General features: G+C 39.5%; 1 protein-coding gene across 2 annotated transcripts; it reads right to left on the bottom strand.

Moving 5' to 3' along the window:
- Window positions 1–23,241: 23,241 nt before the first annotated feature.
- ITGB6 (integrin subunit beta 6) lies at window positions 23,242–100,642 on the bottom strand. Of its 2 annotated transcripts, XM_039237547.1 has the most exons (16): window positions 100,598–100,642; window positions 100,414–100,489; window positions 99,591–99,670; window positions 96,832–97,036; window positions 95,930–96,176; window positions 83,643–83,808; window positions 82,251–82,412; window positions 79,126–79,221; window positions 58,271–58,360; window positions 51,887–52,021; window positions 51,250–51,667; window positions 45,442–45,664; window positions 42,315–42,412; window positions 36,615–36,734; window positions 30,633–30,799; window positions 23,242–23,340 (listed from the first exon to the last, which is right to left on the bottom strand). In XM_039237547.1, the coding sequence occupies exons 1-16, from the start codon at window positions 100,640–100,642 to the stop codon at window positions 23,242–23,244; spliced, it is 2,427 nt and encodes an 808-aa protein (XP_039093478.1). The 2 variants fall into 2 exon arrangements, with proteins under 2 accessions (XP_039093478.1, XP_039093479.1); XM_039237548.1 differs by lacking the exon at window positions 100,598–100,642 and having other exon boundaries at window positions 95,930–96,172; window positions 96,828–97,036; window positions 100,414–100,474.
- Between the last annotated feature and the right edge of the window lie 43,537 nt (window positions 100,643–144,179).

The raw sequence follows: 144,179 nt of genomic DNA, 5'->3' as shown, positions 1-144,179 counted from the left end.
TGAGAAAAACAGTCCAGAAAGGCAGAATTATTTGCTCTAAGTCACTCCTTAATCTAGCTAACGTTAGTCCCTAAATTAGTAAATAAGAAAAGACTAGAATGTAGTTCTTCTAATTGTAGTATTTCAAATAACCGGTAGAGCACTAGAAACATTTAATATCCAAGAGAACAAACTACCTAAGACCATTCCTAAATAGGACCTTGACTTTAGTCATTAATATATATAAGAGGGAGGGAAGGGAGCTAAAAAAAAAAGGAAGGTGATGGAATCTTGGAGGACACTTCTCAGCTGTCTATTGGCAAAGACCAGACCAATATTTTTGAGTTAACAGTGTCTGCTAAAGAATGAATTTTACCCTCCTCCCCCAGTTCATATGTTGAAGCCCCAAATCTCAATGTGATTGTATTTGGAGATAGAGCTTTTAAGAGTTAATTAGGTTTCATGAGGTCTTAAAGGTGGGATCCTAGATAGGATCAGTGACCTTACAAGAAGAGGGAGTGGTCTCTCCACCTGTCGTCCTGGAGGAAAGGCTACTTAAGGACACAGGAAGAATGTGACCATATCCAAGCCAGGAAGAGCACTCTCATCAAAAATTGAATTTGGACTTTGATCTTGGACTTTCTGGCCTACAGAACTGTGAGAAATAAATGTCTCTTGTTTAAACCACCCAGTCTATGATATTTTGTTATGATGGCTCAACCAGACTAATAAACTGTTTTACATGGTTCCCTGGAGAACAGAACCTGGGATGAGATCCCTGGCAGGAAATGGGATTAAAGACCAGAGTGAAATAGGGAACAAGGGAAAGCCACTGCCTTCACCATGGCAGTAGCAACATGTCTTCAGTCCTGCAGGAACCTCAGAAGGTCTCTAATCTGTCAGAGGGGAAAAGAAGAAAGCATTTATCTGTAGGCTCACCATTCCCTCTGGTTGAGGTGATTCTAAGGTTATTAACTCCTCTGCACAGTTCCTTGGTAGTGGTGAGCTCTAAGCATAGTCCCATGCCGAGGCGTCTAAGAGGCCCAGGGACCTCTTAGAGCAGCAGGTGCATGGCATGGCTAGAGGTGAGGTGCTGTCAGATTACCCACAAGGAACCTGGGGGAAGCCTGTACAGGGCTGGCTGCTGCAGAAGCAGTTGGAGTGAGGTGAGGCTGAGAGAATGTGAGAGGTTCCAGTGTGTGTACTGAGTCAATAGCATATTATTATATTTATAAGTTAGCATCTCTGCCTGAAAACATGCAGAAAAGGGATGCTTTCAGCATACTGACTATAGAGACTTTTATCATGAAGTATTTCTTCTGTGGCCTCAGGACTACACTGTATGCTATGGGAATATCTCCAAAGTAGATGATTCAGGCCTGAGTGGGCTAGCATCTACTGCAGCAGTCAAGTGCAATCCACATGCATAATCAGGTAACAAAGTACAACACCGATGATGTCAATCTTTGGTGAAGGGCGGTACAGGGAGATTAAAAGGGAAAGAGATCAGGAGTAGCTATAGTGATTGTACAGGATTTGATGTATTCAGATAAGGTGAGCAAGAGTCTGTGCCAGGCCTGAAAGAAGTAATGAGAAAACAATATAAAGGTTTGAGTGAGAAATACTTGCATAAGCAACAGTGAGTAGGTGGGTCTGGATGGGGCAAAGGGGAGCTATTGAGGCACCCAGGCAAATGAGGTCAGTCACTGGAACACTGGGCTACCTCCCACTGGCTGTGAGATTCAGGTGAGATAGTCACCTGCCATGCACTTCAGTTATACCCTCTGTGTGATGAAAAAAGGAGAAAGCCTTCCCTGACCCAATGCAGACAATATTCCAAAGTAGCAGAGCTATGAATGTGAGCAGGAAAAGTGAGGAAACAAGCCATATTTCATCTAAGAGCAATTAGTGTAATGAAGAATGGCGATGACAGCTTCCTGGCCTACCGACACCATATTTCCTATTCAACAATTAGAAGACTCAGAAAAGAGCTAGTGTTTGATCTCTTCCTGAAATACTGTAGCTTTGAGGTGGAAATCTGTGGCAAAGAGCTTTTTAGCCTTGAGAAAAGTATTCTATCTCATACCCTGGTCTTGTATGTGGCTTAGATTTATGAAGCAGGGTAATGTAATGGTTAAAAGAGGTGCTCTGCCACATACCAGCAGGTTACTTAGTCTCCTTTAGCTTAAGTTGTCTTCTGTGTAAAATGCAGATGGTCACATTTGCCTCATAGTGTTGCTGTATTAAATGAGCTAAGTATGTACAGTGCCTAGTACAGACTCTGGCATCCTGAGAATGTTCATTTGGGGGAGAGCCAATCCTATCGTAATGATGTGTCCTGACCCCAGCTAGGAATGGGGTCACTAGAGCTCTGTGTCTACAGGCCTTTGTACATCTTCCCATTGCTCAATTTATCATTTAGAATTAGAATTAGTTAATTGAGGGGTGCCTGGGTAGTTTAGTCAGTTAAGTATCTGAGTTTGGCTCAGGTCATGATCTTGTAGTTTGTGGGTTCAAGTCTGGCGTTGGGCTCTATGCTGATGGCTCAGAGACTGGAGCCTGCTTCAGATTCTGTGTCTCCCTCTTCTCTGCCCCTCCCCCACTCACACTCTGTCTCCTTTCTCTCAAAAATAAATAAATATTTAAAAAAATTTAAAGAAAGAATTAGTTATTTGATTATATCTCTCACTTGAATATGAGTTCCTTGGGGAATTAACTATATTTTTCTTCTCTATGAATCTATAAGGCAACACATGTCCTGGCATTTAGTAAGTTCCCAAAAAGTTTCCACTGAATGAGTGATGAATGAAGGGAAGTAGGAATGAAGTTGAAAGGAATATAGTGTTTGGAGTCATTTGAGACTCAAGAAAAATATTAGAACCTGAATTATGTTGAATGAATTATGGAGAAGATTCAGGGATTTAAAACTCGCTTAATGTTTGGGTTATGGTGAAAGTCAAAATTAACAAATATATTTTGAATACTGCAAATTATATATCTTATAAAGAACTTGGAACCCTCACCTTCAACAATAAGGGAACAAACAACCCAAATAACAAATAGGCAAAAGATTTAAACACTTCACCCAAGAAGACGTACAAACAGTAAATAAATATATGAAATGATTCTCAAGACCATTAGGCGTTAGGGAAATGCAAATTTAAACCACAATGATGTACTACTAAACACCTGTTAGAGTGGTTACAATTATAAAGGCTGACCATACTAAGTATCAGCAAGGATAAGGAGAAACTGGAACCCTTACACACTGCTGACAGGAATGTGAACGGGGGCAATCACTTTGAAAAATAGTTTGGCAGTCTTAAAAAATGCATAACTACTTAGTTTCCTAGAGCTACCATAACAAATTACCAAAACTGGTGACTTAAAACAACAGGCATTATTCTCTCACAGTTTTTTATGCCAGAAGTCCAAAATCAAGATATTGGCAAGGTTGGTTGTTTCTTGAGTATGAGGGAGCATCGTTTCCATGCCTCTTTCCTAGCCTCTGGTGGTTGCTGGAAATCCTTGGCATACTCAGCTTATAGCGGCATCACTGCAAAATCTACCTCCATTGTCTCATTGCCTTCTTTTCTGTATATCTCTCTGTGTCTCCTTATGACTTCTATAAGGACATCAGTCATTGGATTTATGAAATTCTGGAAAATGCAAACCAATCTGTGGTGACAAAAAGCAAATTAGTGATTGTCTGGAAATGGGAATGGAAATAGGGGGTTAGTGAGAGCTATTTAGCTGAGCTAAAAGGAATGGACACATATTCTAGACAGAAGGAATAGAGGTAAGAGTGGACATAAAGTAGTAGAGAAAATTGTGTAGCAGAGAGATTGGGTATGTAGATGGGAGGTTCTGGAAGCATTGGGGCTAAATAGGAAAGCTGGGGCTAGGTCCAAAGTCATGTTAAAAACCTTTATGCTAAAACCAACAGGAAGCCATTAAGGGGTTTCACAGTAACCAGATTCATGTGGGACATTTTAGAGGGAATATCCCTGCTATAGAATGGAGAATGGATTGGACATGAGTATGCTTTATAAGGGTAAGGAGACTGTTGCAGGAGTCTGGATAAAGAGATGGCTCTTGTCTGCACTAGAAAGGAGACAGTGGAAGATTGAAAGAAGTGAACACATGTTGCAAGATGTTTAAAATGAAGAATCACCAAAACCGGGTGTATTGAGGAGAAAGAGGAATTGTCAACAATGATGTTCCATTTCTGGCATGGCCAATCTGGTGGCTCAATCCACTGAGAAACAAGTTTGGAGAAGGAGTGGGATTTCAGTTTGCAATATGTTGAGACACTTATGGGATATCCAGGTGGAAATGTCCAGGGAGGGCAGTTGCAAATATGTATATCAAGGTCAGGAATATGATGGAAGCATGGATTTGGAAGTTATCTGTGGTTGATAATTAAAGCCATGGGAGTAGATATGATTGTTGTTGATTGAGATAGAAGTGAGATGCCAGAAAAGAATCACAGGGAACAAAGAATATTTAAGGGACAGCTGTAGAAGTAGACTGAGAAGGACTTAGATGTCTAGAAGCTGGGGAGGAGTGTTTCAATGAGAGAACCATCAATAGCTTCAAATGCTCTGGAAAGGATTCAAGGATAGAAATGTGCACTGGATTTAGAGACAAGGAGGTAAGTTATGACCCTGGGGAGAGTGCTTCTAGTGGTTGAAGCTAGAAAACACATTAGTGGTTTGGGGATCGCTAGGACCAGAGATACCAAGTGTAGACAATTCTTTCAATTTTTGTGATTTGTTGTTGGGTGAAGGAGAGATAGCTGCATGGATTGTGGGTACATGGTTAGAGATGAGGGCAAATGCGGTTGTTATTATTATGTTGGTTTTTAAGTGAGAGACTTGAGCATGTCTGAATGCTGGTGGGAAGGATCCAGCAGAGAGGGAGAAGTCAAAGATACCTACTGTTAGAAAAAGTCAGAGTGAGGTCCCTGAGAAGGCAGAATTTTCCAGAACAAAAAGTAAAAAGATTCACTTTAGAAAGAAAGGCAATACCTCCCATCATGGTAGAAATAAAGGAAATAATGATTGTAGACAGAGATTAAGTCTGGAAGCTGAGGGTAGAGAGTTGTCTCATCTGCTAGGTTCTAGTTTCTCTGTGATGTAGTAGGGGAATTCATCTATTGAGAATGAAGACAGAGCTGGAGTCAGAGAAAGGAGGTGGGGCTAGTTCTGATGGCCACAGAGAAAGCTGCTGTGGAAAGATAGCTGGAAATGTAGGCAGCGCCAGGGACCCAGATGTGGTCAAGGACCATGAATTTGTAGTAGACCATGTGTTTTCTTAACAGCCTAGATACATGCAGATAGATGGTGGACCCTGGGTTACATCTAGAGTATGCTACCCAATTAGGATGTCGCATACAAGACAGTTGAAGACATTGGCAAGAGAAAGGATGATGATGGTGGTTGGGTCACACAGGACTTGACTTCATGATGGGCAGGCAGAGATATGCAGGAGGGATTCTGGGGATAGACTGTTAATTTTGGATTCTGGCTTTGTCAGTTACATGACCTCTACGTGCCTTAGTTGCCTTATCTGCACAATTGGCATAAAAAGAGTACCATATCATTGGCTTATCAAGAGGTTAAATGAGTTAATACCTGAAAAGTGCTTAGAACAATGACTGTCACATAGCAAATACTCAGCAAAGTCATTTTTATTAATTATTGTTATTTGAAACAAATAAAAGATAGTTTTGGGCAAAGAATGAGTATTAATTCAGTTTCTTGCTGGGTGGAGAGAAAAACTGCATTCTTGTCCTTCTTTCTTCCTAGTAGCTGTCCTTTCTGGGGGTTTACTACGTGCCAGGTTTTGCTCGGGGTGTAGAGTTAAGAGGTTACATTACCTGTACGGGAATCTGCTCCGTGACTATGCTAAGTCATTGCACCTCTCCCAGCCTCTGTGTCTTTCCTGTAAAATAAAGTAATAAGAGTATGTACTCCATAACGTAATATATGGAAAGCACCCATAATCTAGCAAATAGTGAATCCTCATAAAATGTAACTACAATTATTAGATAATACCCACAACAGTTACATCATGAAGTAGGCATTATTACGGTCATTATATACAGATGAGGACACTGAGAGAGTTTAAGTGATTTATTGTTAAAGCCCTACCCAGAGCTACCCATTGACTTCATGTAAGACGCTATCTCATTAAGAGGAATCTGTACTGTGGATGAAAAGGGATATTGGTTTATATAAGACAGAAGTTTTCTAACCTATTTAATATCTATTTTTAGCAGCTTCCCCAAGTTATTTATTAAACTCTTCTGGATGTGTTCAAAATATCACTTTATGTTGTGATTTAGCAACAGTATGGTATTTTAACTAATAACATATGCAGTGGCTGGAGTACTAAGGGGAAAACGAGGGAAAATTCACTGGGCTAAGGGCCAATTTCAGGAGTGAGTTAATGAACTAGTTTTTCACCTTAGTCCAAGCAACAATTTGTATCAATTTAATTCAATTAATGGCTTTCCCAATGTGTGGTATTTAGCCAGTAAGAAAGTTCCACCCGTGTGGAAGTTTCTGCTGAGTGTCTGTCTCCATGGGGTCTGCACAGGGTGTCTGAAATCTGCCCTGTCAGTGCATAGCCTAGTTTCTGCATGCTTGTGCTTTCCTTCTGCCTTCTGCACGTAACCTTCGAGAGGATGTGCAGAGGAAGCAGGCAGAGATGTACATTCATAGAAAAAGGAGGAGAACCCTCCAGAAAGAATGTTCATGAGCAGCACATGTTTTATGCAACTGAGCTTGTCCAGGAGTGCTCAGCTCTAACTTTGGTCAGAGTCACCTAGAAAGTTTTTTTTTTAATTATTTTAACTTTTAAAATTTATTTTATTTTTAACTTTTTTTAACGCTTATTTATTTTTGAGAGGCAGAGAGAGACAGAGCATGAACGGGGGAGGGGCAGAAAGAGAGGGAGACACAGAATCTGAAGCAGGCTTAACCAACTGAGCCACCCAGGCACCCCTAACATTTTTTATTTATTTTTGAGAGAGAGAGAGAGAGAGAGAGAGCATGAGTGGGGGAGAGAGAGAGAGAGAGAGAGATACAGAATCTGAAGCAGGCTCCAGAATCCAAGCTGTCAGCACAGAGCCAGACACAGGGCTCTAACTCATGAATCCATGAAATCATGACCTGAGCTGAAATTGGATGCTTAACCTGCTGAGCCACCCAGGCACCCCTAGAGTTTTTAAAAACCAATATGCAGGCCCCATCCCCAGAGATTCTGATACAGTGGTCTGGGGTGGGACTGCCACATCTGTTTTGTTTGTTTTAAACTTGCCAAGTTTTTGTAATGTGCAGCTAGGGTAGAGAACTTCTGGGTATATGCTCTGAACCACTGCTGGGTTCTGAATGGAGGAGGGCAGGAGGTAATGTTAGGGATACAAAAAGGAAGTGAAATCTATAATAAACTTCTCAACTGGGGGAAAATAGGCTGGTTTTTGAGGTAAAATTTCTAATCATAATCAAAGGAAGGGAGGGAAAGGCATGAGGAAGCTGTAGCAGACATGGCCTGGCTGTCATGCGTGAATGGGGAATATTACTGCCTGACCCTAGGAGCTCCCATTTGGGAACCAGAGCTACCAGAGGGCTTTCTCACAGCCTTGAATCTCTGGTTGTCACCCTGTGGGCTATAACTTTCCTAGAACTTGGGCAGAAAGGGTGGGGAGTGATCAATATTTATTTAACATCTATTAATCATTTTTTGGTAATTTAGATATTCTGAAATGTATATAAGAAAGTTTTTGTGATCACCAATGCTCCTTTTAAACACAAATAATAACAAAAAGAGGGGTTGCTTCACCTTTTAATTTTATCCAAAGGCTCCCCAGATAAATCTAGGGAGAGTCTGTCAGTGTGTTCTCATCTTGAAGGAGTAGGAAAGGGGAGGAGGAAGCATTTAGAGAGCAGGGTAAAACTGATGGGGGTAAAAATCCTTCTTCCATTATTTCTTAGCTGTGTTACTTTGGTCAAATTGCATAATCTTGCTGAGTTTCATCTCTAAATGTGGGACAATAAAAACCTATCTTGCAGGATTATTATACGATGAGAATGTGAGCCAAATGCCAGGCGCAACAGGGCCTCCAGTAGTATCCCCACAGCAGGCTTTCTGAGGTAGGGAAAATGATCCTAATGGATTAGGGACAAAGAATTCTCTGGTATGTTCATGCTTGCCCTATTATGTACACACATAGGGTTGGAGATAGTCAAGTTTTATTTCTAAGCCAACTTAAAATGCCAAACCTCAGGGTAAAAAAGACAAGATTGTTGAGATTAGACAGGAGATAGTCATGGGGCTATGAAAAGAAACTTGTTGACAAAAGTCTTCACCTACCCTTCTTAGGTTTAACTGCTTAAATATTAGACTTCAGTGCAGCTTTAGAAGAATAAAGCCTGCAAAGCTCAGTGAATAGAGCACTAAGAAATTGGAAAATCTGTTTGATATTGCTAGTTCTCTTAGGAGTCATCCAAAGCATTCTACTTGAATTTTCCATAGCTTAACTACTTTTCTAGGTTGAAACAGAAATCATGGTGTTGTTAAATGTATGGATTTTTGTAAACAGGAAAGATATGAATGGTTAAATGACCAGGAATCCATGATATACCTTACTCTTTTTCCTGCATTTATTTATAAATCAATATATAGTTTTGTTCTTGCATTATGGCTTTATCAGCATTTTGTTACTAGAAAAGAGCAATTTATTAACACAATGGCAGAAACCTAAGACTGGTGGGTTAAATAACATTTTAAATACATTCCTAGTGAATACCACAGTTATAAAATTATAAAAGGCCTTTGCTGTGCTTTTATTGAGATAAAATTGAAAAACAATAAACTGCACAAATTTAAAATGTGCAATTTGAGAATTTTTGACATATCTGTATACCCATGAAACCATTATTATGATCAAGGTAGTGAACATATCTATCACCCCCTACAAATTTCTTTTTTTTTTATTTTTTTTAATGTTTTATTTATTTCTAGGAGAGAGAAAGAAAGAGAGAGAGAGAGAGAGAGAGAGTGTGTGTGAGCAGGGGAGGGTCAGAGAGAGAGGGAGTCACAGACTGAAACAGTCTCCAGGCTCTGAGCCGGCAGTCAGCACAGAGCCCGACGGGGGGCTCGAACCCACGAACTGCGAGATCATGACCTAAGCAAAAGTCGGACGCTCAACCGACTAAGCCACCCAGGCGCCCCATCACCCCTACAAATTTCACTGTGTTGCTTGGAAAGTTTCCTTTGCCATCCTTCCTCATCCCAGACCCCAATCAGCTACTGATCTGATTTCTGTCATGATAGATGAATTTGAAATTCCCAGAAATTTATATAAATGAAATAATATAGATATACTATTTTCTTGTCAGCTTCTTTCACTCAGAATAATTATTTTTAAATACTGCCATGTTGTTGCATGTATTAATAGTTCAGTTTAAAAAATGCTGAGTGAAATAAGTCAGGCAGAGGACAGATACCATATATTTGCACATATAGGTGGATTAGGAGGAACTTAACGGAGGACCACTGGGGAGGAGAAGGGGAAAAAATAGTTGGGGAAAGGGAGGGAAGTAAACCATGAGAGACTCTTGAATGCTGAGAACAAACTGAGGGCTGATGGGAGTGGGGGAGAGGGGAAGGGGTGTGATGGGCATGGAGGAGGGCACTTGTTGGGATGAGTACTGGGTGTTATATGGAAACCAACTTGACAATAAACTATTTAAGAAAAAAATGCTGAGTAATTTTCCACTGCACAGCTATACCATGAAAATCTGTTTATCGATTTATCTGTTGATGCATATTTGGGCTATTATAAATGAAGTTGCTATGAACATTTGTGTCTAAATCCTTGTGTGGGCACATCTTTTTATTTTTCTTGGGTAAATATCTATATATTGGATGATATTGTAGTTATATGTTTAACTTTTAAAGAAAATACCAAATTGTTTTCTAAAGTGATTGTACCACTTGACATTCCCACAAGTCGTATGTGAGAATTTTAGTTCCTCCAGATCTCGTTATGGTTGGAATTGTATTCTCTCTCTCAAAGATCCCGAAGTTCTAACCCTCAGTACTTGTGAATGTGTCCTTATTTGGAAATGAGGTATTTGCAGACAATCGAGTTAAGATGAGGTTATCATGACCGGTGTCTTTATGAAAAGTGGATATTGGGACATAGAGACAGACATACAGACAGGGTAAACACCATGTGAAGAAGAGGGCAGAGACTGAAGTGATGCATCTACAAGCCAAAAAATGCCAAAGATTGCCAGCAAATCACCACAACTCAAGAGAGAAGCATGGAAGATATTCTTACTGCCCTCAGAAGGAGCTAACCACATCTGACCCATTTCGGACTCCTAGCCTTCAGAGCTGTGAGACATTAAATTACTGTTGTTCAAGCCACCCTTTGTTCTGGGAGCCCTAGGAAACTAATATACTCGCCAACACTTGGTAGGATCAGTCTTCTAAACTTTAGTCATTCTAATAAAGTATACTAGTATTTTACTGTGGTTTAAATTATTTTTGTGCATCATGGTGGCTATAATTAATAAGCATATGTATTGTATACTTGAAATTTCCTAAGAGTAGGCCTTAGGTATTCTCATCAAAGGAAAAAAAGAAACGAAAAAATGTAACTAGAAGGTGATGATTATGTGAATTAATTTGATTTTGCTAATCATTTCACAATATATGTGTATATCAAAACATCATGTTGTGTACTTTAAATAGATATAATTTTGTCAATTATACTTCACCAAAAAAGGAAAAATAAATAAATTTACTTTTCTCTAATGACTAATGGTGTTGAAAATCGTCATGTGTGCTTATTTGATAGCCATATATCTTCTTTGGTGAAGTATCCATTTAAATCTTTTGTTCACTTTAAACAATTGATTGTTTTGGGGCCCCTGGCTGGCTCAGTTGGTTGAGCATCTGACTCTTGATCTTAGTTCAGGTCATGATCACACAGTTCATAAGTTCAAGCCCCACATCAGGCTCTGTGCTGATGGTGTGGAGCCTGCTTTGGATTCTGTCTCTCCTCTTTGCCCCTCCTCTGGTTGTGTGTACACACCCTCTCTCTCAAATAAATAAATAAATAAATAAATAAATAAATAAGTAATAAGTAAACTTTTTAAAAACTAAAAAAATTGAAAACTGATTGTTTTATTATTACTAAGTTTTGAGAGTTCTTTATGTATTTTGTATACAAATTTCTCAGCAGATATACAATTTGGAAATTTACTCTTCTAGCCTGTAGCTTATTTTTTCATTCTCTTAACATTGTCTTTTAAAGAACAGAAGTTTTAGATTTTGACAAAGTCTACTTTATCAATTTGTTCTTTTATGAATTATACTTTTGAAATCTAGAAATCTTTGCCTAACCCAAGCTCAAAATGATATTCTATGTTTTCTTCTAAATGTTTCATATATTAAGGTTTTATTTTTAGGTGTGTGGTTAATTTTGAGTTAATATTTGTTTAAACTGTGAGTTTCATTTTTTAATGAATGAGTAGTCAGTTTTTCCAGCACATTTATTGAACAGACTATCCTTTCTCAACTAAATTGCCTTTGCACCTTGGTCAAAAATGAGTTTTCTATATTATGTCTATTTCTAGATTTTTTCTTATGTTCCATTTAATTATTTGTTTGTATTTACACCAATGGCTCCACACTGTTTTAATTATGGTAATGTTATGAGTATCGAAATCAGGTATTTTAACCCTCCAATTTTGTTCTTTTTCAAACTCATTTTGGCTACTCTAGATCCTTTGCATTCTCATTTGAGTTTTGAAAATAGATTTTTAACTTCTACAAAAAACTTGCTGGGATTTTTAACTGAGATTGCACTGAATCTATAGATCAATTTGGGGAAAATGTATATCATAATAGTACTGAGTCTTTGGGGCGCCTGGGTGGCTCAGTCGATTAAGCATCCGACTTCAGCTCAGGTCATGATCTCATGGTTTGTGGGTTCAAGCCGCACATCGGGCTCTGTACTGATGGCTCAGAGCCTGTTTCAGATTCTGTGTCTCCCTCTCTCTCTGCCCCTCACCACTTATTCTCTGTCTTTCAAAACTGAATAAATGCTAAAAAAAAATAATAATAATGATACTGAGTCTTCTGACTCATGAACAAGCACTATCTATTCATTTATTTAGAGCTTTAATTTTTCTCAGCAATGTTTTTATAGTTTTAATGTACAGTTCTTTTATATCTTTCATTGGATTCATCCTTAAATGCTTCATATTTTTTATGCTGTTGTAAATAGCATTTAAAATTATTTTTCAATCTTTAATTGTTTTTTGCCAGTATATAGAATTACAATTGGTTTTGTATATTGATCTTTCTTGTATCCTGCAACCTTGCTAAGCTCATTTATTAGTTCTACTAACTTTTCATAGATTGCATAGATTTTTCTGCATAGATAATGATGTCATTTGTGAATAAAGACATATATTAAAAGTATATGTTTAATAGAAATGTTATGAGTGGAAAGCATTCAGTCTTATAGCATTAAGTTTGATGTTAATTATAGGGTTTTGTAAGTGTCTTTTATCAGCTTAAGGAGGATCTCTTCTATTTTAAATCTGATGAAAGATTTTATCAGAAATGGATGTTGCATTTAGTCAAATACTTTTCCTGCATTTATGAGATGATCATGATTTTCTAAGTAATTTGTTTATATGGTGGATAACTTCATTGATTTTTGTATATTAAATGAACTCTGCATTACTGGAATAAACCCCATTTAGCTATGATATATTTTCCTTTTATGTATTGGATTTGATTTGCTAATGCTTTGTTTAAAATTTTTTCCATCTATGTTTTCATGAGGTATCTTGGTCTTTAGTTTTCTTGCTGGCCTCAAAGAATGCATTGGAAAGTATTCCCTTTTCACTTTCTGCAAGAGTTTGTGTAGAATTTGTAGGTCTTATTTCTTCATTAAGCATTTGATAGAATTTATCTGTGAAGCCCTCTGAGCCTGGGATTTTCTTTGTGGGAAGGTGTTTGACTATATTTTCAATTTCTGTTGCAGATATAGGGAAATTCAGATAATCTATTTTTTTAAATATTTTTTTTGTCTTTCAAGGAATTTGTCCATTTCATATAGGTTTTCAAACTTATAGGCATAAAGTTGTTCATAATATTCCCTTATTTATCTATTTAATATCTGTAGACTCTAGAGTTATGTCACCTGTCTCATTCCTTATATTGATAACTTGTGTTTTCTATTTTTCTTTTTCTGGTCAGTCTGGCTAAATGTTTACCTGTTTTATTTATCTTAAAGAAACTTGGGGTGTCATTGATCGTCTCTTTTGTTTTCCTATATTCTTTATTATTGATTTCCACTTTGATATTTATTATTTATTTCTTTTACTTACTTGGAGGGTTTTTTCTCCTTTTTTTGTGACTTTTCTTGTTTTCTAACATAGGCATTTATTGCTACAAATTTACCCCCTATATACTGCTTTAGTGTCATCTCTCATATTCTGATGTATTGTGCTTTTATTCAGTTTTAAATATATTTTTTAAATGTTTTATTTTTTATTTATTTCTAGGAGAGAGAGAGAGAGACAGCGTGAGCAGGGGAGGGTCAGAGAGAGAGGGAGTCACAGACTGAAACAGGCTCCAGGCTCTGAGCTGGCAGTCAGCACAGAGCCCGACGCGGGGCTCGAACCCACGAACCGCGAGATCATGACCTAAGCGAAAGTCGGACGCTTAACCGACTAAGCCACCCAGGCGCCCCAGTTTTAAATATTTTTTAATTTTCATTTTGAGTTCTTCTTTGACTCATGGATTACTTAGAAGTGTGTTATTTAGTTTCCAAATATTTGGGGATGGACCAGATACCATTTTGCTATTGATTTCTAATAAAATTCCATTATGGTCAAAGAACATACTCTGTATGACTTGAGGTTTTCTAAATGTATTGGGATTTGTTTTATGGCCTGGAGTATGGCCTATTTTGCTAAATATTTCATTTATTCTTGAAAAGAAAATAGCTTCTTCTATTGGGTAGAATGTTCTACAACTGTCAATTAGATAAACTGGGACTATGTAGGACTCACCTTTTTGTTTTCTGTGTCTCAGGGATCACTGTCCTTTAAAGCCTGATGTCCAGTTTCTTGAAAACTATTGTTTTATGTATTTTGTTTGTTTGTTTTTGTTGTTGTTACAGGTGGGGGAATAGAAATTTGGTTCCTATTATTTTGTGTTTTTTGGAAGCAGAAATCTTATATTCATTTTTTAAGGATTTAAAAAAAAAACCCATCTGCCTTTCATCTCCAAACTTGCTTTTGATGAGGAAAGAGCAGAAGCATAAGGAACTCTGGAAATCTGTATTGTAACATTTTTTTCAATAGCCTATGACTCTGCTTGGTTTTTCCCAAGGAGTGTTTGTGGGGTGTGTGTGTGTGTGTTGTTAGTACATAAATGCATTTCATATTTAGCTAGAACACATTTCAGAACCAAAAGGTAAACTTAAAAAACAAATCAAATCTGAGTAGCCAAATTAGATACAAAATCTTAGAAGCATATCACTGAAGTCTGTGGGATAATAAAATGTCTGTGTTTTAGTTAAGGAGAATGCTTCAGACCCACACTCTTATGTTGTAAATGATTCTAACAATGGGGTATAGGTTTTTATCCAATTTCACAGAAAAGATATTTGACTAAGCATTCTCACTAAGAATCTTGGTTAGCAATCTCCACTCCAGCAGCTATCCATTTCCAGGGCAGGGCACACCTGTGTTCAAAGATTCCTATTCATTTTAGGCAGTGTGAGCAATGACGGGTCTTTCTTTCACCTCTCTGTTCCTAGACTCCATGAAGATTATTGTTTCCATTAGCTGTTGTTTTTCCTCACACCATACAGTAGAAAATACCATTAAATGTCATCTTGTAACTTTTTTACAGAAATCACATGCCAGCCCTATTCTAGTTGTCTTACTTCTATTTGTGGATATTCAAATCTTCCTGAATCATTTATTTCACAAAAGTCTCTTGGATTATTTTTACAAGGGGTTAATCATCTCCTTTTGTGCTGATTCTTACTTGTGTCATTTCCAGATTAATTTAATTTTCAGCTCTGGGGATGACACACTTCCTCTCTATGGGCTGAATGAAGGTATGCTGTGCTTAAACCAGATCACCCAGGTGGCATGGCCATATTTATTAACCATACTATTCCCTCCCATTTGATGAGATACTCTGCCTCCTGGATTTTCCCTGGTCCTTTGGCTTTAATTGTATTCCCTGAGGGGATTGTGTGACTAACGTATGTGAGCTGCAAAAAAACCCTGTGCATCTCTTTTTATTAGATCTTTCTATGTTTTGACTTGTAATTTCTATTCAGGCGAATTCCTGTTTGTTAGTAGGAGCAATTATTTTCAAGGAAGACTAGGCCCAGATCTGAACTGGTTTTGGCTTGTTAGCTCAAGTTTCTTAAAACAAAATCTGGAATCTGTCACTTGTGTTTGTTATTTGTCATAAATAGTTGTGGCCTTGGTATTTCCATTAGTATTGTTAATTTTGCCTGTAGGTCCTCATGACCTACATTATTCTTCCATTCCTTTCCCCAGTTTTCCCACCACTTTCCTATTTCGAAGAAAAGCCTGTGATTCGTTTTGTTGGCTGTCCTTCTGGGAGGATGGGCTCGGGAAAGGACTAAGATACATTATTGTGAAATTATTCTTAGAACTGAGTAATGACCTCTAAGGGACCACAGATGTTAATTTGAGAAATGTTGCTTTAAGTGGTTTTTCCTTCATCTACATCCTTATCAAATATGTCTATCCTTTGAGTCTCAAATCTTTCTTTTATTTTTTTAAATGTTTTATTTATTTCTAGGAGAGAGAGAGAGAGACAGCGTGAGCAGGGGAGGGTCAGAGAGAGAGGGAGTCACAGACTGAAACAGGCTCCAGGCTCTGAGCTGGCAGTCAGCACAGAGCCCGACGCGGGGCTCGAAGCCACGAACCGCGAGATCATGACCCAAGCGAAAGTCGGACGCTCAACCGACTAAGCCACCCAGGCGCCCCGAGTCTCAAATCTTTCTAAGTGTTAGCACCCAGAAGGTATGAGTAAGTCTTTTTTAACATTTAGAACTAAATTTTGTTGGCTGTATTCCTCACTCTGGTACCTGGAAGACTTAAGTGACCCTTTTTGAGGTTTAAACTTATTTCTGGTATCTGGGAATCTTTAGGGGGTGCCTATGGCAACTTGGTGTTTCCATGGAACCATGCCCTGGCCCAGAACACTTCACATTCCGTTGCCTGAGCTGGGCATCTGCCTCCAGGGCCCTGCCTCCAGGCTCCTGCCACCCACTAAGTCCCCTGCTGCTGCTTATCTCTAAGCTTCTGCTCAACCTGCAGCCCTGGCAGGTACCTGCTCAGTTGCTCTCACTCATTTGTACTCGAGAGCCTTATGCTCTGCCATCTGAGCCAGTAGAGCCCATCTTTCTCTGCCATTTGCAAGCAGCTCCTCTCTTCTGTGTTCCACTCTTTCCAAAGCACCACAATAGAATTGCCTGGGCCCCAGGGATTTAACAGGTCAGATTTCAGTTTATATAGAATTCTTTTAAGGGCTAGCTTAAAAAGCTGTTACTGCATTTACCCAGAAACAGCATTCTCTTCTTACAATTTGACCCTCATTCTGGATTATTCTTATTCTAGCTCATGGCATCATGAGTTAGATACCATGTTATTTTTCTTCATACACTTCATAGTTCTTCCTTAAAATTTGTCTTTAGTTTTCCAATCATACCTAGACCCCAACTTGGATATTCTGCTCTTTTACTAAGTCAGTGATTATTGGATGGAGGAACTCATTTAATGAAAAACAACTACCATTGTACTTGTAGTTAGTAGTTACTAACCAAATATGTCAAAAATTTTAATATGTTATTTTATTTAATTTTCAAAAGAACCCTAGGGAATACAGGGAATATATATACACTAAATATACAATACAGAATCAGATGGAAGATAGCGGTATCTATCAGATTATTGTCTCTTCCCTATAAACTTCGCAGCAGGTTAAGTTAAGACACAAATGTTCACATCTTGTTAGTGCCTAAATCTAAGCCTCGTATATTAAATGGTGGCTTTGTATGCTGAGAAAGGATAAAAATGATAATGTGTGCTTTCTTGTGTCCATCTGGAACTGAAGCCCTTTTCAGATTTTTGAATGAATCATAGAATTGTATTAAAGCATGAATTAGTTATCTCTTAAAATGAATAGATTTGATTAAATCAAACAATGAGTAAACATGATCAAAACAGCTCCAGAGAAAAACATTTTACATTTTCTTTTTTGCCTCTATGACAAATTCATATATTTTATTATGTTCAGTGTTTTAAAACTTATTTATCTTTTTCTTCTCCAATTTCATCTTCTTAATAAAAAAGTTGCCAAAATATGAAACATTTCTTGAAATCAATGAGAGAAGACATTTAACATACTAACATTCTGTAAAATACATGTAACAGCTAATCTACTTAATTTAAATTTTCATGATCTCACTGCAGTGTTTATGCTTATTATGATCTTGTGCCTCAGTTTCCTCATTTATAAAATAAGAGATACTAATAATATGATCTCACTGGGTGGTTGTGAGCTCTGAATAAGTTAACATATATAAAGTCCTTGGAACAGTAGGTGTTACCTATTTTTATTAACAGTGCAAACTATTTAATGATAGAAAGACACTTCTGTTAAGTGAGAAATAGATACATCTTCAATAGTAATGGATATAAACAATAAATAATATATACAAATAAATCTAGTAGGTATATCAATTAAAATAAGAAAGAAATATGTGTGTGTTTGTATTTATATATATACTCTATGTGTGCATGTGGACAAACAGATAAAAATTATTTAATAGGAAGTTTTTTTTAATACACACACACACACACACACACACACACACCTGTATTAGGTATAGCAAAGCCAACTAGATGAAAAAATTAACCTAGTGACCTCTTCTGCAATCAGTTATTGATAGATAAGGGAGTTTCATGATGCACGGTCTTTAGATATTGACCTGAAACAAGATTGGCTGCTGTGCAAGGACCATAAATGTAAATACATTCAGGCTAAAAAACCAAAACTATTCGAGCAGTAAGTTTCCTCATAAAACACCTACTTAGATATTACAAAGGTCAGATTGAAATTTCTGACTGTAATTCAAGCTGAATTTGAATCTCCATGGGATTTCTAAAGTCTTGAAGTTGATAATGACACCAAAGAGTATGTTTGGGTCAAATATGTGCTTGCCAGAGCCCAGTTTCTGGAAGTGACTGGTAGTTCCCAAGGTTTATCTCCAGGCAGGATTGCAGGATGTAAAACTCCTGGGATGCCTGAGGTGCTCTCTCTTTGCTGGTTGTGCAACCAAATTGAAGAGAACAGAAGGTGAAGTTCTGATTCACATTTGGATGTCTCCAAGGCACAGGGAGATAGCACTTAACCCCACTATGGACGACAAACCAGAGTTAAGGCCTTGGCCCAAGCTGTGGGACTATTTGGCTGCCGCTCATCCTCTTGGCTGCAGAAACATCATCCAGAACTTTCTCATTTAGTCCCAGTGTTTTCAGACCCAATTTACCTATTGAAAGAGCCACTGTGAAGTCTTGAACTTACGTTGCCTTGCTTTTTAGTTGCACTGACTTGAGTCTGTTGCAGTATAACATTTAACAGAAGGGAGAATTTCTGTTTATCATGTTGTTCAATTCCTCTGAATAAGGAATCTTTTCCCCATTTAGATATGCATAAAATGAACATGACACAAAATTGTTATGAATCCCTAACATTTAAATACATTTACTCTTCAGAGGTCAGCTGTCTCCTACAGTCAAAGAATGTTTTTGGCAGGATTGTGTCTCTAGTACTGGAAGTACTTGAAGGACTGGGTGTGGAGAGATGAAGGAGAGAGCAAATCGGAAGACCCTGGGTTGTTTTGGGGGCTGCCCTTTGCCATTTGGTGGGATTTCACAGGAGCTTTCAGGGCATGGTTGTTTCTGGTGTTGCAGAATCTTAAAGGAGTAGCCTAAACCAGATTAAGTCCACATTTGGACTCACAGCCGACACCCCCACAGAGCTGAGTGTTTCTACTGGGAGGCTCTCCACAGGTCGCCTTAGTCAGGGGAACAACAGGCTCACAAAAATGAGTACCTTTAAAATGAACACCCAACTACCCCCACCCCCATGTCTCACTCTCAACAGTGCCCAGACCTAGTTGCTACCCCAGAGACTTTGTCTTCCCTCTTCCCAAACTTTCCAATCTTTCCTGGCTCTCCCTCAAGCCTAGCCAGGTAAACTTTTTGTTTCTTTCCTCTCCCCTCCATGGCTCAGTGACTTACTGTTCACAGCAACTTAGCCTTACATTTTTCTTTTAAAACTTTTGTTTTCTTTACTACCTAGATCCAGCAGCCCCTCTGGACTGGGGAGTTAGGTGCAAGATAGGCTTTTCTGTTAAGGGAACTGTATGAGCTGATGCTGAAATGACACCCAGCATAGACCTTGGGGACAGGTGGGGACATGTGGATCTGGGATGTGCATACCCTGATATTGCATATTCATTTGTTTACTATCTTTTCCCTCATTAGAGAGCACAGGAACTGGTTATTTTGTTCATTTCTGTATCCGTAACCATAAGAAAAAAGTCTAGCATATACTAAGCACTCAGTAATACTGACTAAATGGGGACATCTGGGTGGCTTAGTTGGTTAAGCATCCAACTCTTGATTGCAGTTCAGGTCATGATCTCATGGTCCATGAGTTCAAGTCCCCAGTTGGGCTTTGCACTGGCAGTACAGAGCTTGCTTGGGATTATCTCTCTCTTTTCTTCTCTTTTATCCTTCCCCCACTCTCTCTCTCTCTGTCAAAATAAACACATATACATTAAAAAATTTTACTGACTGAATGAATTCATTTAGCATCCACTATGTTATAGGTGCTGGAAGAAGATAGGCACTACTACCATGTTGCAGATGGGAAAATGAAGGAGAAAAATGACTTCCTCAGTGCTGTTTAAAATGGGAACAGGTTTCAGATTTCCAGATACCCAGCTTTTGTCTACAATGAAGTGTCTCAGAGTATAAGTACTTTCGACTTCAATTTCCCTGTCCTTCTATAAGGAAAGAGACTACGAAAACACCTTTTTCCAAGCTGGATCTGTTCGTAAGCATTGGTTTCTCTCTGCTTAATTTTGGAAAATGAGAATGGCCCCATGGAATCTAGCAAATGGATGCCCAGAAAAGCAGCACCATCTGACTGTACTGGTTTGCTAGGGCTTCCATAACGGAATATCACAGAGTGGAGTGCTCAAACAACAGAAATGCAATTTCTCACAATTCTGGAGGCCAGAAGGCCTGGAGCAAACTGTTGGCAGGGCTGGCTGCTTCCAAGTCCTTTCTCTTTGGTTTGTGGATGGACTTCCTCTCCCTGTGTCATCACATGGTTGTCCTTTGTGCACATCTGTGTCCTGATCTCCTCTTCTTATAAGGACACCAATCATATTGGAGTAGGACCCAAACTAATGACCTCATTTTACCTTAATTACCTTTTTAAGAACCTTATCTCATAATACAGTCATATTCTGAGGTACTGGGGATAGGACTTCAGTACACAAGTTTTAGGATAGGGACCACAACTCAGCCCATAACACTAATCTTGATTTTACAATATGTAGGGTAATATCCAAGACTTTTTTTTTAAAACCTTACGATGTGGGTATTATAACCATGCAGCAAACTGCAGTCCATTCCCTGTCTCTTGCCATTGGTGCCTGCCTCTTTCTGCTCTTCTCTCTGGCCCCAGAATGAGATCAGCAAGGTGGTCAGAGCAAGTCACACAGGGATCTGGAAATCCAAGAAGGGCATTTTGTACCAAGTAAATAAAAAGAATTATCATCCATCTAAGGTTCATTGTTTAAATTACCATGTTTATTTATGTCAACACAAAATACAATACAACAACTTACAAAAAACCATTTATCTTCATGTAATATAACTCTTCAGTGAACAGAAGTACTACTGTTAATGTTTTGACCTTTTAAGGTCCAGCCTTGGGTCAAAACAGTATTCAGAGAAATAGCAGATTCTTCTCTACCTTCCCCAATATACACACAAATAAAACTCATATTTCCTACAATCCTATTCCAGTAATTATACAAAAATATCACATGTAGAGGTGAATACTACTGTTGTGTCATCACTATTGCAACTTCCTTGTTGCTATAGGTTTTCCCCAGACCCTGGGCTTCAGTCAGGAACCCCCTCTGTTAGGGGGTACATCTGCCCTTCAGGTGTCCAAGGTGATTGTTTAGTAATTCTTTGAGTAAAGCTGTGTATTCCCCAAGTGTCTGATTTACCTGAGTTACTTAGAAACCAGAAAAGAAATGTCTCAAAGTGATCAAGTGTGAATTGAAGAAACTTATCATACAGTACCTGTGCCAATTCAGTGGATAAATTTGAGGTCTCTATTACACAATGAACTATTCACCTAGTAAAAGGTTTCACATTACAATTTACTCAAAGGTAATAAACGCTACACAAAAGTAGAAGACCTCACCTCTACTCTAGTACTCTAGTAATTTAAATGTTATTTTAGTCTCAGTACATTTTCAAACAAATGTTAGTTATCACTTAACTAACAAAAATCTTTCCGTCATTTCATGGACAAAACAGTCTCATACTGCGGAGAGAAGAAATATCTTGGAGCTGGAAAATCTAGGTTCTGGACCAATTCTTGTATTCACTTTCTGAGGCTTAGTTTCCTTATGAATATCAAATAAGAGGACAGTGCTTAGTGAAGCAGTACTAATAGAAAATACTATTCTACAGAGTCCTTTTCTTCAATAAACCTGTAGGTCTCAAATTATCCACATGTATTTTGCAAGTAAAATCTTACTTTTTATTTTTATTTTATTGTTTTCTCATGTTTATTTATTTGAGAGAGAGAGAGTGAGAGAGAGCACAAGCTGGTGAGTGGCAAAGAAAGAGAGGGGGCCGCAGAATCTGAAGCAGGCTCCAGGCTCTGAGCTGTCAGCACAGAGCCTGATGTGGAGCTTGAACTCATAGACCATGAGATCATTACCTGAGCCAAAGTTGGACGTTTAAACAACTGAGCCACCCAGGTGTCCCATAAATCTTACTTTTAAAAGTAAATATATGATGCATATTGGCCATATGCAACTGAAATGTGCAAGTTAGTTTATGTAATTGGAAACAAATACAGATAAAAAGTCTATTACTCATGAGAGACTGTGTACTCTTGATGTGTTTGCTTTAAAGCCACTTAAAATTTTATTCTGTTTAACCCATGTCCCTTTTGCATTATTGGAGCTCTTTTTGAGTAAACTATCTAATCGTTTACAGTAGTTTTTTAACAAGAAATTAAAACTTTCATATAACATTTCTAGGGGTTAAGTGACTATGAAATTAAGTAAAAAGGATTGAGAAATATGGGAGAAGTAATAGTTGGAAAACTTGGGGTCAGGAGGGAAACTGAGTGTAGGAATTTTCCAGATAATTAAAAATAATCTAAATAATAGACTAACTATTTTTGTTTTAACTGGTAACTTTCTAATTTATAAATTACTTCTTCATATGTAAAAAGTTAAATACTTGTTTGTGTACCTGACTTTTAGATACATGCAAATCCACAGAAATTATTAACACTAATTACATTTGAGACATCTTTAGAAGAATTGCATCCTCTCAGTTGAAGTAAAAGTCAGCATCTCATTTTTCATAGATTTTTAAAAGAATCCTTCTTTAGGAAAGGGCAGATTTACTCAAAGTTTAGAATTAATTCACAAGTGTGATTATTTAATGTAAGCATATGGACTTGGTGACTCTGCTGAGACAAAGACTTCAGGTAACTATATTCTTGCAACAAATGAGATTCTAATTTCAAACATTTTTCAAATGCAAATCAGGCCCCCATGTGTCATTTTGATGATTTTTTGAGGCATTAATGCAACAGAGTTAGTATTCCTCAATGATCCCCAAAGTCACGCCTTTGCTAAGGATATTTCTCTTCTTGATTATTTTGAACCTGCCAACACAGTCTCTAACCTTCATACAGACAATGACTGATCTCCAAATGACCTATTATTATCTTAAACCAACCTCATTTTAAAGCCACAAAAAAGAAAAATTAAATAGTGCATTAACATTTCGTATCAGTGAAGCAGACTTTTTTGTGCATGAAGTAGTTCTATCCATCTGTGGACAAGTCCATCTTTTGTTTTTCCCTGTGTTTATATGTTACATTTTTGAAGGTACTGGTGGAGCCTCTATACAGTGGATTGGTTCCCTAAAAAGGAAGAAAGTATGTACATATTATTACATGGTTTTAATATATCTGAATAATTTTATTGTACAGTATAAATTAGAAGAAGAGAGTCAGGCTCAAGGTTGGAAGCCATTTGAATAATTTTGATTAATTTCATATATTCAATATATTCATATATAATTTCATATATTATTTTAGCATTTAAAAAGTTATACCTCTTTATTTAAATTTTTAATATGCAAAACCAGTGCCATATATGTATCATAAAAATCTGACCCTGTTTGGAAACACACTAATTTACGGATAGAAAACCAGACTTTGGCTGTTTTCTTCACTGCTATTTTACTAGAGTTGAAAACAGTGCCTAGCCAACAGCAGGCACTCAGTATTTACTGAATGAATAGAATGAACCATATGGTGGCCCCAAAGTGAAATATAAAGTAAAAATGGGAAAAGTGCACTTGTAGAAGCATACAAAGATGGATGACATAGTATCAGCCTTTAAGAGATGTATTGCTGGTGAGAGGTATCACACAGGGTACAAATAATCTTGCTAAAATGAGATCAAAATTCAGGAGAAACATCTAGCCAGTATTGGGAGAAGCCTAGGACAGTGAACACCTGCTCTGGAGAGTGAAAGAATTAGGTAGCATGTGCTTCCTAGAGAATAGCAGTGTGTGAAGCAGAGAGTCACCAGGACTGATGTGTGGGATACTGGGCTCATGATGGAGTCCAGGTCCCAGCGCAGGTCAGGCAAGATGGCTTTGCCTTTGGGGAAGTGCAGAGGATTTATGCCAATGTCTGGATAATTCAGCTGTGCTCTTTAAGGTGTAGATGTGCTTCTATGTGCCATCACCAGGACCAGAAGGAGCCAGGTTCTGTAAGCGTTTAAAGAAATACCAAGCTTGATCCTCCAATTTCTCTCCATTGGTTGAATTGCTCCAGGCAGGCACCTGTGTAAGGTGCAGTTTCTTATCGCCCACTTTCCAAGGTTTACTGTAATAGACTCTGGGTCTAACGTTCTCTCTTGTCTTAGCAAGAGAGCAGGACGCACCCTGACAGTTGACCACACAGGCTTTGATGTCAGACACCCCAGGTTCAAACCCAGCTCTACCACATGACCTCAGTTAAGCAATTCTGAGTCTTGGTATCCTCGTTTACATGAGGGATTACAATGTGTTTACTTCATCCATAAAGTATACTTTGGCACAGTCCCTGACACATATTCAGTGCTCAATAAATGCCGTGTAATATTAGTTCTTATTTCTACCTCTTCCTCAATTTGGAATTTCATTTTCTTTAGGTTTGGGGGAGGGTTATAAAGATATTTTCCCCTGGAAGCTTTCACATTTAGCATTTCCAACCCCACTTCTGCTTGTGTATGCAGTCTAGGTATCACCTCTGACCTTCCAAATTACTTAATCTTATATTTTGGTCTCTTTATCCTACACATTGTAAAGATGGTAGCAAGTTCTACGTATAGATTTCGAACACAGCTGTATTTGCTTTCCCAGAACATTTCTCTCTGTCAGTTCTCAGAAGAACTGAATAAAATTGAAAAACATTCCTGGGCCTTCCACTTGTTGCCCTTGCATTTGCCAGAGTGTCTTTATTGTGAGGAGGAATCACACCTACACTCACTTCTATGTTGCCCAGAGCCAGTAACCTGACCTCTGACTGAGTAACATGTTACCTTTGTTTATGTGCCTTTAGAAAGAGATGCTATCTCAGTCATGAGCACTAATAGAAAACAGCCTCCTTAAAGGTGGATGATGAATGAAGGCCAAGTCACCATACTCCTCTACTCTTAAAGTCACTCTGGATAATTCTGAGAACCTTCCAGTCATTATTTAGTCCTGCTGCCATAAGAACCTGGAATTTGGAGAGTGAAGGGCCACTAATATAGTGTTAAGTGCAGGTAGAGTCTTGTTTGGAAACAAAGATCATGTATGAATTCTATTAAGTTTTAAAGACTACAACTATTAAGTTTAAGTTGGTTACAGAAAAATAAAGGACTCAATCAAAGAGGAAAAGTGGCAAAATAAGTGCAGGTTAGGGATGCCAAGTCCTGGAGGAAGAGGAAGACTTAGGGAAGAGAAAATATACTCTGAAAGAGTAAGTGGGCTGCAAGTAAGGCCAGCTTAGATCTTCATAGGACCAGGAACTCTTTTGTGAACCTCATCCCATGCCATGTCAAACATATTAAAATGCATCCACATTCCACACTAAGTATAATTTATTGCACTATAAAGGTGACTTAAGTTACAATTAAATGAATACATGATATTATTTAGTAAACATTTAGATGACTATTAATTTTGATTGCAGTTTTCATTCTGTATTTTTAAGCAACTGTATTCAGGGGGTGTCTTACAAACCTAATTGTAGGGCTTGGGCATGATGGCTGAAGCAGACCTCACCATAGCAAGAGTGAAAGGTGGGATTTGAAAGGTGGAGAAGCAGCAAGTACATATTGCTGGGAAGCAGTTGTGTTTCCTGCCCTCAGCTGAAGATCAAGACTCAGGACAATAAGTTCAAAAAAAAGTAAGTTCAGAAAAAAGTACGGCAATGTGTAGTACTGCCTCCTCTAGGCCATGCAGGTGGCAACTTTCCTACAGGTTTCCAGCTAAGATACAGCCTTGGCTCTCCATTTCAGCTGAATCCCTTCACTGTTTAGACAAGGTTGGGTTTTCCCCCAACGATCTGGGGTGACCAGGCTGATTTCCCCAAAAGTCTGGGAGTGCTAATTTAGGCTGAGGATTTTGTAAATGCAGTGGCATATTTCTGGAGTTTGAAAAAGTGGTAATAAGAAAGCTCTTTGTCATGACCCACAGCTCTCTTAATGATTGCCTAACTGCCAAATGCAGACCTGATTTGCTTAGCACAGTACAAAATCAATCCATGACTGCAAGAAATGTCAGACTGAACATTTTTTCCCTCTAGTTAATGACTTGTCATCCTAGAAAAAAATGTCTAATCAAAGATGAATTTAAATATCTTCCCTTTGTGTTTTCATAAAAATATGGATGGGGAGGTTATTTTTAAAAGTATAATAAAAGGTAACCTTTCTTTATGGTTATGATGAAATGTTTCAAGAGGCAAGAAACTAAGCTCTTTCTTGTCTTGAGCTCTGTCACCTTTAGAGTCCAATAGAGGCCTATGGGTCAGGAAATCCAGCCCTCCCCTATGACCAGTCAAGTTCAGTTCTTCAGGAAGAAATGGTTTTTAGATTAAAAATGGAATCAAACTGAGGAACCCAAAATGAATGCACTGAACAACATATTTTTATTTTCAATAGGATATATTAGTGAAATTTGAATTGAATTATTTGAATTAAACCTCTTTTGCATCCAAGTGAATAATTATTACTCAGTTATTATCTAGTCAAGAACATCAAACAGTTGTTATTCAAAGAAACTCAGTTTAACTGGGGAATAATATTTTTCATTTATGATTTTATCTGTTTAATGCATATTTTTGTTCCATTTTACATGAAGAAACAATAAAAATCAGCATTTGAATGTCAGTCATGTTCTTCCTCCTGAGGGAACACAATGCATGTTTTGGGGAAATTAACTGTTAATTAAAATGTTATTTTAAAGATATTAATCATTTGTCAGTACTCATACCTTTGTATGAGAACATTAAAATGTGCTGGTTAGTAGACACACATCACATAATTGCTCAAGTGCTTGTTTGTAGAACACCTGCTTATTATTTTTAGGAGGGTCAAGGCTGTGGTTGGGAGAAAGCTGCAGTTAGGATTTCAGCTCCACCATGGACCAAAACGTTTGGGAAGTCCCTTAACTTCTCTGAGCCTCCGTTCACTTACATTCAAAATGGGATTATTAAGACTGCTTCACAGGACTGGTGTTGTTCAACCAACTACTGCTATTTGGTTGAACAAAAGAAAGAGGAAAAGAAGAGGAAAAAGAAGAGGAAAGCTATATGACAAACCTCTATAGATCCATCACCCAGATTCAACAATGATCAAGATTTTGCCACACCTGCTCCACTATCCCCTTCCCTCTTAATGTGGATTTTTCTTAAAGTTTATTTTGAGAGACAGAGACAGACAGACAGACAGAGAGTCCCAAGCAGACCCCATGCTGTCAGCACAGAGCCTGACAGGGGCCTCAATCCCACAAATTGTGAGATCATGACCTGAACCAAAATCAAGAGCCAGATGCTCAACCGACAGAGCCACCCAGGTGGCCCCACTATCCCCTTCACTCTTTTGGCTAAATTATTTCAAAGCAAACCTAATCTTCATTTCCTTTCATTTCAAAATATGGATATTTTCTAGCAAAGTCATCATCCCATCATCTTACCTAATCAAATTAATCATAATTCCTTGCTATTATTCTAATACCAAGTCTACATTATCCTCCTTCCGGGTGTCCAAGAAATGTATTTTTACAGTTGGACTGTTCAAATCAGGATCAAAACAAGATCCACGTATTGAGTTTGGTTGTTGTGTGTAAAGGTATTTTTAATACGAAGATGAAGTAGCTGAAAATTTTTGTTGTCCACTGTCTTGTGCTGTATCTTAGCATTACTTCAAAATAAGCAACCCTCATCAAGACAAATTTATCCAAAACAGAAATTGCATTTGCTTTAAGAATTGAGGATACCACTATATAATTAAAGGGAAAAAACTGTGTTAACATCAACTTATTTGGGCAGATGAACACAAAACAGCATTGTGTTTGCCTGTATTATCTCCAGTGAAATCACTGTTTTTAGAATCAGCAATGTAAGATAATTGCTATTAGATAGCTGGGCACACCATTAGAAATAGAAAGATGAAATTAAAACCATGAAATTATTCCTATGTCCCTCTAGAAATGTAATTATCTCTCCTGTGGAAAAGAAACACAGAAAATTGGAGTCCTGTTTTCTGTTTGTCTAATGTGAAGAGGAGACACATAAATTATATGCATTGAGTACACATATTTAAAGGTTGACACTTCTTAGGTATTTTTCAGGTAGTTGTTTAAAATTTGTTATTGAGAAGAACTAACTGAATGATATTTTAAAAATCTTCTCAGTTTGGCATTGTAAGCTATTATAAGTAATGAGTATTTCTATAGAAATTGGCATGACCTGTCATATTGCTCATGAACATTATTCTATTGGCTATAACACAACTGATCTATGGAAGTGTTTAAATACAGCCCCTATATCCCATTCACAATTGCACAAAAAACCATAAAATACCTAGGAATAAACCTAACCAATGATACAAGAGATCTGTATGATGAAAACTATAGAAAACTTATGAAGGAAATTGAAGAAGACACAAAGAAATGGAAAAACATTCCATGCTCATGGATAGGAAGAATAAATATAGTTAAGATGTCATTACTACCTAAAGCACTCTACACATTCAATGCAATTCCAATCAAAATTGCACCAGCATACTTCTCAAAACTAGAACAAACTATCCAAAAATTTGTATGGAACCACAAAAGACCCCGAATAGCCAAAGTAATACTGAAAAATAAAACCAAAACGGGAGGTATCACCATCCCAGACTTTAGCCTCTACTACAAAGCTTTCATCATTAAGACAGTATGGTATTGGCACAAAAACAGACACATAGACCAATGGAACAGAATTGAGAACTCAGAAGTGGACCCAAAAGTATACAGCCAACTGATCTTTGACAAAGCAGGAAAGAATATCCAATGGAAAAAGACAGCCTTTTTAACAGATGGTGTTGGGAGAATTGGACAGCAACATGCAGAAGAATGAAACTAGATCATTTTCTCACACCATGCACAAAAATAAACTCAAAATGGATAAAGGACCTGAACGTGAGACAGGAAACTATCAACACCCTAGAGGAGAAAGCAGGAAACAACCTCCTTGACCTCCACCGCAGCAACTTCTTACTTGACATATCCCCAAAAGCAAGGGAATCAAGAGCAAAAATAAATGATTGGGACCTCATCAAGATTAAAAGCTTCTGCACAGCCAAGGAAACAACCCAGAAAATTAATAGGCAACCAACGGAATGGGAAAAGATAGTTGCAAATGACATATCAGATAAAGGGTTAATATCCAGAATCTATAAGGAAATCACCAAACTACACGCCCGAAAAACAAACAACCCAGTGAAGAAATGGGCAGAAGATATGAACAGACACTTCTCCAAAGAGGACATCCAGATGGCCAACAGACACATGAAAGGATGCTCAGCATCCCTCGTCATCGGGGAAATACAAATCAAAACCACACTGAGATACCACCTCACGCCAGTCAGAGTGGCTAAAATGAGCAAATCAGAGAACTCTAGATGCTGGCGAGGATGTGGAGAAACGGGCACCCTCCTCCACTGTTGGTGGGAATGTAAACGGGTACAGCCCCTCTGGAAAACAGTGTGGAGGTTCCTCAGGAAACTAACAATAGAACTCCCTTATGACCCAGGAATAGCACTGCTAGGAATTTACCCAAGGGATACAGAAATGCTGATGCATAGGAGCACATGTACCCCAATGTTCATAGCAGCACTCTCCACAATAGCTAAAACATGGAAAGAGCCTAAGTGTCCATCAACGGACGAATGGATCAAGAAGATGTGGTTTATCTATACTATGGAATACTACATGGCAATGAGAAACAATGAAATCTGGCCATGTGTGGCAACATGGATGGACCCTGAGGGTGTTATGCTGAGCGAAATAAGTCAGGCAGAGAAGGACAAATACCATATGTTTGCACGTATAGGAGGATTAGGAGGAACTTGACGGAGGAACAAGGGGGAGAAGAAGGGTGCAAATGGTGGGGGAAAGGGAGAGAGGCAAACCATGAGAGACTCTTGAATGCTGACAAAAACTGAGGACTGATGGATGTGGGGGGGAGGGGGTGATGGGCATGGAGGAGGACACTCGTGGGGATGAGCACTGAGTGTTATGTGGAAACTAATTTGACAATAAACTATTTGTAAAAAATAAATAAATAAATAAATACAGCACCTATACTTTATTAAGAGGGGCCTGAATGATCCTCCTGGTGGTAATGATTAAATGTATCTCCTTGATGTCCTTAAACTGTATATAAGGAGTTCCATGAAACTCTTCAGAGTGGGGGAAATCCCTACTGCACTGAGAGACAAATGCATGCTATGAGCTCTATCTGGGTTCCAGATAGCTATCTAGGTTCCTTCAAAGCTGTTAGGGACATGGTGAGAGGTTAGGGAAAGAATCAGTGAAATCACTCTCTTTTAGAGCAGAAGAAAGCTGACACCCATTTCTTTCATGAGTCACTTTCTCCCGGAGACAAGGGATAGCCCCCAAGTGTTTACGTACCGTTTGCCACTTGGCCTTAGACCGTTCTGCCTCAAATTTGGCAACTTCTTTACGATCATGAAATGACACCAACAGCTTCCAAATGCACAGTAGGACAACCCCAATGAGAAGAATAGCCAGTGAAACCCCCAACATGATCATGGGAATGTTTGGGGGCTTTGGGCAGTCTGTGGAAACAAAGAAAATTATATTAAGAAGATAGTATAATCTTGTGAGGTAGAGAAAACGTTTCTCATTAAATTTTCCAACTATGCTTTTTCTCCAGTAGAGGGTAAATTGTAACAAGTTTTGTTTTGATGAATTAAAAAAATGAGTTACTTGTTGAAGGATAGCACTATTCCTATGCAGTAGATCAAAAGATAAAGTTTGGTTATTTCAAGCAAACAGATATATACTTGAATTGCTGACTCAAAAAGAGTTAGAATCCAAGAAAGAGGATCAGTACACACAACATATAAAAGACCATGAAAAAGACCATCGTTTAATTACTAAAAATGGTCTCTTCTGGATAGGATAGAGTAGAAATGAAATGTATATGTGTGCACACATTCACACACATATACACACGATACTACATTTTTATGGATTTCCTTGAAACATGAACTGTCTAGGAGATTATATTCAAAATTACATAAAACCCGCTCCCTGAGAAGTTTACTACTTGCTGCTGCCTCTTTTTTTAAAATCAAAGACAATGATGGCTATTAGTTTTATTTTAACACTAATGTAGTGCTCTGGTGTCCTGAAAAGTTCCTGGACTGGGGTCAGGAGAGGTGGGTTCAATACCCATCTGATGTAGCTGTCTGAAATCCATCAAGTCCTTCAATCTCTCTGGGTTCCGGGACCCTCATCCAGCAAACAAAGGTGTAGTTCTTCAATGTTCCCTTAACTTCCCTGAGGATAAGATTGAGCTCAGGTGCTTATGCTTATTAAACCCACAGCTTCCAGGGGGGCGCCTGGGTGACTCAGCCAGCTAAGCTAAGCGTCTGACTTCTGCTTAGGTCATGATCTCTCAGTTGGTGAGTTCCAGCCCTCCGTTGGGCTCTGTGCTAACAGCTTAGAGCCTGGAGCCTACTTCAGATTCTGTGTCTCCCTCTATCTCTCTCTGCCCCTCCCCTGCTCACGCTCTATCTCTGTCTCTCAAAAATAAATAACAATGTTTAAAAATTTAATAAAAAAACAAACCCATTGCCTCCTAGAGCCCTTCCCAGCGATTCTGACTCAGTGCCTCTTAGTGGAGCCACAGATTTCTTTATTACTAGCAGTATCGCAAGTGATTCTTATCACAAGGGAAGTTTGGGAAACTAGACTTTCCGTATAGTTCTTTCAACTTGAACATTTTATGAAATGTTATTTTGACTCTATTGATGATATTAATATAATTTCACAATTACACAGTGCCTTCCCTCATTGACAGCAGAATGACTAATAATTCTTGCAATATGCCTGAGAGATGATACATTTCTTAATGAAACATTATAATTAAGCTCTCCCCTTGCTTTCATGAGGAAAAAAATCTCACATAAAAATTATCATTAAGTATCTCCCTCCCTCTGCCTCAGAAGTGAGGCAAATCTGAGATATCTGGGGGAGGAAATGAATCATGCTTAGTTTATCCTAACTCTTATTGCTTTTAGATATTCAATTAGGAGAGTCATACACACAGAATGGGTGATGCTGCTTTAAAGGTAAGGATCTATAGCTGATCTGAATTTGAGCAGGACTAATGGCCCCACAACAGCATGATGCCTGGCCTCAGACACTGTTGTTCCTTGGGCAAAAAACCAGGTAAGGAGATTTTGCAGAAATAAGTAAAGGAGCTAATGAAATGGCTACTCCAGTATGAAGATCTAATGACTTTCTAGCAGAGCAAATGAACCAGGGCTGCTTCTAAAACGTTAGCAACACTCCTGCAAAGAAACTGGCAGGCATGTGTCAGTAAGAATATGCACTGGCTGTGTCTTTCATGACGAAATGTCTGGGGTGGGACATAGCATGCTCTTGCTGAAAGCAAGATGAAGCTTACTAAGACCCTGTTGCCAGAATGTGAATTAGGAGGGCTCTCCGGTAGAGAATAAATAAAGGAGGAACAGCCATGGCCTGGCAGAGAAAATTTTTTAAGAACTCAGAGTCATTGTACATTTATACATTGAGAATGCATTATACCTTGAGAAATTATACATTTCTCAAGAAAAGATTTCAGCCCATGTATCAGGGCAGGTATTACACAATAGAAATCCCCACTGTTTATACTCTCATTATTTCCTGAAACGCTCAGACTAAAGACATATTTCTATGTGGGAGAAGAGGGCCATCTCCACCACAGTGTGCAGTGTTGCCTGTCGAGTCCTGGCCACTGCCACCTAATTCTAAGGTCCTGGGTTCCCAGTACTGCCAATCTTTTAGCTCTGTCACATGCAGCTAACTGAACATGGAAACGTGACTTTTCTGAATTAGGTGGTGTGGTAAGTACAAAATACACACTGATTGTGAAGACTTAGTATGGAAAAAATGAACCATCTCAATAATTATTGTATTGATTACATGCTAAATGACAATATTCCGGATAGACCAGATTAAATTAAACATGACTAAAATTCATTGCACCAGATTTTGACTTTTTAGTGAGGTTACTAGAAAATTTTAAGTTACATACTTCTGTTGGTGTTGATCTAACATATTTTTGGGAGCCAAGTATTTATTATGATCATACAGCCAGTGGGAGGCAGTATAGCACAGTAGTTAGGAGCCTGGGCTCTTGGCCAGACTGCCAGAATTCCCTAACCAGCGCTGGTACTTAATTGCTGCAAGACCTAACACACCTTTTAACTTTTTCTGCTTCAATTTCCTTATCTGTAAAATGGAAATAATAGCAATACTTGCTTTATATGGTTGTTACATTGAGGGGGCTAAAAGAATTAATGCACGTAAAGCATATAGAACAATACCTGGCAAAAGGCATTAGTAAAGGCTCAATAAATGACAGCTGCTATTTTTATTCTTATTCTTATTCTTTTATTCTTATTCTTATTCCTATTCCTATTCCTACAAATACAGTCTTCTTCCTCTTCTATTCTCAAGACTTCAAGGACCTGGACCATCCATGTTGGAAACTGTGGGTATAACATTCACATCCGCATCCCTGCCAGGAAGGCTCCCAAATGTCATTTTTTAAAATTTAATGTTTATTTATTTTTTTGAAGGAGAGAGACAGAGCATGAGCAGGCCAGGGGGAGAGAGAGAGGGAAACACAGAATCCGAAGCAGGCTCCAGACTCTGAGCTGTCAGCACAGAACCTGACACGGCGCTCAAACTCACAAATTGTGAGATCATGACCTGAGCCGAAGTTGGATGCTTAACTGACTGAGCCACCCAGACGCCCCCAGCCCCCCAATGTCATTTCTTGACTGTGGCTTTTATAAATGTGGCTTTTATACTCTGAAAGTTCTTCCAGATGTAAGAAAAATGAGCAAAGCTCTCCCTACATCCACACACACTGATGGTGACTGTTCACTTGGTTTCTTTTAAACCTTGTTTGTAGGACTGTCGAAATCCTTAGACTCCACTTCCTCCTTCTATCCTTGCCTCTGATCTATGGCCATGGGATTCTCTGGTCTTACAGTTGTGAGAAGAGCCTGCAGATTCCCGGACAGGCTCTGCTCTTAGGGCCTCTGTAAGTTTAGGGCCTACCCAGGAACAGGAATATTTTCCAGGGAGAAGCATCTTTGGAACTGTCAGGTGACTTCTGTTAAGCCTCAAGGAGGTAATTTTCCCCTCACTTTTCCCTACTACAAAAGCATAGGGAGAATAAAAAGCCTTAATAAAAAGTCATCAGGGAGTCTGAGTACTTTCAGAAGGACGGCATGTTTATGTGCCACTCGGATTGTGTGGAAGCACACACAAAAAAAAAAACCCCAACAGTTTGGTAATGAGGAGACATTTGTCAGCCAAAGGCATGTTCTCCTCTCTCTCTCTCCTCCCCAGCCCCCCTCCCCCCCCACATACTCAAAATAAAACTCAAACCTACAGATACAAAAGCCCCTGAATTAAAAACAATTCTGGAAGTTCATTTTTGTTGTTTGAAACTAGTTTTTCCAATGGAATCAATATTATATTTCAGGAGAACTTGCTAAAGCCACTGCCATGGTTACAAATAGAGGATTGGGGGTATAGTTCAAAAATCTGGCTTTATAAAACACATAATGAGGAGGCAAGTTTTTTGTACTATTCTTCCTTGTGGAGCAGAATTCACCTTAAATTTCCTTAACTAATGGCCTCTGCAAAGCATTTTATATATGCATTTCAAAGAGGTTGATTCATATGAGATTTTCAAGAGCAAGTCTCCAGGTGCACTCTGCCCACCTGAGCTTCAAGGCCAAGGTCACAATCTTGATACAAGATGTGTGATACCCTTGTATCTTGTATTGTGTTGACTTCTACCTCCCATTGACCTTCAACACTATACTGTGATATTTTTCTAATCATGTTTTCTTGGTTGGTTTATAGTTTCTTGAAATTACTTTTTGGTTACTTTGGTATTGCTTTGGCTTTTACACACTTTAGTGATGGCAGTTTGATATTCTTGGTTTCAAATTTGGGACTTAATATTTTGTCAACACAATGATAAGCAAGTGCACACAACAAAATACATCTGCCTGCTAGCCTGTCCTTAGCTGTTGTTTGGGGCAGAACTTAGGCTCCAAGCTTTTGAGGGGAGAAGGAGGAGGTTGCTGACAAGAGCTGGAGAGATCTGATTTAATGCAGCTGTCATTTCTGCCAGAAAGATTTAGGAACACATCATTAATTGAAGACAGAAAAGGTGAGGCACTTGTGAATATCTAAGAATGCAACCAGGGAGGTTTTGAAGCCATCTGTAGCAGAGTAGTGTTAAAATGCAGAGTTCGGGGCCACACATCACACATGCAGACTCAGAATGCAGGCATTTTAGCAAGCTCCTCAGGTGAGTCTGATACTAAAATTTAAAACTTCTCAACAAAAGTATCTTTTCCAGTATTTTCTATTTAATATAAACTTCTCTGTGTGATTTTTGAGATTTTTACTTGAGAGCTTCCCAAGTCCTGAGCAAACTCCATGAGTTGGTATGTTGAAAATCTAAGAAGCTATGGACCCTGACTTTCTTTGGGGCTCACTTCCTTCTTCACTTCCTCTTTCATGTCTTTTCTGACTCAATGACCCATTATTGTAGGTTATGAATTGGTACATGTTTTATATGCATTATTCCATTTAATCTTTGAGTCAACCCTTAGAAGAAGGTACTATTAGGGGCGCCTGGGTGGCTTAGTCGGTTAAGCGTCCGACTTTCGCTTAGGTCATGATCTCGCGGTTCGTGGGTTCGAGCCCCGCGTCGGGCTCTGTGCTGACTGCCAGCTCTGAGCCTGGAGCCTGTTTCAGAGTCTGTCACTCCCTCTCTCTCTGACCCTCCCCTGCTCACGCTGTCTCTCTCTCTCTCCTAGAAATAAATAAAAAACATTTAAAAAAAAAAAAAAAAAAAAAAAAGAAGAAGGTACTATTATTATTCCCATTTTACAGATGAAGAGAAACTCAGAGGCAAGTATCTTCCAGAATGTCAAGCAGCTATTAAGTGGTAGAGCAGGATTTGAGCCAAGATTTGCCTGATGAAAATCTCATCCTTTTAGACTATTATGCTTCTCCCTGTTGGCCTTTCTTAAAGATATATCTTTTGCTTACATTGCATTTAATCAGTCCATCTTTCTACAAACCATCAGCCAGCTTTTGGGGAGATGATGATTGGTACAAATATACTCCTCTTGTTTTGTAGTCTAAGTAACAGACATTGGAACATATCAAACCTTTCAACAAGTATATTTCAATCCCTGGGAAAGTAGAAGCACTCCATCAAAATTCTGGAAATGTCTTTCCTGGAAAGCTACCCAAAGTGGTTGTTTCTTCCTCTCCCACATAGTATCACTTACCATTGACAATGGAAGGTATGCCACCCACCTCTCTCATTGATGCTGTGAATGATGGTTTTCCCTTCATTATCTGTAGTTATTAGGAATGTAATAAGACATTCATTTTCTCCTTGCAGAGAACAGGGAACAGAACTATCCTTTGAAAAATCTGCAGATAAAGGAGTCATTCATTAGATTAAATGAGATTCCAAAAGAGATTATTTTTAAAGCAAAGTGGTATTGAGTTTTAATATGCAAATAGGAATTTTCAACATTGCGGAATAGGAATAAAAAGACATAGGATTTTTACCACCACTGAGGTTTTAGTTTCTATTCATGTTCCAGAAGAGTTCCAGGTGTGGTCAATCAGGACTGACCATCAAATGCACTTGTCAAACTGATGGGGAAAGGATTTCAATAGACTGAAAGTACTTGAAGGCAGCCTACTTGTCTTGGGATAGAATGGCCTTGATTGTGGCAATGAGAGGGCTGTATGTTCCTCTTGGCTGTGAGCATCTGGGAGGAAGCCTAGATTACATTTCAGAAAAAGACTGCACAGCCCAAACTGATACTGATACTTCTAAAGGGGCCTTTCCCACAGTCAAGTTGATGGTCATGTATTGTCACAACAGTAAATATAAATTAATGTCAGGAAATGGACATTGAAGTGTTATATGCTCAGGGACCAGTAGGAGGAGAGTAAACCCCAGATTAAAAGGGACACAGTTGAGCTTGCCTACTATTCAGTATAGCCCATTTGTTAGTTAAAAAAAACAAACATAATCCATTTTTGTTCAAATCTTTTTCAAATAGAATTTTATTGAGCTTATTCAAGAGGCAGAAAATGAATTCCATTATAGAAACTGAAAATATAGTAAAATGGTCAATCCACAATGTTAGTACCATTTATCAGAAGTTTTAGAGGTTTGGCACCTATGCCAAAATTATGTAGCATTTTCCAAATTAAAAAAAAATCTTGCTTAAAATTCCCCTATCTTCTAAGTTGGATTGCAATGATATTGTTTTTTGATACAAATGATATAAAAACTTTTTTCAGAAATCTGTAAATGGAACAACTGTTTGCTTTTAACCTAAAATTTTGACATATGATCCAAAATTAGTATATGACACATTGAGTCAGAATATTGGGGACATTCCAAGATAACCGTAGATATACTCTTGCTAGACCTATAATTTTTCTCATTACCTTAAAAATAAGTTTTAATAAAACAGAATCTATATGTGTTCCTCATATTCTAACAAAGTAAATAATACGCTATTTTTTGTTCAACAATGCTGTAGCCACAGAAAGGAAGATATTAAGTTGGTTTAGCATTTGATTTATAAGATAAAATCCTCATGTCAGGGTCTATAAGAAGAATGTCTGTATTATCTATGAAAAAAAGGAATGAGTAAAACATTTAGCATTATTAATAGGATTTCAGATGATAAATTTAAGTGGAAAAAAATTGCTTTTGAATCCATTAGAAGCATCTATTTACATAAGAATATCAAGAAATCTAATTATAAATCATTCTCATCTGGGTCATTCCAATGTTTATGATCTTGTAAATCACCTGAGAGTTTTTAAAATAAGGATTCCAGAGACCCATCCTGGCTATCTGATTCCAGACGTTGGTGGTATGCACAGGAGGGTGTAGTTTAGTGAGTTGTTTAACAATATTTTTTAAAAAGGTGATCTGATTTAGATCTTCGAGAACCTCCAGGCAACAGTGGATTTTTTTGTTGTTTGTGTAATTTTGTGTGTTATTGGATGCAATAGCCCTGCATGTATAATTCATACTTTGGTCACTTTTAGATGGCCTTTACCACATGTCCTCCTGCCAGACCACTCCAATTAACTAGAATTCATGAAGTCTTGGAGAATATGCTTTTTCAAGGTGGAGAATGCATTTTTTTTCTCCCTCTCTCCCTCTCTGCCATGACAGTGCACACCCACTGTGTTCCTCCCAAGCTTACTTAATGGAACATTTTATTCTCAGGTAGAAAATATGTGGATAGCTTATAATACTCTTTTCAGTAATATTAATCCTGCTTTTTTATTTTCTTTTAAAGAGCTACACTGAAGCACAGGGAGGCTTAATTTACTTCACCAGGATTATTTAAGTTTTAATGGAACTGTTAATATGACCTTTGCGTCATGACTCCCTTCTTGTTTTAATTACTTCACCACTCCTTTTCATGACTGTTATGACTCTAGATTTAGCCAGTTTTGTAGTGTTTGGGTATTAAAATGGTATTATTGAATGTGCAATGAAAGGGTCCAGCTTGGGCTAGAGATTTGCATAATTAGCTGCTAAGGTTTTCTTTTGTTGTTCATTAAGAAATGGACCTTTCTTTTTGACTCTCCTTTATGAGTGCCAGCAGTGCTGCTCTAGAATAATACAGTGATATAAAGTCTTGGGGAGTCCATGAAATTATACTTAGAAAAGAAAGAAATGTGAGAATGGGGGTGAGGAGGCCAGCGTCCAGGAAGGTCCAGGAAGGATATAGAAATATAAACCATCTGCACCACTGAATTAAGACAACTATGTGTTAAGGACCTGTGCTCTGGGGCTGAGTCAGTAGTTCTCAGAGAAACAGTTTCCCAAGGAAAAAGAAAAGGGTTCTGTGGCCAAACAAGTTTGGGAATCCTTCCTTACTCCAATTCTTTCTTTTGCATCTCCTGAAAATTCACAATGCATATTTAATGCAATATGCCTAATTTCTCAGGAGTCTTGGAAAATAAGCAAAAAGCTTAGCTCCCCATTTCCAAAATTTATATGACCATGGATGCGATTTTCCACTTAACACTTTCAGAATTAGTGTTCCCATGGAACACACTTTGAGTAACAATGCTCTGAGTACATGAATGTTGGAGTAGATTACAAAGTATCTTTCAGTAAAATGGAATGAGTAAAGTTAGGCCACATGTCTTTAAAATGCTCACATGGCACACCTGAGGAACAATTTATTTGGATTATAAATTATGCTCTTCTACTTTACTCTCCATATCCTTGTCGGGGTAGGTGGGGCTGAGAGAAGATCCTATGTGAGAGCAAATAGATGGGGATAATTTCAAGGTGATGTGATCAATGACATAACTGTTTGAGTAACTTAAAATAGAACTTATAAAAGTCTCATTAGAAAAGTGACTTTTGGGGGTGTCTGGGTGGCTCAGTTGGTTAACCTTTCAGCTTTGGCTCAGGTCATGATCTCGCGGTTTGTGGGTTGGAGCCCCACATCGGGCTCTGTGCTGATAGCTCAGAGCATGGAGCCTGTCTTTGGATTCTGTGTCTCCCTCTCTTTCTGTCCCATTCCTGCTCATGCTATTTCTCTCCCTCTCAAGAATAAATAAACATAAAAAATTTTTTTTAAAAAGTGACTTTTTAATTATTTTTGTTTTTTATTTTAGAGAGTCCACAAGCAGGGGAGGGGTAAAGAGTGAGAGGGGGAGAGGGAGAGGGAGAAAGAGAGAGAGAGAGAGAGAGAGAGAGAGACATAAGCAGGCTCCATACTGAGTGTGAAACTTGACATAGGGGCTTGATCCCACAACCCTGGGATCTAGAGTTGGATGCTCAACCCATTGAGCCACCCAGGCATCCCAGAAAAGTAACTTTTTAATTCACAGGCTGACAAATATGTTTTTCTCTCAAATTCAACAAGGTTAGTGCCTTAAATGGTATTAGAAATCCAGTTAATATTTTCAGTTTCTGAGTTACAAATAATTGTAGTCCCCTATTTTGAAGATAATCTATCCAATTACACAAAAAGAATAATGCAAATATTTTGAATGCCACTTGAGACCCAGTGTTCCTCTCAAATCCAAGTATTTATGATAATCTACTTGAAAACTGTATATTTAAATATAGTAACTCTGTACATGACTTACATGTTTCCAAGGTTTATTCCCTTTTTCCCCTTGGCATATTAGATTCCCCATGTTGCTGGTGAATGGTGTTCTAGTAATTTATAAGACTTTTTTTTTCTGCAATTTTTAGCCATTTCTTAGAAACACTTGGTAAATATCTCCACTGTTGGCTGTGAAATGAAGCCTTAGGATATGCTGTGCCTATGAACCAGTTACTAATGTGGACAGTCCACAAATGCTACTTTCCTCAGTGCTTTTACTGCATCTTGCTTTCAGTATTAGCATAAGGTACATACCATCTGGTCCAATTTATGGCTATTTGGCATATTTATCTTTAGTCACCAGAAAAGCACAAAAGAGGAGTTTTATGAGCACTAATCTTGCTCCTCTGTGCAGGCTTATTCAACTGTGCACAGTCAGAAATCTCAATTTTAAAACAATATAGATAATTTTCAAAACAATAAATGCCACTAACTTATTCCACTTTGGACATGGATTAATTTCTCTATTCTATTTCTGTTTCTTCAAGATACATATCCTAGAGTGTCGTAAATTGTCTTGATTATTGCACTTCACCTGAGATACATCTTGGTCATGGCTCTCATGTGTGTAGGCAGTGGTTCAGCCTGAGCAGTATTCGAATGCAGAGAGTTTGGGGTGATGGAAAAATGAATCCCCCTAGACTGAATGAATCCTCCTCCTTTAGGAGGAGCCAGTCATCTTTACAATTATTTTTTAATTTTGCTTATTATTTATTTATTAATTTTTAAGTGTCTATTTGTTTTTGAGAGAGAGAAACAGACCAGAGTGCAAGCAGGGAAGGGGCAGAGAGAGAGAGTGAGACATAGAAACCAAAGCAGGCTCCAGGCTTTGAACTGAAGGCACAGAACCCAACATGGGGCTTGAACCCACGAACTGTGAGATCATGACCTGAGCTGAAGTTGGATGCTCCATCGACTGAGTCACCCAGGCACCCCACAAATTATTTGTTTAAATGGCCTTCCTAGCTAAAATACAATCTACTTAAATGTTTGAGATGACATTTTGCTATTAAAAATAATCTTATTTTAAGTAATTAAATTGTAAAATGACAGGTGAAAGCAAGAGCAGAATTTGCTTAGCAGTTAAAGGTAACAGGCCCTTCTTATTTTGGAGAAGTGAGACAACAAGGATTTAAGGGTGGCCTTGTAACACCTATGCTCCGAAACCACATAGAAGTGGTGGAGGAAAAATGGCTACTAACCAGAAATGCTTGATGACTGAGACTTGCTCCCAGGAAACCCTTATTATACTTCACCTTCTCCCATTTTCAAATAGGGCAATCCAATGATAGAGGATGATTTCAGGTTTAGAGATTAACATTTAGCTATTTTTAAAATTTTCTTTTCTAATTAAAAATTAACATTCTGGAATTCTCTGCAATTGTTTTTTGTTAAGCAGAGGTGAACTTGCCAACAGAACCACAGCCAAATAGAATAGCTATGACTTTACATTGCTTGTATCCCAAACCATCATGTTTTTAGACTCATGGAATGTGTTTACTCTTATAAACTAATGTTGCTGGGGCACCTGGGTGGCTCAGTCAGTTAAGCATCTTACTCGGTTTCAGCTCACGTCATGATCTCACAGTTCATGGGTTCCATCCCCGCATCAGGCTCTATGCTGACAGTGGAGAGCCTTCTTGGGATTCTCTTTCTCCCTCTCTCTGCCCCTTTCACTGTTTCTCAAAAAATAAATAAATAAAACAACAACAACAAAATTAATGTTGAACTAATGCCCTGGTTCAAATGAGGTCGAGTTACTAAAAAGCCCTTCACGGTGTTTCTGTCTCTCAAGACCTATGTAAAGACAAAGAAAGTAATTGAAGACAAATATAACCTTCTGCTTCATTGACGGTCGCACCAACTAGTTTGCATTTTTCAACGCATTCTTCTCGGGCCTGGCCATCGGCAGACAGGTGGCATTCAATGCAGCTCCTGTGAACATTATTCAGTAGAGTTTATCAGTTCATGTTGTTGGAAAACATATGCAGCTGGGTTATTGCTTTAATGCTTTAATGCTGTTACTGTGGTTCGTGCTCTAGGAATGTCTCATAGAGGATGTTGCTTTTGTTATTTTCAGAAAGATATTTGAGTGATGTTCAAGAGGAAACTGCTTTATTCTGATTCCACTTAGTAATCAGTGTTTCACGAGCCAGCCTTGACAGTAGCTGTTATCCTCATCTGTCTCTAATTGCCTTTGATTGGTTAAGTAACAAACAAAAAAACCCCAGTAATAAGACAAACTTATTTTGGTGTTTGATTTAGGGTTTTTTTTTGTTGTTGTTCATTTTACATTTTCCTGGAAAAGGTTTACGCTGCTAAAATATGATTCATGACTATACAAAGTTTGAATTTCTTAACAGAAATCATCTGTTTTAAGAATTCTAAGAATTCATACATATCATGAAAGGCTATTTCAAAGATTCATTTGTCTGTAACTATTTTGAATGAGTCTAAGCCTCACAGGGGTATTTTTAAATGCTGAGGTTACAGCTTGGATCCTCATTAACATGGGCTTTTTAGTAAATGAACTCTACTTACAGAAAAGTATATTTCTAAGAACAGTCCAGGAATTAAGCTTCTCTAATGATATCTATGCAGCAGAGTAAAACTTAGACTTTGAATTAATCTTATGCTACAAATCACTTTATAACCAGATTCTGTTTGGAGTACAATACAGCAAAGTTTTCTTTTCTTTTCTTTTTTAATAGTTTATTGTCCATTTGGTTTCCATGTAATACCCAGTGCTCAACCTAGGTGCTCTCCTCTATGCCCATCACCCGCCTTCCCCTCTCCCCCACCCCCATTAGCCCTCAGTTTGTTCTCAGCATTCAAGAGTCTCTCATGGTTTGCCTCCCTCCCTCTCCCCAACTATTTTTCTCCTTCTCCTCCCCCATGGTCCTCTGTTAAGTTCCTCCTAATCCACCTATATGTGCAAACATATGGTAGCTGTCCTTCTCTGCCTGACTTATTTTGCTCAGGCTAAAACCCTCAAGTTCCATCCATGTTGCTACACATGGCCAGATTTCATTCTTTCTCATTGCCATGTAGTATTCCATTGTATAGATAAACCACATCTTCTTAATCCATTTGTCCATTGATGGACACTTAGGCTCTTTCCATGTTTTGGCTATTGTTGAAAGTGCTGCTATGAACATTGGGGTACATGTGCCCCTATGCATCAGCACTCCTGTATCCCTTGGGTAAATTCCTAGCAGTGCTATTGCCGGGTCATAGGGGAGATCTATTGTTAATTTTTCAAATAAGCAAAGTTTTCTTACTGTGGGCACACATCACCCTACCTCTCTCTTCCCCAGGCCATGCAAATCCATGCTCTTCTAAGTGCTGGAAACATTCTCCACTGCATCAGGCTTCCCTCAATGCCAGCTGAAACTGCATTGCCCTAGGCAAGCCTTCCCTGACTCCTACCAGTTCCTTCTCTTAAAGTGGAAAACTCTGAATTCCTTTGTAGGAAGGGCTAAGAAGCAGCAGTTTACGTGGGAGTGGGGGAAAGAAGTCTTGTCTGGAAATTGCCTTTGCATTACAAGTATATTTCATTTATCTAGGTTATATTATTTAGAGGAGCTTTGTAGGGGGCTGCTGGACATTGTGGAAACCCTTACACCCTCTACACTTTGTGCATCTCATTGATGTCTGTCCAATCTAGTTTTGTAGCCCTGTCATATAATTCCACAGTCCCCTCTATATCCCTTATTGTAACTGTCAGCTCAGATATCATTATAATTACTTTTAAAAAGTCTGTCTTTCCCACTAGATTCTTAGCGTGTGTGATGGCAAGAACTATAACTGTTTTAGTCATCATTATGTGTTTTTGGTGAACAGTAGGTACTTCATATCTATTTGATAAATGAATGTATAAATGAATAAATGGAAGAATGAATTCATCTCGAAGCTAACATAAACACCAAGGAGATTACCTGATCCCTCAAATTCAAACTACCTGGATTGTTAATTTCATATTATATAAACCAGACTTAAATTGAATCATGTTTACAGAGAAGATGAAGGAGATAAATAATGGAAGAAACATCCTGAAAGGATATTTTACATTTAATTCTGTTCAAGTAAGTCTAACTAAGTCCCCACACTTCTCCTGGCATATGTCCAGGCACAGTGACAGAGAGGTTTTGACACTTGAATGGTGAGGAGCCACTGAGTGAATATTGATTTTCTTACTTTGTTTACACTGGAAATGCAAATGTTACCATGTTGGGTGCTGAGTTAATGAAACTATGAACCGTTTAAGCAATGTTTGCTGCATAATACATTATATACTGCAGTGTCATCACACAGCCCATTTGGAGACTTGCTTCATTTGACCTATAAACGTTGCCCCCACTGCCCATTAAGAAGTTGGCTAGCAACCAAAGGAATAGATTTTTTTTACTGGAAAACAAAACATGTTTTGTTGTTGCTGTTGTTCATCTGGTATAAAAGAAAATACAAAACACAATAGCTGTGTAGAATGACAACCAGAGAGAGGTGCCAAAGAGCATGAGCGGTCAAGAGGGAAGAAATGGAAAGCCAAGATCCTCTTTCTGCCTTTTTGCCTCCATGAGTCTATAGATAGGAATGAATCAGTAAGGTCATGCTTTAAACTTCTAGATAAGAAAGAAGCTTGTCTGTTTCCTCTGAAAAGGTACTGAATGTGGGTGTCATCAGGCTACCTCCAGGGCATTCCTTATGTGTGGCTGGTATTGTAAGTGAAAGGCCACCTGATGTTATCAGTGTGGGACATCAGCTCAGCTTCCTCAGGCTTGTTTCTAGCAGAAATGTGAGTGACATTGTGGTCCTGGTTAAGCAGGACAAAGAAGGAGTCAAGTCAGACACTGTCGTTCCAGGGGCCCTGTGGGTCTGTGTATTTGGGTGGATGCTGGGAGAAGAAACCCACCAAAAGCAACATGACGTTTGAGTAAAGGGACCAAGAGAAGTTGAGACGTTACCGTTTGGAGTTACAGGGATCGCCACAGGTAGGACAGCGTTCACAGGTGGGTCCAGACGCCCCCGGGTTCGTGCAAACACACTTGCCACAGATGCAGTCCCCTCGCCCGCTGCAGAGCACCCCGTCCTCCGAGACGCAGGAGTCGGTGCTGGTGGTGCAGTTACAGTACTCGCCTGCCCAGCCGTTCCTGCACACGCATTCGCCGCAGTCACAGTCGCCGTTATCTGCAAAACAAACACCCGGTGATGCTTAGGGCAGAAGCCACTTCCGATTCCAGGGCCACCTTTTCTCTTTGCCTTTATTTATTTATTTTAATTTTTTAACGTCTATTTATTTTTGAGAGACAGAGAGGCAGATCTTGAGCCAGAGAGGGGCAGAGAGAGAGAGGGACACACAGAACCTGAAGCAGACTTCAGGCACCAAGCTGTCAGTACAGAGCCTGATGCTGGGCTTGAACTCACGAACCATGAGATCATGACCTGAGCCCAAGTCGGTCACTTAGCCAACTAAGCCACTCAGGCGTCCCTTCTGTTTGCCTTTAAACACCATCAGAAAGACTGAAGAAAAATGAGAAAAAGTGAGTGGGGGTGGGGAGGGGAATCAGTGAACATAGATATATTTTAAGGAACGAATTTTGCTAAGTAGTATGCTGATTGATCTAGTCTCTTAACTGAAGACCGATTTGATTACCTGATGTTATATCAAACAGAACTTATAGCCAGGTGAAATGAGATAATCCAGAAGCCTATAACAGCAACTTGTGGGGGGGTGTGTGATTATGTGTATGTGTATTTAAATTGTTTTTACAATTTGTTCCTTTTAATTAAGGTGCCATAAGATAGAGATGCAGTACAGACCGGGGTAATACCCACTTTACATCATTCAAGCCGAGTTATCATAAAAGCCTCATCTATCAAATAGAGGGAATAAAATCCTACAGCGGTTGTGGTCAGATGAGATAAAGTGTAAATATTCTACTTTGCATTCACCAATTAGATGTCCTGCAGGCATATAGTGAGTGCTCAACAAATTCATTTGTTTAAGAAACTTTAACTGAGCATGTATCATGTGCCATAGATTGCATTAGGCATGAAGACACAAAATTAAATAAGGTCACTAAGCTTATAGGCTCGTGTAGGAGACAGGCAAATAAATACCACCAGTAATAAGCACAATACACTGTGATAAGTGTAATGCATATAGAGGGAGAGTTTCCAAATCGGACCAGAGATTTGGGGGCCTTTCCAGAAGAGGTGATGACTGAGCTGAATTTGGAAAAGACAGGTAGATGGTAGAAGAGGGTTATATGCATTTTAAGCAGACAAAAAAGCATAGGCAAATGACAGAAGTGTATAATCATGGAACCTGCTTTTACTTTTTTAAGTGTTATTTGTTTATTTGAGAGAAACAGAGGCAGTGCAAGTGGGAGAGGGGCAGAGAGAAAGGGGGAGAGAGAGAGAGAGAGAGAGAGAGAGAGAGAGAATCTTAAGCAGGCTCCTTGCTACCAGCCCAGAACCTGATTCAAGGCTTGAACTCATAAAACCATGAGATCATGACCTGAGCTGAAACCAAGAGTTGGACACTTAACCGACTGAGCCATGCAGGTGCCCCTTGTGTGACCTGCATGATACCCATAGTAGTTTCATATCGAAGGAGCCAATGATGCCTAGGAGCTGTGGCAGGAAGGGAGGTTGGAGGGGGTAAGGAGGGGTTGGAAAGATCAATGAAAGTCAGAAATCACATCATGAAAAGCTTTAGGGGCTAAAGTAAGAACTGCTATCCTGACAATTATGGAATTTTAAGTAGAGGAGAGACTTGAACAAATAGATGTGTGTCTGGTAATATCCCGGCAACTGTAGAGAGGATCAGACGAGAGACAGGAAAACCACTTAGGAGGTTGTTGTAACAGCAGGGGCGACAAGACATGAGGCCCTAATGGCGTCAGTGGGGATGGAAAGGAAAGGGGATGCAGTTCCTGGGATGGACTACTCAGCGCATAGTGCACTTGCTGCCAGGGTAGAGGGAGAGGGCAAGAGAGAGGGGATGGGAGCTTCCCCAGGTGACCAGACTGGGCTGCTCAGTGGATGGTACACCCTTTTACTGACCTGGAATGGAAGCTGCCGGCTCATGCTCGCTGCCTTATGCCTGGTGCCTGGCACAGAGTAGAGCTTAATTTTTGAATGGATACATTGTTCTGAAGCAGAGGAAGAAGAGCAGCTTTGGGTGGGGAAGATGATGAGTTCATTTTTGGCTCTTTTGAGTTCAAGGGGCTTTTGGGGCATCCTAGTAGACAGATACATATCTCTGTGTATCTATGTCTATAGAGAGAGGTTTGAGGTTTGGATCCATCAGAGACTGATGGCAATTAAAGCTGTTGTGGATCCAGTCATGTAGGGAAAGCAGACAGTGAAAAAATCTCTGGAGAGCATCAGCATTTAAAATGTGATCAGAAAAAAAGGATCTTCCAGGGAGACTGAGAGGTAGGACATCAGTGAGAGGAAAGCTGCAGATTCCCAGGGCAGAGGCAGCTTGAAGGAGGCAGCACGTGGGAACTTGCGGCAGACATGTCTCATCTACATTATCCTCTAAACTACAATCGCTTTTTGTTTCTTCCTCAGCAAAAGGAGATACTTATTCTCATAATAGGGATAGATTTCTGTATTCAAGCTTATTCCAAAAAATTAATATGATTTATAAACAGTCAAATGAAATGTGAATTTTTTTGAGAATGCCCAAGTATATCACTGCATGTAAGAATTACTTGGCAGAGGGGCACCTGGGTGGCTCAGTTGGTTAAGCATCTGACTCTTGAGTTTGGCTTATGTCATGATCTCATGGTTCATGAGTTCAAGACCCAAATTGAGTTCCTCACTGACTGTGTAGAGTCTGCTTGGGATTTTCTCCCCCCACCCCCTACCCCTCCCCTGTTCTCTCTCTCTCTCTCTCTCTCCTCTCTCTCTCTCCCTCTCTCCCTCTCTCTCTCTCTCTCCCTCTCTCTCTCAAAATAAATAAATAAACTTTACAAAAAGAGAATTATTTAGAAAACTCTTCCAAGAGCTCCTGTCAAAATTTAGAAACCCTTCTCTCTGTGGGCTTTCCAGAACCATCCACCATATCATTGCTAATTGATATTCACAAGCAACCAATTATCTAAAGTACCTGCTCATATAACCACAACCACAAAAACAACAAGACCTTCACAATGGCTTCATGCAGAGGCAAGATGATAAACAAAGATCAAGAAAAAAAATGGTCAGGCTCTTTTCAGAGGGATAGATCTTTCTGGAATGCCACTGACTGATAATTTTAAGTGCATAATGGCAGGAAGTATTTTCTGTAATGCCATTTGCCTATTAGTTTCCCATCTCTTAGAATCAAAATATAAATGACTAATGGAATTTGGGCAAGGGAATAAATCAATGGAGCCCTATATCTGTGAGTACTTACAGATGGATGAAAGAAAGTACATGAAAAAGAACATTGTGGTAATAGCCCTTCAGAGAAGTGGCACAATGCAGAGTGAATTAGTTGTAAAATCAGTGAGTTCTATATGAGAGGTGAAGCTGTAGCACACTCTGGTCTCTGTTATAAACAACAGTAACAACAGAGCCAGGCACAGTATTTATCCCTATGCTAATCTTGATGCCAGGCACATAGTAGGTACTCTATGTTTGTTGAATTTGAATAATACTACTTACTTTTATTATACCTTTTTCAAGAGAAAGTTATTAATAATTTTGTAACATCCTTTGTGATGTTGCTACAAACAAAATAGTTTTCAGTAATAGTAATGATTGAGAATTGTAAAGTATCTTCAAACATGAAGGAAACTGGCATTGGTGAAGTTTTCTTAGTCCAACTGAAGAAATAATTGTGTTTTCTAGACAGAATTTCTCTAGCAATCACTGTATCTGACACAAAGAGAGGTCCTACTGTCAGACCTCTCAAACTACAATGCACAGATCAAGTCCACTCTTTTTAAATAGTTCATTTCCATTTGCATGCATGGTACCAAATGCAGTAGAAGACCATTAGCAAACTGTGTTGCTGAGCACAGTCCAGCAATTTAAACTGCTCTGGAATTCTTTGATCTAAGATTTAAAGAGCAAAATATAGGTAGGGGTAGTATTGCTATAGTTAGGTTACATGTAGAAGTTTTTTGAAAGGTAATTTCAAATGTTTTGGGAACATATTTTATTCAAAGATTTTTATTAGAGATACAATCTTGGAATCTGCAGAGCATGTTCTGTTCAAGACAAGGTGACAGCCTCTGGCTTCAGGCTGTCTCCTGCCTGCATCTTGTGAGAAGAGAACTGATATGGGTTTGGAAACACACCCATTAAATAAGGAAATAGACCTTTGAATGAAAGGAGAGAGAAAAGTGTCTCAATCTGGACAGACCCTAAATTTTTCACTCTCTGGGGAGAAGAAAGAATGTGACCTCAGAGGAACTTGTTGGTAGCAAGAGCCGCTGCAAAGAAATGAAATGGAGGTACGCTTCTAAAGGTATCACATGGTTTTTTTCAAAGAGCTCAGAATTCTTTGAGGCTGCTCTTCTTGGGCCTTTTTTTCCTGAGAATCAGTCTCTTTTATATGTTCCTGACACTGTGGTTTGAAAACATAACTTGCTTAGTTTTCTTTAAAGATAATGGTTTTCTGTTTTGAAAAGCTGCCTGTTCACACACTGTGAAAAGGGGAGACACTGGGAGCTTAAAGTCAGCAGTTAGTTAATATTCCAGTTGTAACACAAATTTATATCATTTTAAAGAATACGAACACATTTGTAATTCATATGCAGATAGAATATACTTAAATATATGGATATATATCCAAATGACTTTATAATCGTTATTCTTAAACTACTCTTAGACTAGTTTTAAACTACAGTGATTTTCCATGTGCAAAGAATTTTTAAAACATACATTTTTCTGTTATTTAAAACTTTTCTTGATCTTAAAAACTTTCCAAGCAATGTTTTTCATTTTTACCCTTTCCATAGCCTTCTTCACATAGAGGCTTATTCATCTTTATTATACCTGGTGCCTAATCTAGTATCTATCACATAAAATGTGTTAGTTAATATGGGTGAGATTAATAAAGGTCCTGAAAGTTCATTTAGTATTTCTGTGTCCCTTGTCTTTGGCAATATGCTCCTTTATTTTTTTTTCAAAGAGTTTTTTTTTTTTTTTTTTTTTTCTAAAGAGTTGGGTAAGGGATGCCTAGGTGGCTCAGTTGTTTAAGTGTCTGATTCTTGATTTTTGCTCAGATCATGATTTCATGGTTCATTTGTGAGCTTGAGCACCTGCACTGGGCTCTGTGCTGATGGCTCAGAGCCTGCTTGGGATTCCCTTTCTCTGCCCCCCCCCCACCTCCACATTCTCCCTCTCATTGTCTCTCTCTCTCATACACACAAAAATAAATACATAATTTTTTTTGAAGAGTTGGGTAAGATATCTGGAAACCTGATCCAGAAAAGTCTGGAAGATAATAGAGTTCAGATTACATGCAGTTTTGTGAAGTCTGGATCATAACCAAAGAACTATTTTTTTGCCTCCTTACTCTTAGGTAAACAACAACAGAGATGTAAATTGAATTGGCAGAGATCTCACCCCAAGAGAATATAAAAGCCAGAAAAAATACAAGAGAAGATTAGTTACTTTAAGTCTAGAGATTAACCCACTCACTTGATCAGCAAATATTTATTGAGTACCAGCTATGCCCAGGCAACTGTGGGAGGTTCAAAGGATGCAAGGCCCCCTTCTTGATACTTGCACAGCCACAGTGTGCAGTGGACTTAGACATAGCCTACCTCCGCAGAGCAGCCCTTTGTGTCTCACGCAGGAGAAGTTGTCACACTGGCAGTAAGGCCCATAGATGTTTCCATAGGGAGACAAATGGCAGATGCACTGGCCACAGTAGCAGTCACCTCTTCCACTGCAGGAAGGGTGATCCGGAGCCTCCTTGCAGGAGTCTGTGCTCAGCGTGTCCTCCCCACATTCGCAGCGAGGACCCATGTGGCCAGGGTTGCAGGCACACACCCCACACTGGAAGGAACCGTTCCCATTGTGGCATTTGGAGCTGTTCACTTCCACTTCCTTCTGACACTCGCAGTTGCATTCCGGACTGATAAGTATTTCTAGGGTATCCCCCAGCCCCACGGGCTTTATGATAATGTGCCTGCTTCTTCTCTCACAGTTTGATATACTCACAGTCACATTGAATGAAGCCTGGAAAAGAAAATGCTAATTATCTACTTTTAGCCACCAAAATGCATGGGAGGAAACAGAGCTGTGTGAGGATCAGCTCTGCCAAAAGCATTTCTTATGAAATTTTTGAAAATTGTTTTTGAAATTCTTGAAAGGAAAAAATCCAACTTCAGTGCAGTAAGGTAACTTCTGACTTACCTGAATATTTTTTTTCAGACAAGCTATTTACCCTCTACTTACTGTATCTCCCACTTTCATGTGAGAGCATTTCTTTTGGTGTGGGAAGAGGACCCCATTGTTACAGATAGCTGTGAATGACAGATTGAGTCCTTCTGTGTCTCCTAACACTTCTAGTTCCACCTCAGACCGGAGTTCCTTTAGTGAGGACATAAAAAGTTAAAGTCACAACCACAAAATACAACCAGAAGAATCCATGAATCATGTTCGTTAAGCTACCAATGAATAAAATTAAATTGAGTCTAAAAGAAATTCACATACCATCAATCAAACAAAGCTAGCAAGATACACACACATGCGCGCACACACACACACACGAATGCACGCATACACGCACAGACACACATATACATGTCATGTTTTATTGAATCTAAGATGGCATCAATTATAAAACACACCATTATTTTATGACAATGACATTATGACAAAATACCTCAAGATCACTCTGTGCAACATCTGAATCAATTCTATCAGTCTATCGTTGCTTTGAAAATTATTGTATACTTTCTGAAGGATTTGGCAAATTCTCCGTCTCTCAGTTGCATTGCTTGGCATACAAAAGGCTTTTTAATTTTTTTGCTTGCATTTCAGTAACAAAATATAGCAGCTTCCTTTACTTGTAAGTATCATCATTTCTTAGGTCCCATAAAGCAGCTGGTTGTTACTTTGCGAGGAATACAGAATTATAATCATTCCTTCAACAACGAATGTTTGCTTCACTGATAGCAAATTTATACCCTGCTGCTCTGTTTTGGTACATTTCTGCATATACAATACCTTTTCATTTCAATATCAAATCATAGTGCACACGTTTTGAAAGTATTTTAAAGTGGCAATTATATTCAACACCTGTAGTACCAATGGTGTCCTTAATGAATTGAGGTGACAACTACATATACGGTTATGGCCGGTTTCATACATTTGCAGTTGACAGCATTTGTAAGACACCATTAATCATAAAACACTTCCCAATTTTAGAGATGTTAAAATGTGCAAGAAACTACTCCTTAAAATCAATATCGAGATTTATCAAGTACCTATTGTATCTTACTGTAGAGTCAGGTCTGGGGGATAAATGTAAGATGGGATTTCTGCCCTCAACATGATTATCATTTTACTGGAAAAACCAGAGGGAACCAAGTAAAGCAGTTAATGTACAAGTCAATAGATGTACCGTTAAATTAAAAAAAAAATTGTGCAATACAGACATGGGTTTGGGACAATTCAGAAAAGAGAATGGTCAGTGAAGGCTGGAAGATTTAGAAGTCCTTAATGGCTATGTTGGATGTAGATGTGTGGAGAAGATGACACTGGCATTTCAGATGAGGGGACCAGAAAAGAGGAAGTTCAGTGCCAGGAGGGGTATAGAATGAGGACAAGTGGGGCTCAAACCAAGCCCCAACTCCTACTGTCCTGGGAGACACCAGACAGCAGAGAGCCTTGAGGTTTGGAGAGATGAGTTAAGACCCGTGGGAAACATTCCCTATAGCTTTGAAGCAGGGGCCCAATCTACTAAAAATATAGCTGCAGGGAAGTTGTCTAGAAGGTGGGTGCAGGACAGACTCATGGTCTATCGGACTTACGGGGGAAGGGGAGTAAGACTGGAGTCGAGAAAGCTGGGATGTTGTTGCATTCACCCCAGCCTGAGGCATTAGGATCAGGAACCCTGAGGTGGTTGGTATATATGATGAAGTAGATGGAAGAAAGAAACACTAGATATGAAGCATATAGGTTATGGCAGAGGGAGATAAAGTCAAGGTTTTCCAAGGGGAAGACTATCAGAGAAGGAGAAGAAAACTATTTGTTATAGGGAAAGCTAGTGTTATTATGTAGACTTTCTCTGTTCCTCTTTCTTTTGCAAAATAAAAAGTCTGTATTTGGAGGACAAAACAAAACTTTTAAAAATAAAAAAAAGAATAAAAATAAGTTGTAAAACATTATGAATTAAGTAATATTTCAATTCATCTAAGAAGACTTGAGTACCTATACTCTGGATTTTAAAAACATATTCAGCTTTAAGTTTTCCTTAAGTATAATTTTGCCAACTGCATAGTAAGACAACCCTGCTTTCCTCCAAATTCTAAGCTGCTGACTATAACTTCTCAGTCATTCTTCTTCCTTGCTTTTATATTCGCCCCATATCATCACTCCTTCGGTAAATGGACATAAGGACGACTTTTCAGAATATGGTCTTCATCAGAGATTAAAGTGTCATTTCTCAGTCTTAAAGATTATTTTTCTTTTTAAAATTTTTTTCAAATGTTTATTTTTGACAGAGAGAGAGAGAGAGACACAGAGTGTGAGTTGGGGAGGGGCAGAGAGAAAGGGAGACACAGAATCTGAAACAGGCTCCAGTCTCTGAGTTGTCAGTACAGAGCCTGACATGGGGCTTGAACTCACACACTGTGAGATTATGACTGAGCCGAAGTCAGACCCTTAACTGACTGAGCCACACAGGCACTCCTTAAAGATTATTTCTATCATGTTGTAAGATTTCACATTCTGCCAATTAGCATTAATATTTACTCTTTTTATCTGTTTCATTTCAAATAGTTATATTATAACTTTTTTCATTCAGAAAATATTTATTGAATGTCCAATATGTGCTAGACACTGTTCTAGGTACTCCGGAGGCAAAACCCACTAAAATAGCTGACCTTTTGTAGTCGATATTCAGAAAGGAAACAACATAAGAAAATGACGTAGCATGCTAGAAGGTGATAGATGCTATAGAAAAAAGTTAGGGTGGGATAATGAAGATTAAGAGAGTGTCTACAATTCTTAAAAATGTAGTTATAGTAGGATTCAGTAAGAAGGTGACATTTCAAGGAAGTGAGGAGTTAAATAGCATGTAGGCATCTGTCAGAAGAGTGTTCCAGGAACAGGGTACAGCCAGTGCAAAGGCCCTGAGCACGAGCATGTCTGGCTTGCTCTGGAAACAGAACAGCGAGGAGGCCAGATTTGCTGTATTGGAGCAGAGACAGGTGGAGTAATAGGAGATGAAGTCACACAGGTAAATCAGATCTGGTGGGGTCCCAGTAGGCGGTTTTAAAGAATTTGGCATTTACTCTATGTAAAATGAGGAAATAATTAGTGTTATCTATAGAAGAGTGATATGACCTGACTTAACATTTTAAAGGAAAATTCAGGTTGTTTTTTTTTTTTTTCCTTGAAAACAGAATGTAGGAAACCAAGGCTAGAAATGAGAAATGGCATTTAGGAGGCTTTGCAGCCATTCAGGTGAGTGAAGATGGTGACTCTGACAAGGATGAGGGCAGTGGAGCCAGCGTCTGGATCAAATTCTAAATAATTTTGAAGATAGAGCCAGCAAAGCTTTTTAGCCCTAGCAACATGAAGGATGGAATTACCATCAGTTGAGAAAGAGAAAGCTGTTGGTGAAGTGTGTTTAGGAGAGTCCAGGTTACCCTCCTGAACTGCCAACTAATGTATCAACCGACTCGTGGACATCTCCACTTGGATGTCTCCTAGACAACTATAGCATAGTTGCTGGGTGGCAATGAGGGCCTGCTTCAAGTATATGACCATGAATTTAAAGTGGGACTGGTTAGCATGATTGTATGTTTTTCCCTTTCCCGTTCAGTTGTGTAGGGTGAATGGACAGTTGGATTTAACTAGGACTAAGCGACTTTAGTGAAGCTGTAAGGGGTGGGGGAGCTGAGGGTACGTGTACAGAGTGATCATGATGGTGGAATTCAAGCTGGGGGCCCAAGCAAAAGAGAACATCAAGGAGATGAGCAACTACAAAGACAGGGTAGGGTTGCTTGAATTAAAGAGAGAGAGAGAGAGAGAGAGGGAGAGAAGGTAGGGTTAATTAATTGGAGATCTTGATGGGTTGGAAAAAAGACTACAGGAACTTGCAGGAGTGAGCCAAAAAGCTTGGAAGTGGTGAGCAGGGTATGGGTTGCATGAAGCTGAGATTATAGAAAGTCTATTGGCAATGACAAGCTTTAAGGTATGACAAGAGAGGAGGACAAGATCATTTTAAAAGCAGAGTTCAAGAAATGGAGGCCAGGATACCAGAAGGAATATATGTATACTTAGACTGAAATCATTAAGAGTTAAGGCAAGAGTAATGTTAGAGACAGTGGCACAGTGAGTCAGGGGCAAAAGAGGTGAGGGACATGACCTGCAAGTCTGTAGATTTGAAATTAGGAGTAGTGGGTGACATAATCTGACCAAAACAAGGGAAATCTTAGCATTGATATAATTGGAATACCACATTGAAGAATTGACCAGGAATATTTTAATGTGAATTTCTTAAAGAAAAGATATAAATATTTATTTGTATATTTTCATCCTATCATTCATTTACTGAGCATTTATTATGAACCAGGCAAAACAAAACAAACCAAATCATTTGCCTTCTGGAGCCTAAATAGAAAAACTTACCCTTGGGAGAGCTGATATTTCAGTAGCTTCTATCAGGTGGTTAAGGAAGGCAGAAAATAAGTGAATGATGGTCAGATGAATACACATCTGGTGTTTAAGGGCTTTCGTGTCACTATGGCACTGTGAAATACTGAGCTGCAGTTTGTAGTCACTCGTTATAAACTCAAATTGTGTAGCTCTGCCCCACTAGAAGTTAGTCAGAAGTGTTTTATCTTTTCTCTCAGTCTATCCTCTTTCCTTTCTCTCTTTTTATAGACTGGAAAGAAATCCACTCAATGGATCCTCATATTTTAAAGTCCTTGTCGAATACATTAAAAATAACAGACTAGAAAAATAATTTGAACTAGTGCCAAAATTTATTGCATACGTCATTCAGTGAGTCATGAAGTTATAATAACAACTCCAGAGCAAGATTCTATAGTATGAGAATAATAGACACTTCTTTATATTTTTGAGACAGTAAAATGAGATTCACTTCAAATGTTTGATGCCTTGATTTAACCACCCTGTAAGTGATGTGAGCGACTTGGGACTACAAAGTGATAAAACCCCTGACAGAGCACAGAAGGGGCTGGTCAAATAAGAGGGAGAAATGTTTTGACATTTATAGTTTTCTCATTTGCTTAGTTCCTTTGAAGATGTTAGTGGCCAATGCTTTTGAGAAAATGGAGTGTGTTCTAATGCATGGAGGAAGGCTATGTGATTTTATCAGATTCTACACATTAAAACTTTAATTGCTGCAGAAGAGGGAGGAAGGTTTTCATAGTATTTTGTTGACAAGCTTTCCCATCTGGAAGAATTTCAAGCCTGAGCTAATGTGGTAGTTAATTTTTGATGTGAGCTAGGAAAACTGAAGTTTCTGAGGATAAAAGTGAAAAAAACAAAAAGCATCTCATTCTATAATTTTGATGGACACATCTGTTGCGCTGACACAGGGCTCAATCCCACGACCCTGGGATCATGACCTGAGTCGAAATCAAGAGTCAGACGCTCAGCTGATTGAGCCACCCAAGTGCTCCATCATTTCTGTCCTAATTTAAAGCTTCATTTTCGTGTGTGTGTGTGTGTGTGTGTGTGCACATGCATATGTATGTTCTTTTCTATGGAAGTGAAGGCAAAAATGGGGAATGATATTTAGGAACCAAAATAAAAAAGGGCTGGTAACTGGCCATCTACTATTGATTAATTGAATTATGAAATGGGGACAAAGCAAGAGAACATAGAAATCCCATAGCTATGTATTTTATTTAAGAGAGGAGTGCTGTCCTTAGGTACTATTTTCCAAAGTCCAGGCAAAAAAAGAAAATTATGTCTCTCTCTTTCTCTGTGTGTGTGTGTGTGTGTGTATATATATATATATATATATATATATATGTCTACATATGTCTATATACATATATACATATACGTATATATATCTGTCTATATCTCTCTACATATATATCCATAAAAATGAAGAATTTCCTGGTTCTCAAAAGGGAAGAATCGATGAAGTGGTGTTCCTGATATGCTTTTGTGTCTTTTTTCTTTTCCTTGAGTTATGAGGTGGTCTCATTAAGCCTGTGGAGTTAGTTCTCCACATAGTCCTATTACTCATTGGTATTTCAGATTAATTTTTTTTCAGGTAGAGAAAAGGGGAGCTTAATTATAGGGCTCACTGACTCTTTTCAATAGAATTAAAATTTTGCAAGTGACAGTGCTGCTATTGGTTATTATTATAAAAATAACCTTAACTTTATGATCAGGTTATGATTTCTCTACCTTCTGCCTCACCTTTCAGGAAGAATATCTGCAAATAAGGTGAACAACATTTATATTTTGGCTGCACATTAACACAGAGAGATTTTCTTTGGATAAGTACTCTCTCTACTAACAAATCAGAATGCACTTAACTGCCTAAAACACATGAGTTTTTAAATACCAAAACAGAAATTTAAAAAAAGGAAAGGAAAAAAAGCCAACAGTAAAATATCATACTTCATAAGCCGAGATGATCAACTGGAGAATATTTCCAGAGTCCTTCTGAAGTAGCCCTACTGTAGCTCCAGGAATGAGTTTTGCATAATTCTGTAAACAAAAAAGAATAAGTCAGTCTGCTCACGGTGATCAAGAAACACTAACTGTGGGTTTTAGCCTGCTGGTTGAGATCACCTCTATTTAACTGGCTGGGGGAAACAGGATCCTGATAATAAATGAGTGTTTCTCCTGAAACTGTAGCCCTGCCTGGTTCTGCTTCCTGCATACAAGTGGGAACTAAACTGGCCAGAGGTGCCATTGGGGATATCAAGTGTCTGAGGTTGCCTTCATCTAAAGCTGTGATTTATGTCACAACAGGGGTCAATCTCAAATAATAATACCATCTTCCATTTGCGGAACATCCTTTTTCCAAAATATTATGAGCATACAACCCAGAGTTATCTTCTCTTTTTGTAATGATATGGAAACGTAGGTTCCACCCTGGCTCCTCTCTGCCATCAGGTCACTCTGCAAGCCATTCAGCCCGGGGTCTTAATTGTCAATCGCTTGGTGGAGAAAAGGAGTAAGTTATGTGGATGCTTGCTGTTAACCCCCTTTCCTAGTGATAAATAACATCATGTCACCATGATGCTGGGGTTGATTGGAACTGAATTCCCCCTCAACATGATTGAGTCAGTCAGAACCTATCTCTAAACCATCTGCATTCTCCACTTACATCCTTCTCTGAGATGTCATTCCCACCTGAGGAGAACTCACAACATTAGTTTATTCACACTGGAAGTATCGAGCATGACCAGGGAAATGCATTGCAAAGAAGGGAATTTTCCAGACCGCTGAAAATTACCCATCCCTTAAGTTTTGTGTTTTAATCCCTATTTTCAAATGTAAAGTTTTCTAAAGTGTATAGTGTACATATCTGTCTTCCTAATAAAGGTTCCCAAACATACTTGGACTTTTTCCTTAAAGAAACAGTCATACTTATCAATATAATCAAAGACTTCTAAAATCATGGATAGATCACACTCATGCCAAGTGGACCCCAACTGCTCTGATTTTTGCTTCTTTTATCTATTTTTAAATAGTTTCTGTCTTCTCCTTGTTAAGCAGTAAGGTATCACTCACCTACCACTTTTCTCATTTATTCATTTACTGTTGCATTCAACAACAGCTATTAAGCAGGCTCAATATGATGTGTGACATCAGGAAGACACAATCACTCTTTGTCAGCTGTGGTCTTCTGAGTTGCTGTGTGTTGTGAAATCAGATGACTGAATTTATTAAAATTGTACATAGAAAGAGAAAGTAAGTTTTGACTGAAGGATTTAGGGCACCTCTTCTCATTCAAACATAATGATATTCTGTCCTATTCCAAAGAAGATTTAAGTAGCTTAGAAAATGTACAAAAGTAAGTCAAATTAATAATAATTACTGATTATAATCGTGATATTAAATCAATAGATCAGGTTGAGGAGAGCCAAGGGGAGGAACAAGTGAAGCCAGGGCGACTTCACAACACCAACAAGTTCTAGGATGTACTTACTAGAGGTGGGTACCTGGGTTAGGTCCAAGATTTCTGCACCTCCAGGATGGAAAGTGTGTGCTGCTTTTAGTTAGTGGGGTTTGTAATATTCCACTTATTTCTGTGTTTCTGATTGTGGTTAAGTTTGAGGTTGATGGAAATCTGAATTCTTAAAAGTAGTGGTTGTCACTCTACCTTGACCTTGAGTTTTATTATTGAAGGGACCATGGACAGTAAACCAGGGAGGAACATTCCTCCTATTACCAAGTGCCCCACATTACTGCCAGTTGAAGGTGGGCCCCACTCTGTTTCCCTGAGTCAGGTAGAACTTGTCAAATATGAGAAAGGCACCGGTTCATTGACTTACCTTTTCAAATAAACACATGTCAAAAGGGCCGTGAAGCATGAGACCTGTGGTTAACAGCGAATACCTAAATAGGATCTTGAATTTCACTCAAGTGGAGCTGGAATGTGTGTAAATTTGACTTGTCCCAAAAGACAAGGCAAAGGAAAACTTTAAAGGTTTACAAAGAAAGGTTTAGATCTTTTCAAAAAAGAATTTCAAGGCTCTTAGCTTTGCATAAAACTGCTAGCCTTGAAAAATGTCCTGGTTTTTCCAAGGCCAAGGTATAAAGGGTACTTTCCACAAGCACTAGTTCAAGTGGCCTCTAGATTTGGGGTTAATTCTTGGTTAACACAGCCAAATCCATCCACTTCCCAAAGCATAATTATGATCCTGCATGTGATATGTCGTTTGGGGTTTGGCTATTAGGACAAGTGGTTTAACATTAATTGCATTTGCTGATTGCTACCAGAGTGAGGGTATAAAGAAGTTGGCAGCGAGTAGTGGTACCCTGTGATAACACTGACAATTGTGTATAGGAAAACTATTAATTAATTTCTGGATGCTGATTCCTCCCAAAAGCATTACAAATAATTAACTAAAAACATGGGCAATTTGGTTTCCTGATCTAATACTGTAAAAAATTATACTTTAAATCTTGTAGTATTATGATTACTATAAATATCATGTGTCAAATGCCTTTCTTTCATCAAAGCCCTAAAGTACTATTATAAATTGTTCTGATTAAACATGTTTAATGTTAGAAAAAGGATGATTTTGCATGCCTGGATGTGATAAATTATAGCGCTGTGACTATAAAAGATAACTGTTGGATATTAGAAATGGTGAACTCTAAAAACACGATGTTTCATGAGCTAATTAGAAATGCCAACTCCTTGGGCTTGAATTTTTTGGGCTTGAGTTCCCTGTTATCTGCCCATGGATTATCCTAATTATTGACTTTCTCCCTCTCCTGCCACCATGCCACCCAGGAGTTCCTGAGGTTGCTTTTCTCATTCATGTTTGCAAAGTTGGCTTTTTCTGATTGCCTTGGTTTTCTTAATTTCCTTCATCAAACCCTATTTATTTGCTCACTGTGCCCCCATCTCAACAAAGATTTCTTATGCACCAAGAACCATAAAATACCCAGGAATAAACTTAACCAAAGATGTAAAAGATCGGTATGCTAAAAACTTTAGAAAACATGAAGAAGACACAAAGAAATGGAAAAACATTCCATGCTCATGGATTGGAAGAATAAATATTGTTAAAATGTCAATACTACCCCCAAGCAATCTACACCTTCAATGCAGTCCTAATCAAAATTGCACCGGCATTCTTTTCAAAGCTAGAACAAACTATCCTAAAATTTGTATGGAACCACAAAAGACCCCAAATAGCCAAAGTAATATTGAAGAAGAAAACCAAAGTGGGAGTCATCACAATCTCAGACTTTAGCCTCTACTACAAAGCAGTACTCATCAAGACAGTATGGTATTGGCACCAAAAAAAAAAGACACATAGGCCTATGTAATAGAATAGAGAATCCAGAATTGACCCACAAATGTATAACCAACTAATCTTTGACAAAGTGGGAAAGAGTATCCAATGAAAAAAAGTCTTTTTAGCAAATGGTGCTGGGAGAACTGGACAGCAACATGCAGGAGAATGAAACTAGACCATTTTCTCACACCATACACAAAAATAAACTCAAAATGGATGAAAGATCTAAATGAGAGACAGGAAACCATCAAAACCCTAGAGAAGAAACCAGGCAACAACATCTTTGACCTCAGCTGCAGCAATTTCTTGCTCAACACATCTCCAAAGTCAAGGGAATTAAAAACAAAAATGAACAATTGGGATCTCATCAAGATAGAAAGCTTCTGCACTGCAAAGGAAACAATCAACAAAACTAAAAGGCAACTGACAGAATGGGAAAAGATATTTGCAAATGACATTTTGGATAAAGGGTTAGTATCCAAATTCTATTAAGAACCTACCAAATTCAACACCCAAAAAAACTAATAATCCAGTGAAGAAATGGGCAGAAGATATGAATAGACACTTTTCCAAAGAAGACATCCAGATGGCCAACAGACACATGAAAAGATACTCAACATCACTTATCTTCAGGGAAATATAGATCAAAACCATGCTGACATATGACCTCACATTGGTCAGAGTGGCTGAAATGAACAAGTGAGGAAACTACAGATGCTGGTGAGGATGTGGAGTAACAGGAACCCTCTTGCACTGTTTGTGGGAATGCAAACTGCTGGGAATGCAGCCACTCTGGGAAACAGTGTGGAGGTTCCTCAAAAAATTAAAAATAGAATTACCCTACAATCCAGCAATAGCACTACTAGAAATGTATCCAAGGCATACAGGAGTGCTGATTCATAGGGACACATGTACCCCAATGTGTTATAGCAGCACAACAATAGCCACATTATGGAAAGAGCCTAAATGTCCATCAACAGATGAATGGATAAAGAAGATGTGGTTTATATATACAAAGGAATACTACTTGGCAATGAGAAAGAATGAAATCGTGTCATTTGCAGCAACATGGATGGAACTGGAAGGTGTTATGCTGAGTGAAATAAGTCAGTCAGAAGGAGACAGATATCATATGTTTTCACTCATAAGTAGCTCTTGAGAAATTTAACAGAAGACCATGGGGAATAGAAGGGGGGACAATTGTTACAAATGGAGAAGGAGGGGGCGCCTGGGTGGCTTAGTGGGTTAAGCGTCCGACTTTCGCTTAGGTCATGATCTCGCAGTTCGTGGGTTTGAGCCCCACGTCGGGCTCTGTGCTGACTGCCAGCTCAGAGCCTGGAGCCTGTTTCAGTCTGTGACTCCCTCTCTCTCTGACCCTCCCCTGTTCACGCTGTCTCTCTCTCTCTCTCCTAGAAATAAATAAAACATTAAAAAAAAAAATTAAAAAAAAAAACAAATGGAGAAGGAGGGAGGCAAACCATAAGAGACTCTTAAATACAGAGAACAAACTGAGGGTGGATGAGGTGGGGGGAGAGGGGAAAATGGGTGATGGGCATTTAGGAGGGCACTTGTTGGGATGACCACTGGGTGTTATATGTTAACGATGAGCCATGGGAATCTACACCAAAGCCAAGAGCATACTTTATACACTGTATGTTGGCCAATTCGACAATAACTTTATTTTCTAAAAAAGATTTCTTATTTTTCCAACAGTCTGCATGTGCTCCTTAGAAATCTCCTGCTTGTCAAAGATGGATGCTAAGAAGTAGACAGGGGGTGTTTTAGTGGGCAGGCAACAAAAGATACAGAGGAAAGTGCCTAAGTTCACATGTGCACACCTGGACTCTTCTCGGGGAGTGTCTCCAAGGTCAGTGTCTCTTGGTGTCTGGCTTCTAGACTCAGCTGTCACCTGTGTACCCCTATTCAGCTGAGAGCAGAGGAATATGCAGGCACACACCTGCCACCCCGGCTATCCATGGACAGACTACTGGTTGGTTTTTTCTTCAAAGAGACTCAGACTAAGGACCGTGGCAGATACTTGGCTATTTTTGGGGCTAGAAGGGACATTCCTGATATGACCTTCATTCTTGCGTTGACTGCACTTCCATTGGATTCACTCATCTCCAGCTTTAGGCTCTGAGACATGGTTTAGGATTAACTGTATCTTAGCTGGACATCTTGATTGGGTTTCTGCCTTGGATGGTTACTCTCCTCAGCCCTTCTGTCCTACTATTGTAACATTCCTGCTGTGGTCTTAAAGATTCTTCACCACCTGAGACTCATGAGCCACCATTTTATATAGACCACACTACTCATGCCCCTCATCAGAAGGTGGGAAGCTAGAAGCTGGCTTGACATATTTCTGCTAGCAGCATTTTAATAAAGAATTTATAAAACCAAATTCTCTCTTTAGGCTCTCTGCTTGTTTAACTCTTTCTGTGAAGCCTCATTAATATGGAGGGACTTTATGCTCAGCATTGATGGTTTTCAATATTATATTATTAATCAACATCAGTGTTTCTGGTATTAATGATACTTACCGAATTTTTGTTTTGTTTTGTTTGCTAAAATACATTCACTAGAAGTTTGGCTTGTATAGATTGAGAACCTATGATGATATCTAATGTGTCCACAAATATTTTCTCTAATATCTCACTATATATACATAGTCATTACCTAGTATATCTTCAATTAGTAGCTCTTATTCATTCATTTTCTCTCTCTCAGAAAATTTAATGGCAGTATAATACACATGCACAGCATACAAGTAATAAGTATACAATTCAATGAGTATTTAAAAAGTAAACAACCAAGTATAACCACACCAAGATCAGGAAGTAGAGAGTAAGCAGCCCTCTGGAATCCCCCCTTGTAATGCTTCTCAGTCATTACCCTCCCTTAAAAAGCTAACCACTATTCTGACTTTTATTACTATGGAAGTCAGGGGAGATATCTTTATTGCCGTAAGGGTAACAAAAATGTCTTAAGTAGGACACAAAAACACTATCTATATAAAGGAAAATATTGATAAATAGGACTTAAACTTAGGAATTTCTGTTGTGAAAAGAGGCCTTTAAGAGAGTAAAAAGGAGCCGTTGAATGGGAGAAAATATCAGTAATACTTACATCTTATTTGGCACTGGGATATCTAAACAACTCTTACATATCCACAAGGAAAAGACATTCGGAAAAAAAATGGACATGCAAGTGGCAAAAGAGTATGGCAAATTGTTCAAAATCATCAATCACTAGAGAAATAGAAATTAAAACCAAAAAGAGATGCCAGTGTGCACCCAGTAGGATGGCTGTGATTTAACAAACTTATGATGCTCTCAACACTTGCCAGGGGAGTCTGCACTGGCACAACTACTTTGGAGAACTGGCAGTAGCTGCTAATGCTGAACATGAGCACATCAAATGACCCAGCCTATCCACTTCAGGTATGACCACACAACAGAGATGAACCCGCAATGTATGAGAGCTCTGAGACAAACAAATACATAGAGAGGCATTCATTCTTATTGTTAGGAGGGTGCTTCTGGTCATCAAGATGTCATTTAAATTGGAGAAAGTACTGATAATTCTTAAAGGGTCTTAGATCTTTCAGGTGTTTGGCCACCAGGAATAATTAGTTCTTACCTGGATTCTTTCTACCTGGGGACAGACCCAGGGGAGGTGTAGACTGGCAACCTCCCCAGCATTCACAGCATGGCCTGCCTCCTCCTAAATCTCTCTCCATCTCCAGGTGCTGGTCTCAGAACTCCTTTCACCAATCCAGGGAGCCACACAATGAGATGGAGAGATCCTCACATGCCCCCTGACTTCCCCGAGCACCTCCTGCCTTTTGACTCCAGCCTCTCAGAAACCCAAGGCTCTTAGAGCATCTGTTGTGGGAATTCTGGGACAGACTTGGGGGAGTGACAGGAATGGACAAGGAAGGGACCACCTTGCTCTTTAGCTCAATTTCATATAGTTCTCTGTTCTACTGTGATGAACCTACAATGTAGATGGCCCTAAAGGTCCCCAGATGTCACTTGTGTCCACCATTATCTAACTAGAGTTAGCTACAGCTAACATTTGTACCTGCCCAGTGCCATCTCTTTCATTCTTCCCAAAAGCTCTTGTTTAGGTACTATTATTATCTGTTTTACTGGTAAGATATTGAGGCCCAGGAATTTTGTTAGCTTGCCCAAGGTCATCCAGCCTAGAAAGAGCTGGATTCACCTACTATGCTCTGCTCTAGAATCAGATCTCTTAGCCAGGCCACTGATGATAAGTGCGCAGCAATGGCTGTTCTGATCAGTGATGACATTCATGAGCCTGAGAGAGGTTAGTTAGTCAGTCTAAGATAAGGGAATGTCTTAGTTCCACAAGGCTGCTGTTAGACTGTACCACAAAGTAGGTGGCTTAACTCAACAGAAATGTGTTGTCTCATAGGTCTGGAGGCCTGAAATCTGAGATCAAGGTATCCACAGGACATGCATCCTCTGAAACCTGTGGAGGAGAATCTGTCCCTGACTCTTCCCAGGTTCCGGTGGTTGCTGGCACACCTTGGTGTTCTTTGGCTTGGAGATGCATCACTCCAGTCTCTACCTCCATCATCCCATAGCATTATCTTTTCTGTGTCTCCATCTCTGGGTGTCTTGTCTTCTTAAAAAGACACTAGTCATATAGGACTAAGGGTCTACTGTGCTCAAGTGTGACCTCATCTTAACTAATTACATCTGTGAGACCCTATTTCCAAATAACACCAGATTCTGAGGTGCTAAGCTTTAGGATTTTAACATATCTTTTTTTTTTTAATGTTTTATTTATTTCTAGGAGAGAGAGGGAGAGAGAGAGAGACAGCGTGAACAGGGGAGGGTCAGAGAGAGAGGGAGTCACAGACTGAAACAGGCTCCAGGCTCTGAGCTGGCAGTCAGCACAGAGCCCGACGCGGGGCTCAAACCCACGAACCGCGAGATCATGACCTAAGCGAAAGTCGGACGCTTAACTGACTAAGCCACCCAGGCCCCCCGGATTTTAACATATCTTTTGTGAAGACACAGTTCAGCCCACTACATTCTGCTAGGGTTCTTTTGATTTGTTTAACCCTTAAACCCTCAGATTTATTTGGAGAAGTGAGTACCTTGGATGGTCACAGAGCTAATAAATGGTAAAAACAGATCTTGACTCCAGAGTAGAGCTCACCCTGCTCCACCAGGTCCCTGCTGCATCAGGCCAGGAACTGGCACAAATGCCAAATGCCATCAAGGGTGAGGCTCATTATAAGTTGAAATAATAATGCCTTATATTTATAGATAGTGGCTTTGAGGTTATAGAACATTTTCCTACCAAAGCAAAAAGAAAGGAAGAAAAAGGACTGAGGCTGTAATCACTTTAAAATGGAAAGACTACATCTTGAAAAAATGTAGCAAGTAGCAAAAGCATAGAAGCAAAAAAAAAAAATTTTTTGTCCTGGGGGACTCTATTGTGGTGTTTATCTGGTCAAAGGAAAACAGCTCTTTGCTGAAGAAGCCTTGCTTTCATTGTGCACTGTGCTTCTTTTTTTGAGGGGAGGTACAACTGGGTTTGCTGAAATAAGTCCTTCTGAAGGCAATCAGAAGGCTTTCTTCCCGTGAGGTCTTTCATTCTTGTGGGGTTTCATAGTGCTGGTTCTCATGTTCATTATCGGTAAATGCAGGGCTCCCAGTATTATGCAAAAGTTTACCCCCAGGCTTGACTGTGTTACTAGGACACCCAAGATTCCAAAAAGAATATGTAATTGTTTCTGGCACAAGGTAGCCTGAATGTCTGTCTCTGGGTTGCATGATATCTGCTTTGCCTTCAGGCTTTCGATTGTCAGCATTCCACAGTCAGGCAAGCAGCAAAGGGAGTGTGCTAATTAGATCAGGTGCTTGATCTTGAAGTCTGCACCAGCAATGACTAGGTAGTCGGCTTCAGAACTTTTGAGCACTACCTGTCTTTCTTCCAGTCTGCCCTGGAATGTAATTATCTTGTCAGCCAAGAAGCTGTAGCACACAGCTGAACGAGTGCTCGGCAGCAGTGACAGAGTGATAAGGGAAGACGAATGGACCCACCGTGCATGACTGTTCTGAGACAAACAAATGCACGGAGAGGCATTGGAGAATGGAGACTTAGAGAACAAAGAGGCTATACTGAGTATTTGTTGCTGAGGATACTTCACATGGTCCCTTAATAAGATTACCCTGCTTTTTGAGAGGGATTGCAGACCTTTGTTGGCAAATGCAAGTCCCAAAGCATTAGAAAGCTCTTTTAAAATGGGAAGCAATTTTGGGTTCAGTAGCAGCTTATGTGCTTTGCAGACCAAATGGCAGGTAATAAAACGCTGAAAGATGACTAGTAGGAACACAAGGAAGGGGGCCAAAAAAATAGAAAGCAGGTGTACGTACAAGGACTGCTGTAGAGGTATCAGCAGCCCTTGCTACTAGAAGGGTGGTGGATGGACCAGTAGCAGCAGCAGCAGCATCTGAAGCTTGTGGGAAATGCAAAATCTCACTTTTAATTTTTTGAAGACCCTCCATTTAGCTTTCCATAGTGGCTGAATCAATTTACATTTCCACCAACAGTGCAGAAGGGTTCCCTTTTCTCCACAGTCTTTCCAATACTTGTTAGTCTCGTCTTTTTGATGATAGCCATTCTAAAAGGTGAGAGGCAATATCTCACTGTGGTTTTGATTTTCATTTTTCTGATTAGTGATGTTGAGTATCCTTTCATGTGCCTGTTGGCCATCTGCATCTCTTCTCTGGAAAAATGTCTGTTCAAGCCCTCTGTCCATTTTTAAAAAATTGTTTACATTTGTTTGTTTCGCTATTGACTTGTATGAATTCTCTATATATTTTGGATATTAACTGCTTATTGGATATATGATTTGCAAATATTTTCTCTCATTCAGTAGGTTGCCTTTTCATTTTGTTGATAGTTTCCTTTGTCGTACAGAGGGTTTTTAGTTTGATGTAGTTCCATTTGTTTAGTTTTGCTTTTGTGTATTGCCTTTGCTTTTGGAGTCAGATCCCAAAAATCACTGCCAAGACCAATATAAAGGAGCTTACCACCTATGCTGTCTTCTAGGAGTTTTACGGTTTCAGATCTTACATTCAAATCTTGAATCCACTTTGAGCTGACTTTTGTGTGTAGTGGAAGATAGTCTAGTTTCATTCTTTTGCACATGGCTGTCCAGTTGTCACAACATTCTTTTCTGAAAAGACTTTCCCTACTCTATATTCTTGCCTCCTTTGTCGTAGATGAATTGACTATACGTGTGTGGGTTTATTTGTACCATATAATCCAGCAATTCCACTTCTGACTTTTTATTCAAAGAAAATGAAAACACTAATTCAAAAAGATATATGCACTCCCATGTTTACTACAGGATTATTTATAATGGCCAAGATATGGAAGCAACCTAAGTGCCCTTCCACAGATGAATGGATAAAGAAGATGTGGCTTATATACATATACCATGTACATAATATATAAAATATATATATGTATGTATATATATGTGTATATATATATGTGTATATATATGTGTGTATATATATATATATATATATATATGTGATGGAATATTACTTGGCCATAAAAAAGGAATTTTGTCATTTGTAGCAATATGGATGGACCTTGAGAGCATTATGCTAAGTGAAATAAGTCAGGAAGTGAAAAACAAAACCATATGATTTGATCAAATCAAAATAAAACAAGCAAAAATGGTAAGCTCACAGATAAAAAGAACACATTGGTAGTTGCCAGAGAAGAGATGGGATGGTGGGGGAATGAAATGGGTAAGGGGAGTCAAAAAGTACAAACTTCCAGTTATAAGATCATTCTGTTGTACATTAAGACTAATGTAATATGTCAATTATATCTCAATTTTTTTAAAAAAGAAGAAATGCAAAACCTCAGACCCCATCCTAGACCTGAATCAGAGTTGGTGTTTTTTGTTTTTGTTTTTGTTGTTTTTTTTTTTCTGAGAGATAGACAGAGAAATAGAAAGAGAGCATGCAAGCAGGGGATGGTCAGAGAGAGAGGGAGAGAAAGAATCCCAAGAAGGTTCTGTGCTGTCAGCATGGAGCCTGATGCAGGACTTGACCTCAAGAACTATGAGATCCTGACCTGAGCTGAAACCAAAAAATGGGATGCTTAACCAAGTAAGCCATCCAGAAGCCCTAGAGTCTGTTTTAATAAGCTTCCTGAGTTATTGGAGACACCAGAGGAGCTTAAAACAAAACAAAACACTGATGCCCTGGGACTCAGCCTTAGAGAAACTGAATTATTCAAATCAGGCTATGGTCTGGGCACTGGGTTTTTTAGAAAGCTCCCTAGGTGATTTTAATGAGCATTAATGTTTAAGAAAGACAGAGTAGTCTATCTATACCATTCTTGTTGTCAAGCAGATGCTTCCAGGAAAGGCTGAGGTAATTTGGAAAATAAAGTTTTTATTTATTCATTCATTTATTTATTTAGTTAGTTGTTATGTCTTTAAACCTGTACACCCATAACCCATAAGGAATCCTTAGCTGGTCATATGCCTGTGACATCTATTCTGTACTCAAGAATAAAAGTGGTGTTTTTGAATGCCTGATGCCCATGGAATAAGAGCATGCTTACTTCCCTAGGCCTTCAAGACTGAGGTATCTAGTTTTGGCCTATGTTATTCACTCCATCCTCTTCTATCCTAGCTCACATCAGGCTCACTAGCCTTTCTTCAGTTTCTCAAACACATTGAGTGCTGGGTCCTTTGTTGCCTCAGAGCCTTTGCTCATGCCTTCTCCTCTTGAAAACGTCTCAACCTTTTGGTTGCTGCTTTAATAATCACCTTTTGAAAGGAGTTTTTCCTGAAGATCCTATAGACGTAAGGTCTCACACTCTCCTCTTTCATTTTTCTCTGTTGCTACACACTATTTTTTAGTAATATTCTCAAAATTGTAGGCCCTAATATTACATGAAACATACTAACAAAATTATATATTACTTATTTGAAATTCAAATTGGATGCCCTGTATTTTTATGTGCTAAATCTGGCAATCTTATAGAAAAAGTATGTGAATTTATGAATAAAGTGTGCCCAAACTGTTCAAGCTCAACAAAATATTCTACTTCAAGAATTTTTTTGTTTATACCATAAAGGCAATACCATACCGTAAAGGCAACAAAATGTTGAACTATGTTATAATTAATAGTAACCCCTTTGTAGCATGTTTTTGGCTCTTTCAGGTAATTAGGCATGAAATTAAAATGCATAATACTCCCAAACTTTTCTATGTCCAGAGACTGTCAGTTTACTTTGTCCATCGTGCCTTGATGCTCTGTGTTATCTGTAAAAGGCTGTGCCATGTGGAGAGTGCTTGGTTGTAGTTAAACTCGTGTGTGGTGATCTGAGTCAAAGGGAACTTCCTTTAAGCATTGCTATACTTTGGGCCATCCTCAAAGACATGGACAGAGTGGCCAACAGTAAGCACAGGAAAGACTTCAGGGGATAAATGTGTACCTGAGTTCAGTAAGAGTCCCCGAATTCTGTGAGGCTCTGAGAAAGCACAGAGTAGAACAATTACACAGCTTTGAGCACTTTGTGGTTTGGAGAGGCTCCTTTGAAGAAACTGAGTTTGCTCACAGATGTTGGAGTCCTCACCAAAAAGCCACTTTCAGGGAATAAGAAAAGGGATTCTGGAAGTAATTTGTTGGTCCTTATTAAGGCTATCACATGAATGTATAAAAAAGTATCATTTGAATATGTAAAAAACATAACCTGGTGGTTAACGTAAAAATGTAGTAATTGTGGCTATTCTGGGGCTCCTGTTGGAAGGGGAGCAAGTTTGTTTTTATTTTAAAGCAGACACCCTCTAAGTATGGCAACAACAGATTTGGAATATTGTAGAATGACCTTGATTTCACCTAATGTGATTCTTGTCAATAAAAGTGATTGTTTGACATATAACTAAATACAATTTAATTTTCATGCCTTTATAAGACTGTAAATGTATAAACTCATTCAAAAAATCTGAACCTACTTAATATGTACAGTATGATGCCAATTATGTTAAAATATGTAAAGGCATGCAAAAAAAAAAAAGGGAAGACTTATTTTAAAGTGTCAAGAATGGTTAGCTGTGTCTGAGTGGTGAGTTTATGAGTGATCTTTATTTTCTGCTTTGTGCTTTTCTGGATCCACCTCCCCCACCTCTTTTGGGGCAAATAACATATATTAATTGTGTCATCAGAAAAAGAGTAATTTAAAGTAGATGATGTTGTTTGTTTGTTTGGGTTTTGTTTTTGTTTTTGTTTGTTTTTGACTTTGGCTTTGGCCATACTCCCACACTGTTGGTAGGAGAGCAGCTGATGCAGCCACTTTGGAAAGAGCTTGGACACACCCAGGAGGGTCAAAGATGCCATTTCTTATGATCTTGAGACTTCAGTTCTAGACATGGATCCTCCATAGAGAATGCATGTGCAAGCATGTACATGGGTGTGACGTTTGCAATGCTTCACAACTGGGAGTGATCACATGCTCCCAGCTACAGAATGAACACAGTACAGTGTATACACTCGACGGACCATTCATGGCAGTGAACAGAGTAGAGTACAGTTATGTGTATCTCTGTAGATAAGCCTCAAAAACGTAACATTGAGCACCACAATATGAATGCACTTAATGTCACAGAACTGTATTTAAACATGGTTAAATTGGTAAATTTATGTTATGTGTGTTTTACCATCACACTCTACCCCCAAACATAGCATTGAGTCAAAAAACAAACTGTAAAAGTAATGTGGACAGCATGAAGTTAAACTAGTAAGCCAAATTGCTTATAGATCTATATATTTTTTAATGGTACCAAAAAAAAAAAAAAAAAAAAAAGATGGGAATGTAAACACTAAGTCCAGGACATTGGTTACTTCTAGGGAAGAAAAGAGGGGGATGGCATCAGAGTGGCACCAGGTATACAGCAGAAAACTGTATCTGGAAGGTCTTATTTCTTTAAAAAAATCTGAAGCAAATATGGTGGCAAAATGTTAAGATTTGAGAAGGCTGGGCAGTAGATATGTGGGTGTCATTATATGACTCTATTTTTTCTGTGTGCTTGAAGTGTGTCATCATAAAAACCTATAACCTTTGTTAGACCAGGTGCCCCATTTGTCTCTTTGGGTGGAACCGCAGATGATAATTACCATAGACAGTAGCTGTTTAGGATGTGTTGGTCAATGGCATGATGCTCCCTAGCTGTGTGGCCTGGTTTTACCACTCAGAATCCAACAGTCTCTTTTTTTCAAGTCCACACATTTTAAAACTGCTCTATTTGTCTAAATTAACAGCAACAGTAAAGGGCCCTAGATGAAGTGTGCACTGGTTTTAAAGGACTCTGCCATTTTTAAGAATTCCACCTATTCATCTGTTCATCTGTCGGGCGGCTCTGCTCCACCCTGAGGCTCTGCTCTTTTACAACTCAGTGACTTTCAAAGTTGGTTACTTTGTTTAAAAGGCCGCTTCTTTGGTGGTCTACTAGTCAGGAACTGGCATGTTCTTTCCGTGTAGCAGCCCAGGTTACAGTGTTACTTAACTCAGTGATTGAGGCTGTAGACTGCAAGTGCCTTGGTTCAAATCCCAGACTAACACAGGCAACTTGCTTTATTTTTTCTTTTATTCTTTTAAAAATTTATTTTAATTTATTTTATTTGGTTCAATTTTTACTTTTTTATTCTATTTGGGTTAATTTGGGGTTCATAAAATGGAGAATAAATAATAAAATGAGTTCAAATATTTAACCCCAAGCTGCCACCTAGTAAGCCCTCAGCAAACCTTCCCTATTGATTCTCATAGTCATGGTTACATAACATCTTTGGCTTTCGGTTTTCCACTGCTATAAAGCGAAAATCTTAGTCCAACACTATCATACAAGCTAGTTTTATGATAGGCAATTTGTTTGCTGCCCATTCAAACAAAGATGGTGAGTAGGAAAAAGTAAAAATATTGAGAGATATGAAAACTCTGACCTCTCATCAAAACTCCGCCTTGGAGTGTGTTTCCAGAACACAACCTCTAAAATGTCCTCATCCTGTTCTTCAGGCAAATTTTTGGTCTACAAGTCTATTAATGCTCTGTGAGACTTCTTAAGGCAGGTGCTGTGTCTTATCCTCTCCTGTTCTCACACACCAAGGGAGGTTCTCATGAAATGTTTGATGAAGGGTGCCTGGGTGGCTCACTTGGTTAAGCATCCGACTTCAGCTCAGGTCACGATCACATGATTCATGCATTCGAGTCCCATGTCGGGCTCTGTGCTGACAGCTAGCTCAGAGCCTGGAGCCTGCTTCAGATTCTGTATCTCCTTCACTCTCTGATCCTCCCCTGCTCACGCTCGATCTCTCACTCTCTCAGAAATAAATAAAACATTAAAAAAATAATAATAAATGAGGAAATGCTTTTTTAAAAAAAAAAAGAAATGTTTGATGAATGAATGAATGCATTTGTTAGCATCTTGGTTCTAAAGATATGCTAGACATTCTGAGTGTTGTGTAAATCTTGAAATATTTAAGCCTTGTATAGAAATTCCATTTTAGGGGCACCTGAGTGGCTCAGTTAAGGGTCTGACTTCAGCTCAGGTCATGATCTCACAGTTAGTGGGTTTGAGCCCCACATCGGGTTCTGTGCTGACAGTTCAGAGCCTGGATCCTGTTTCAGATTCTGTGTTTCCCTCTCTCTCTGACCCTCCCCCGCTCATGCTCTGTCTCTCTCTGTCTCAAAAATAAATAAAAACTATAAAAAAAAGGAATTCCATTTTATATTTGTTCATGGACTGACCTAATAGAGCATCTCATTAAAACCCTACTTTAAGTCTGAATCTTCCTTTCTCTAATTTGTTTTACCTTTGTGTTTATTTACTGGATTATGAGTCTCTCAGTTCTTTAGAAGAAAAGTACTCTGTGTAAACTAAGGGTAACTACTGATGATTTTCATGGCTATGATTTATTAATTAGTCTGGAAAATGCTTCTAACAACTTTGCACTGATAATCTGAGGACATAGGTTTTATTTCCAAATCTTCCCTCTCTAAGAGCTGTTTTCATTAATGAGGAAAGTGTAGGCTGGCTCTCCTCAGTCTTATTCTCAGATACAATCAATTGAAGAGAAATCAAAATCCTTTTCCATTACACTTGAATTAAGAGCAATTTGTTAACTGTATGGGGATTTCTCATAATCCAAAAGTTCTCTTTCATTCCTAGATGATTTTATTTTCACTGAAAGCATAAATTTGGAATACTTCATTACAAGATAGAGTTGATAGGATAAAGAACAATTTTTTCCCTACATGCCTAAAAATTAGCTATATTGTGACTAGCTAAACTTTGTGCATAGATCATTGGAATTCATCGTGATTTTCCTTCTGTGGGTTCAGAGTCACTGACTACTAAGGCTGGAGTAGTTCTTTTATTTTGTCAAAACTGAGGCCAGAGAAAAAGGGATTTTCATCACAGCAAAATTGTTTTGTTCTTTTCCAATAGTGAACATTATAAAACAAAACAATAATAGAACAGGATATCATAGAGCAAAAAGGGCCCAGTTTTTGTTTTATCTCCCTCTTCAATTCTCTGCCTCCTTTCAACTCTCTTGTGTCAGTGAAAAACTCAAAAGATAAGCAAAAAAAGGAAAGAAGGGCTGAAATAAAAACTGGGTTATTGATCTTGAAAAATTGAAACATGTATATTATAGATTATATTCACAAGCCTCACAAAAACATCAGGCTCATAGCATGTTGTGTCTACTCTTTATGCTGATTCTTAGATAACAATGACCAGCAAATAGGGGTAACTGCTCAGGGGGTTTCCTTTTATGGCCTAGCGGGAAGGTTCTTGAACTTATCCAACAGGTTGGTCCCAGGCGTTTCTTTCCTCTGGTGCCATCTGGGTCCAAAGTGGAAGAGGTGGAGGAGGGGGCAGCCAGGGCTGCAAATGACTATAGCTCTGGGTCAGTTCACCCCTACCTGCTCTTGTACATGGGCTCCCTCAACTTTGGTAGGTATTTGTCACACAAAATTCCAAATTACTATTTAGAAACTTTGACCCAAATTGACTAAAGATGAAAATCTATTGTGTATCTAGAAATAGCCTAAACAGAAAGATGAACAAAACCCACCATTTTCCTCAAACAGGTGATAATTGAGGGCTTTTCACTTCCAGAGGGAAGGGCCCTTTGGTGGTATTAAAACCTGCATGGGTGGGGCACCTGGGTGGCTCAGGAGGTTAAGCATCAGACTTCGGCCTAGGTCATATTTCATGGTTCCTGGGTTCGACCCCTGTGTCATGCTCAGTTGGGACAGCCTGGAGCCTACTTCAGATTCTGTGTCTCCCTCTCTCTCTGCCTCTTCCCCACTTGGACTCTGTCTCTCTCAAAAAACAAACAAACAAACAAAACCTCTGCATGGGTGTCCTGTCCTTAGGCTTTAGATAAATCACTCTGTTCTAATAACAATAAGGATATCAATTAGCCATCATAGATGTTAGCAACTAAACTGGACATGTTTATTATTAATATGTCTTGTTTACTTTCTAATTTCATTATAAATACTAGGTTATATAATAATTATCATTATCAACTTCACAAAACTCATATTTTCCAGCCAGATGTAAACATTTTGAAGGATTAGAATATTTTAAAGTCTTGTAAATAATCCCAGGTGATTAATAATATGATTTAACAATGTAGTTAAGAATGCTAATTCAATTGCTTTTTATCTCAATATCTCACTAGGAAGGACAGACTAGTCAAATGAGACAATGGGGCTTTGGTAACCCAATACTATCTTAATGTAAATTAACAGTAAACATTTGAAAACAACAGAGGAGATTTAAAAATAAATTTAAGCTTGGGTAATTGAATCCTGATTCAAAATGGTATTTAGCACTAGAATGTAATATACTACCTACTGCTCAGTCTATTATCTATCATTATCTTTTGAACCCTATAATTGGATGAACAGGCAACTATTCATAATAATAAGTTTGTTCAAAATCATCTGTTTGCTAGAGTCTGGGGTGTACACTGCAGTCATATTGAACTGAAGGCAAAACTGCTTACTTTATCCTTTCCATTGTGTGTTCTTCTTTGTTGCCAGAAGGCACAGCAACACTGCCCATCTGGATAGTTCAGAGCATCTCACCAAAATTAAAAAACAAAAACAAAAACAAAAACCAATAATTTTTCCTGCATTCCATGAATGGGCAACATAAATCATATTTGCTGCAAGACAGGCCACCCTTGAATCGGAGCCATCCTGTGCTTAGAGTGTGTGCACATAGCTGTGCTTAACACAGAACTGGGGCAAGCAAATTGCCTTTTGGAATTTCCATTAGATCTAACCAGGTAGTTGCTTTATTTGTCCTGTCACTGGTTTTATTTTTCAGTGATTCTTTAGTAGTTATATCCCTTCTTTTACAGTTATCCAAGCATCAGGTTGCACTGGGGCTCCTCACATAGGGCTCCTTCTAAGAGATTTAAATGGAAAGGCAACACAAGCCATTATTGGTTTATTTTCAGTTTTCATTATCAATAAAACAAGAGATCAGCATTTTCATGCTGTGTGAAACCTTCAGGGAAGTGCAATGTCCCTGTCATTATTTTTAGGCCAGACGGCCACCTGCCCCCACTAATGCAGATGGAATGATGAATCCATCAAAATAGAGATAAAATGATGAAAGCAAGCATCAGAGTCATAGAGTGGGCTTCTGCCCCGGTCTGCTGCATGGCTTCTTGACAATGTCCCTTTGAATTTAGTGGAGCCTGGATGGTAAAGACCACAGATCATGACAGAACATAAATTCGCCTCATAATGAGATTAGGAGGCAGGCAAAATAAATGTCCTGCTGTTACATGAGAGCCAGGCTCTAATCTGGTGTTTTCCTTGGAAATGATTATTTCCTTTGCAACAGGGGAACCATTGGCCCAACTAACTTAAATCTGACAGATTCTGTTTTGCCACGTGGTTATTTTTCATCTTCTTCTGTCTTTTTAGCAGCAGTTTTGAGGAGGCGTGTAAATGAATTGTGAGTCTTAAAGACTATTAACGGAGTTATGGATGACTATGTTCATGATCATTAATTGTATTTCTCAGACTCCCCTTTTAAGAAAAGTTCTGTGCAACCCCTCCCCCTTCTAAACAGCACTGGGCTGTGGAGGAGGTGTCATGACCCCTAGGGTCCTCTCGCTCTACCCTTAAGGATCAAAGGCAGAATAGATTCACTATTGTATTTGGGGTATTTTTTTAAATCTTTTCCCCGACTCTACTACTTAAAACCACTGGAAACAAGTATCACATACTAAAGAGCCTTAAAAAATGCCCAGATCAGGTGAACACACGTGGTCTCTGAGTGGAACAAAGGCCTTGAGTATGCAGCTTGATTGCAAAGCACTTTTTTGGTTTTCAGCAGAAGGCAATCTCACCTGAAGTACAATACCCTCCTCTCATTAAAAATGCAAGATAGGATCTCCTCCTGGATCCTTTCTACAGAACCTGATGCAAGTTCATGGGCTGCACTGTCCTTAGCAGTGAGTGGCATTTAATCAAAGCCTTCTGTGAAATAATCTCCGAGTTTCCCGAGCCCTGTAAAGTCACCAAGAGAGTTGAGAGGTCCTTTCAAAGGAAGGGGAGATCAGACTCTGAATTTAGGAGTATTTAAAGCTTCTGCATAGAAGGCACAGACAATTTAATGTACACTTATTTTCTCTACATTTTCTCAGGTCCAGGCTGGAGATTCCTTACTTCTCTGTGACCACCCGTTAGGAATAAATCATTTGCTAGTACGTTGATTCATGGTATTCTGACATATTATTTTTTTAGGCTGGAATAAACCCACAGAAATCTTTTGTGTTTGCATATGCATTTTACAGTGTATGCAGTGGTTTAAAAACATTAGCGCATCTAATGAAAGTTTCCTTTCTGCGTCTGGTGTTTCCATCTAAAAACTTAAACTGCAAATCCAGCAACTATGGGGGAGAAAATATATTTGTGGCCCAATTTAATAAGTTTTTTTCCTTTCAACTTTCTTATTTCTCAAAAGTTTGAATTGTATTCCTACTTGTATATTTTCTATGCCTCTGATTTGCAGATGTCTGAAAGTTTCAAGTCATTTCTGCTCCCATGCTCTGTTAACACCCTCCTCGTCAGGGGAAACAGTCCAAGGGAAGACAGACTGATTTCTGTTAAGTAGGTGCTCCTACATTCACTGGTGCTCTCTTACAACTCACCTTATCATTCCTTAATTCTTTCTTCCCTGCCCGGCCAGATCTATCCCCCATTCTCCACGGCACCCTAGATTTGTAATTTAAACTGCAAACAGTAACTTTATGAAGTGTCCAGCATATTTGTCATGTGTTAATGATTTTCTGATAGCAACCCATGCATTAAACTCTCAGAATTCATGTTAAAGTTCTATGTCCCATACTTTCCCTGAAGGAATTCCCCGAATTATCTTTGCTTACCTCATATAAGTGAACTTGTTCTTGGGTTACAGCAAAGATTAATAACACGTTATTTTGCACCAGCTTATCAATGAGTTGTCCAATTGTTGGATATTCCTAAAAATGACATATAGATTCTAAGTGTCATCTTAACACAAGTGTGTAAAATAAAGAAAGGAGTATTTCTTTCAAAGATATCACAGTAAGTTTGGCATTTCAATTTGCTTCTAAGTAAACAAATACACAATTAGCATTAGTCACTTAATTGGTTTAATAATTGTTTCCTAAATCTTGTAAATCCAATTAATTCCAAAGAGTCCATGCCTGGCAATGTGGTATAGTATGCCCTGTCACTTCTAAGGAGAGCACTTGGAATTTATTTAAAGACATATGTGTGTGTGTCATATTTTCAATGGTAGAGACATGGTTCTTCTAAGTGCCACTTGCCAGCAGACTCAAGCTGTAGAGAATGTTAGAGTTGGGGGAGGAGTGGTAGGCATGATATATGTGACTGCAGTGACTCAGGTAGCTCTGACACTCCTACTGGAATTGGATGAGGTGGGCTGAGGGCTGAGGAAGGGACAGCCTACTGAGGCTGACACACTACGGTTCCTACGTCCATCTGATTTGAGACATTCCTGCACCAGTTTTGGATTTGTTTTTACTGACTTTTTGATGTCACTAATCAATTTTATGGGATCCTGTGATAATTTTACAGGACAACTGAAAACACCTCGTATTTCTTTTTCATTGACACATTCATTCCCAAGTGATATGAGTTCTTTGAAAAACAAGGAAGGCATAAATTATCAAATTTGAACATGGCCTCTACTTTCTAAGGTTAAAAAATGTGCAGCACACTTGGCTGTTGTATGAATCCAAATGTGGATAATATACAAAGAGGTAACTCAAATGAAAGAGCAGCCTGCAAACAATGAAGCTAAGATTATGTTGATCATGAAGGCAGCCAAAGCAGAGCAATGCTGACAAATAATTCCTTTTATACATTGATGTGTGTGTTCACATACTCTCAGCACTCTGGGAGTAATTCTGCCTAATGTTTTCTTTAGGCACAAGATTCAAGTTCAGGGAAAAGTATAGTTTTGTCTAAAATGTTCATGTAAATGAACCAGCTGCGTATCTGGCTGTGTAATATGTGCTTGCCATCCAATTTGGATTTTTATTAGTAGATATCCAGATAACATAAATCTTCCAGAGTCTGACATTTTGAGTGTCCCCTGCTTTTCAAGTGCCCAAACATCAAAAATCCTTTACCTGAAAGACTAAATTCCCCCAACAGTGGCCCCTCCTATCTCCACATTCTCACACTTTCAAATGATGTGCATATATAGCAAGGATCACACTGTAAAGCCCTACATAGATGGGCAAATGTGGTTTTCTATTTGACCTAAATCGGTTTAATTTCCACAATTATATTGTAAGTTCCTCAAGGCCAGGGACCATGTACTATTATTTTGTGGTCCCAGGAGTCTGGCCCAGCACTGAGTGCACAGAAAGTGTTCAAAGGACCCAGGGAACTATGCTGCAGGCAGACATGGAAATAACCCACAACTTCTGTGTATTTGTACCAACTTACTGAGCAAAATGAATTGAACTTTTATTAGATGAGAAGGTCATACCAAGGAACAAGTAGTGCTTGCTTCTAAGATCCTGCTTTTTCAGAGATGTCTATTAATGGGGCATTTGAATAATTGCAAGATAGAGTAATGAAAAAGTGATCAGTTTTCTTGGCCCTCAAAGGCTAAAACACAAAAATGTGCCTACTCTCATAAATATTGTAATGTGGAAAGGCAATTTATGTGATAAAAGAATATATATGTTTGAGGACTACTATTGGTCAAGTTTGAGGAATGCTATTGGTCAATAAGGGAAAACACTCATGTTGAAATTTAGAAATTTAAGTCAATGAATGGTAGCAGGTAATTTATGAATCATTTGGGTTTTTTTAAAACTAATATATATCATATATATTAAAACTAATATATATGTATTATAACTAATATATATAATATATATATTATGTCACTGAATTCTTTTTTTCAGGAATAGTTTTTCCAATCTGATATTAGAATTCTGGGTTCTTCTCTCTGTCTCTCTCTCTCTCTCTCTCTCTCAATCCCTTCTATATATTTCTATATGTAGCACTGTCATTTTAAGAAGTTACTTGAATTTTTAAGTACCATATTTTCCCAAGTGCTATTGGGGATAATATGATCTTCCCAGGTTGCTACTTCATAATTCAATTCTATTTCATACATAGTCAACACCCATTGTGTTCCAGGCACTGTGCTGTCAGGAGATAGAGATAATACACTAGTCCCAGCCCTGAGGAACACACATTAAAGACCAACAAATATGAGCAAACACATTTCAGCATGGAGATGGATAAGAAGGCATCTATGTAATAGAGCGAGGGGAAGTATGATCACTTCAGGGTCTAGCAGAGGGCAAAGAGGGCTCTCTGGAAGCAGTCATAATTAAGTTGGGTTTTAAAGGATAATTAAGAGTCTCTCAGCAGCCTAGGAGAGAAGAGCATTCCAGACAGGGGGAAGAACATGTGCTCGAATGTGGCAGCTTCATGGTCCAAGCAAGGAAAGCAGTGAGATACATAGGGTGCTGGTGAGGATCAAATACAATCATGTATGTCAAAGAGCTCTGAAATTTTTACTTTGTTTTACAAAAGTTAAGAGCTTTTTCTTTTTTCTTTGAATGTTACCAGCATTTTTTAAATAACAAAAATAAGCCAAATGTGAATAAGCACCAGCCAAGCAGTACCTGACTAGTTGTTCCCCATGGAACACTATGGTACACAAAAGCATGGCATTACTTAGGGGGCATGACTCTGGGACCATCATTCACTGAAACTCCTAGGTGATTGTTATTTTGGCCTAAGATCCCCTGGGGCCCTTCTGGGGCTGTTGTTGAGAGCGGGCCCAGACTTCTCACATATACCCACCATCCACCTGTCCTCCTGTCCAAAGCTCTAAGGGAAATTTGTTAATCTGAAATTAGAACATGTGCACTGTTTTCACCAAATGTGGGTTATTCTGCTGGGTACTGCAACAATTGTTGCTTCATTTGCCTACTTGAAGCCCCGAAAACAGTGTAGAGTGCAGGTTACACACCAAGACAGTTGACATGGAGTATTCATTCTTGTTGTCCAAGTGACAGAGCCCATCGTTAGGAATGACGATGCCTGCCAGTTTGCTGTCCATTCCAAAATGAGAATCAGCATCACTCACAAAGACCAGGAGATGGAGGGAGTCATTCCGCCAGCCAATTTTTTCCTACAGTGAGAAAGAAATATTTGGGTTGTATGGGATAGAAGCAGGCATTTATTGAGAGTGGATCAATTATGATTGAACACATTCAGATCATAAAAACTATATTGCTGATCTATCTATTTTGGCTCTTTTCATCTCTTGTGAGTTGATAATATTAATGTACTAAAAATATGAAATTCTATGGTATTTGCTTTTTCTTGGATAGCACCTTTAGATGATTTATGCTTCAGAATAAACAGTTCCACTATAATCACTATCCAGTTGATCTTGACTTTTACATAGTTAATTATTTTTACTGTCCAGCTTTCAATTTACCAGAAAAATGAGAAGAGGGAATAGGGGAGGTCATAGATCATTCCAAACCCAAGCCGAAGCAAAACTAGTAAGAATGCAATACACAGTGGACTTAAAGTATGCCTGTTTTTATTAAAATGTCACCCAACATTTAGGTACATTTTTCTTTTTCTACTGATACCATCCAAAAATTATAAATGTAATAGAAATATAAGAATTTCTTTTCAAAATACAATCCCCCAGTGTATGGCTATGTAAGATGATCTGTTGTCTGTTTCTTAGCAAAGCTCTCCCCTTTAACTGGTACTAGTCCAGGAACTAGTGGGACAAAAGCTCATACTGTCAGCACCATCCCACCTGGCCCCTTTCCCCCTTTCCCTAATACTTTGGCTCCTCTGCCTTCCAGGACCTTTAGTTCTGTCTGTTTCTTGGTATTTTCCAGGAAGACCTGTCATCTGGACAGGGGAATCACTCCCTTGGACACCTGTCTGATTGTCAAGGAGGGGCAGTTCGGTTTTTCTGCATTGTTGTAGGGACTGTGTAGCTTCTGGTACTTATTTTGTTGACTCAAAACAATAGATATCTAATCTTATGTAGAACTTTATACTGATCAGGGCATTTTTATTTTTCATTAATTTCTGCCTGTGATTTTTATTTTTACCATGGTTTATTCAAGAACAAGTATGATCTTGATCTTTGAAAACTGGTCATACCTGACTATTGTTTTAACCAATTTTTCCCAATACTATTATAATTTTATTAGATTATTTGAATATCAGGCATAAAAAAGTATCTGTTTCAACATGACTGAATTACAAATTTTTAGAAACATTCTAAGGAATTTAGAAATGTGACAATTAAAGGAAAGATAAAGTTAGCTAAGCTTTTCAAAATAGATTTGCTAATAAGAGATGGAATTTGTGTTCCCCCTCAGCATACCTTACACACAGCAGCTTGCATAATTGCATCAAATCCACCTTCTGGTGTATCAATATTAGCAGAAATTTTCTGGTTCTTCACAATTTCATTGAATCTTTCAGCATCATTTGTCAATGGCAGAATGTGCTTGAATCCAAATGTAGGTAAGCAGAAGTATGGAATACTACTGCAAAAGTAAAATGTGAAAATATTCTTGATGAACTATGATACAGCACACAATTAATGGATCTAGTAACCTATCGACTTCATCTTAAATGAAGATGAATTTTCTTCAAGTGCCTGACTCTGTAACTTGATTATGAATCTCCCCATTAAGGTTGTTCATGATCTCCCACCTACCCCTCTAAAGTGACCATCTTAGCTCACACTTAGAGCTTACTGTATATTTTACTCTAATTCAAGCTCAGATAACAGATAATCAGGCCAGACTCCCCACTTCTCTCTCTCTCTCTCTCTCTGTGTGTGTGTGTGTGTGTGTGTAATCACTACTTTCCAGTGCTTCTCAACCAAAATCTACCATTAAGTTTGTGTGATGACAACAATTCCTTTGTATTCAGATGGCTTAAGGTATTATCAAATATGAGTCACCCTGTAGCAAGACTCAGAGAGATACCTGTCTTCTTTCTTCTCTGCTCCTCCCTATACTCCCAACCCTGCCTGCCAAGGGCCAAAAAGTCAGAACAGAACTCTTGGTTCTGTAGCTCAATTCTATCATGACTGAATAGACTGTTGTATACCTGGCTAAGAATAAGACTGCCACTTAAAACAGTTGACACATGGGAGAAATGCCATAGTAATATGGGATCTGCCCCAAAGATATTGCAGTTGAACAGAAATTGCTGATCATGAACTCAGCGACATCTTATTCTGAAAGCCAGTTAGTCATTGTGGGCGAGACCTTGGACAAGGTACTCAACCCTTCTGAGATTTGGGTTTTCATTTGTAGAATGGACATAATAGTATAGAGCAGAGGCTTTCAAAGTATGGTCCTTGAACCAGCAGCATGAACATCACATGGGAACTTGTTATAAATGCAAAATCTGGGATCCTATTCCAGACCTACTGAGTGAGATATGTGAGGAGTAGGCTCAGTGATGCATTCATATCTTCCTGATGCATTCTAATGTTTGAGAAACACTTGTATAGAAGTACAGAAACAAAAAAGAGTAGTTCACAGTGAGGTTGTGCTTTGCTGCCTGGGGAAAGCTGGTGGATTCTTATAAGAACAGCTTTTCAGGTTCAGTAGCCTGCCTCACCAGCACACAAAGAGTTGGGGCATTGATCAGGGTGAGACTCCTGTTCTTGACCAAGTTCATCTGCCTGAGTCAGTCTTCATTATTCACAGATTCCATATCTGTGAATTCACTTACTTACTAAAATTCACTTGTAAGCCCCAAATCAATACTTTTGGTACTTTCTGAGTCGTTTATATACACACACAGAAGGGCAAAAAATTTGAGTCACCTGATTCACATGTTCCCAACTGAGGTCAAACAAGTCTCTGTGTTCTCACTTCATCTCTCATACTTGTAAACAAGTGTCCTTTTTGTGGTCTATTGGGTTTCTTTTTGTTTTTTCACTTTTGTGATTTTTATTGGTGATTTTGCTGTTTGGAATGGTCCTCCAATGTAGTGCTGAAGTGTTGCCTAAGTGCAAGAAGGCTGTGATGTGCCTTATAGAGAAAATATGTGTATTAGATAAGTTTGTTCTGGCATGAGTTATAGTGTTGTTGGTTGTGAGTGTAAAGCTAATGAATCAACAATATATATTAAATAAGGTCTTTAAACAGTGTTTAAACAGAAAATAAAGTTATGTGTTGATCAGGTGGGAAAAAAAAAATGGCCAGAGGCTTGCATGAGCCTAATCCTGTGTTTTTTTCTAGGAGCAATGATTTAGCATTGGGTAAATCAGTATTTGAGGATACTTTATAGAGCAAGACTCCCATGAATAATGAGAATCAACTATACAAATCAGAATGATTATGGATTCATTCACACTGAGAAATGGAGCTCTGCTAGGACCAAAATGCTAGTACCTGCAAAGGTAGTGATTTCTTTCCTGTCAGTAGACTTTTATGGAAAGCAGATCATAATCCAGTAGGTCCTCAGGCCTTAGAAGCGGGGGAGTCAGATGTCCCAAGTCAGCCATCTCCAGAATGGATGCTCTTGGTCATCCCTGGCTCCTCCCTCACCTGTGGTTGGCTTCCTCAGCTAACAAAGTTTGGGAAGTTCTGATAGCCAAGGGGACTAGAAACTCTGGAAGGGCCTTGATTAAGCCTCTTGGATGAATGTGGCCCATGCCTGCCTCTGGGTCCACTCTTCATTTGCATTCCCCTAAACTCTCATGAGTAAACCTACAGGCCTGTTCATTCTTTCAGCTCTGTCAAGACACCAGGAAGCCAGCCTATAGTTTCCAGGAAACTTTCTGTATTTCCTTTCTGACTCATTACATTTAACTTTAATTCTTAGAAGGCAGTTCTATTCTCTTATTTTCAATATCTTGCATCAGCTTTCATTGAAGCTCTGAGTGCTAACCAGATAGTATATACTTAGTAAGACGGTTGTAAGGCTTGAATGAACTAAACTATGAAAAGAACACTTTTCAGTTAAGTGCTTACTAAACATTAATGTCGTTTTTTTTTTACCTAAATCACTTTTACACAAGGTGTAAAAAGCAGACCTGATGACAGATCATAAATTTGGCCAATGGCATCTCTAGAGCTATATGTTTCTTTACTGATCAAAATAATACTACATGTCCACTGATGAAAATTTGAGTTAATATAAAAGTATAAAAAAGAAGATAAAAGCATAAATGTTAATAATTATGAGATATATCATAGTTTATTTGATAATCTATTAATAAAATTTTGTTTCATAAATCTTCCCATAATTAAAAAATGTAGTGATCCTTCCACATACACCTTTGCAGCCTATGTTATATCTCTGCTGGGAATTGATTCCAGAGAAATTGCTGGGTTACTTTTCGATCGATTATCGAAAACTCTTTTCCAAAATTTTTTTTATCAGTTACATCATTAAAAACAAAACAAAGCAAAAACAAAACAAAAACACACCAGTTGATTAGTTAAAAATGTCACCTTAATTTAAGGTTTAATTTCTGTTATATTACTACTGAGCACTTGTTCATATTTATGAACAGTTTGTATTTCTGCTTTTGCCAATTGTCAGCTTACACCCTTTGCTCATTTCCTTATTGGGGTGTTTCTTATTTTCTAACTTAATTTTAAGGACCTTTTCTCTTAAAAATATTAATCTTTGTCTTTGTGGTTTGTCTTTTAATTTTGTGTATGCTGTTTTACATTACAAAACCTTAAAATGTTTTATGTAGTCAGTTTTCTTTTTCAACCTTCAAATATTAGATGTATTTTTAAGAGTTATATGAGGAAGATGTTTAATTTCTTTTTGCAAATCATTACCTATTAAATGACAACAATTTATCATTTGTTTTAATTGCTCCAATAGCATTTAAAGTAGTTGTGTGCTGGAAGAAAATGCATTTGATTTAGAAATAAAAGACTGAGAAGTGATCTGTCCTTGGGCAAGTTACTTAACATTGCTGGGTCTCAGTATCCTCATCTGTACAATGAGACGGGTACACCTACGTCACAAAGTTTTGTGAAAGTTACATGATATAAAAAGTACACAACTATGTGAGGTATACCATGGTACCTATAATCTAAGTATTCTTGAAAATTGTTAATTTAATCTTGTATTTGGGGCTGCTTGCTCACACTGTGAGCAATGCACAAATGTGTGCACAAAAGTGGCATTTGAGCATCTTCTGAAAGAACTAGCGTTCCTATCTTTTTGATAGGAAATTTACAAGAATTTGTAAGAAATTTACATCTTTGTTGGTAAGAACTGCTAGGCAGGTCTTACTAGAAGGCTATGCTTTTGGAAAATGGAATGAAATTTTAGTTTAATTCAGTAAACACACACGTGTGCTGGGAGAGCAAACACACACGTGTGCTGGGAGAGCAAGGTAGCTAAAGCAAAACAGAACGTCAGACTTGGGTCATGCCAGGAAATATTGAGTGGAGACTACCCCTGTTTTGGTCAGAGTCCTTCCTCTAACAAATGCTCCTATTGGGCTACTACTCCCTTAGCAGAGTAATTGAAGGAAGTAGGTACTCATCACCAAATAATTTGATTCTAAGTCCCTAGATAACAATAGATTTGCATTTAAAATGCAGAATAAGGGCACCTGGCTGGCTCAGTTGGTTAAGCATCTGACTTTCGATTTTGGCTCAGGTCATGATCTCATGGTTGGTGAGATTGAGCCCTGCGTTCGGCTCTGTGCTGACAGCACCAAGCCTGCTTGGGATTCTCTCTCTCCTTCTCTCTCTGGTCTCCCCCTAGCCCCCTGCTCATGCTTTCTCTCTTTCAAAATAAATAAATTAAAAATATAAAATGCAGAATAATTGTGAAACACTATACAAAAATACTATTTATATTTCTGTTAGAGTTTTAAATAAATATCCATAAATTAAGATTACAATGATAAATACCAAATAGCTAACACCATCATTTTGAATGGGATTAGAAATAATTTCCATTTTCCTCTTTTTGTCTGTATTTTCACATGGACTAGTTATTATCTTTGCAATAAGAAACTGTTCTGTACACTCATACGTGTTTATGTGTGTGTACACGTAAGAAATCTAAGCATTTTGTTGGGGCGTCGGGTGGCTTAGTCGGTTAAGCGTCTGACTTTCGCTTAGGTCATGATCTCGCCGTTTGTGGTTTTGAGCCCCGCGTCGGGCTCTGTGCTGACTGCCAGCTCAGAGCCTGGAACCTGCTTCAGATTCTGTGTCTCCCTCTCTCTCTGACCCTCCCCTGTTCACGCTGTCTCTCTCTCTTTCTCTCCTAGAAATAAATAAAAACACTAAAAAAAATAAAAATAAAAGAAATCTAAGCATTTTGTGGTTCCACTTCTTTGGCAAAACTGTAATGAATCCCTCATTGCTGGTATCATATTAAAAAACAAACAAAACATAAAACAAAATATAGCACATATGGAATGATGTTAAAAAGGAAATCTCTCAAAATGTTTGATAGAGGCAGAAAATTTGACTTTTGTGCTAGTAAATATTTTAAAATGCATATCACAACCTATCTACAAATATGAAAATGGAGAAAATACATTTTTGTTAGTGTACCTTAAACAACAGCATAAGGAAAACGTCTTTAAAAATGTAAGCCACTTCAGCATTCTTTACATGGTGTAATAAAAATGTTTAGTGACCCTACGTACAAGGAAGATAAAGAAAGAAAGCTACTCCAAAAAGCATTAGAGATTAGATTAAGCGAGTTTTAAAAGTGTGGTGCACAGACCCACATAGGTCCCTGAGACATTTTCAGAGAGGCCATCAGGTCAAAGTATTTTCTGATAATAATAAAAGATGTTATTTGTCTTTTTCACTGTGTTGACATTTGCACTGATGCTGCAAAAGCAATGGTGAGTAAAACTGCTGGAGCTAGGGATCAAGGCAATGGCTCGAAACTGGCTAGTGGTTCTTATGATTTTTACTGGCAAACATTTATCATCATAATAAAATTGCTTTTACTTGGTTATCCTTGATAAAGCAGTAAATGTTATTGCTTTTATTAAGTCTATACCCTTGAATACGTGTTTTTTAAAAAAAATATTTCTGGGGCGCTTGCCTGGCTCAACACAACTCCTGATCTCGGGATCATCAGTTTGAGTCCCACATTAGACATGAAGCCTACTTAAAAAATTAAAAAATAAATAATAAATGAATAAAATATTTCTGTATAACCACATGGGAAATATGCATACAGCATTTCTGCGGCACACAGAAGTACAATGTTCATAGTGGAAAAAAAAAAAAAAACTTCTGCAATTGTTTGAGCTCAACTGGCCCTTTTTTTATAGAAGATTTTCACCTGAAAGATTGTGTGACAGCCAAACTACTATTCCAACTTGGGTATTTAGCAGATATGCTCTTAAACATAAGGAAAGCCTGTCCTTCAAGGAAAACAGTTGTCAGTATTTGTTGCCAATGATAAAATTTGAGGTAACTAGAAAATTAAAATTGGAAAATTGTGATCTGCTACCCATGAGATTAATAGCGTCTCAGTACTTCAAGACTTAACTGAAAAGATTTATGGTGATATTAACAAATGTGACTCTTTTCGACACCGTGTTAAGAAACTTGGAAGATATATGTAATTCACTGAAAAAATATTTTCCAAATGACCAAAGTATTATATTACAAAATCACATACATAAGTAAAACAGCCATTCAAAGTGCAAGACAGAATAATGGCTTTACAAAGAGCTCATTGATATTGTTTCAGACTCTGCTTGAAACTGACTTTTACCTCTTCGCTAGTTTGAATGTAGTATCAAAGAAGAATGTCCACAGACATTGTAAAAAGCTATTAAATTATTCCTACTTTTTCAACTATATATCTATGTGAGATTTGACTCTCTTCATGGAATTCAACCAAAACTAAATATTGCAACAAATTAAATACAGAAGAATAGTTGTTTTCTATCAAACCAGATATTTTAAGAGGCTTGTGAAAATGTAAAACAGTGCCGTTATTCTTCCTAATTTTTGTTTTGTTATGAAAAATATAATTATTTTTTATAAAGATGTAATTTTATAATAATGTACAATGTGTTTCTCATTAGAATTATGAAATGAATCAATAAATAATTATTTAAAAAATTTCTCACTTTATTTCCTAATATGCTGAATTTTGATAGATAAAACCCATATAACTAAAGCTTTATGGGGTCTTAATTTTTGAAGTATAAGAAATTCCTGAGCTCTAAAAGTGTGAGGATTCTACTTTGAAATAACTAGAAATACTAAGAATGGATGAGAGGAAGAAAATTAATACTTGTTTTGAATGTTTGTTATATTCTGACCTCATTTAATTCTCACAATTACCCTAGAACATGAATATTATTATCCCCATTTATACATGAAGAGACTGACTAAAAGAGAATAAGTTGTTTGTCCAAAGTTATCATTTAAACCCAGGTCTGTAGAACTCCTCACTTTTTCCTCTTATTGCCTTCCTACCAAAGAACATTTTATTCCATAATTATAAGGTTTGGATTGATCAAAGGACTGACTATTACATTTGGTATTTGAGTTCTTGGTGTGTATATATCTGGTGGGTGGTATCTGGACAGAGAAATTGGGAGAATCTGGGAGGTGAAAGGAAAGGAAAAAATATAATGTTGCAGGAAATAACTCATTATTTATCATTTTAATGAATGGTGAATTTTGAAAATAAGAATAAAAGAAACACCTTTGGAAAATATTGACCTTACAAGAGATCAAATATGTGATTTTCCTTTAGGACTCCATTCACCACATCTTGTGCAATGCTCTGCTCTCCCCACCAACTTCACTCTATTGATGTTGGTAGTAACTGCCATTGATGGAGAGCTTCACGGTGAAGCCCAGTACCAGATGCTTCATTCCCTCATCCAATCTTTACAACCACTCTGTGTGATCAGTATTCCAAATTGAAGCTTTAAGAGTGAAAATGTTTGCCTAAATTGATGTTATAAGTGAGTAGACAAATCAGAACCTAATGCAGGGCTGACAGCAAAGCCCATGCTTTTAATCACCATGCTGTACCGTGTGTCTGCTCCCCAAAGAATTTCAGCTTTTTGAGGACGGAGTATAAATCTTTTTCTTCCAGATATCTCTATGTCTAGCACAATGCTTGGTACATAGTTAGAGAACAGTAAATTTTGTTGACTGAATTAATGAATAAATGAATGCATGAATGAAATGCAGTCAGAGCTATGAAAAGCCAAACTGCTTTCTTTTTCCTAGGAACCTCATTAAAGACAGGGTTTTATTGTTAGGTGATAGGCTACCATCTGTTTGTTAATTTTAATTGTTTTCTCTGGTAACATCCCTTACTCATTGTTTCCCATTGTCATTATTGTACTTCATGTTACTACATCTTATCTGGCCTGTGACAGAAAGAATGATTTTAACTAAGCTCCCTGGGACAGAGGTAGGACTTTGTAATCCTAGATGAAACTGCACTACTAGACTTTCTGCCAAAGCATAACATACCAAAGATCTAAATAAATACATACATAACTAAATAAATACAAATTTTAAACAAATACAACATTTTCTATTTTTTAAAGAAAGGGCCAGAGCATTAGAAATGCTTTGGGAGGCTGTTAGAACCAAGTTCATTTCCCTTCACAAGTAAATTAAACAATCGATAATAGTAATCATATCTTACTATTTAATATACAGCATAAATCTATTCCCTAGAAAGCTCTTTGTTCAGTGTTGCCAGAACTGCTGTTCTTCCCTACTTCCAGAAACCTGGTTTCATTTGGGGTAGCAATACGCTTCCTTTGCAGCTAGACATGGCCATGTAACAAAGTCCTGGCCAGTGAGATGAAAGTATAAGGAGTTGGGGAAAATTTCTGACAGAACTCCTTAAATCAAGGAAATAAAATTTGTCATCCATTTATGATTTTTAAAAAATTTACCAAATAAGGAATAGAAAAGAACATTCTTGATCTGATAAAAGGAATAAAAAAAAAAGTAGCTAATAATATAACCAATGGTGAAACATTGAAGATTTCCTCTTAAGATCATAAGCAAGATAAGTGGCAACTCTCTCCGCTTCTATTTAAAATAGTATTAATGACCCTAACCAGTACAATAAGGCAAGAAAAGAAAGAAAAGGCATAATTATTGGAAGAGGAAGAAGTTGTTATAAATGACATAGTCATGTACATAAAAAGTTCTAAGGAATCTATAAAAAATCGGACTAGAACAAATGAGACAATTTATCAAGGCTGCAGCATGCAATGTGAATATGCAAAATAAATTGCATTTCTATATGTTATCAACAAACATGTAGAAAACACTATTAGCAATAGCGTTTTAAAAAGCACCTAGGAGTAAATCAAACAAAGCATGTGTAGGATATCTACCCTGAAAATGACAAACCATTGCTGAGAGAAAGAAGACAAGAACTAAATGAATGAAAATATATGTCATATGCAATAATCGAAACATTCGGTACTTTTAAGATGTCCATTCTCCTTAAACTGACCTATCATTTCAATGCAATTCCAATAAAAATCTCAGAATATTTTTTGAAGAAATCGACAATGTGATTCTAAAATTTCTGTGGAAATGCAAAGGATCTAGAAGACCAAAACAAAAGAGGAACAAAATTGGAGGATTTATGCTCCTGATTTTAGGACTTTTTATAAAGTTGCAGTAATAAAAACTTTAAGGCATTGGTGGTTACATGGTTATATTCAACAGATCAGAGGAAAACACTGGAGTGTCCAGAATTACATTCATACATATATAGTCAATACTTATTAACAAAGATATAAAGGTAATTCAATGGGGAAAGGAAAATCTTGATTAACAAATAGTGCTGGAGCAATGGGGTATTTGCATGAAAACAAAAGATGAACCTAAGCCTTTTCCTCATTCCAATGCAAAAACTAATTTGAGTTCATAGACCTAAAAGCAAGAGCTTCAACCATAAAGTTTCTAGAAGAAATATAGGAAGAATATTTTGGATATTTGCTAAGGTAAAGATATTTTAGAACAAAAAACACACCTAGCCATAAAATTAAAAATTGATAAATGGGACTCCAACAAAATTAGAAACTTGTTTGGCCAGAGGCATTGCTAGAAAAATAAAAATACAACCCACAAGTGGGGAAGAAATATTTGTAAAACATATATTTGACAAAGAACTTTTATCCACAATATACAAGGAACTTACATAACATAATTTTAAAAAGAAAATCTAATGTTTAAAACTGGGCAAAAAATTTGAAAAAATAATTCACAAAATAAGATATGAGAATGGAAGGAAAACACATGAAAAATGCTCAACATCTTTTGTTACAGGGAAATGCAACTCAAAGTTACAACAGTATACATAGCTATTAGAATGGCTAAAATTAGAAAGACTGACAATACTAAGTGTTATCAAGGATCTGGAATGATTGGAACACAATGCTGATGGAAATGCAAAATGGCAAATCTACTTTGGAAAATAACCTGATAGGTTCTTTAAAAATTAAAACTACAGTTGTACAATTCAGTAACCAATTCTAGGTATCTATCGAAGAGAAATAAAAACATACGTGCACACAAAGAGTTATAGGCAAGTGATCAAAGCAGCATTTTTCACAATAGGCAAAAAATGGGAAACAATCCAAATATCCATCAAGGAAAGAATGAATAAGCAAAGTGTAGCAAATCCATACAACGGACTATTACTTAAAACAAAAAGGAACAAACAGCTGATAAACATAAAATCATGACTGAATCTCAGAAACATTATATTGGACAAAAGAAGCCAGGAATAGAGGTATATACTATATTATTTTATTTATATGAAATCCAGTAATAGGCAAAACCAAGCTAAATTATGGAAATCAGAAAGTAGTTACCTCTGAGTGAATAGAACTGACTATAGTGTGGCACAAAGAAACTTTCTGAGGTGATAGATATGTTCTACATCATGTTTTAGGTGTAATTACATTGGTATATTCAATTGTCAAAACTCATCAAGCTGATGTATGCATCTTAGTGCTTGTCAATTATATGTTGAAATAAAAGATAGGAAGAAAGACAATGCCTTTTATGGATCTGCCCTTCTTTTCCTCTTTCTTTACTGCCTGGGATGAAGAAATGATGAGTTATATCAGAGAAAACTCCCTGGGCCTTGAAGATAAAACCTAAGAGCCAGTGATGATAGAGTGGAAAGCAGAAAAGGCTCAGAGCTCTGCTGTGTGGAGTTGCCACACCAGCCCTGAATTGCCTTTCTCTAGAGTCCCTTCATTTGAGAAAGGAAAAAAAAAAAAACCCTCCCTTTAAAATTTTTTTTAAACATTTATTCATTTTTGAGAGACAGAGAGAGACAGAGTGCAAGTGGGGAAGGGGAAGAGAGAGAGGGGACACAGAATCTGAAGCAGGCTCCAGGCTCTGAGCTGTCAGCACAGAGCCTGACGTGGGAATTGAACTCACAAACCATGAAATCATGACCTGAGCCAAAGTCAGATGCCCAACTGACTGAGCCACCCAGGCACCCCAAAAAACCCTCCCTTGTTAAGCTAGTATCTCTGGTGCTCACAAACAAACATAATTCCTAACAGAATCAGTGATGAGTTCCTTTCATGGTCAAATTATTTTTGTCTATGTCAGATTCTAGTTGGGAATCACACTGAAATGTTTTTAAATGATGTTATAAAGGTGCTTGTCTTTTAGAGATTGATGCCTTGGGTGTATAAAAGTATTAAAAGTCAATATACTTTTGGAAAGTCACTGCATATATACTAGACCATAGCAGTAAGGGGCTTGGTTTTGGACCAACACAGATTTTGGTACAGATCACGGATTAGTCATGTGCCCTTGGGGAAATTGCTAACCTCTCAGAGCCTCTGTTACTTCCTCTGAGTATAGGCATGATAAAACCTGCTTTGAACTGCTATTATTATGAAGATTGAATGAGGTCATATATGTGCAACCTTTAGCACAATGTCTGGCACAGAGCAAATGGTAGCTCTTTTTAATAGGATATTAAATAATTTGATTTTGAACATGTCATTGACTGTACAGGTATGCCATCACAATGCAACTTGACCTTGACCATCAAAAACTTGATGGTTTTAAGAGCTGCTAATAGCACATTATAATAGAGCCTACAATGCTTAATTTCCTACTGACTTGGGTAGCAGTGAAGGCTGTAAATAATAAGAGAAATCCAAGCAATAAGAGAAATCCACATTTCCCAAAGTATGTCAGAGGAAGCTGTACAAATTGTTATTTTGGCAGAAGTCATTGTCATGAAGAAAAATACTCTGAGAAAGCGTGGGTTACTGTCAAATAGCCTTAGAAAGTGGGGGCCATTGGGAATAGAAGGTCTCTGAGGGGTTGTGGATGGACACAGGCTACTGAAACCTATAGCAAAAGAGTCACTTCCCTTGTCTACAGAACACAAAGCCAAATTTTTCACGTCCTAAAAAAAAGATGCTACACAGGAAGACAGATGTGAGGATGCTGAGAGAACCCAAGACTAGAACCAGGTATTAAGACAAGGCCACCTTAGTTTCAAAAAGCCCAGGCAACTGAGGGAGCTGCTGAGATCCAACCCGACCGGAGGGAAATGCCAGGGAGTTAGCAAGCTCTTGGCAAGCACCACTCTGAGCAGGGCTATCTCCACAGAAAATCAGTGTTCAAAGATGCCAGAGAATCATTTACTTACCTGCAAGGGTTGGTGATTTCTTCTGGTGTTGTTTTCATAAAAGGGGAGACGGGTTTTTCCACAAAAGAGCCGAAGCCCAGTCTAAAGTTGCTGGTTAATTTAGACATCTCCTTGGAAAGCAGGGAGCCCAGCTCTTTGATTGTGTTGAGGTCATCATCCATGGAGGCCGAGAGGTCCATGAGGTAATACAAGTCCACTGGGTAATCCTCTGTCTGGCGGACTTGCACTTGCAGGGTTTGTTCACTGCCTGCAAAGCCCACGCAACAAATGCAAATCCTTAAAAATACATTGAGACTTACTTCTGAATAGCCATTTACTGGGCCAACTGGCTATTTCATTTCAATAAGAACTTGCCGAAGATACTGAGGATTTCAGAAACTACCTGGTCAAGTTTACAAGTGAATGAGCCCATGAAAAATCTTTCAGCAGTGAGTTTAGAGCCACTGAAGAAAGTAAAAGTTAGGATATTTTATATCTCCTTGGGAGAACTAGCATCCATTTAGATGGAAGATAAGCTGAATTTTTTGTATGTGGTTTTAGCAAGAGAGAAGAAAATAAAGAGGCGTTTAAAGCTACATTACAACACTTGAAGAAATGTGAGGTAAGCCCTAACAACATTTGAGTAATTCAAATGCTTACTATTAGATAAGCTGATTTTAGTAATGCATTTGGAATGCAAGTGACCAATGTGAATGAAGAAAAGTATTAGGCCAGCAATTCTCTATTTCCTTAAGAATGAGATATCTGAGTCATAATAATCAATGATATGTAACATAGTACCCAATCTATTAGCTTAATAATGGTATTACCATATGCAACGGTAGATTTATTTACATGAGCTGTAAATTTACATTATTTACATTTATTTACACATGCATCAGCACGTGTAAGTCATAACATACCTGGTCTCAATTTAAGAGTCAAGCTCTGAGGTGCAATCTGAACAATGTCAGAACTATTTTTCTGTCTGCCTACACTGAGAGGCTTATTTGTAAGTATATCTACTTGGGAGACAGGGTTTTCGATGAAGGCTAGTTGACATCCTTTAGCTAAAAGAGTTGCTGGGGTATCACACCTTTCTCCAATTCCCGATGGATGGGTGAAATTCTAAAAAAAGAAGAAAAAACAATAAAGATTTTTTAAAAAGGCAAATCTCCATTTCTTTATAAGACAAAAAAAATTTTTTTTGCTTGTTTTGCTAGTTAGGCAGCTTGCCATACTCAGTATATCATACCCCCATGTGCCTGATGTTAATTGTAGGTCTAAAATTAAGTTATAGCAGAATAACCAGAGAATTCTGCCAGTGAAGTTCTGAGTAAAATTGGATTCTCCTTTTAATTATACACAGTTGAATTCCCCTACCAGTCGCTTATTTGTTTGTGTTATTATTTTGTCCTCAGTGCTCACTTCTTTAAAGCTTTTTCTGTACCATGATCACCAGATTCTTGAAACAGTTGGGTCAGAGAGTTAATATCATTCCATAAAAATATCTCTTTGGGTTGACCTGTAGTCTCCTGGACTGTCTTAGTTCTCTGTGTGTCTATTACCAAATCCGATGACAAAAAGAACCTTTCCTGTCAGTTCTGAAAGGACAGAGATTATGACATTTCCCTATCTAGCTCTCTCTTCTAGTTTCATTTATGGATACACTCATTACCCTTCTATTGTGCCCTTCCTTCACTAAAGTTGACCTCTTGGGGACTGTAAACTTGGTGTCTGAAAGTATTCCAGTTCAAGGTCTTTTAGAATTTGTCTCCAAAGATTTGGAGGTGGAGAAGGGAAGCAAAGAGAATATGGTGTAAAAGACTACTTTTCTATCTAGGACTGAGGAGTTTCCCAGGTCCCTTCTGATCCACATGGTAACAGGAGACAGTGAGATGATGTTTCCAGGCAGAGACATGGCCATTACAACCTTGCAATTGTTGACCCAAATGGAGTTGAGAGATAATTACCTGTCTTACCCTATAGCACACTGAAGCTCTAGGCAAAGTCAAACTTGAGGTTCATTGACTGTCATGCTTGGAAAGAAGCAAACCAACACTCAAATGGTTTTCCTCATCTCCTAGAATTCCACTCTAGCTATTTCACCAACTAGAAAAGTTATATTTCTTTTGAAATTGATTTTTTGGAATGCAATTCATTATTTGTCAGGCAGGCCTGGTGCATATTTGAGGCCCTAGACTAAGTATGGCAAACACTGTAACTTCCCTTGCTATGTTCAAGGCAAACAGTGGCTTGACAAAGCCTCAGAATGCTTCTCAACACAATGTCGCTGCTAGCCCCTGTAACCACAGTGTTGGCCAAGGTGTCAGGGGTGGTGTTAACCGTAGCATGTGTTTTTTTCAATTTGCTCTGAACAGAAGCTTCATGTACTATTTGCTTTAGTTGCCTCAACTCATGTATCTACTTCTACTGTTAGAGTGTGTTCAGAATACTCTGGCTTTAAAAACTGACAATAATTTGGCTAACCAGTATCATCCACCACTAAAGCTATGAGGAGTAACTTAAGAAGCCCTCTTAAACAAGTGCTAAAAATGCATTTAAATAAATTCTACAGGTAAGCATATTGTTAGACTGATTTGTTGTTTCAGGTCTCTGGCATGGAATTCACACTATCTTTTTCAGGGATTCAACATAAAAAAAAAAGTGGGTTTCTCTCTTTGTATATTTTCAAAACTGTTTTTGATATATGAGTTTAAAAAAAGTATAACTCCCTCACATGTGTATGTATGTTCCATCTGTCAGAACAGTAGTAAGGGAGTAAGCTGGGTTTGTGCTCTGTGTCTGTGAGGCCTTCCTCTATGGTATACATTCAACTTGGAATGTGAGATTTAATAACTATAGCCTACTCTTGAGCCAGGCACTCAAGTTTGTTCCCTTTTGAGCATACGACTCAGTTCTTGCTGAACTCGCAGTTTGTATTCTTTGATTTGTATTCAGATTCTCCTTATGAGATTCAGTAGAGAACTATTGTAAATCAGGAAGAGTTAAGGCAGCTCAGGAATCCTGTATGGATGGCTCTAAGGGGTCACAGGAGGCAGTGACTTAGGATTCCTTGTTACATGTGCCCCCATCCCCTTATTCTACTTTTTTATAGTTTTCCGTTTGATCAGATAAGGAATGTCTGTTTCAGGCTTTGTCATCACTGTGTACAGAGTCACCAAGCTCATGAAAGCTTAATTTTTAAAAGAACTGGATACTGTGTGAACAGTAAAATTTGCCCCAAACCTAGAAGACGTCTCTTAGAACCTGGCAGTGGTTCCAGATGGACCCTCAGACAGAGTACAACCATGTTATTGAAGTCAAATGTATGTTTAACTTTAGAAAACATCATCTCCGTGATCTCTGATTATTCAGAGCCTTGGTATTTGACATGTAACCAGTTAGAAACGACTTTAAAGTAAGAGGAGGGATCAGGTTACTAAAGGATCCCGAATTAGGTATTTTTCACATTGATTTGACATTCACTACTTCCACAAATTGTTTCTGAAGGTAATCACATGAATGACACTGTGATCTACTAATGCTTACATTTTTCTTTCCTGATTTGTTTTGCTCCTATACCCCACAGAAAGCAGGACACTATCACAACAATTATCAATGGAATCTGAAGAGAGTATAACTACAGTTTTTACAAACACGATGAGGTTATTTGTTTTACCTCCTGAGAACACCAGGCACACTGAGGTCCAATGAGTAAGCAGTCTTCACAGGTTTCTGCACCTCCCATAGCACAGCCACCTGTGTTTAAAGCCAGCAAGACACAAGGGATTCAGCATACTCTCACCCACTCCATTTACGAGAAAGAAGTACGGCTCTTAAAATGCATGAATGAAGCAACATTAAAGTCATTTTTAGTCTTCAAAGATCAGTCCTTAAAATGTTGGCAACTCATCAAAAAGTTCATATTCTACATCCATCACATTGAGAATACATATGTTTTTTAGCCAAAGTGATCATTCTTTTATTTTCTTGAAATATAAAAATGTCTTAGCTTTCACAAACTTAGAATCATTCGTTCTATTTATTAGCCTCATTCACTATCATCCACTTTAATTTTTAGAAATTATTTGCAACCATTAAAAAATGCTTCTCTCTTAAATGTGTTATTTTTTTATTCTTAAAATAAGTTCTTCTTTTTCAAGATTATTGCTCTTAAGTGGAAGACCTTATACAATAGAATAGCTAGAAAAGTTACAAAGATGGTTCTCAGGGAGGTATTAAGGAGCCCTATTGTGTAGAAAAGCTGTTTAATTCTCCTCATTAAGATGCCCATGCAACCTTTGTATTTATTTACCTGAAGCCTAGAGCATTTGCTGTGGGAACAGCCCTGCCTCTGCCTGTAATTTGTTAGTGTTCCTTCAGTGGCAAAAGAGCAAGTGAACAGATCAAATAAAAAATGACTTCAGATCTAGTTTCTGAACCAAATGACAGGTTTGTCAAGCATACCGCGAAAGCAATATATCGGAGAGCTTAGGTCTTACCTTGTACGTGATCGTTCCTTCCTAGAAATAGAAAGAACAGGCAAAGCAGTTCAATCCCCATTCGTCTCAGTTCTCGCTGTGCAGACAGATTAAAAAATGAATTACCTTCAACGTTACAAGACCAATGCTGAACATCGTTAAAGTCTTTCTTTTCTTGAGGTGTAGAGTTTTAAATACTACTTACGCTGCTTTGAAAAGAAACTTGAGGTGTAAATTTAAAAGTTTTCATTAAGATTGAAATGAAAACAGGCTACCTGGACAGGTAAAGAAGGAAAGCTGTGTTTAAAAGCAACTTCAACATGATTTACTTCCTTGTTCTCCTTATAAGGAAGGCAGGTGTACAATCACCAAGAAGGTGGGGAAATTCATTCAGTAGAAATTTTTGTATAAATTCTCTTAGTCTCTCTGCACCCTAGAGAAAGTTAATATCTTTAGTGAAATAGTGATCAATGAAATGTCAAAAGAGCAAAGGAAATAGAATCTAAAGTTGTTCCTAAAATAGTTTTAATTTAATGGCAACAGTAAAGATGATAAATACAAGGATATAACTTATATGTAAGAAGGGTTTTAAAAATAAGCTAAAGGCAGATACCTGAGATTTTTGTATTCCATTGTTAAATCCTTTGCAGAAAATTGAAATGAACTCTGAAAAATAAAAATCATTTTACAATCAAAATAGGAAGCAGGCTAGGGAAAGCAAAACACTGCTCCTTTGTTTTTCCAAATTGGATGTAAGATATTTTTTCATGAGAATAGAATTCTTTTTTTTTTTAAGTTTATTTATTTTGAAAGAGACACAGAGAGAGAGAGAGCACAAGTGGGGGATTGGCAGAGAGAGACGAGAGAGAGGGAATCCCAAGCAGGCTCCATGCTGTCAGCACAGGGCCTGATCCAGGGCTCAAACTCAATCTGTAAGATCATGACCTGAGATGAAGTCAGAATCAAATGCTTAACCAACTTAGCCACCCAGGAGCCCCATCAGTATAGGATTCTCAATTAAAAAGTGCTATTGGAAATAGATATAATGTATGAAAATGAAATTAGACCCAGATTAGACAGTTTCACAACAACAATGGACACAAAATGGTGGTGCCTAGGATTCAGCATCCTCCTGGATAGGGACCAAGGGCTCTTCTTTCTGTCCCAGCCTCTTACTCACCACTTAGCACATAGCAGGTATTTACTTGTTAAAATAAAGAGTGACCAATTTAAAATATATACAATCTATGGCTAAATTCATGAGGTTGATAACATATTTTCCCAACGTATTCAGGAGAGTGTTTGGGGATTTGTAAAAGCTGCAACTGGTAAGAATCAAGTATTCACTTTGTTACTGTCTAAACTCTCTGACCTTGGACAGGATTCTTTGTGGCTGGGCCTATGTCCTGGAAAATTTTCCTTTAAAGGTGTATTTCTAGACAAGCATGTGAATTCTGTGGAGAGGGGAAAAGCTAATTATAGACTGCTCAGGTTCTTCTTGGAAGGCTGTGTTCAATTTTGAACACCATCATACACAAGAACATGAAAGAACATGGCAAGAATCCTGTAGAGAGAAACCAGAATTATTAAAGGGCTGAAAGACATGCCTTTTGGGAGAAAAATACAGTTGTATGCAATCAGTTGATTTATAAAGCTTAAAGTAGAAAGATTGAGGCACAAAATATCTGTGCCCTGATATTGTCTCCATATTTGTACTTAGTGTTAGCTGTCATTCATTCATTCATTCATTCATTCATTCAACAAATATTTATTGAACATTTACTCTGTGCCAGATATTGTTTAGAAGCAGAGGATATGTCAGTGAATGAAACCAAGTGCTTGACTCATGAAGCATATAGTCTAAGCTGCTTCTTAAAATCAGGCAATAAGTGGGGCGCCTGGGTGGCTTAGTCGGTTAAGCGTCCGACTTTCTCTTAGGTCATGATCTCACGGTTCGTGGGTTCGAGCCCCGCGTCGGGCTCTGTGCTGACTGCCAGCTCAGAGCCTGGAGGCTGTTTCAGAGCCTGTGACTCTCTCTCTCTCTGACCCTCCCCTGCTCACACTGTCTCTCTCTCTCTCTCCTAGAAATAAATAAAACATTAAAAAAAATTTTTTTTATTAAATCAGGCAATAAGAAAGTTGAATAAAAATGATAAAGCTGGGTAAAAGGAAAGAGGGGTAGAGAGGGTATGTCATTTTATTTAGGATAGTCAGGGAAGAGTTCTCTGCTCAGCCAACATCTGACAGAGCCCTAACTGACTCAGGCAGCAAAGCAGAGCCCTGAAACAGCCTCATGCTCGGCATTTTCAAAGACAGTGAAGGCAGAAATGGATGGGAAGGGTAGCAAATGAGGTCAAGTTTAGAGGCAGAGGCCAGAGTGCATGCCGTCTTTACCTTGAACTTTATTCTAAATGTGTTTGGAATGTCACTGGAAGGTCGAAAGCAGAATAATATTATTTGATTTGCATTTAAAAATAATTACTCTGGCTGCCATGGAGGTTATAATGTATGGGACAAGATTAGAAGGCAAGAGGCTGATTAGAAATTTATGGTAGTTGTTTAGGACAGAGACGAGGTGATTGAGACTAGGATGTTGATGATGTAGGAGGACAGTGGTGGTCAGAGACAGGCTATAATTTGAAAACAGAATAAGGCTCGTGGAATATTGGTGTGCATATGGAAGAGTTTTGGCCTGAGCAACTGAATGTATGATACTCTTTCCTAAGAGGGGTTACCCTGGGTAAAGATCAGGTTTCACGTGGAGGATGGGACTAAAAAATGCGTTATGCTTGAGACCTCTAGCACATAACCAAGAGAAGATGCCACATAGGCAACTTGATATCTGAGTCTGGGAGTGGGGGTGGTGTTGAAGCGTGAACTGGAAATTTGAGATCATCAACATGGATTTAAAGATAAGAGGCTGAATGAGATCCCAAGGAAGGGAAGGTAGATAAGGAAGAGCTCTGAGAACTGAGCCCCAGGGCCAGCCAATAGCTAGGAGTCTGGAGCAGAAGGATTCAGTAAAGGAAGCTGCTATCTAAAAAACACTCCTTCAGGGGCGCCTGGGTGGCTTAGTCGGTTAAGCGGCCGACTTTCGCTTAGGTCATGATCTCGCGGTTCGTGGGTTCGAGCCCCGCGTCGGGCCCTGTGCTGACTGCCAGCTCAGAGCCTGGAGCCTGTTTCAGTCTGTGACTCCCTCTCTCTCTGACCCTCCCTTGCTCACGCTGTCTCTCTCTCTCCTAGAAATAAATAAAACATTAAAAAAAAAAATTTTTTTTTAAAAAAAATAAAAAAATAAAAAAATAAAAACACTCCTTCTGGCTAAAGAGGAACATCTTTCCTGGAAGACGATTCTCCAAATATCTCCCACATTTCTGCACATCTTGCAAGCAGAGGCACTGACTGCCTTTGTTCTAGATTATCTTTTCAAAGGTGTTTGCAAAGTGAATAGCCTTTGAAGGTAGAGATACTGTCCGTAGGACAAAGAGCACATTGCTTCCAGCTTTGGAAGACAGAGATGTGTCACCTCCCGGAACAGGAGCAAGCATGCTTATTGCCCATGATACAGGATTCAGTTTCCCTAAGCTTGGGGCTCCTTTCTTGTAACACAGGCCATCACATGAGCATGCGCCACTCCTTCCCTTTTGTGTCACCTCCTGGGAACTGGCCTTGGGGAACTGGTAAAAGAAAGCGCTGCCCCTCTGGCCATTGCTATTACTGTGAATTACATAGTCCATTATCTTTGACCTAGGCACCTCATGTGCCTGTCAGCCTCCATGAATTTGTGATAAGCTAACTTGTTAGCTTGCAAGGAAAATCTCAGGTCCTTCACAGTTCTTGACAATTCTCTACTTGAAATCCACCTTTTCCTATAGACTAAACATGAAATTGTCAAATCTCACTTAAAAAAAATTTTTTTTAGGGGCGCCTGGGTGGCTTAGTCGGTTAAGCGTCCGACTTTCGCTTAGGTCATGAGCTCACGGTTCGTGGGTTCGAGCCCCGCGTCGGTCTCTGTGCTGACTACCAGCTCAGAGCCTGGAGCCTATTTCGGACTCTGTGTCTCCCTCTCTCTCTGACCCTCCCCTGCTCACGCTGTCTCTCTCTCTCTTTCCTAGAAATAAATGAAAATATTTAAAAAAATTTTTTTTAATGTTTTGAGAGAGAGAGAGAGAGTGTGTGTGTGTGTGTGTGCACGTGAGCATGGGAGGGGGAGGGGCAGAGAGAGAGGGAGACATAGAATCTGAAGCAGGCTCCAGGCCCCGAGCTGTCAGCACAGAGCCCGATGCAGGGCTCAAACTCATGGACTATGAGATCACGACCTGAGCTGAAGTCGGACCCTTAATTGACTAAGCCACCAGATGCCCCCGTCAAGTCTCATTTTGAAAGACAGTCTTACACCCCAAAAGACTGCCTAAAATACCTTGGACTGACCAGTGCTGCCCTGGTCATTGAGCTGTCTGTCTACCCACTGACCTCCCTGGCAACCATCATCAGACACTTTGGATGAGCTGGGATCAAGCATACCTGCACAACTGTGGATGTGACCACTCCCTAGAAAGTTTTCTCTAAGGATTTAGCTGCCACCAATAATCGACCTCTCCCAGCCTGTCTTGCGGTTAAAAGAATTCCAATGACTAGCTCATGCCAATGAAATATGAATGAGAGTGGCTTAACACCGGGTCCAGACCATCTTTATGCCTCTCTGTCAACTGGAGGCAGGTAGCAGGAGCAAGGTCCTGGGGGAACTTCCAGACACTCAATTTGACCCTGTACTTAAATTGAGGACCTTGTACTATCCTATGTATAGACTTCTACCCCAGTTCTTAAAATCATAATCCATTGCTTTATCTCTCCTGTCTCCAATTCCAACAACTCAATCTTCATTCCCTCCCCTACTTCCAAGTCTTTGTGCATGCCATTTATGCTAAACTAACCAGCACCTCATTAGGTATCCTAAGTGAAAACAGTGTCCCCTTATCCAAGCCACCCAGATTAATTACCTCTGTTCCTTTATATATCGAATTTAACTGGAAAGCACAGACTAAAAATCAAGGGTTTGGCACTGAAGCTGAAGCTAGCAGGGAGAAGACATCAGGTTAGAGGGAAAATGATGCTTCTTGAGTGAATCAATGTCTTGAGGAATTGGCAGCTAAAAGAAGGTCAAAAAGAAAGAAGCCCAGGGTAGAAGAAAGACACAATGAGCTGAAGATAAAGTGATGGGTTGAGAGTATCATAGTCAAAGTAGCAAAGAAGGGACCCTGTGCCACATGAACGGTACACTAGAGTCAGGTCTGCAAACTCACTCTGTCAAGGAGAAAGCATGAGAAAGCAAGTAGGCTGAGAATCGCTATGGGTGCCACATGCTCTCCAGATCGGATTTCTCTGAGGCTCCATCTTCCTGAGTTTCACAAGATCCTGTCACTTTTGGGGCAGCGTGTATTCTTACAACCAGTTCCCATTACTTGTAGGTTGTCCAAGGAGTCTGTATATTCTTTAAAAATCAAGAGATCCTGTCACATCATATACAATTTTATACAGGCTAGTCAGCCCCATGGATAGAATTATACTGTCCTGATTGCTCATAGTTCCAGCCTGGGGATCTCACTCACTCTGGGGGTTTGACCCTCTTGAAAGGATCTGAGCTAGGCGGAGGAGGGCAGGGGGAGTAACACAGCTCAGGGAAGCAGTACTCTTACACTCTGCCCTTCAACTAGCCTTTCCTTCTGAGATTTAGAAATGGGCTGAGTTCAATGGAGCCCTAACTTCAGGAAGCCATGTGAGCCCATCTGACTCACTGTAATTGGGTTGGGGTATCTCCAGATGCAGCCAGTCATCCATATTAGAGAATGACAATAGGGCTCAGCTGAGCCAGCCTCAAGGCACCTCAGAACACTCCTGAGTAAACCTGGGGGTCCAATTCAAACCCCGGGGACCTTAGTGAGGACTGCCAGCTCTTGGGATGGTCTTGGTATACCACTTGCTTTATTTCAAGTACCAGTGAGAAGTCCACCTCTAGTTGTCTTTCTAAGAAAATGTTTCACAGTGAGGAGCTGAAAGAAGACGGTGGAAATGGATACTTTGTTTTAGGATCTGACCTTGATGCATCTATGTGTGTGATACACAGCAGGGTGGGCCTTTTGCAGCATGCTTTGGGTAACTTGTGGATGTGTGTAATTCGAAAGTGCAGAATCTGGAAGTGGATGCCTTTGTTTCATATTCAAGACTTTCAGAAAAATTATTTTAAAGAAGGATATGGAATAGTCTCCCGTCATCTTAGTGAATAATGTCCACAGTGTATTAAGTGCTAGAGAAATCTGTTGTGGCCTAGGCCTTACATTCTAGTCTGGAGTTTACTTTTTCTGTTGTGGTGAAATATACATAACAAAATTTATCACCGTAACCATTCTTAACTGTATAATTCATTGGCATTAACTACGTTCACATTGTTGTGTGACTTTCAACAGTATCTATCTCCAGAATTTTTATCATCCCAAACCAAAACTTTGTACCCATTAAACAATAACTTCCTGTGTCCTTGACCCCTGTCAACCATTACTCATTCTTTCTATATCTATGAATTAGACTATTCTAGGAAACTCACATAAGTAGAATCATACAATATAGCCTCTTATATGTGGCTTATTTCACTTAGCATAATGTTGTGAAGGCTCATCCACATTGTAGATGTTATAGAATTTCATTCCTTTTTCATAAATAGTATTCTACTGTGTGGATGAAGCACATTTTGTTTATCTTTCTCGTCTGTTCACGGCTATTTGAGTTGTTTCCACCTTTAGGTTATTGTAAATAATGCTGCTATGAATATAGGTACTGTTCGAGTCTGGAGCTTCCTTTTTAGAGTTCATGACACCCTTGATGGGAGGAAGTTGGGTGCAGTGGGAAGAATTTACATTTTTTGTGTAGAGAGACCTGGGTTCAAACAGCAGCCCTGCCAGGTCCTACTCTATATCCTTGGGGATCCCATTGATCTCTGAGCACTTTAGTTTCCAGTCTGTGAACTAGTGATAATATCCACTTCTCAAGATTATGGTGAAGATTTAATTATACCATTCTGGGATAAATTTATATTGTGAAGAGCCCAAACATTATATGATTTTGGGTGCCCTCTTCAAGAAAAGGAATGCAAATTTGGAAATAAATTAGTTATGAAAATGTCTATCTACTTAAAATGAGAAGAAAAAGAAGAAAGAAAGAAAGAAAGAAAGAAAGAAAGAAAGAAAGAAAGAAAGAAAGAAAGAAAGGAAGGAAGGAAGGAAGGAAGGAAAGAAGGAAGGAAGAAAGGAAGGAAGGAAAGAAGGAAGGAAGAAAGAAGACAAACAAACCATGATAAACTATAAAAGACTTGGAGAATCCAGTCCCTTCCTTCATGATATCTCCTTAGGCAGTTCACCAGAAATGCTTCCTCATGGTAATCTGGGTTCCCTGTCCTCACTTGGAGCTGCCTGCAGCCCCCAGCCACTCCCAGACACCTGCACAAGGTGGCACCTAGGCTGAGCCTTCATTCCCTTCATGCCAAAACCCCCTCTAATTTCACTCAGGATTCATGTTTACTGTAGTTAGCTTTATTGAGAGCTCTTCCCATTTAGCAGGCATTGTTAAACACCTTGTTAATATTGCCTTAGTTCATTCTCACAATACCTCGATGAAGTAGGGACTACTTTATTTTGATTTACCAAATGAGGAAACTGAGGCATGAGACACTTGTAACCTGCCCAGTGTCACTGAGCTGCTCAGGCAGCAGAGCCCTGGAGACAGAACGCTTCCTCCAACCTGAGCTTAGCATCAGCAGGCAAACTGCCTCCTGATAGATAGAAGATGTTCATAGAATTGTCAAGTAGCTGTCAGCAAGAAATTAAATCTCCAAGAAACCTTTAAGCATGTCTGCTCTCAATCTCTAGACTCTGTCTCCAGCTCTATCTCTGTCTCCAGCTGTCTTCCTTTTGGTTTGTTTTGTTGTTCATCCTGTGGGTCATTCACCACCAAAAATGAGGCAGAATTGTGGCCCTGGATCACACAATCATCTTTTTATTCCCTCTCTGATTAAAGTCTGGTACAAATCACTTAAAAACAAATGAAACAAAGCATGCTGCCTGGCCCTACAGGGGAAGGAGACACCACTTGTGGGGAGCCAAGCCTGACACTGAGTCCAGAAGTAAGCGGTCACAGGCATATCCTGTGGCCAGGAAATGACTCAGGATTAACTCCTGGTCCTCCACATGCAGTCACCCTCCACCCAAATTTGGAGTTCAGTACTGAGTCACACTTAGTTAAAAGAAGACAGTTCTTACTTGACAAATCTGATGTAAATCTTAAATGTTAGTCCTGCTTAAGAAACGTATCCACTTCAGGTATGGGAAATTAGTTTGAAGTTTAAAACAAACTTTAGTTTGTGCAAAAAGCCCAAAGACAAGATTTTTCATAAAATATCAGTGAAGAGGAGTTTATCCTGATTTGACTTAGAACTAGACTCTCTCTTTGCGCCCCTATTTTCCTATCTATGAAGTAAACGGTATGCCATTGCAAAGTGATTTACTCATTCACAGCTTGCAAAACTGTTAAGTATTTTTTTTTTTTCAAAAGATAATTCAAATGGTCTATCCAGAGGTTAGGATTCCTTGGTTTAAGCAAAAAAATGTTTTTTCTGATAAGCATCATCACTTATTTCTGGGGCTGCAATGGGCAGTGGCATTACTGGTAAAAACTGGTTCTGACTCATTCATTCATTCATTCATTCATTCACTCATTCATTCAGCAGATACCTGGTGAGATCCTACTGTGTCCCAAGCAGTGTTCTGGGAATACAGCATTGATTAAAACTGACAAAGTGTCTCCTTTATGGAGCTTACATTCCTAGAAGAGATGGACAATAAACTCACAAACAAATAAAGATACCAGGCACTGATACATGCTAAGAAAAATAAAGGATAATAAGAGGCCAGAATATGGTCAAGGTCGGGTAGCCAGAGAAGCTTCTGATAAGGTAGCATTAGGCAACACCCTGGAAGTCAAGGAGGAAAACACGTGGCTTTCTGGCGGAAGATCAATGATAAGGTCTTGGGTATTTGGGAAGAGACAGGTAGCTGGTGAGATTGGGTTGGACAGAGTGGGTGACCACGAGGAGGTAATAAGGGACAGGCCAGAGAGGCAAGGGGAAGTGTGGGGCTCATTAGGAGAGTCTTGTGGGCCATGGGCAGGACTCTGGATTTATATTCTGAGAGAGGAAGGAAGTTTTTATGGGGTTTTGGTGGGACATGATGTACCCAATGTTTTGAAAGAATCGCTCTGAGCAGACAAGCAGGGAGACCTATCAGAGACTATTTCAGTAGTTGAGGCCAGAGATGTTGAAAGCTCAGACAAGAAAGGTAGCAAGAAGTGGTTAGATCCTGGACATACTTCCAAAATAGACAGGATTTACAAATGGAACTCGTGTAGGGAAGGAGAGAAATCAAGAGCTCAAGGAAGGCTCCAAGAATAATGGAGGTCTCTACTTGATAACTCCACCATTACCAACAGTTTTTTCCAGACATGGCATAGAGACACTGGATACTGTCAGCCCACAGTAAGAATCATGGTCAGTTCTAGTTGGCTCTGATAACCTGTGGAGTCCTGTGGAATCCTAACTGTGCAAAAGGTGTTCTTGGCAGAAAAGGCAGGGTCAGAACTATGCAGGCAGGTATTCCATGGTGAGACTGTCTACATACTTGTGTTGTTAATATTCTTTCAGTCCAGTGAAAGTCTGATTAGCTAGCGTCTCTGTTCTTGAATTATTCATGACTTGGAATTTGGGGAGCAAAACAATACCTGGAAAATCCCCATGGCCCCACAATCCTCTCTAGCTGCACAGGTAGGTGATTAGGGTGAGTTTAAATGCCAAGAGTCTGCCCTAACAAATTTTTTAAAAATGCATTCCTCATTAGGCCACTGTAAGAGAGCAGGTGAGACAGGCATTTTTAATTTAAAAAAAAATCTTTCAAAGTGGAAGGATTTTAGACTTCTTCTTCTTTTTCTTTTTCTTTTTTTCTTTTTTTTTTTTACTTTAAAGATACAATTTAAGTGCACCTAGATGGCTCAGTTTGTTAAGCATCTGACTCTTGATTTCGGCTCAGGTCATGATCTCGCTGTTTCTGAGTTTGAGCCCTGCATCAGGCTCTGTGCTAACACTGTGGAGCCTGTTTGGGATTCTCTCTCACCCTGCCCCATCCTTCTCAAGCTCTCTCTCTAACTCAAAATAAGTAAATAAACTTTAAGAAAAGAGATGTAATATAGTGGCTGCAAGAATAAAAATGGTTTTTATTTATTATTAACATTATTATTATATTAAAGTAGGCTTCATGTCCAGTGCAGAGCCTAATGTGAGGCTTGAACTCAAGACCCTGAGATCAGGACCTGAATTGAGATCAAGAGTCAGACACTCGGGGCGCCTGCGTGGCTCAGTCAATTAAGTGTCCAACTCTTGGTTTTGGCTCAGGCCATGATCTCACAGTTTCAAGAGTTCACTGCTGGCATCAGGCTCTGCACTGGCAGCATGGAGCTTCCTTGAGATTTTCTCTCACCCTCTCTCTGCTCCTCCCTCACTTGCACTGTCTCTTTCTCAAATAAAATAAAAGTGGGGCGACTGGGTGGCTCAGTCGGTTAAGCATCCGACTTCGGCTCGGGTCATGATCTCATGGTTCGTGGGTTCAAGCCCCTTGTTGGGCTCTCTGCTGACAGCTAGCTCAGAGCCTGGAGCCTGTTTCAGATTCTGTGCCTCCCTCTCTCTCTGACCCTCCCCTGCTCACACTGTCTCTCTCTCTCTCTCTCTCTCTCAGAAATAAAGAAAACAGTAAAAAGTGAATAAAAATAAAACTTTAAAAAAAGAGTTAGACACTTAACCAACTGAGCCACTCAGGCACCCCAAGGTTTTTTTTTTCTAAGAAAAACTGGGAGAAATGGTCACCAGCAATTATGTTTAAGGAATGTCCTTGAGGAGGTCCGTGGAAGATTTATTACTTTCAACTGCCATTTTATAGACTTTTCTGATTGTTGCTGATGCCCATTCATTGAATCCTACCAGTCAGTTTAATGGCAAATAAATTATTCTAACAAGCTATTCAAAATGTCGTTAGCCTGGTGATGTCTCAAGAACTGGAAAAGGAGAAAGAAGAAAAGCTTTTCAAAGCAAATGTAGCTGGCATCTATTAAAGATGGTATGTTGGATTTTTATACAGCAGAAACAATGGATCTATATATTGTTGGGCTTGATTACTTTCAAACATAATGTGCCTCCAAGGAGCTGTCAGATATGAGGGACTTTGAGGAAGTATGAAAACTGCCTGCCTGTCCTACAACCTGTTGTCTCAGAGCTACTCTGGGTGAAGCTGTACTGGCAGATAGTCCCTTCCCTGCACTAAGTAGCCTAGGAGCGTGTGCCATGCTTTCTTTCAACTGATGCCTAGTGCAGTGGAGGGCTCAACAGTAGTTTCAACATTTTTTAAAGTAGTGAATAATTTTCTTCATATCAAGGAGCTCAAAGTTTTAAAATTCCAACCAAAACACATATAATGAAAGTTTTTTGATAGAAGAAAATGTGTGTTAGTTGCTTATGTTTGGGGAGGGTTTGTTCTTTGGTTCTGTTTTTTTGTTTCTTGTTTGTTTGTTTGTTTGTTTGTTTTTGGCAAATATTCCTATGCATTGATAAAATTAGGACATCTGGAGCATTAATAGCTTGAAAGCATGGAAAATGCAGTTGTCGGCTTTGGTCTCAGTCCAGACCTTGGTGGATTATTGGATATTTATTGCATGGTGTAAATTAATTTTGAAATGGTTTAGGGTCTAAACTTTGGGCAATCAAGGATTAGGAAGACAGGATTTAAATGTTAACTCAATCAATAGAATGATTTATTTTTATGTGTGTTGCTGGAGGAAGAACACTGAACAAAGTATGGACTTCAGATCATAATGTATCAATATTGTCTCCCAAAGTCTGTTCTGAAGAAAGCTGTTAATCCTTGCAGTGATGAGGAAATGTTCCTATAGTTTAGTTAATACAGATGATTAAATCTCCCATATCAGAAATCACAATGCTCATTAAAACACTTTAAGAAGCCCCACAGTGAAGAAAATTGCTTACCTTTGTTTAACAATTAAACAAAAAAAATATTTGCTTAGGGAAAGCCTTTTTTCTTCATGTATATACTACCATCCCTAGACTCATTTCCATCTTAGTAGTTTCAGAAGAAAGAATAGAGATATTGAAAGCTTTACAACTATTTACCTAGACTACTGTCAGGGAGATCTAGAATCAAATTTAAAAATTGTAGCCTGATTCCCTGAGAAAATCCAGGTTTGAATTGTTTCCTGTTGCATTTTGAAGGCATTATATAATTCAAAGACCTTTCAAGACGGGTTTTCCTGAAAAAAAAATTCTCTTTCTCAGAGAGGTCCAAAGGGCAAGTCCATTTAGATGATAGTTCAGATAAGGAACCTGGGGTAGTGTTGACTCATAAATCTCTAAACTCAAACCCAGGCCTTGACCTTGGTTATTTAAAAAGCCCAGATATTATTGAGCTTTTTGTACTGAACAACCAAGTCTGGTTTCCCTTGTAAAACACTGCATGTTATATCCCTATGACACAGAGGACCCCCACTACTGCTTGTGTCTACCCTTTGCTTATTTCTTGTTAGTACAGCAGCCCATCCTCAAACTCTCTTCAGTGTACCCATCAGCCTCTAGAAGAGTAGTTTCCTCTAGACAATAGCATTTTTTACTTTGGGTAGGAAGCATTGTTTCAGGCAAGAAAGTGTGCAACATTTTGTTGTTTTTTTCTTGCTGTCTCAGGCCCTTAGGATGCAAGGCTTCAGGCAAGGTTGGAAAGATCCACTTAAATCTGGATGTCCCTCCTTCTTACCGTCATTCCCATAAGAAGCCTCACTTCTTACATTGGTCAGTTGTGTGTCATTCTTTAACAATAAAAATGTTCCTTCACTGAGATAAGATCCTAAATGAACATATAAGAAATGAGTTATTTGTCTATGTTGTGAGTCATCAAAACAGCAAGGGAGGAGTCACTGTAATTCACTCTGTTTAATTTTCCAAGAAAAGGGTAAAATGGAATATATGTGCTTTTAAAACATGGAAGCCGATAACCGATTTTTTTTAACACATAAGGACCATGTTTCAAAGCTATATTTGCAAGTATTTTTTTTTTTCTTGTTCTCAGATAAGCAAGCTGGATTATTCATTTTAGCTATATGTAGGGAGTAGGAAGATTGTCAGGAATCAGTTTGAAAATCCAAAAACCAAGAAATACTGAGATATAAGAGAATATTTACGAATTTTACTTGGCTGAACCTACCTTTGGAGTGAGACAAAACCAAAGTTAAAGTAACATTTTCAAACAACTTCACTCTAACAATATACTTTAGAAAGAAATCATTTAGCCTGTTCTATGGAATATGAAAAATACAATTACCTTGGTGTTGATACTAATCTTAAACAACAATAGCAAATAATTGCCCTTACAATGTGCCAGGCACTGTTCTAAATCTTTTTTTCACACTGTTAGGTAAGGTACTACTATTCTACCCATTTAAAAATCAATATTTAGGGACACCTGGGTGGCTCAATTGGTTAAGCATCCAACTTTGGCTTATGTCATGATCTCACAGCTTGTGAGTTCCAGGACCACATCTGGCTCTCAGATTCTGTGTCTCCCTCTCTCTCTGCCCCTCTTCCACTTGCGCTCTTTCTCTCTCTCTCTCTCTCTCAAAAATAAACATTAAAATTTTTTTTAATGTTTTATTTATTTCTAGGAGAGAGAGAGAGACAGCGTGAGCAGGGAGGGTCAGAGAGAGAGGGAGTCACAGACTCTGAAATAGGCTCCAGGCTCTGAGCTGGCAGTCAGCACAGAGCCCGACGCGGGGCTCGAACCCACGAACCGCGAGATCATGACCTAAGCGAAAGTCGGACGCTTAACCGACTAAGCCACCCAGGCGCCCCAAAAATTTTTTAAAATAAATAAAAAATAAACAGAAAACAATATTTAATTTAATTTGATATCTTAGAACAGTTTTATTTATTTATTTTAATTTTTAAAATTTATTTCTGAGAGAGAGACAGCGTGAGCAGGGGAGGGTCAGAGAGAGAGGGAGGCAAAGAATCCAAAACAGGCTCCAGGCTCTGAGCTGGCTGTCAGCACAAAGCCCGACACAGGGCTTGAACCCACGAACCATGGGATCATGACCTGAGCTGAAGTCAGACACTTAACCGACTGAGCTACCCAGGCGCCCCAAAAACAGTTTTAGATTAATTAGTACAGAGAGTTCCCACAGGTCTCACACCCAGGCATCCTTATTATTCCTTATCAGTAACATCCTTAGATTATACAGTATATTTGTTACAATAGTAAACCCATATTGATGCATTGTTATTATGCAAAGTTCATACCTTATTCAGATTTCCTCAGGTTTTACTTAATGCCTTTTTTCTGTTCAAGAATTTCATACAGAAAATCACATTACACCTGTGGTCATATTTCCTTAGGCTTCTCTTGAATTCTCCCCATTACATATATATATATATAAAGTTGCACAGAGAGGTTAAATAACTTCCCCATGGTCTCATAGTTACTAAGTGGAAAAGCTGGACTCAAATCCAAGCAGTCTGATTTCAGGCATGGGATTCACCTTTGTACTGAATTATTGTTGCTCTAATAGTATTATTTCAACTTGGATTACTTAAGTTACATGTCTGGTCGGGCAGCAGAGTGGTAAGCACACCTGACCCAGGTCCTACCTAGTTAGTGACTGTCCACAGCCACATAAGCAGTTGTCAATAGTACAACAATTGTTCCTGGATTCTCAAAGCCTTGAGTACATCCTAGAGGAAATCAGGTAGCTGGAAACAACAGAAATCTATTCTTGTGCAGTTCAGAGAGCCAGAAGTCTGAAATCAAGATGCTGGCGAGATTGCTTTCTTCTGGAGCCTCTGAGGGACAATACGTTCCGTGCCTCTCTGCTAGCTTGTGGTGGCCAACAGTATCCTTGTCTGTCCATGAGTTAGCGATTTACCACTCCCACACCTCACCTACACATGGCCTTCTTCTCCGTCTGAATCATCTCTTCTTATAAAGACACTTGTAATTGGATTTAAGCGCCACCCAAATAGTCCAGGATGATCATCTCAAGATCCTTAATTTCTCTGCAAAAACTCTTCCCTACATAATATCACATTCACAGGTTCTGGGTAGACGTATCTTCTACTGCGGCCACCATTCAACCCACTACAGGGGCTAATAATGCACCAAGGGCTGTTGTGAGGTACCTGATACATGGTAGGCATACTTTAAAAATAATAGCCATTTTATTATTTTCTTGTACAGCATGAGGCTCTGATACAAAAGTGTTAAGTTGGGTAAATGTCTCAACTGAAATAAATACATCCATCTGTATCTAGTTTACAACTATTATTAACCTTAACTATTTCTTTATATTGTGGTTGTCTTATTTCTAACACTTGGTCCTACCAGGAACTTCACAGGGTTGTGTGAATTGAGCCTTCTTTCTTTTCTAGATGGTGAGGTGGGGGACACCCTCAATGAAAACTTTCAGCTAATGACTCTTGTCAGAAACACAAAAAGACTTTAGGCTTACAAATAATTTCCTCATCAAGAGTATTATAAACCAGAGTCTTGATGAATGAATTTCCTGTCCATTGCCCATGCTGATAGACATGCAGCAGAAAAAACAGCTGGGCAGCCTCAGCTGCTTCTCTGGCCTTTGGTTACCCTCTGTGGTCACTAGATATGACAGCCCCATTTCCTGATCTGGATCTTTATTTCAGGGATGGAGTTAGGGCTCACTGCTGAATTTTCAACAACCGTCCCACTTCACCCCCACTGCTCTGCATTGCTGTTCCATCCCCTCCCCGTGCTGTCTCTTGTGGTCACTTCCCTCTTAGTTGGCTTCTGTGAAATTCCTTCTGCTCTTGTCAGAGAGCCATAGAGTCTCAGAATATTAGGGCAGAAAGGACGTTTAGACAGCCAAATCCAATCTCCCTCAGTTGTTTCCCCAATGCTATCTTTTTACGGTCAGTCAATGCACTGAACATCTACTCTGGGTAACACGTGATGCTATTTGCTGGTTATGGTGAGCAAGCTCAATGGAAACCTTCCCAGAATAACAGCGGGTCATCTCCATGCTGCCTGAGTAGGTGTCCATATAATCTCTGATGCCTTATGTTTTACTTAGAAATAATCCTTTAATATATATGTTCTTAACCTGAGGTCTACCTACTAACAGAACTTGGGCCGCAGGGTCTGTGACCTTGGAATGGGAAAATACTTGTACTAATCTCAGATTAAAATGAAACATTTCTTTCCATTATAAATGTTGACAACAAACCACTGTCATATTAGCAGTACCCGTTAACTCTCACCAGGAGAAATTGCATATATTTTTCAAATCACTTTATAGTTGTAGCAGATATTTCGAAATGTAGTCAACACTTATCATTGTGTCAAAATCGCAGTAGTCATTAGACCTGCCTCTGAACATTGTTATTTAAAGTGTTAATAAAGAGGTACATGTGTTACTGTAACATAAATTTGTTTTTCAGTATTTTGATAACTATGTTTCAATCCAATTGGCTTTCTCTCTAATTGTAAATATTTTAGTTTAGGAATTTTAAAACATTTTTTCCTGCAAAGGGTTCCATAGGCTTTATTAGATTGCCAACAGAGTCCATGCCATACAAAAAACAGTTCAGAACCCCTAAGTGAAGAAAGACAATAATAGTCATGCAGACTAAAAAGACTCTTTCTAGCTTCCAAAATCCACTGAAATTGTCTTCATCTTTTTAGCCCTGAAATGAAATTGAGACATCACATCCACATAATTGCTTCTGGATCACTCAAATGTGCAAGTTGGCCCTGTGAAAAGTAAAATGAGAATGATTTGGGATTTCCAAAATAAGGTCTAGTATTGGGGAGTTATGTGGTCAAGTTTTGACTACCATTGATGTTCTTTAGGCCAATACTTCCAAATTTCTCTGAATCTCAAAGTTAAGAAAGACTGAGTGTTGAGAAGGACCAGAGAGGATTCCCAACAATGAGTCCAGAGTTAAAAATAAAAAGTTCTTAAGGAAAGGTTTATGCAAATAATTAATACATTGTGTTATGCATGTCATAAATCAAACTTTTATTCAATATACACTTCTTTTAACACTCATTATAGGTATGATATCACTGAATTACCTGCAGTGATTCACATTTGTATTTCCATATACCAGTTGATGAATTAACATTTTAAATTTAAGCTACTGTACATAGCTCTGTCTGGGTGGCCCATATTCCATTTGGGGAGTGGTGCCATCTTTGTTTACTGAAGTTCAGGCAAATTGAGTGTTTTGTTAAATATATTAGGTTCATTTTATTTTTTTCAAATAATTGTATAGAAAAAAGTTGTTGCTAATATTTATAAGAATAAATATCATTAACCTAGAAACCATTCAGTTGAAAGCAACACACATTTAGCCTCACATGGATGCTCACTGAACTGTGAATTTACTTATGAAAGAGAAAAGCAAACTGAAGGGGAAAAAAAAAAACCACATTAGAAGATACCACTGAAGACTATGTAAAGTGAGAAAAGGATTGGGGGTATAAAGCTTTTTAATGCTCTGGGAACAGTCTCTTGCTTCCTTCCATCTCAAGGAAGTATTTGATTAGCTTTTGTATCCTCAACTTCCACGCATGTTTTTAGGAAACAAGACTATCTGCTTTTGGACAAAGAGCTTAAAAAATCTATATTTTACTTATCCAGCTCCCAATCCCCCCCCCCCACACACACACACAAACAACAGCAATAGTTCTTATGTCAATAATAAGATTTCCACCATCCTCTGAAACCTGCCCCCTCCACACCAGGCTTCTTAGTTGAAAAGTAGGTGGTTGAAGCAGTCTTTAATCCAATTTAAGTGGTCTTTAAGTGGTCTTTCCTCTCCCAATCCTTTTTCCATCACACACATATTACGCACTGGCTAAAACACAACTTCTAAAACTCAACCATCTTTGGTGATTCTCCATAACCTATAGAATAAAACCAAAAAACCAGCATTCAAAGCCTTCCATAACTTCGCCCCAATCTCTTGTTATAAGTTATACTACATGACTCTCCTATGATAACCAAGGTTTCTGGGGGGAAAAAAAGTTTTCCTGATTTCTCCAAAATCCATTGTAACCAGTTTCTGCTGACACCCTTATCCTTGTTGGAAATGTCTGCACCCACTCACTGTGTCTCACATTCTGTGCATCTTTAATTGCCAAGCTCAAGTCCAATCTCTTTCCTGATACTTTGGCCAAAATGTCTGTCCTGCACAAATTTTTGTAGTCCTAAATATATCACTCATTTAATTTATTAGGAACTATGTTGAACTGGAGACATTTATTTTTTAAGTAAATTATATTTTAATCTTTTTTTAATGAAAACTGGCACAATTTAAAACACACTGTAGGCATTTAATAAACCATGGCTTTATCATTTACTAATTATTTGATTCCAAAACTTGTGTTACCTAGCACTTAATCTTCTCATTGGTAAAATAAGAATAATTGCTACCTTTCAAGGTTGTTGTTAGCATTAGAGATAATATATGTCAAGGGCTTTGCATAACAGATAATATAATGAGGCATCCCAACCCTAAAATAGATTATCATCTAGGTGGAGAAATAGATATAAATTGAAAGAGACAAATTGATGTAGAGGAAGAAGGGTAACAAGGAGTTAGGAGACTTAATTCCCTTCTCCATTTAGCCTCTCTGAAATTAGTGACTTTTCTGTTCATTCTTTTCTTAAGTCTCAATTTTCACATACCTAAATCCAGGGGAGGTAATGTGAATAGAATAAAAAATCTCCAATGTCTTTACCCACAGCAATTTATAATAATTCCAGAAGCAGGAAATAAAAACAGCATAGAGCCATAATTCTGAATTTCGAGCAGTGTAGAAAGTGGAAAGCAGTTATTCAAGGACATCGTTTTTGAAGATGAGATTTGAGACAACTCTTAAAGAAATTGAAGGACATAAACTTGTTGGAAAAGAGATAGTAAGGCAGTCATAAGAAGTATGAGCAAGATTAATACCACAAGCAAAATCTTAGAGTAGTTGTGTAGAAAAGCATCAAATCCCTGGCTGGATCTGTACTTGGGGCTGTGATGCAGTTGGACATTAAAGGGAAGACCATTTGATGAAAACCTTGAGCATTAGGCTGCAGAATTTAGATTTGAATTGCTTGGCAATAGGAAGCTGCTGCAGGTTCTGAGCAAGGGAATGACAAGAAGATAATAGCATTTAAGAAATAACATAATGGCAGCCACTTCACTGTTAATGTAATATGGAGACACTAGAAGCAGGGAGACCCGGGGGCACCTGAGGGGCTCAGTCAGTTAAGTGTCTGACTTTGGCTCAGGTCATGATCTTGCAGTTTGTGAGTTGGAGCCGTGCGTTGGGCTCTGTGCTGACAGTTCAGAGCCTGGAACCTGCTTGGGATTCTGTGTCTCCATCTCTCTCTCTGTCCCTCACCCACTCATGCTCTGTTTCTCTCTCTCTCTCTCTCTCTCTCTCTTAAAAATAAATATTAAAAACAATTAAAAAAAAAAAAAAAAAAGAAGCAGGGAGACCCAAAAGAATCTGTGGGAATACTTCTATCAGGGCCAGATGAGAATAGGATTAATCATCCCTTAAGATTTAATAATCTGGGTGTGAAGTGATAGGATCCTTGGCTAAGATAGTATAGTAGATTGTTTTATTGATCAAAGTATTCATTTTGTACATTCATGGCCACTGATGTCAAGCTTGGCCATTTGACTTGCAGTGGCCCCAATGTAATGAATATCATATATATCTCTTCCTACTGGACTCAGAAGAAGCCATGTGGCCTTCTTTGGCAAATAAATATGAGTGGTAATGATGCATGCTACTTCTAAGCAGAAACTTTAAGGGCCAATGCAAGGCCCCACTATCTTCTCTTTTCCATCTGCCATGCAACTAATAGTATTCTTCAGAGGAGCTGCTTCATACGCCTAGATCCTGGAGTGAAAAGAGAGTAGATTAGAGCTGCTATTGACCCAGAGCCAACATGTAACATGTATAAGAAATAAACATTGTCAATGTAACCAACTGAGATTTTGGAGTTATTTGTTACTGCAACTTATGTTAACCTTAGCTGACTAATACAGCTGATACCTGTCCCAGAAGACTCTGTTAAAGAGAATGAAGAGGGAGAAAGGAGTTGCTAATTTAATGAATAAAACAGAACTTAATGAGCTCAGGACAGCATTTAGTGAGCTCAGAGCATTAGGCTGTTACCTCAGCTGTGATAAGGAGTTTATTAAAAGTTTAGAGGTAGGTGAGAAGCAAAGAGATATCAATCCTGTTGCTGACATTCTGAATTAGAGCTGACATTAGGGCCCCCAAAGGGATCCTTAGGTGTCAGACCTAGCTGGATTTTCTTCCCACTCCTCACTTTTCTAATTTGACCCAGGTGTGACCCTGGTGTGCTAGATCCAATGGACTTCCAAATCAGATCATTGAGTGTGCTAATGTTTGTCATAGGAATTAAGTTTATACTCTACAGGAAATAGACTCTAATGAGGTCAAGGCAGTCAGTAGGAATGACCCCTGGACTCATAACAGTGATTTAGGTGGTCTGGAGGTGGAAAAGGAATTAGTGAATCAGAGAGAGAGGTGAAGGGCATCTGATGCAGTGCAGGGCCATGGGAATGAAGAGGCAATGGACATTTTAGAGGTCAAATTCACATGCCTGATTTATAGACTTCGTACTATTTATGCCACTTTTCTCCTTTAGATTACACCTGAAATCAGTGATCCTTCCAAAAAAGAATCCAGAAATTAATCTCTGGTCTCACAATCAACCTACCACAGAGCCTGCCTTATCTCCCATCTAATTGCCAAGTCCATTTACCTTTCATAATAATGATGATGATGATAATGTTATTTAATACCTACTGTGTGCCTTGCACTGTGTTAAGCATTTTATTTGATTTTTTCATTTAATCTTAACTATGACTGGGCCATTGGTTAAGTTAATGTCTCAGCTCCAGACTCAGCCATCTCTACCCCATGTGGCTCAGCAGCTGTTTCATGTCAGGCTCTGCCAACAAGGCCCACAGAGGGAAGCTGCAAGGCTGGGGGCAGGAGAAGGACCCGCTGCTTCTTGTCTGCTTCCTGTTCCAGTGTCTCCCCAGCGACGCCTCCGCACCCTGGCTCTGGAGCTCATTCCAGGAGCAGAGTTGAATTGATTTTTTTAGTTTGCTCTTTTTGCAACAAGCAGAACCATCCTCACCATGCTCACCCAGAGACCAGCAGTGCCAGCCCAGCAGTGGCCCTGCTCATAGTCTCAATCTCAGCCCTGCGGGAGCCCTCCTTAAGTGTTGAAGGTTTGTTTTTTATGTCATGTTTATTTATTTATTTATTTTGAGAGAGAGAGAGAGAGAGAAGGAGCAGGGTGAGCAGGGACTGGGGACAAAGGGAGAGGGAGAGAGAGAATCCTAAGCAGGCTCTGTGCTGACAGATGTGGGGCTCGATTTCACAAACCATGAGACCATGACCTGAGACAGAAATCAAGGGTTGGATGGTTAACTGACTGAGCCACACAGGCACCTCTTTACATGTCTAAGTTTTAATAATTCTTATTCTTCCTTTTTTTTCCTGCCAGCCCTAAGGGTGGTAGTTACTTCCCGCATTTACTACCTCCGTGACACCTTAGATGTATCTTGCTGCCCTTTCAGCTGCCTAGTTAACAGCTTTGTACCCCATCAACAATTCTTTATATTCAATTCTTTCTTTTTAAAAAATATTTATTTGAGAGAGACAGAGAGAGAGAGAGAGCAGGAAAGGGGCAGAGAATGAGGAAAGAGAGAAAATCCTAAGAAGGCCCTGCACTGTCAGCACAGCCCAATGCAGGGCTCAATCTCATGAACCATGAGATCATGTACTAAGCCAAAATCAAGAGTCAGATGCTGAACTGACTGAGCCACCCCGGCACCCCTATATTTAATTCTTTCTGTTGAGATAACGCGTGTCATTTTTGTCTCCTGCTGGGACCCTAACCGGTACAGTGAAGTAAATGTTGTTCTTTCCTTTTCATGAATAAGGTAACTGATGCATAATATTAAAAGAGATTAGGTAACTTGCCCCAAATCATGCTGATAATAATTGGAGTCAAGTCAGGAGTCAGAGCCCCTTACAACTCCCTGTTCATGGCTACTCTCATGTCTGCTTCATTTTGGGCCTCGTTATCTTGCTCCCTTTCATGGCCTTCTCTCCTTTGTGTCTCAGGTATGCCATCACTTGGCAGACTGCACTTTCCCCTCCATGTTCTGGGTGCAGAGTGGAAGGCCCAGGGAGCGGATGGCAAGGCATGGCCTGGGGCCAGAGAGATGGCCCAACTAGCTGCTGGTGCCCATTTCTGCCACATCATGAGTTCAGAGCTTAGCTTCCTGTGAACCACTTTGCAACCTTCAGCTGACAGTTTTCTCTCCTCAGCTTCTCCTGGAAGTTTCAAGCAGGGAGAATGGATATCCTGGTGGCTTGGAGAAGGAGCAAGCCTAGCTGGAGCAAGCAGGCCGGGGATCTGCTGGGAACTCCCCAGTGTTTGGCCTGTTTTCTTGGGAAGGAAGAAAAGCTATAATTTTGTTCTCCATGAATAAAGCCATTCTGGGGCAATGTGGTTTTGCTTAGTGCCATAGCTGGAATGCCCTTCTCTGAACAACAGAGCAATGCAAACAGTCCATCCTCTTGAGCACTGGCTTCCAGCTGTGGAGGCCTCCTGCACGGAGAAGTGGAGGCTTGTGCTGTGGCTGAGACTAACCTGGAGGAATGGGAGGAGTGTGTGCTCAGCCCAGCTGCCTCCTACCCGCTTCCAGGAAGCCTGACATAAACCCTCCTCATGGGCACCTCTGCACAGCCTGCAAGAGAGGGAAAGTGCCAGTCTTCACACCAGGCCTCCCCGGACCTGCCTCTCTGCCCCCTGTACCTCCCTTTTACGCTATCTGGCTCTGGCCAAAATGATCAAGCCAACACCTGGAAGGTGATTAGGATGATCTGGGAGCCAGGCAGGACCCTTATGCCACTCACAGTGTCCTCACTCTGATGTTGTAGATTGAGAGAGACTGGCAGGATCATCTGCAAACTACCAAGAGCCGTGAGAAGGGCCTGACTGCTCACTGTGCCCCTGATGGTGATGAGCATTATGAATTGAAGAAGCCAAAGTTTACTGATTGCCTACAGTGTGCCAGGCCCTGGAACGAAGGTGTTAACTTCATTCGGGTAGCCTGGGTAAGCACGGTCCACATGGCTGACATCATACATTTGTCTATCTATTATGACAGTTTTCTGGGAGAAGACAATAATGTCTTGAGAGAGGGATGTCATCTTCTCTCTTGGATCAAGACACCACATGGGCACTTTTAGTCTACTTGGTCACCCTTTTCCTCATGCACATACCCTGCTGTGGATTGCTGTCTGCATCTCCGGTATCCAAAATATATTAGAAATGCACAAGAGCTTTCTCCTTTCCTCTTGGAGAGGGAAACACCTGAGGAGTGAACACAGTGGGGAGGGTGGAGGGACTGGCATGCTCTTTACTCTTCATCCAGTTTAGAGGACTTTGAACTTTGGTCACTGGGTTGTATGCCGAAGCACGTAAAACAGCTCAAGAAATGTCAGTGCAGGGAGGCATGGGCAGCAAACTGTCTTGGTGCCCAGTGACACGATGCTGGGAAGGGAGCCCTCTCCTCTCTGTGTGGCAACTGGTTCTCTTCTGGCCCCTGAGAACCACAGGCCTCAGGAACAGGCAGTGGCTGCAACCCCGGCAGAAGACCTTGACTGCCCCAAGAATAGGTGGTGGCAGAGAGGCTCTCTGCAGCTTCGTGAGTGAGGCACATGGACAAGTGGGCACCTGGGATGGCAGGTGCTAAGTGCAGATCGAGACTACCCCTCTGTTCTTCATGAGAGCAGCTACGAATGACCTGGGCTTTGGAGACAAACACCAAGAAACAGCTGGCAGATCTGTGGGCGAAGCTGAGATCCTGCTGTTCTTCACTCAGCATATATGTAGGGAGTGTTAAAGAAGTGTGGGCAGGTTTTTTACTCAGGGTGGCCAAGGTGATCCTCTCTAAGGAGCCTGACATTGGGAAAGGGGACATCTTAGGAGGAGGGAACCAGTTCTATAACTTTGAAGGGAGAGCCTGTCAGGCTGCTGTCTGTGTGCCAGATACCGCGAGCCATTCAGTGGGGCTGGAACTGCTGGTGAGGGGATAATGGTGGAGCCTGGAGAGCTAGCAGGGACCTACAACCCTGGAGGTCTTACAGAGCGTTTGGGTTTTCCTGTCAATGAGATGGGACCCATTAGAGGGTCTTGAGCAGAGGAATTATGTGGTTTGATGGATGTAGATATGCCACCTGAATCAGCAGCCATCTGAAGTTTGCACATCGCAACTTTGATGGGGGTACAATTATTATCCTTGTTCTGAAGCAGAGAAGCTTCACTTAGAGAATTCAAGTCACCTATCTAAGGTTAGCCAGTGAGGAACAGGAGTTGGAATTTAACCCCACACAGAATGAGTCACGCTTTTGGTCACTCCTGCCTCTCCATTGGTGAAAAACTCATTTGCAAAAAACTTTCCCTTATAGCCTAGTAGTAGATGTGAAGGTATTCTCCATGCCTGCCAAGAACTTCCTGACCTCCCAGGGATTTACTTCACTCTGTAATCATCCTTCCCACTCTCTGGAACGCCCACCTGTTGGGGCTCTCTGTAGGATGATAATGCTTTGGGGTTAAGGATCTTATCTCAATTTATGGGGAGACCCCCGGGGATCCAGAGATCTAGTCCCATTAAGGCTGCACATTTATTTAATTAAAAACAAGTCCAAATGCTGAGGCTTGGGAAATTGCCTGCCTGGTAATACAAATCTATAAATCCCACTTCCTGTTGCTTCCATGCTGACTGTAAATACCCTGAAAATTCAGCTTCACTGGAAATGTTTTGACCATTCTACTTCTGGCTCAACAGGTAGCAATAAATAAAAATGAAAAGTGGTGGGAGAAAAACTGGATTAAATTTATTTAAAGCTTAGCATGGCTCAGCTCAGGGAAAATGGTTAAGGACTTCTGACTTGTTCCTGTCATGCCTGACTTGGCCCTTTTATTCCTAAACTCAGAACCTCAGGGTCTGGATAACCATCTCCTGCCTCTGTGATGACTCACCTTCAGCTCTCAAGGTGATGGGCACAGATGAGTCACCACCATTCCAGAAGCAACAGTTGATGGAAGAATCTCAATTTTGCTATCTAACTGGGTCAGTTAAATATCCCTGGCCCAAAAGAAGCACCAAGCCCTGACAAGGGCTACCTAGGAGGGCCTCAAGAGCCAAGGGAACAGGATATCTGAGATTGAGGGGATTCTCAGGAACCTGGATGTGTAGTTGTAAATATCATATGAAATTGAAATCAGGGTCTTGGAGCTGCCTGAATTCTCTGAAAGGGTGGCCTACCATTTAAGGATGGATATGTTCCCTAAAGATTATATTCCCCTCCTGGTAATAACAGCTGTAGTGATGCAATAGTAGGGATTATGGTACACCAGTCAACCCCCAGATGCTGCGATCCCAAGGCCTTCTGAGCTCACTGAAAATCCCTGCGAGATTCATTTGTGAAGTCAGCTCTGACAGAGGCAGACTCTCAGAGCTGTTGGTGATGCTGCCTGGATTCCACATGGGACAATGTGACCAGTTGGTCTACTTTGTGGCCCGGGGAGGCCATCTGAGGAGGGGGTAAATAAGGTTTAGCTGTGAGCTCCTTACTCTGCTGCGGCAGACACCTGCCTACCCTGTGAACACTACCATCTTCTTTAGCCACAATGACCCACTTCTCCCCAACCCCACACTGACCTAGGGCTTTGTTTTATTACCATTCAGAGGTTCCTGGGCTACTCGATGATGACAAAGCCCTATTGCTTTTTTTTAATCACTTATTTATTTATTTACTTTTATGTTTATTTATTTATTTTGAGAGAAAGAGAAAGAGGGGGAGGGACAGAGAAAGAGAGAGAGAGAAAAACCCAAGCAGACTCTGCACTGTCAGTACAGAGCCCAATGTGTGGCTCAAACTCATGAACCATGAGATCATGACCTGAGCCAAAGTCAAGAGTTGGATGCTTTACCAACTGAGTCACCCAGGCGCCCCCAAAGCCCCATTCCTTATAAGTCAGACTTTAAGTCTCCATCCTGCGCACTGATGAACTTTATTCTAGTTGCTTAGCTGGGCCTTCACAGTGCTCATGTTGTGGCTGTAGACTGTAATGATTTGTCATTCTGTTAGCATAGCACACAAACATGTGGGCACATACATCCCAAGACCCTACACACACATGCACACACACAGGGCTTTTCCAACAAGCAGAATGAAATCAAACACATGAATCTTTTCTAGAGCAGGGCAGCCAGATCACCACAAATGGTAGAATTGTTTTGTTTACTTCTTCTTTAACCTTGAATTCAGCTCTATTTAAGCAGAATTGTTTTATATTTTCCTGGGAGTTTTAGTGGGAAAGGAACTGATTCTCTCCATGTCCTTTGGAATGTGCCTCCTTTATGCTACACTCCAGGGGTTTTTGCAATAGACACTAAGTACATACTGTGTGCAAGACCCCTGTGAGGCTTTGAGGATGTAAGAATGCATAAATTATTATCTCTGCCCCACAGTAAAGAAAGCTAAATTTCTTGCTGGTGATATGGAAGGCAATTACATATGCTTATATTCATCTCCAAAATAGATAACTTTATGAACCCAATCTGAATTGGACCCTTTTGCTACCGGTCTTTTAACAATCGGAGGCACTTTTCTGTTGAACTTACAGTGTCATTGCAGGCAAGGAAACTATTTTCCATATTTTGTAAACCTATGCAGATGCAACCCTAAGGCAGAAGCAATTACAATTAGCTCCTGTTAATTAATTAAGCCTCTTTAAGCACAGAAGCCGACCAGCCGGTGGGCTTGGAGCACCATCTCAGCAGCCCACAGAGGCCTGGGTGCCACAACAGGGCCCTTGTTCTGCTCATTGTTGCCTTTGGCTCCCCCTTGGCATTGGTGCCTAATTGCCTCCCGACTGAGTAGGTCTGAACCTGTTTACCGAGCCTCCTTGGCAAGGATGTAACCAAATGTCCCCAGGCCTCACCAGCCTGTGGGGGCCAATTAGATCATATTTTCACTCAAATTTTGCTAGCTGATTGCTCCACCTGCTAGCCCTCCATTCTTCCCCTTTCTCAAAGTCCCTTTACTTATTTGGGATAAGTCCATAGGACATATCAAGTATGTTCAGAAAAATTTTGCAGCCCTTGGGAGTACACGGTCATCTGAAACTACTACTCTACCAGTGCCCTGCATGTGAACATGTTTGCACAGGGCCCCAGTCTCTGACTCAGCCCCACCTGACACAGAGTGCCAAGCTGCTGGGTGGGGCCTGTGTGAGCTTTTGGGTGCTGAGGCCATGCAGAGCTCCCCGGTGGCCTGGGGATGCATTCAATGCATTGAGACTCAGGTGCTGCTCAGAGTCCCTCATGAATATACTCCTTATGACACTGCCCCTGCTCGGGGTCTGTCTTTAGTGTGCCAAAGCTGCCCCTTTGCCAGGCCCCTGCCCCGTGTGCACAGCTCCCCAGAACTCCTTGCCATTCCTCCCCATGCTGTGGGCACATCGTGCCCCCTGCAAAGGAAGGGAAAACACCCTCTCCCTACCCAGTGCCATTGTTTATATTTTGAGTCCTAAAGCTTCTCTGCTTTCTTTCGTTCAAAGATGCGTGATTCTTTCCTGCACAGAGCACTTCAGCCTCTGGCTCTGGCCTTTCTCCCTTAAGGGCTCAAGCCTTGCCAGTGCTTCCCTCCATCATCTTGCACAGTGCCTCCTCCAGATCTCCCTTAATGTCCATCCCCGTCTATTAAAATCTTCCTTGATCCTGGGGTGCCTGGGTGGCTCAGTCGGTTAAGTGTTTGACTCTTGTTTTTGGCTCAGGTCCTGATCTCACCATTTTGTGAGTTAGAACCCCACTTTGGGCTCCGTGCTGACAGTGTGGAGCCTGCTTAGGATTCTGTGTGTCCCAATTTCTCTCTGCCCCTCCCCCACTCATGCTGTCTCTGTCTCTCTCAAAATAAATAAATAAACTTAGGAAAAAATCTTCCTTGATCCTTCAACTGAGAAATAAGATGATGGAGATCAACTGGGTAAATAAATGCTTGGAAACTATTGGTGGGTCCTGGCAGCATGAGTCGGATCTCTGCTTGGGCTTAGCTGGCTTTGCTACAAGGAAAGTGTGGAGCCTCTAACACATGTGTTCTTTTTTCTGGTATTAGATAGAAAGCAACTTAAAGCTTCTGGGCAGCAAGGTCTTTTGGTTCCTTTTCCTTAATTTCCTCATAGGTTCCCCCAAGAATCATGTGTGATAATGTGGTGACAGTTATACTCAAACTGAAACTGGCCATGTCATTGTAATATAAGGTGAAAACCTTGCACACTGTAGATGCCCAATAGATGCCATTACTGAATGGCTATAACATTTAGCTCAAAATATATTTAAAAGCATCCACTGTTTGGTAGGCTCTTTCCTAGACACTGTAGATACAGAGTGAGTAAAAGAGAGGTAGCCTAGTAGGGAAAGAATAATGCTAAATAAATTAATTAAAAATAATAAACAAGAAAATAGACTGTGATAAGTGCTCTGCAGAGCATTGGTTGGGGATGATATGGAAGGGTGACAAGATGGCTCCTTTGGAGAGGGATACCAAGGAAGGCCTCCCTGATGAGGTAAATACAAGTTGAGATTAGAACAAAGGAGACACCATTCATGTGAAAATCTGAGGAAAAGGGGTTCCAGGCAGAGGAACAGCACAGGCAAGGAGGCGAGGCATGCTCCATGAGCTTTGATGATGGGGAGAATACAGAACATCCAGGGAAGGGGAGGGTGCTGCCAGAAGAGGTCACTCAGTCACCATGAGAGACCCGGGTGGTAGAGGGCTGTGCAAGGCAGGAGAGACATTTGGTTTTTGCTTTAAGCAGAATGGGAAGCAAATAGAGCTTGAAACGGGGTAGCCACATAATCTGATTTATGTTCTAAAAAGAGAATAGAAGTTGCTGTGGGAGGAAGGAACTTTAGAGGAGCAAGAGGCAGCATGCGATCAGGCAGGAGTCTGATGTAAGACAGATAGGAGAGAATGATGACCAAGTGACCATGTCTGACCCTGGGAGCACAGACAGATTCGGGGGTCTTTGGAAGCAGAGCTGACAGGACTTGCTGACTGTCTGTGGAGAGTAAGGAAAAAATGGGACTTTAGAAGGAGCCCTTTGGGGCACCTGGGTGGCTCAGCTGGTTAAGCGTCCCACTCCGGCTCAGGTCATGATCTCACAGTTCATGGGTTTGAGCCTCGTATCAGGATCTGTGCTGACAGCTCAGGGCCTGGAGCCTGCTTTGAATTCTGTGTCTCCCTCTTTCTCTGCTGCTCCCTAGCTCGTGCTCTGTCTTTGTCTCTCTCAAAAATAAATAAACATTAAAAAAAATTTTTTTAAATAGAAGGAGCCCCTCACCAGCTTGGAATGTGGGTGGTTGTTGAAGTATCTGGAGGGTTGCTTATTCTATGTATGAGTGGGGAAAGGGGCATGAGCACCTCCATATCTCTCTCTCTCTCTCTTTATCTCTCTCTCCCTCCCTCCCTCCTTCTCCCCTGCTACTCCCACTGGTACAGGAGAAACATGGAGAAAATCTGCTAGAGGAACCGATTTGTTCCAGATTTTTTTAAAGAAGCAGCTTTTGAAAGCAAACCATAACCAATTCCACAAGCTAGAAAGCCAAATAACTTAAAAATAGCTCAAGGCAGGTAGAGTGGATTGAAGTAGCCAATAGTTCTGTTTGCCTGATAAAATATCATGGCAAGCAAGAGGGAGAACTCAGGAGCTGGGCTAGGCATGGAAGACTTGTGATAACAGTCTTCACGTTGGAATTTAATTTGTTTTACTTAAAGGTAAACCTGAGTGCCTATTCACATGAAGACTGCCAGCCCAGTCTATTCTCCAAGGACCTGAAAACCCAGATCCAGAAGGAACATTCTTCTTTGCCAGCATTCTCTGTATCCCAGTGTTTGCTGACTTCACAAACACATCTCTATGAAAACACGAACCGCCCCCCGCCCCCGCCCAAAAGGGTAAATGTATGAAATAAGGACCCTCTGGGAGCTCAAGGAAATTTCAGATTCTTCAATTTTATCACTGTACTTACGTTTTAATTAAAGACAGTAACTACTTCTTTTAGGTTCTTATTGACAAATAAAAACGCCAATGTCACTTAAGCCTATCATAATCTTTCCCAGAAATGGGAGTATCCAGGACTAGATAGTCATGCGATTTCCATCCTCACCCGCCCCTAACATCTGAGACTTTCTCTTAATTCTGCCTTAGTCACACATAGTTACTCATTACCTGGAAAGGCATTAAGAGTTTATCCATGGCCACTGTACATTTTGTGCTGCTTTGTTAAACCAGGAAAAATGCAGACGACTGAGTCATTGCTTTCAATTAGTTTTTCAATTTCACCTGGAGCAAAGTTTCTCTATATCCATACCAATTTTATTGCTTTCCATGTTACTCTGATCACATACTTTGTGAGATAATTCAGTCTTTTGCTTGAGGATATTAATAATATGTATTGTAAGTGGGGAGTAGCACTATCAAAGTACTCTTAAACAGATGTAAAAATGGAAATATAGCAAGATTTAGTAACTCACATTCAAGGTCTATAGAGATGTGGCAGAAAGGAAAGGAGAATGAGACAATAAAGAACCTTGAAATCATGGCAGAGCTTTGTTACCTCTGGAAAGACTACAGTAATATGATTTTCAAATTTGAAACTTATTTAATTCAACAGAAATTACACAACTATTATAGACCCAGCCCGATTTTACAGAATAAGTACATTCAAGAAGTTAATAAATAAGATGTTTTAAGTACTGATGACGTGTCGAACACTAGATACGAGCTCCCTGTCTTCCAGGAACTTTTACCTAATTGGGTAAAAATACACACATGAACTAAGTTCATCTTTAAGTTCAATGACAAAACATGGTGGAGTGTGAGATGGGCTAAAATGAGGGGTGCAGACAATATGTGCTTGGAAGTCAAAGACATAGAAACAATGCAGCATAGAATCGTCAGAATCCTGACATCAGCTAAATGATCCTTGAAAGACAAACACGACTTAGATGGGAGAGACTAGGGGACAAGACAACCCCAGGCAGTGGGAGCAGTGTAAGCAAAGGCACTGCACTGGGAAGGATTAGTGTCTTTTGCAGGATAGGGGGCCTACCTGGTGAGGTGATGTGGTGGAGACACATTGAAAATAACATCTACCAACAAGTTGTGTCACTTGCTATTAAGAAATAACATCCATCTGGAGGAAATAATGCCTCAATTTACACTAAGTTGATGTGTAATAGATGAGGAAATTAGTGACAAATAATCTCTCTTATCTATATTTGCATGAGTCAGGCTGGAGCTAGAAAATTGATGATGAAGCTTCTCATTAAAGAAGTGGTAAGTTAATTCCCAGAAAGGAAAATGAATTGAGATGGACTAATACTGGAGTTAAGAAAAGAAAGGGAAGAATCACTGAATGGTAACAAATTTACCTAACAGCCCTATCCATTCATTTCCTCCACTGAAGAAGTTCAACCTCAAAGGGATTAGTTCTTCGTTTTTGGAATTAAAAAATAACCTCAATGATCAAGAGATTCTTTTGGCTCAGAGGGTTCAATAGACTTAAAACCAGAATGGCAACTTTAGAGATTGTCCAATTCTAAATTTACCAGGACCATTAATTTGCTGCATATGTGATCCTGGATATAATTATAAGGCCCCAGTTTCCTCATCTTTAAAAAAGACACCAAAGTGTCTCAGAAAGCAAAAGATAAGAGATTGGATCTTGGGCCACCTGGATGGCTTGGTTGGTTAAACATCCAACTTTGGTTCAGGTATATGTCTCACAGCTTATGGGTTCAAGCCCCAAGTTGGGCTCTGAGCCTTGAATCTGCTTTGGATTCTGTGTCTCCCTCTGTCTTTCTGCCCTTCCCAATTTGTGCTCTCTCTTTCAAAAATAAATTTTTAAAAATTTATAACGAAAAATAGAATGAGTCTTATTCTCCCTTGCTCGCTCTGGCTAAGGAGATTAACACTATAAATATAATCCAGCTTGTTTTCAGAACCATAGTTGGCTTTGCCACTTGCTACCTGTGTGACTTTGCACAAGGTATTTAATTTTTTTTTAAATATTTTTATTTATTTCTAGGAGAGAGAGAGAAAGAGACAGCATGAGCAGGGGAGGGCCAGAGAGAGAGGGAGATACAGACTCTGAAATAGGCTCCAGGCTCTGAGCTGGCAGTCAGCACAGAGCCCGACGCGGGGCTCGAACCCACGAACCGCNGACAGCGTGAGCAGGGGAGGGTCAGAGAGAGAGGGAGTCACAGACTGAAACAGGCTCCAGGCTCTGAGTTGGCAGTCAGCACAGAGCCCGACGCGGGGCTCGAACCCACGAACCGCGAGATCATGACCTAAGCGAAAGTCGGACGCTTAACCGACTAAGCCACCCAGGCGCCCCAGTATTTAATTTTTATAAGCCTCAATTTCCTCCTTTTAAAATCTGCACAATAATACCACCTGATAGAGATATTGTAAAGATTAAGACAACATGTGAAAAGTTTCTAGCACAAAGGCTAGCATTCAATAAAATGCACCTATTGTTCTGTTAAACCTGCATCGTTATTTATAGTTTGAAAAACATTTCATAAATTGTACAAAAACCTTATAAGATGGTTACAATTATTACCAGCTTTAGAGATGAGAAAACTGAGGCTAAAAAATACTAAGTCCAGGGACATGCAACGGTAGGAGACCAGTTGCAATACCGCCTCAATGGTATTTACCCTCTGCTCTAGTTATCCTTTTTAGTGAGACACACAAACTAAAAGAAAAAAAGTGGTACTTGTACTTCATAGAATGCATCGTGAGCCCTCAACCCATGTGGTTCCCTCTTGAATTCCACTAGGTAGCTAGCAAGAGCTCTGGGTAACACTGCCAAGTAGGTTCCCTATGGGAACCATGACCACATGGGGCTATTGAGTACTTGGAATGTGGCTGGAATGAATGGAGAAATGGTATATGTATAAAATACACGTTGGATTTCAGAGACTTAGTGTGGAAAATATGTAAAATATCTCATTAATAACCTTCAAATTGATTATATGATGTAATGGAAATATTTGGGATGTGTTCGGTTAAAAATTTCACCTATTTCTTTTTACTTCTTTCTAATATGGCTCCTAGAATTTTTCAGTTGCATAAGTGACTCTTAATTATGGCTTGCATAATATTTCTATCGTACAGAGCTACTCTACCTAACCCCCTGCCCTTCCACTTGTATTCCCTGGCCTCTCAGCCTCTCAGAGGACTCAGATCCTTCTCTCTGGAAAGCAGTGATCTGCTGACCTACTTCATGCCAAGATGCTAAGGACCTCTCTCTCTGCAGAAAATCTACTTTCAGAAAAGGTATTGAAAATGAAAGTGAATGCAGCTTGGATTGAGAGAGAAATTAGAGTGAGGATCATAATTTCAAGTGCCGAGAAGGATCAGGTGAATACCATAAAGGAGACTAAGTGTAGATAGCAATAGGGAGTGGTGGGGACTATGGCAAACTGAAGCTCACCTGCCTTATCCAAAGGGGATGGACACCACCTAGCTCTAGCTAATTGTTGCCATATTAGAATTTGAGCCCAATGCAGCCAGATCTTTTGATTTTTCAAGAGCAACCAGAACTCTACATTCTTACATGATGTCTTCTGATTTTTAAGAATTTTCAATGACAAAAATTTTAAACAATTATTATTAAGAGCCTATAAGATCTGCCTTATGGCTTTAGTTGGCCCATTTTGCCTCATTTTGTATCTTTTTATTTACCTGTAAGTAAGACCCACCTGATGAGATATGTGGCAAACTGGACAGGTAGCACTTATGACATTGGCTTTGCCTCTTGATATCTGTAGAGCTGGGAGAGTCTTCTCCCTTTATGAATACTGAGGCTGAGTGAGGACAAGTGGCTTACCCACAGTCCCACTGTCACTTGATCAGAATAAGAATGTCAGGTTGCTGATACTCTGTCCACTGATCCTTTAAAACAACAGACAATGTCTTCTGTCTGCCCCGAGGTTTGCCTCTGAGAAAGAATCTTGATGAGCTGAAACACTCTGCCAGGTGTGTAAGTAAGTCTTAAACAAGAAGATGTTGTTCCCATACTGGTCTCTGTTGGCTAGGGGAATGGAATGGCACCAATGGGTAATCCCCTTTGTGAGCCTCTCTCACACATCATAGCTTTTACTCTACAGGATACACACTAATCATTTACCCAGAGTGAATTGAAATCCCCAGACAATCCAGGTGGAGAAAAATAATCACAATGCTGAATAATCCTGCTATTTATGGGCAAGGATACATTCTAGACACCTGAGTCAGGCCCCACAGGGAGAAAAGTTCTTTATTCTGCAAGTGACATAGAAAAATCTCCATCAGGGTCATACTTGAAATGCGTTTGCCCTCTTCCCAACTTTAAAGTGTGAATGACCTAAATTGACAGGCAGAAAAAAATGCAGATATGAACTTAGCATTCACTCAACCCAGCATTTGTTCTTTCTGGCCTCTCCTTTTGCAAATACATCTTACAGCACTTAAGACTTAAAGTGTCTGCTTATGTTATTGATAATGGTTCCAAAACAAATATCAGAGTCTGAGTAATTTCCACTCTTCTTGCTTAAAACCTGGTACTTTCCCAGGTGAGGTAGAAGGATCAAGCTTTTCCAAGTCATCCAGGTTATGATAACATTGCCGAGTTAACTTTTTAGAAATTTATAATACCATGGTTTCTAGGGTTTTCAAGTCTTAAGAGTAATTTCATTTCTACTCTGCTATTTGTTCCAGTCAACAGTCTAATAAAATTGGAAGAACAGATTTATCGTCCACATTTTAGAGATGAGGAAATAGAGTCTTAGGGGACTGACTCCATGACTCACCTACATAATGACAGCACCTGGTCCTCGTATACGTTTCATTCTATGATAAACTGAAGCAGTGAGGATGTAAGAATTCCTTAGCTCCCATTTCCAAGGCCAGTGAAACCTCATCACAACACAATACTTTATTACCTTGCCTTAGATATTCTGTGGGTACAAAGGAAGTGTAAACCTTCATATTCACATTGATCCTATCCTCTAACCTAAGGCATAAAGATTATTTATAACATTAATTTAAAAAACAAATCAAACAAGCAAGAATGAGCAAACAAATAATTCCAAGAGTATTGAATTTGCCACAATTGCCAATATCTGTGAATGACATGGGAGCATTTTCTCTTTCTTTATGGGTATCTAGACAAGACACCACATTCTTCCAAATAGGTGGTCTTGATAGGCTCTTTCCCTGTGATCTCTTTTCTATTTTGAGGAAGATAAGGGTATAGAGAGAAGACAGTGGTTGATAAAGGGGTATATAGCCAGCAAAAGGGGAGGTGAAATGGCAAAGACCAAAGAAATGTTGGGAGAGAGGAAACAATGGAGGCTGCGGGTGCTGGCCAAGGACAGGACACTGATTGTGAGGTCACTGGACTGAAATCCAGACTTCTGGCTTCCATTGAGGAATTTTCAACACCTTCAAGTGCTTTTCTCAAGCATGGTGTTTCAAGGTATATAACAACACCCTTTCTAATTAAATTTACATTTTGTTATTTGATATTAGTAATCCAACAGAACTCTTTTCTACAGTTTTTCATCTTGAACTTATGGTATGTCAATTGAGTTATTCTTAAATGAGCTTTTTAGCCCAGTCTGAGAAGCTCTCCGCTTTATCATGCAGATTCCAAGACATGTGTTCTAAGACAACGTGTTCTAGGTTCCATCAGTTGAATTAAAAATGAATTGTAAGAGAGCAATCTGTCAGTTGGGGGCTGTCTATAAGTACAATGACACCACAGGAATGAGTTGCAGATGTAGGTTATGCACCTTAGAGTTGCTTCAAGAAACTGGAAAAGACAACTAGCATGCAATGTTTTACCAAATTCACTCATCACTGCACTCCAGTGCCTAGCTCACTACTGGCCACTGCGAGTTTCAGGGTAAATATTTGCCAAAAGAAGTTTCACATCTTCATGTGGACTAACATATACCTTCTTTAGCACGTGTTTTTGTACTTTTAGCAAATCAAGATAAGAATAATTATTTTCAGATCACCACATGGCCCACAATGAATGTGATTTGCTGCTTTAAAAAATATGTGTAACAAATCCTCTGTACTGTTATTTAACTGGTCCTAAATCCTGTGATCATTCCCACTCAAGGAAACAGTCTGTCATTCACTCCAAAAGTCTCTATGAAAGCCCCAGAGTGCCAAGCTCTATTGTAGGCCTTGGGGAGAGGAAATAGAAACCCCTGCTCTTATAGAGCTTATGTCCTGAAGATGAGGAGAGAGACAATAAACACTATTTAAAAAGTAAAACATACTGTTTATTAGATAATTAAAAGTGCTAAGAACTAAAGAAAACTAAACAGGGAAGCGAGCTAGCAATTGTCAAGAAGGTGGAATGGCTACAGAAGCCCTCACTGGGAGGGGACATTTGAGTGAAGACCCAAAGGCAGTGGGGCATCCACCACATGGATATCTGAAGTAGAGCATTTAAGGCAGAAAGAACAAGTGCACAGAGCCGAGGCAGGAGCATTTCCGATGTGCTCAAGGAACATGGAGGAAGCCAGTAAGGCTGGCAGGGAGAGGGGGGAATGGTGGTTAAGAAAGCCCAGGAGGTAACATTTAATACAGGTCTTGCATGGAAAGAAGGAAGAAAGGCATGTATTCCAAATCTGATATTATCCTCCCATCAAGTAGAAACTCCTGTTCAGCTTTCCTTATCTCCGTGAAGACCACCCATCTGGAGACCGCCCATCCCTTCCCCCCAAATCCCAAAGAAGGCCACCTCTTTTGCTTGGAATACAGTTTTCCATACTGGCGGTACACAATATAGGCATACATGTGCTTCATCAACTCTGCTCCGTTCCCATACCCCTTATCACAGCCTAAGACCCCCGGGTCTTTCCTCTGGGTTACTGGAGAAGCCCTGGGCTCTTGTCCTACCTCCAGGGTCTAGCTTGTTACTATTCTGCACACCTGGCACAGCCACCTCCCTAATACCAAGAGTTCTGAGGGTCCCACGGAGTCTCTGGGACCCGCAAGAGAAAGAAGGAGGTGATGTTTGGGGCTCTGAACTCTCACTCCCACTTCAGCCAGAGCTTCCCTGGTTTATCAGAATTAAGTATGATGCCTCTACATAAGATTTTCTTGCATTCCTCAAATTGGAAAGCCACTCACCTAAAACAACAGCTCATAACATGTTGTCCTGTCACTCTCTTGCTCCAAAACCTTCAACACGACTTTGCCAGTAAAATAAAGCCCAAGGTCCCACTATGCCTCAAATAAAATACAAAGTTCTTACAGTGGCCCATGAGGCATAGCACAGACTATCCTCTCGTGGCTTCTCTGGCTTCCTTCCCTCCTGTCTCCTCATCACACAGCCCACTCAAGCCACTCCTGAGGCTCACTCCAGAACCCTCCATGTACTTTGGCGCCACCTCAGACTTTGGCGCTGACCTTTCCTTCTGCTGGTTCATAATCCTTCTGCATATTTGCTTGTCTGGCTCCTCATTTCATTCAGGAACTCAGTCAGGTGTCATCTCCTTTCAGCCACCCCTGGCCACTTCATCTAAAATAGCACCCCATTTACTCTCTATTTTCCAACCCTGCTTTATTTTGCTTTATAGCATCTATTGCTACCTGATGTATTACATGTTTACTTGTTCACTGTTTCTGTCTATGCCAGAATTATAAGTGATATGAGAGTAGGAGCTTTGGGGGTGCCTGGGTGGCTAGGTTGGTTAAGCATCCAACTTTGGCTGAGGTGATGATCTCATGGTTCATAAGTTTGAGCCCCACATCAGGCTCTCTGCTGTCAGCATTGAACCCACTTTCGATCCTCTGTCTCCTCCCTCTTTCTCTCTCTCTCAAAAATAAGAAACATTAAAAAAAAATTGGAGCTTCATTCCCTAAGATTTGAGTATAGTGCCTGGCCCATAGTAGGTGCTCACTAAATATCTGTTGAAATGAATGCATGAAGCATGTAGGCATGACCTTCTGGGCTCTTCACAGTCTTTTGGCCAATACTCTCCAGCCGGAACTTATGGTTCTCCCTGCCCTGTCCGCACCTTACCCCCAAACCAAACTTACTATTGACCTGTCCCCAGCCAGTATTGTTTCATTTTTGTTCAAGGGACCCCCTATGCCTGAAATGCCCTTCCTGTCATCTTCACTTGACATAATATGCAGTTTTCAAGACTCAGTTCAAAAAACATCCTTTTGAGGCCTTTCCCCAGAAACCTGCCTGGAACATGTTTCCCTCCTTGATCCCTAGAGCTCTTTATTCTCTGGTCTTCCCATAGAATCGCTCTCCCTGCTGGGCTGCCTCCATTTGTGAGCGTGCTGGCACTCTGGCCATGCAGGGCATTCTATGTCTAGGACAGTGTGTAGGGGTATAGATGTGCTCAATTAAAAATTGATTTCAGAGCTAGGAGAAAGCACTGAGTAGTAGCTAACACACTTGTCCTCCTTACTTTTATTTTTACATGGACTGAGCTGCACTCTGCTTTATCTTTGGGTGCTGCTAACTCACAACAATGTAACTTTTGCCTTTTCTGGGCAGATTCTGCCAAGTTCTCCCCAGCTCTGACTTTTTCCTGGTGCTTCTATTCTCCACTATCCCCACCAGCACATTTTGTACATTCCTGCCTTCAAGGCTGATAGCTAGAGAAGCTCATTGACTTGTATTCAAATTATTTTTATCCAGTTCTAGGCCAGAACATCCCAAAGTGGTGTCCTGGTGACACCAGGTCTGGGAGGGTCTGGAGGGGGAAAGATTTCTGCCTGGAGTATGTTCAACATGTTAAATGTTCTGTGAAGCCTTGCAGTAAAAATACCTATGTAGCAGCATTAACCCAAAGAATCACATATTTCTTTAATAACTGGACTATTTTTTTTCCCACAAAGCACCTATTAATTCCCTGAACAATTTTAATTCTGCAGTGCATAATTGTATGATGTTATCCTGGGTGACGTAAGTGTGCAAGAGTATTTGTGAGATAAATTAAGGAATAAACAGCAGATGGTGTTGCAACTCATGCACGTGTAGAAAAGGAATAATAATAAGTAGCATAATAACAGAGTATAATAACAGTCCGCATATGTCTATGGTCCTTGCATACCTGGCACTGCTCTAGAATAATCCTCACAAAAACTCCTATGAGGAAAGCACTATTACCATCAGCCCCATTTTACAGGTAGGAGATAAAACACAGAGAGGTTAAGAGACCTATTAAGTCACACAGCTATTAATTGGTAGATGAGGGCTTCAAGCCCAGGGGTCTGTCACCAGGGGCCCTGCTTTACCTCACCCCACTCTAAGGGGGTGCCACATGGGCCTCTCTGTAATGTGGATTTACATGAAAAAATTTTAAGAACAGGAAAGGAGGACTTGTTTTGTACCTACTATGCATCAAGCACTTTACCCTCATTTCATTTAAAATTCTCAGTAACATTATGAAGCAGGAATTATGATCAGCATCTCCAATCACCTAGTTGCTGAGCCTTTCACTTCCCACTGCCTTTCCATTCCTGATGGTGCTCAAAAATGGTACCAGGACCTAATGCACTCTTCTAACCACTTGTTAGTTCTTCCTTATGGCAACTCATTTACAATAATTCCTTCCAGAAGCCTGGGGACAAGCTGAAGGAGAAGGTCTCTCCTGGAAATGGGTTGTAAGCTGAAGAAACAGCCTTGTATAATTGGAAAAAAGGCAGCAACATTTGCCAAGAAAACACATACATCCAGGTAGCTTTTCTTCCTTTTCACTAACAAGCCTGTCAGGGCAGAAATAAAAGAATAAAAGGGTCTGTCGGCCAATACAAGTGAGAACTGTGGATAATTAAAGACTCAGCGAGAATGAGAGGAGGGTTTAATGGCTGCTACATCTGCACTCTGAGAAGGGGGCCCAGTGAACACTGACTCAGGTCTTTCTCAAAGCTGCAGTAAGCATCCTGCACCCCAAATCACACAAATATGCATTGTAATGGAATGTAGGACAAGAATGAAATGAGCACCATTTTTCTCTCTCCAAAGGATAATGATGTCAGAGTCCAGATTAATCAAGCCAAGTCTGAGAGGAAAGTATCTCTGGGTCTGTGTCCTTAGCACTGAGGCTGCTGGAGATCAGTGGAACCCAAGTGGCCAGTGCAAAAAATAATTGGACAGGAGCATGACTCACCTGGACATTCGCAGGCCTCAGGTGAGCCCCTGAAGAGCGAGTGGAACAGGGACACCTGGGCTGCCCAGCAGAACTCTTGGGCTTCACTCTTGGTTGATGAAACTTCATCCAAATTAGTTGGATATTTTTCAGCCAAATAAATGTTAAGTTTATTGAGACTCTTAGGTGAATAACTGACCAGGAAGATAGAGGAAACACTTGCAGGCAAGAGTAAGATGATTGTGGGAACCTGGAAAATTCTACCACATGTTGCCAGGTGGGTAGCTCTGATGTCCTTAGCTCTGGAGCTCCATGACTCCTAGTGAGCCCCTCAGGGCAAATCATGGGGGATTCAGTCTCATTTAGGGAGACATCTGAAGCTGCAGATTCCTCTTAGCTAAATTGGCCAAGCCCCCCCACCACAGCTTCCTGAAGTAAAGGAAACCAACCAACGTGGCGTGGTGCTGGAGATGGTTCCAGATCTACCACAAACGGCTGTGCCTCACAAACACCTGGGGGGCAATCTTAAAATCCTATTCAGTGTGGATTTGTATACTGATTAAGAGCATCTTAGGGCAGATGGGGTAAAAAGTCCTAAGGAAGGGGCGCCTGGGTTTCTTAGTCGGTTAAGCGTCTGACTTTTGCTTAGGTCATGATCTCACAGTTCGTGGGTTCGAGCCCCGCGTTGGACTCTGTGCTGACTGCCGGCTCAGAGCCTGGATCCTGTTTCAGTCTGTGGCTCCCTCTCTCTCTGACCCTCCCCTGCTCAGGCTGTTTCTCTCTCTCTCTCTCTCTCTCCTCCTAGAAATAAATAAAATATTAAAAAAAAAAAAGTCCTAAGGAAGGTGACATTTTTTCTTATTCATAAAAGACTTCTCTGTGGGGTCACCCCATACTGCCTGAGCCCTGAGGGGCTCTGAATCTTGCCTTCTCTTCCTGCAACTTCCTCCTCCAGTGAGGAAGAAAGGTGTGGTCATGTCCTTGGTTGAGGAGAGAACCTGCCACAGGAAGGGCCTATTCCTGGTTAGGGAGGGATCTGGCTTATATGAAGGCTAACAAATCTACTGCCTTCTTTCTATTAGAACCTTCTGGTTTGTTCCATTTTCACACTGCTTTCTGATATCTTTTCAGCAGAGACACACATCAGGATAGCGTACTCTTTTGAAAGCTAATTTAAAAGGTGCCACTTTTAAATCTGCAAACTATGAAGGTTCTTCATAGAATCTTCATAGAACCCTTCTCATTCCCAGCAGCCATGTTCGTGGGCCAATGTGTTTAAGGTGCAGTAACAACCCAAAGCCAGCCTTTGCCTATAGCTGGGCTGAGTAGAAATCCCCAGGACTCCTGGAAAGGAAGTGAGGTCGTGGTGAGGTCATCCCACCACATCAGGGAGGGGAATTCTGGAGAATTGGTACCTTCTTGGGGAAGAAAGATTTTTCAGTCTTAAGGTTGCCTATATCCAGAAAAAGGATCCTCAACATCTCTCTCTTCCCCAAGCTTTTGTCTTTTCCCTCTTTCCTTTCTCTCTCTCTCTCTCTCTCTCTCCCCCTCTCTCTCCCTCTCTCTCTTTCTCTTTCTTTTTCTCTGTACTGTGAAGCCTGAATGCCCTGGACACCTGGGCAAAAGTGTTTTATTCCTTCTTGGTTCTGTGCCAGTCCTGGCTGTCCCTGCCCCAGGCCAAAGCAGCTGCAGGTGACTCACTGTCTGAGTCTAGTTCCTGCAGATTCTAGGCTGGGTTTGTTTCTTTAGGAAAACTCCAGCACTGCCCCTGACTTGCCTTAAATCAAAGCTTTCTTTGAGATTCAGAACTGCCTCTTTCTACCATTATTCCTAGCACTTAGCACAACGTCTAGCACTTAGTAGGCACTCAAAAAATATTTGTTGAATGAACTGAATAAATGAATGAATGAATGAATGAACGAATGGTGTGTTTTACATGGATTTATGTATATGATGTGTATCAGTCAGGGTTCTCCAGAGAAACGGAACCAATAAGAGAAATTTTATATAGATACATATTTTAAGGAATTGGCTTAAACAATTGTGGGGGGTTGACAAATCCAAAATCCATGGAGCAGACCAGCAGCCTGGAAACGCAAGAGGCAGGAGCTAATACGGCAGTTGTCGTCTTCTTCTACTACTACTACTACTACTACTACTACTACTTTTTAAGAGACAGAGAGAGAGAAAGAAAGAGCATGTGTGTGTGTACACACATGAGGCAGGGAGGGAAAGAGAGAGAGGGAGAAAGAATCTTAAGCAGACTCCGTGCCCAGCATGGAGCCTGATGCCAGGCTCAATCTCATGAACAAGAGGTCATGACTTGAGCTGAAATGAAGAGTCAGACCTTGACCTACTGAGCCACCCAGGTGCCCTGCCCATCTACATTATTAAGAGTAATCTCCTTTATTTAAAGTCAACTGATTGTAGATGATAATCACATCTACAAAATACCTTCACAGCAACACCTAGATTAATGTTTGATTAAATAACTGGGTGCCATGGCCTAACCAAGTGACACAAAAAAATAACCATCATCTCTTGTGTCAAGTTATGTCCATAGGAAAAATTACTATCACCACCACAGAAAACCTGTCACCAAACAAATACTAATTAGTAAAAACCCAGTAAAACAGAGTTAAAAACCTATACCCCTGTTCCAGCTTGGTGCTGACAGCACCAAGATGCTTAAAACACATTCAGTGCCCTCAAGGAGATAACCTGCCATTAGGAAAGAGAGAGTCCAGTAGGCAGATAATGACAAACAAGTATAATAAATGCTACAATCAAGATGTAGCTAAAACGTGCTTACTGCTATTTATAATGGGTAACCTCTAAGTGATCAGGATGACTGGTAACCTAGAGAGGGTCTCATGTCTGCCAAGCTGATATTACAACCTTAGCTGCCCCACAAGGAGAGTTTCAAATACCTTAAATAAATGGGCTATGAAATGGCCCTGGGGTCTTAATGCTAGCAAATGTCAAAACACCCAAGGTAATCTGGGTATTTGGGGAACCGCCTGCCAGGCAGCCACCCTCGTTTTGCTGCCCACGGCTTTTCCTGAATGCCTATCACACACCCCCGGCCCTGCTCAGCTTCAGATCTTGAAGTCATCGGAATAAATTCCCCAAGAAATTGATGTCTGGGAGGGCAGCTTAGAGAGGTGGCTCTGCCTGCTGCCTTACCATGGTGAATGAGTGCCTGAGCTAACGGCAGCAACATTGCTATTTCTGGAAGAGCAGCATTGCATCCTGTTTCCCTTCCCTCGGTGTATGAGCAGATGAAAGGCATTT

The sequence above is a fragment of the Hyaena hyaena genome, unplaced genomic scaffold, assembly GCF_003009895.1.
Source record: "Hyaena hyaena isolate Hyena2069 unplaced genomic scaffold, ASM300989v1 scaffold_126, whole genome shotgun sequence".
Taxonomy (NCBI): Eukaryota; Metazoa; Chordata; class Mammalia; order Carnivora; family Hyaenidae; genus Hyaena; species Hyaena hyaena.
Note: the sequence above shows the minus strand (reverse complement) of the source record. Positions and strands in the feature narration are given on the sequence as shown.

Bases quoted from the DNA above. Each gene is read 5' to 3' on its own strand.
- ITGB6 (XM_039237547.1), bottom strand. From the start codon at position 100,642: ATGAAAACTTTTAAATTTACACCTCAAGTTTCTTTTCAAAGCAGC. The intron at 97,037-99,590 runs GTAAAACAAATA...TTCTTTTTTTAG, and splicing joins GTGCCTGGTGTTCTCAGGAG to AATTTCACCCATCCATCGGG. The intron at 79,222-82,250 runs GTGTGTAACCTG...TGTCATTTTTAG, and splicing joins ACTCCATGTCAACTGTCTTG to GAATATCCAACAATTGGACA.